The sequence below is a fragment of the Narcine bancroftii genome, chromosome 9 (assembly GCF_036971445.1).
Source record: "Narcine bancroftii isolate sNarBan1 chromosome 9, sNarBan1.hap1, whole genome shotgun sequence".
Lineage (NCBI taxonomy): Eukaryota > Metazoa > Chordata > Chondrichthyes > Torpediniformes > Narcinidae > Narcine > Narcine bancroftii.
The window spans coordinates 29,847,500-29,954,656 of record NC_091477.1 but is presented as its reverse complement, the minus strand read 5'-3'; the positions used below and the strand labels follow the sequence as shown (position 1 = coordinate 29,954,656).

At 38.5% G+C, this 107,157-nt stretch overlaps 1 protein-coding gene across 1 annotated transcript; it reads right to left on the bottom strand.

Annotated features, from left to right (window-relative positions):
- Window positions 1–28,577: 28,577 nt before the first annotated feature.
- slc23a1 (solute carrier family 23 member 1) lies at window positions 28,578–92,007 on the bottom strand. The gene is made up of 16 exons (XM_069899023.1): window positions 91,924–92,007; window positions 75,115–75,213; window positions 73,592–73,675; window positions 67,130–67,249; window positions 65,507–65,664; window positions 64,151–64,239; window positions 61,976–62,043; window positions 55,041–55,222; window positions 53,634–53,754; window positions 47,737–47,893; window positions 45,967–46,114; window positions 45,495–45,600; window positions 40,380–40,509; window positions 39,742–39,885; window positions 30,459–30,554; window positions 28,578–28,825 (listed from the first exon to the last, which is right to left on the bottom strand). The coding sequence occupies exons 1-16, from the start codon at window positions 92,005–92,007 to the stop codon at window positions 28,578–28,580; spliced, it is 2,034 nt and encodes a 677-aa protein (XP_069755124.1).
- Window positions 92,008–107,157: the final 15,150 nt, after the last annotated feature.

Sequence of the window (107,157 nt, the reverse complement as noted above, 5' to 3'; positions counted from 1 at the left end):
CGGAATCTCATATAGACCAGATTTGGCAAAGATGGCAGACCGATTTCCCTGGTGTAAATTTTCAACAATCTTTATTGGAAAATTGATTTTTGAGGTGACATCTTAATATATTTATAATTTGATGCAGACTCAGTGGTCAGTTCCCTTAACCTCAGGTGGGGAATCCAAGGAACTGTTCAATGCCCCAATTGGCTTCATGATTGGGTGGGGTGATGAATAATAACTGGGGTTGTGGACCAGGATGTGTGGGAAATCACTGGACTACAGATCCAGGTCATTCATTGAATTTTGGAAGTGTAAATCAGGGCCATAGATCTTTGCCTTGAAAAATGAATCAAGACCATGGAATTGTGTCAGGGAAGTGAATCCATGCTGAATTGGATCTCCTTTCAAGCAAAGTGTTTCAGAGATAAAACTAGTAGAATTAGGCATTCTGAGAGTTTTCTCTAATACAGGCACAGGACAATGAGGAATGATTTCCCTACCAATACTCTAAAATTAGTGCAGCAAGAGGAATTATATTACAGGGTAGGTGCATTTTTAAAATGAAAAAATGTATCAACAGAATGACCATAGTGTTAATTTGAGTTCTGAACAGTGAGAAATAACATGTAAAAAAAATCAGTTGCATTTCCCACCAGAGAATAGTTCTATGTAACATACATTTAAAATAAACAAAGTATCTTGTAGTAATGAAGTGTATTATTATTGCCATGAATATATGGGAGATGAATCCAGAAGCCAGGAAGTGAGAGAACAATTTAGAAGAGTGCTAATCCATCAACTCCATGTCACACACCATCTTGAATTGGAAATACACAGTTGTTCCTTCATTGCTGCAGGATCAAAGTTTAGTGGTCCTCACACATTCACTTTAACATTTTCAGCAATTTAGGAAGGCAGTACACCACAACCGTCTCAAGGATAATAGGGATAGCTGATAAATGCTGGCCTTGTCATTAATGATCTATCTTGGAAATGCACTTTTAAGTCATCAGTTTATATTATCCTGAACATTCTCTAAAAGCCTTCATAGCAAAAGAGATGTGGCTTTGCTTTATATCAAACCAATGCAGAGACACCAATAGAATTTTGCGAACACAAGGAAGGATTCAGCAAGCAATAAGTCAAAGAAAAATAACTTAGTACCTATATATCTTTTATGGTATCAGAAACCATTTTATAGTCAATGAAGTACTATATGAAGAGTAACAGCTGTTGCAATGCAAAATATCTGGCAGTTAATTTACGGACAACTTTTTCCCTAAAATGGCAATGCGATATTTATTACACCAGGGAGGTCATTCAGTCCATCAGCTCTATACCATCTCCCAGCAGAGCAACGCCAATGAGACCCACTTCACCTTTTATAACCTTGTAATCCTGATGTTCTCACATATAACCATCTTCCACTGACTGCTCCGGGTGCTTTACAGTGGCCAATATATCTCCCTCCCAACATTTCTTTGGAGCATCTGAAGGAAACGAAGGAAATAAGGTGCAAATTCCAGACAGACCACATCCATGTGGGGTCACTGGAATTGTGAGTCAGCCAATGCCCTGCTACCTTATCAAATATATTCTGTCTCTTAATAATATTCATTTAACCTTCTCTTGTTAGGTATCAGAAGGATCGATATTAGCCATGTCACAGTGAATAGCTCCCCACACTTGCATTGAATTCGAACTTTATATTTTTCATGAGAGGTAAACGGGCCCTCAAATATATGGAATGTAGGCATTAATGATAAGGCTAGCACTTTTGCACCTCTTTAATTTTCTATCATCAGATTCCTATACAACAAATTCAATAAGATACTTATTTAAAGGCTCTTAGTTTGCACATTATTTATAATTGAATATTTATTTTCCATATTGTTTTCCATTTGTTTCCATTTCCTTCTCGGTTTACATTTCTCTATTTTGCATATGCATCTTTTCTTGAGTACATTATTGCACTACTGACGGTAGAAATTCTGCCTGGCCCACTGGATACTTAATTTCAAGGTTGTATGTAATGTCGTGCATGTACTCTGACAATAAATCTGAACTTTGACTTTGAACCAAGATACAGTGGAAATCTTTGTTTTATGAGTTATCCAGCTGCCAGCTTACATTATTTAAAAAAAAGTTATGAGATCGGAAATAAAAGAAAAACAATTTTGAAACTACACTGCTGAGTAATTAGCATATACACACAACATATCACTATGTTATACTTCCCCTTGTGCTCAGTCATTTGCCAGTTACTTTCTCCCTTTTAGCAATGAACAACACTTGGTCTTCCATTGGTCCTTTACATCTTCACTTCTCTCATTGTTTCCTTAGTAACTTTCTAATCAAATGGTGCTTTGCAAGATCTCAGGACAACAAGCTGCAAGTTTAATGAATATTTTTTAATAACTTAACCTTTTCTAAATTTTGAGCTTTTATCTTTTTTTTAAGTGTGTTTGTGTTTTTAATCCCCTTCCTCTTTCTGAACTCATTAAATAGTGTTAATTAATAATCTTTCCATTTTAAAGATGTTTTTTAAAAAAAAATAATGCTTTCTAACTTGAACATAGATGCTGCCAGAATAGATCTACTTCCAACAAAGTTTTTGTCTTTGGTAAAGGTTCCAGCAAATACTCTTCTTTCCTTTCTTGCCCCAATTGATCAACTATGTTCTGTTGAACATTTATACTAGAAATGATAATTGCTACTTCATTATTAAGCAGTGATATTATGTTGGGAATATCCAACTTTCACAATACAAAATTTAGAAAGGCTGTGTTCTAATAAAAGTACATAGCCACAGATTCCAGAACAAGTTAGTACTACCATGGCTATATTTTCAAGATAATCACATGATCCAGATTGGCATTCTGTGTAGAACTGAGAGAGTGCTTCTCTCATGTGGAATGTGGATGGACATGTGACCTTTCTGTCTGGAACCTAGATGGAACTCATATCATCTGCCAATCAAGGTTACACTCTGCCCACCCAATAGTTCACACCTGACCACTGGCCTCTTTAATCATCTAGTGATTATCTGGGCTCGACTCTCCAGCTTACTGTACTATAAAGTCTACCACGTGCACTAGCCCTTTCTTCTTTGCTCTTCGGTCCTGAGACGAACCCTGCTATGGACAACTCTTGAGGAGTCACTGGTAAGGTGTGCACTACAAGGGGATCAGGACTGTTGTATACTGCTATAGTTGTAAATAGCATCTGAGCCATGCCCACGTTAGACAAGAAATGGCAGGTAACGTATTGTAGTCCTTGATTGAGAGAAGTCTGTATAAAGAGTTGCTAGTATTGGTAGTACTAAGTCTGATGTGACTGGGTTATTGTGTGAGAGTTTAAGCGTTTATTGGTATCATTAGTGTTAAGTCCAATGTGATTGGTTGCACTGTGTTGTATGATTGAGAATATTTGCGTGTGTTATCATTGTATTTCAATAAAGATTATTTCTGCATTCTGCCTGTGTTCTTGGAACGCACCAAACGTTTCCCTTCCCACACAGCAGCTTCCTTGCCAGACAGAACACTAAACAACAGTGGTTGTAATAAGACAATGGCAAAAATAAAAATGCAGAGTTCTCCCCGGTCAATTTTTTTTTTTTAATTACAGAAATATTATATGCCATTATCCTTGCAAGATCATTATGTGTGAAAATTGACTATTTTCTTGCATTATAACAGTGAATGCACATGTCTTTAATGTGCTTTTCAATGTTTGAAATTCTTGAATAACATGCAGGAAAAGGGACAAATGCCCTTCCATAGATTTGTATGCATCTTTATCTCATCAACCTATCTGTACTATGGTTAAATTCACTGCAGTAGTCTAGGTTAAGGATTGGAAAGGTGATAGATGACCAGAGAGTATATTTTCAACTGAACATCGGCTGTGCAGTTCTTCATGAAGCTCCCTGATAAAGCAAGTCTTGCCTGTGGGTGTTGGATTACAACAGATTCAACTATGTGCTGGTGTAATTTAAACTCTTGTTCACTGCAGCAATCTAGATAGCATGTTTAAAAAGCTGCACACATCATCAATATATCCTAAAAGATCTGTCACCATGACAATGCTGACTTCAATAAACTGATTTCTTTGTACTTTTACTTAAATCTCTGACAGGCTTCATGTGCGGCGGGATTTTCAACAGACACACAAGAGAACAACATTAATGTAAGCTGCAAGTGTTGAGAACGAGTCAGTCAAGATTAGACTCCAGTCCTAGGTTCGCTCTTCACTTTCAGTCATTATCCCAATTGTGAGACTTTAGCTTAATTTCCGAATTTTATTACTAATTTATTATCGAAACAGCCACAGCATTAATCAGGGGATGTGTAAAAAGGGATGTTATAGCACTCAATTTCTGAAACAAACAGAAAATACAGGAAGTACCCAATGCATTAAGTGGTGTATGGGGATAAAGAAATAAAGCCCACATTGCAAGTTATTGACTTATCTTCAGAAAATCCAAAAGATCATAATTTAAGATTTGCAACTAATTCCAGAACTTCCTGAGGCAAGATCTCACCCAATTATCTTGCATTTGCATTTGTTCTGGAATAAATTAGCCAGATTATTTAAATGTAATTCATATTTTAATGGGTCTAAAGTTGTGTATTGTTAAGTCCCCTTTTTTCTGGAGGGGAATGGCAAGGTATAATTAAATTGGGAGACCTTTATATTGGTGACAGTTTAAAATCTTTTAATCTATTAATCCAGCAGTATTATCTCTCAGTCACAATTTTGATGATATATGCTGTCATATGCTACAAACAACTTTTGGTTCTACACAGCAACCCCCACAATATACTTTACTGCTACGTATGGTAAAGGTCACAGAGCCTCATTTTATTATTCAGCCTTAACACAAATCTCAGGGGATTAACTACTGCTGGGTCTTAAAAGAGCACGGGAAATAGACTGGAGTGTTTTTTTTTGAGATGGAAGAATGGGACAAAATTTGTAAAAATGCCAAAATATTTTTTTTTATGCCAAGGGACTTGAAAGTGTCCCTAATTCAGTTTAAGATTCTGCACTGTTTTTATTGAACTCCAGCAAGGTTATATAGATTAGGGTGTAAAAATACACCTAAATACTGGCACTGAGAGATAGATAAAGGGGACCTGATACATGCACTTTGGTCTTATCCCAAAATTCAAGAATTTTGGATGATGATATTGATGGAGTTTCAGGTATTCAATTTTGTTTTTTCCCCAGACTCTTTGTCTTAGGAGATAGACTTGGGTTATTTGGGAATAAATACTCTCAAAAGTATAATGAGATTGGAAAAATTTGGGGATCATCATTTCAGGAGTGGGCCTCAGAAATCGCCAAAGTGACAGCATTTGAACGCATGTCTTACAATTTGATAAATTGGATGTCTATACACAAAAATGGAGTAAATATCTAGGTTTCCATGGGAAGGGGGGTGGTGGAATGGTGGTGGATGTTGTGGTGAAGCATATTAATGAACTGCAGTTTTTTTCCCTGTTATTAGAGGTTATTATATTTGATATTTTTGCTGCCTGCTTGATTCTATTTTATGGATATGTTTATGTTTTGTAACTTATGGTTTACATAACTTTAACACTGGCTCAAGGGTTTGGAGAAAACTTTTTTTTAAATTTAAATCATTAAAAAAATTTGCAACATTTCCAGTTTTCTGTTTTATGCAGTTATTGAAATTGCTCATCATGTACCTAAAATTATGAGCAGATTGTTGAGTTTCTCAGGCCTGATCAACAGTCAGGATCATCATTTACCTCAACGCCAGTTTCCTCCCCTTTCCCCATACTCTTCATTCCTCTGGTATCCTGAAATGTAGGCAATTGTTAGAAAAGAGATGACAGCAAACAGGACATATTTAAACTCTAATCCACTGAACTCGAAGATATTTAACTGATATGACTTATAAAGTCCAGTTTTGGATTAAAGATATTAAACTTACATTCATTTACTTGGGAACTTTGAAACTTCCCATGGCACAAAGTCAATAATTAAAATGTAATAATAAATTAAATAATTAAACATACAAAATGATTATCTTTGCTTTTCCTCCTAGTTCTTTGCCTTATAATCTCTAATTATATCATTGGAGTTTAAGCTATTATGCCTGAGGCAATTCTATTATTGTAATACTGGACATCCCAGCCAAAATGAAGTGTGAATAAACTCAACTTTTCAAATTTGTCTGGGTGGCTGAATTATATGGAGGATATAAACAAGATAGAGAGTGCAGAGGAGGTTTACGAGAATGTTTCAGGGTTTGAGAGAATGTTTCAGAGTTTGAGTTACAAGAAAAGGTTGAGCAAGCTGGGACTTTCGTCCTTGGAGTGTAGATGATTGAGGGGTGATTTGATAGAGGTATAAGGGGGATGGATAGAATCAATGTGGATAGGCTTTTTCCATTGAGAGTGGGGGAGATTCAAACAAAAGGGCATGGATTGAGAGTAAAAGGGGAAACATGAGGGGAAATTTCTTCACGCAGAGGGTAGTGGGGGTGTGGAATGAACTTCCGGCAGAGGTGGTAGAAGCGAGATCGATGTTAATATTTAAGGAAAAGTTGGATAGGTATATGGACGTGAGAGGTGTGTAGGGTTATGGGCTGAATGCAGGTCAGTGGGACTAGGTGGGAAAAATTGTTCGGCATGGACTAGAAGGGCCTAACTGGGCTGTTTTTGTGCTGTAAATGGTTATATGGATCCTGGGCAGCTTTGCCAAAGACATTGCAGACCAGGACTTGCTGCAGTTTAAATGGTTGAACCTCAGCAGTTTTAGTCTGAACTATCGGCAACAACTAGCAAGATCCAACTGGTTATAAAGCACAAAGCTGCCTCAGAAAATACATTCTGGATTATAACAACAAAAAAATTGAATTATTTTTGACAGAATTTTCTTCAGTAGGTGTGGGTAGGGGGTGTTTGACTGTAATAATTTTGATGGAACCTAATGCCCTGAATTAGTGTCAGATATATGCAAATCAAATTAACCAGTAGACCTGTAGTTGGTCAGATTACCAATCTGGATATGTGGTTTTCATTTCATGACATTGAAGTGAGCTGCCTTCCCAGGGTTAGACAGTCTTTTCAGTTTTGCAACTTCAATAAAAAGTGATCATCTCTTGAAAGGCTTAATGTGGAGTAACAAAGCTAAAAACCCATTGGTTGATAATTGTGCTAGACCTGAATAGTTTGCCTGGATTTTACTGGTTCAGGTCTACTGCCTGCAATCATTCTTTGTCTGGATGAGAATATCCAATTATGCTGGTCCCAAGTCCAGCAAGGAGACCCTAAGTATAAGGCCACAAATAATGTGATGGAGAAGCCAGCTTCCAAAACTCCCCTGATTGCTATAACAGCTGGCCAACACCTAAAATTGAAAATTTTACAGCTGACAAGTTTCCAGCCGAGGCATTTTCATCACCCTGCAGCCATTTCAACAAGTTACCAGTTCTAATCACAAATGTTAACTAGGAAGACATTAATCTTAATTTACAATCACATGCTTCCACTAACAAAATAATTGATTACCATTCTCTTTGCTTTTATAAATCCCACACATTGTTAAAAATGTTGATCATCTTGTCAGTGTGAAAAAGTATTAACTTCTTTCTATGCACAAGTGAATGGTGTTAAATCGCAGAGCCATGAACACCAGCAGCAGGATTCATGCTGTGTGCATGGTATTTCCCTACTACATCCAAGTGCAAGTTAAACAAATGAACTAATTCTTCCATCCTCTGACTCTTTTGGGATCTTCGGTTCACTATTACAGAGTGAATGAACATTGTCTTTTTTTTTCAAATTTTATTAGCACTTTAGCACATGTAACAAAATTGCATACGGAACTAGAAAATTCTATATAACAAAATAAATACTTGCTTTTTTTTTTAAGAATTTCTCCCCTTCACACACACACACTCACACACTCACACACTCACACACTCACACACTCACACACTCACACACTCACACACTCACACACTCAAAAACCCCAAAGAGAGCAAAGAAAAAGGAAATAAAAGAAAGTAAATGAAATAGGCTGATTTTAAACAATACTAGATATTACCTTATGAATAAATTGTGACCTAATTATTCTTACACTTACAACTAGCATTGTATTATTTAAATATGAAGTATAGAGTAAAATAAATCACTATGTGCAATACATAACACTTAATCAAAATCTAAGTATATATATATATATATATATATATATATAAGGAAAAAAATACATACAACATTAAGGTAAGGCCGGGGAGTGACTAAGTTCATACCAAATTCTATCAATTGACATAATGTAATTACTTATAAAGTTATAACACCAATCTTTTGCATATATGGAAACCAAATTTTCAAAAAATTATATTTTTTCATTAAATTATCGAATTTCCATGAAACAGCTATACATTTCCTGGCAAATGCCAGCACGACCTTTAAAAATTCTTTTTGAAACCAATTTAATTTTAAATATAGACTTATCCTTGATATATCCCCCCCCCCCAAAAGAAACAGCATGGAGTCTCTCAGGAGTTTAACACTTATTACCTGTTGAATAAAATCTACTAAATTAGACAAAAAAAATTAATTTGGGGCATGTCCATGTAGAGTGTAAAAAGTTGCCTAGGTCCTGTTTACATCGTAAACACTCATCCAAAATATATAACTTCAATCTATTAAGCTTTTGTGGTGTAATATATAGCAGAAAATATTAGAAACCTCTTTTACATTTGAAGACATTGGAAGAGTTTTAGCTTCTTTACAAAAGAATAAATCCCCTGGTGAAGATGGATTTACATCAGAATTTTATAAAGAATTTAAAGATGTGCTGATTCCTGTATTTTGTTTTACTACAATTGGAAAAAAATGGGAAATTTACCCGATACTTTTAAGACAGCAACTATAATAGTAATTAAAGAAAAGGTAAAATCTTATAGACTGAAATCTTTATTGATTGTAGATAACAAGGTAGTGAGTAAATTATTGACAAATAGGCTGGAGTTTATTTTTACCAAAATTAATAAACAAGGACCAAACATGATTTATTAAAAAAAGAAAATCAGCAGAAAATGTAACTAGGTTGATTAATTTAATTCATCTAGCTCAAAAGAAAGAAAATGTAAGTGTAGCAATGCCTTTAGATGCAGAAAAAGCATTTGATAGAGTAGAATGGGACTTCATTTATAATTTGGCTTAGGACAAACATTTATAAATTGGATAAATGCATTATATATTGAACTAAGAGCAAGAGTAGTAACAAATGGTCTCATGTCTGATTTTATTAACAAGATTAACAAGACAAGGTTTTCCATTATCACCTGCTCTTTTTATTTTAGTAATTGAACCATTAGCTGAATTAATTGGAACAGACTTAGATATTAAGAGTATTAAAATAGGGGCTAACAAACATAAAATTAGTTTACTTGCAGACTATGTAATTATTTATTTGACCCAAATCTGGAAAATTTGTTAGATGAATTACATTTGCAAATAGAGTAATATGAAGCAGTTAATTGAGATAAAAGTGAAATTGTGCCATTGACTTTTGGTGACTACCCCCAATGTAGGCAAAATACAAAATTTAAATGGCCTGAATGTGGGATAAAATATTTGGGAAATAGAATTGATAACCAGTTAGAAAATATTTTTTAAATTAAATATAGACCATTGTTTAAGAAAATTGAAGAGGATTTTCAAAAATGGGTTGATTTATCAATTACATTAATTGGCCAAGTAAATTGTATTAAAATAAATATTTTCCACAGGTGCAATAGCTATTTCAATCTTTGCCCATTGATATTCCTAAAAAAGTTTTTTTCAGGATCTAAATAAAATTATAAGGAAATTCCAGTGAAAAGGCAAGAAGTCAAGGATTCCTATGGAAAAATAAACTTGGGGATTTAAATCAGGAGGTCTACAACTTCCAACTACAATTTCTTTCTTTTTTTGAGGAAGGAGAAAAAGTGGCTTGGGTTAATATAGAAATTAATAAAATTGATGAAAAAGAATATGAAGAATTTCTATATAAATGGAATGAGGTATTAGTGACTGGAGAAAAAGGCACACCAATATTAAAACATTTGCTCAGAATGTGGCATAAAATACACATGTTGGTTGGAATTAAGGGAGATGGATTAGTGAGAATTCCACTGGTGCAAAATAAATTGATCCCATTTACATTGAAGAATATAAATTTTATGAACTGGTCAAAAAAAATGAATAAAATTTATTAAAGACTGTCATCAAGGCAGATATTTAATGGCATTTGACCATTATGGAATACAAAATAATATAATATTTGGATATTTTCAATTAGAGGCTTATCTACAAGAAAGATTAACTACATCTTATTTACTATTAGAAGATGATGAAATAGAAGCAATAATATCAAATCCAAATATAAAAACATTTATATAAGTTATGTATATTACTTTTGAGGGGAGTAAAGGAGAAATTTTTTTATAAATCTAAATAAAGGTGAGAAATGGACTTGGGTATAGATATAAATGATAGAAATTGGACACAAATATGTTACAATAGTATGAAAAATACAAAAAATGTTAGATATAGAATGGTACAATACAATGAAGGTTGTCTTAAACACATCATTTGATGTATTTCATGTCTTTCTGCACAAAAAGTTTTAATATACAGCTATCAGGATTCTTTTTTAGAAAGCACATTAACAGGGCTGTATATATTCTTCCCCCCGCCCCCACCCATTGTTCTTCAAGCTCCACAATGTTCTTCTGCCTACCACGGTGCCATTTCTCAGTAGTCATTTATTTTTTACTCAATCTTGTGTTCTAAAATTGACCTCCTTCCTTTACAATGGCCTTCACATTCAATTGATCATTCCCATTATTTCTACCACACTTACAATGCTATCACAACTAAATGATCTTCACCTTCCTCACCTTTGACCTCATTTAATCATCACAGTCCAGGACCAAACATTCTTTTCAGGTGAAACAGAGACTTACATCTGTTAATTATGTTACTCAGTGTCACTCTCTAATCCAGAGATGATCCACAGAATGCATAAATTATTTATGAAAGACTTCCATTTAGCTCATGTTCTCACTCTAGCCTAATCTTATCTCTCAATTCTTGGCTTCAAAAACTGTTTGACTGAAACTCAACACCAGCTTGGCGAATATTTTTCCACTGCTTGATTATATACATATGGACTGAAAGCAAGTTTCAACTGGTGTGGCCAATGTTTCAGCTTCTCCCAGTCACACAGCAGAAATACCATCAGTATTATTGCCACAAAGTCTTCCAAATTCATTGGAAACATAAGCAGATCAACAACTGTTTCCAATCTCAATCCAAGATTCCCATTATTGAGTCCTTAGTTATTATTAAGTGGCTAGATTAGCTTGACTAATTCTTTCCAATTCAGACTATTCCAAGCATACATCATAGAATGGGAACAAGCTTTGGTCCATGATGTCTTTGCCAACTAAACATGATGCCAAATAAAACTGCACATGGACTATATTCCTAGTGTCTGTCTAAATGCCCCTTGATCATTGCTTTCAATCTGTGGGAGGAGGTGACAAGACAGACAGATAGAAAGATTGTGCTCAAAGCTCAATTGAACAATATTCTGCCAACTTACCCTTAGCAAGGAAACAGCTGTGTGTGAGAGAGGAGGGGAGGAGCTTAGGAGTTGCACAAGAGGTGTGCACCACCAAACACATTCCCACCAGAACAAATTGAACAGGAGTACTGCTACTCCTGGAAAACCCAGCACATGGGCATTCAGAGAGCAGCATTCAGAATGGTGTCAGGGACCTGAAGCCTTGGCATTGGGGCCATTTAGCCTGAAAACCTATTGAAATCGTGGAGTGAGTTGACTACCTTAAACTACCTACCCACACACCCTAAAAGCTATCTTCTTCTACATTTGTGGCAGAGTATACAGTTCCCACACTAGCCACTTCAGAATCCACAAAATGAGAGTAGATTGCTCAAGATATTAATATGTAATTAATTTCATATATATTTTGTTCCCTCATATTAATACAATTATTTTGTATATGAAGGAGTACCACAACACAATTTCAACTGTAAGGTGTAGCTTGAGCCCATGCTCTTAATAATTAAAGTTATGGGTGCATGATCTCTTTGAGTGTTTCCTTTTTACATGTATAGCTGAACACAGCCAAGTTACATCTGCAGCTAGATTTGTTCTCATCTCCAATCTCATTGCAAATTGCATTGATTCTGCCAGGTTTGTATTCTAGGACAGTAAACGGGGCCGATTTGTCTTGTCAACTCATGACATAATAACTCTGCCCATTCACTAGCCATCTGACAAGGATGCTGGACTTTTCCATTTGTCCAGTAGCTCTTTCTGGTTCTTATAAATTCAATACAAACATCAACATTAACCAAGAAAAATCTGCAGATGTTGCAACTTTAGTTTGCACAAAAATGCTGGAGAAAATCAGCAAGTCACACACCATCCTTTAAGTAACAGCAATGAAAATACATAACCAAAGTTTCAGGCCTGAGTACTTCAAAATATGAGCAAAGAGCAGACAGGTGCTTGATTTAAATGGTGGGGAAAGGTATTCTGAGTTGTATTTTTTTCTGCCCCTTTTTCTCCCTTAGAAAGATAACAGCAGTGTTACTATTCCATTTCCTCAACAAACTCATTATACCTTATTTTAACATTTCAATATATACTTAATCCAATGTACGTGGTGTAGAGCTGATTCTTTCGACGAGCTCTACAATTTTATTAGCAAAAGACAGGAGCTCTTCACAGGTGGCCAACCAGTCCGGAATGATCCGACCTGGCTAGGGACACAACCCTTTAAGGCCCAGACAATAGGCGTGGCTTAGCTCTCAGCCAATCGCTGTAAGCACAGTCTAGATACAGTAACTACATACACTATGTACATTGGTGATAGATCTGTACTATCACACACGGCATTAGCCAAGAGCTTTAAAGATTTGCCTAGGAAAACATTTTTCATTTTAAAATCTTTTCAAACTACATTAAAAATAACTATATATACAAAGCAAAAACAATGGCACCCAGTGGTCAAATTAAACTTGCATAGAGAAACTAACTAGCCATAATCATACATTTAACAAGAAAAGCCAATACCTTTTTTCTCCTAAACATGCAAAATTACAGAATTTACTATGCTGATCACCTGACCAGCACAAAGTAATAGTCAAAACACAAATCAGATACAAAAATCCATAAAACTTACATTCATGGTTAAAGCAATATAAAACCAACTATGGAGCATAATAATGAACAATATAAATTAAGATTGATGACATAACCAATTCATTTTCTAAAGGAAACATTTAACATAATCCAGTAGCAATATTCTGCCAACTTACCCTTAGCAAGGAAACAGCTGTGTGTGAGAGAGGAGGGGAGGAGCTTAGGAGTTGCACAAGAGGTGTGCACCACCAAACACATTCCCACCAGAAACATTATTAAAATAACAGTAAATACATGTGATTCATTGAGATAAAATTCGCAAATACAGAATTGAGAATAAAAATCATTAAAACACATTTTATCTCTGTTACACCTAATTCAGAATCAGAATTTATTGTCATGAACAAGTTATGAAATTTGATGCTTTGTGGAAGCATCATATAGTGCAAACATTCATATGATAATCATCTTATAACATTACTATTAAAAAAAGTGCATGAAAAGTAAGGCAGTGTTTTGGATCATTGGTTATTCAGCTTTTCCTTTTTTATTTCAGTGCAAGTGAAACCACTTGTTGTCGTTCATTGTGACTTCAGAAACACTACATCTACAAACTGCAGGAATTGCTAAGCTCCTGAATTTGGGAGTCTATAAACATCATTCTCTCCTTGAAATACCCACTAGAAGTTTTAATTTTTGGTTGTTCACGATGAGCGAGAAGAAACTTTTTTGTGGTTTCCAGTGACAAAAGTAAATCCACCATTTTATTTATGCTACTGGCCTTTTTCAGATCAAATTCATTTCCACCCTTCTTCCTGAGACTTTGCGGTGCTGCAAATAAAGTAAACCCACTGGTAATACCCATTCAAAAAGGAAAATTAAAAACTCACAAAGTGAAAGAATAGTTCTTGTTTCTGCCATTATTACTTGGTAGCCTGAAATGAAGCTGATTGGGCACTGAATACCCTAATATCATTCTAATTTAATACTTTTGCTGATTAGTTGTTTCAATAGAGGGTTATTCAGTAAAGCCACAAAAAAAAGTTAGGTGCAATTAGTGCAGACCTTTCTTCTTTGTGAACCTATCCCATCATTCTACTGATTAAGCAGTGTCCATTTCACATTGGTGGCCTACACAGAAAGACTGGAAACAAACTTCAATCACATCCTGCAGAAACACCTTTGCACTGGAATGTGTTACCGGAGCTGCGCCGAAGGTTTCATCCGCCCAATCCTAATGCCAATAATTCCATCTGGACATTAAGCAGCCTGTTAGAGGAGCCAATAGTGTTTTAAAACTAAAATCCTACAACAACAGGTCTGTACCCAAGATGACAGTGCTGTGCTCGGCAGGGGCCATGAGGAGTCGCAGGATCCAGAACACCAGACTGGCAAGGGCACCAGAAATGTGGAGAACCCCACTCATTGAGATAGAGAAGCAGAGGAGACATCCTTACAGGATGTGTCCACAGCAGCAGACTAGCAAGGGGCTCAGCCGCTGAGTGACCCTCACAGGCAGGGGGAAACTAGCAGTTGGGGGACCCGCATGGGCTGTGGGCTGCAGGAGAATGGCTCACTTGAACCAGGATTCGAGAGTGTGCTGAATGCAAGAAGGGGTCCCAAGTGGCCTCGAGCATTGAAGGCTTGCTGATCATGTCGGAGATTTGGATCTAGAGATAGGTTGCTAATAGATCAAACAGAAAACTGTGCTGCTGTAGAGAATGCGGGAGCATTGGAGGCGAATCCACAGGCATTCAGTGACTCTGAAGGGACTCTCATTTCCTTCTCTTTCTCTCATACTGTAAGGGGTACTGAGTTACACGAATGCTGACTTATGGCAGGTATAAAACAATTTCATATTCTGTGACAATAAAGGAATCTTGAATCTTTATTCCATTAATTGGAGACCTGCACTCCAATTCATTTCTTAAAAAAATGAAATTAATCGTGTAAATACAAAAACACAGCACACTCGACACGTTGACTTGAAAATTTAGGATTTGACTGGAAGTGCCTGCCTAGTTAAAAGTGAACTTCAAATCAAAAGCAATTCTTCATTATTACTGCAAAATTGCATTGGGCAAGCAATTCCAACACAGTGCATAACAGGTAATGTATTTATTACCATTTCAGCTCAAGGCTCAGCATTCACTAAGGAAGCATGAACCCCTTCAGTGGTTATGTCAAGAATAATTCAGTCTGCAGTCATCTCATTTCTTCCTCTTTCAGCATCTGTTTAACTGTGCTTTATCCGAGAGACTGATTAACCCCAATACCAATTATTTTGTCAATTACCACCAACCTCTCAATGAAACAGAAACAAGGCAGTGTTCTTCCAGCTGAGGGTCTGGCCATGGGAACTCATCCCATCCTTCCATCTCCTGCACGCACATGATGTTTGATTCTGAGACAAAATTAATGACTGTTTCATTCCCCAAACTCTTCTATGCAGTTATACCCTCTGCTATTGGAACAAGTAGATATTGTATATTCACTCACATAATTAAGACTCAGAGACGTGATGTTTTCTCATCCTTTACTTCTATTAGACTAACATGGCTACTGACAGGGTTATATATATATGGAAGGATGACATCATGACATGGGCATCATGATGACCAGCAGAGGCCGGGCTTATACCCAACACTCTTAATTCCCCCCCTTCCCCCATGCAGTAAATGCTGACTGTGCCCCTTTGAACTAATAAGATTACATCAGCCCCAGAACTACAAGTGAGAATTAGAATACATCTCATGAGTAATTATAATTATAAAAGGGAAAGTATTTAATAATATTCAGGCCACATGGTCATTAAAGCATTCAGGTTGTCTTCTTTCTCTTTCGGACCGCCTCGGCGTGGCTTGCTGTGCCGGTCTTTGCTCGGAACTCATAGATAATTGGGTCGGCAGTCGAGTTAACGGCTACTGCCTGCCTTCTCTGACCTTTAGCGGCAACCACCCGTCTTCGCTGCCCTCCTGGCTGTGTGTCTCAGTTACTGGACTCCTCACTGGACTGCTCGGCTCCGTGACTGTCTCTGCCCCCCTCCCACTCGGTCTGAGGGGTGGGATGGTCAGGACAGGCCACGGAAGGTCTGGTTCCACCTCTTCCAGTTCATGGACCTTTGTGTCAGTCAATGCTCGTAACTGATCAATGTGTCGCTTTCACACTCTGTCCACCACTAGAACAGAGTATGAGCAGGGGCTCAATTTTTGTAAGATTACTCCTACCACCCACAGGTTATGTTGTCTATAATCTTGTACCAGAACTCTCTCACCCTCTTTCAATGTACTAGGTGAGGTCTGTGGCGATGCTGATTTTTGCAATCGGAGACCCATATCTGGATGAATTGTGGACAGTCTGATCTGTAGGTTGCCACCAAACATTAGTTCTGCTGGGGTGTGTTTTGTGGTATAATGTGGCATGTTTCTGTATCCCAGTAGGAAATCTGCAATTTTGTGTGTCCAGGAGACATTTAGAAGTTTCATGGTTTTCATTGCTTTATGGAATGTTTGTACAAAATGTTCTGTCTCCCCATTACTATTTGGGTGATAGGGTGCGGACAAAATATGTCTGATATTGTTGTCACGCATAAATTTTTTTAAAAGTTCTGATGTGAATTGAGGCCCATTGTCCGTTACTAATTCATGAGGCAAATCCATAAGTGGCAAAGATAGACAGTCAATCGTGGGATCTGCTTTGGTGTTTCTCAACTGTGAAACTACTGGCCATTTGGAGTGTGCGTCCACAGCTATTCGGAAAGTCTCACCCATGAATGGTCCAGCGAAGTCTATGTGAATCTGATGCCAGGGTTTGGATGACCATTTCCATGGGTTAGCTTCGGCTTGCGGCATTTTTGGCTGCATTGAGTAACATACTGTGTATACTCTTACGCTTGTTCCAATGTCTCAGTCTATGGAGGGCCACCAGACTTGCATCCGGCCCAGAGACTTCATTTGCACCATTCTCAGATGCTTGTGGTGCAGTTCTGATTACATGGTAGTTTCCCATTTGGGTGGAATAATTGTGCAGGTACTCCATAGTAAACATCCTTCTTCAACTAATAGCTCATGGCAGCGTGTGTGTTAAGGTTTTAGATCTTCTGGAATGACTTCAGATTCGGGCCACCATTAAGGATCATCTGGGCCGTAATGGGCAGTTGTTGAAGTTGTTCTTGGTTGATGGCAGCTGCCTCTGCCGTCCATTTAATAATTTCTTCTCGTTCTGTCTCGGGTAGCTGCATGTGTGATAAGGCATCTGCATGGCTGTTGAGTGTTCCTGGTTTATGTTTTACGCCGCTAGTAGCATGGCCCATCTTTGAATTCTGGCCCCACCTAATACTGATACCTTTGTGTGGCCCCAGGATTAAACTTAAAGGCTTGTTGTCTGTGATCAGAGTGAACTATTTTTCTGTAAAGATATTGGTGGAATTTTTTTACACCAAAAATTATTGCCAATCCTTTTTCTAGTTGGGCATAATTGCGTTCGCTTGTGGTTAATGTTGCTCACCTTTTTCTGTGATTTGGCCGTCATGATGTCCAGCAGAGGGCGGGCTTATACCCAACAGATATGGTTATCTGAAAATATCTGGAAAGCTTAACATTACTTGCCAATCGTCATTTAGAGCTAATACAGCTTACTTTAATGGGGTTTGAATTTTTTTTTAATCTAATGCTCTAGATTTAAACTTGCATTCTTTTTATACATACATGTAAATATGGGCATCATATCAGGTTGACCTGATTTTTCCCCTAATGCTAATGACCCCCAAAACAGTTCATAAAATGTAAAGTGTACACTTCAATTGATTCCTACAAAATGGTCATCTGAGGTTTTTCATCTCCTTCATTTAGGCTGAAACGTTGAAGCTTAGAATGGGGAAGAGAAGCCGCCAGGAGCAGTGATTCACCAGGTTAGTGACCATCCTCCTGACTGGAGCAAGAGTCACCAAAGCCCAAACTATCCATGAGCAGAAGTTATAAAACAGACAGGCAACCTCACAGATTACCACAACCCCTTTATTTAATCTCTTCATCTGTGATATTGTGTAACCATAAAGGTACTCTTGCTGCAGTTTACAAATACGAATGCTTTCTGTTTACCTTTCTAACATAAAATGCCAGGTCCCCCATATTCTCATGTCTGGGACACCATCATTCAGAGGAGGTTAGAGGGAGAGGAGATGATAATGTTAACCACACATTCACCTCTTTCACTCATCAGAAACAACATTGTTTTCCATGTAATAGGATCATAGAATTACATGGACAGGTTATATTTAATATATGGAGATCTGCACAGATCTACAAGGGAAAAGCAAGGTAATGGTACACTGTATTAGTGTTAAAAATTATTGTGTATGGAGAGTCATTTGGTTTACATTAGGGATAATAATTCAGCACATTTCTCTTGGAAAAAATTTATTACCCATAAAACAAATGCCTCCCTAACATGACTGAAGGATAAGGCTGTTGATCTTCTGCTGTCATATTTCTCCAGTAAGCTTTGTCCTCCTCAATCATTGCTCTTTTGAACATTTCCCTCCAACCAATGTCATCCTGCTGCATCACCTCATAGTTGTTGTCTTTAGCCCCTTTCACACTTTCATCCCACTAAATTGGCTGTTCAGTTTCTTGGGATAGGAATGTGGGTTTGGCTTTGCACACCTGACCACTCCTAACTGGGACAGTGAATGCTCTCACACTTGCAAGGAGCCATCCCCAGGGTTAGGACTGTTCTACCTTCTGCTGGTGACCTCATGACTCATCGAGTGATGGTGAACCTGCCCTAAATCCTGATCAATGTATTTATTATCTTATATCTGAACAAAATGAATCATGCATAATTATAACATAATTAAGCTTTATGTACAGCACAGTCTGAGCCCTTCAGTTCTCGTTGTTGTTGTGCCGATCTATATAAACATTTATAAAGAACCTTGGGAAAGTGCAAGCAATAAATAGTAATAACGGACAATTTTTAAACAGGGTGGGAAAGTTTTTAGCACTATAGCGTTCAATTTATATAGTCTGGGAAAGTTGGTAGCACTATTGTGTACCATTTGTAAGAACTGTGGGAAAAAGCGATGGCAGACCTGTCCTCCCAGAATGCCATGCGACAGGGAAAGGGCTGTATGCCCGGCTGCATGCATAGAGCATTCATAGAGGGGGGTTCTCTGCTGCATGGCATTCTGGGAAGTCAGGTCCACCATTGTTTTTTCCCACGGTCTTCATAAATTGTGCATTATAGCGCAACCAACTTTCCCCACACTGTTTAAAAATTGTCCACTATTGCTAATTATTGCTATTTATTTCCCCTCTCTCTCCCACTGTGACCTTCGCATGGCAAAGTTTATACCTTCATTTTAATCTTTTCTTCCTGCACTCATGCAAAAACTTGGGACAATTCCACAATGTAATTACCCCTTTCACACTTGCATGATTGCAATGCTGGCGTCTGCAGGCACCGGGGATTGTATAGTGCTGAGGCCGTCAATCCCCAGCGTGAGGTGATGTCATTTGATGCTGGCGTTGGGCTGATTTTGCTTTCACACTTGCCATTTTAAAGCCTGATTGGCTTTTGATTCCTGGGATCACTTGCAAGTGTGAAAGGGGCTTTTGGTTAGTCAAGTTGTGTAGCTTAAAGGACACAATAATGAAGCGTGTATCTCACTGTAATTCAGAGCAGGGCAACATTAGATCCATGCAAATAAAGATCACCCATTTTTTGTTCTCTATAATGATCCTAGTACTTTTCCAGCTCACTCCATATCTGCATTCTGCTTTTGTATTGGTTCATAGTGGAATCATGGACTACAAGCTTCACTTGGGACGGTAGGAGTATTGGAGCACTCCTGACATCAGAAATGTTCAGGGCCCTACTGCATGTAACCCACAAGAGTGCTCAGTCTAATTTCACTCTGAAGTGATGAGTGCAATTTATTCCATAAAATCAAATTTTATTTGATTAGTTTCAATAACAAAATCTCCTTTAATTCCTTTCTCTAGACTAGTGCAGTGGTTCTCCATTCACATACCACTTTAAGTAATCCCTATGCCATTGGTGCTCTGTGATTAGTAAGGGATTACTTAGAGTGTGATGTGAGTTTGGAAGGGAAGGTTGAGAATCACTGCTGTATACCCAATTGTTACTGAAAAATTTTACTTGAGAAAAATTGCCATTGGCCCATTTCCTTTGGAGTTATGAATCCGTGCGCTTAACGAGTCAATTAGGCACGATTAAAACAGTGGTTTCAAGCTTTTTCTTTCGATCTACATGCCATCTTAATCAATTCCTTTCTAATCACAGAGCACCTATGGCATAGGGAATACTTAAAGAGGTATGTAAGTGGAAAGCAGAAGGTTGAAAACCACTGGTCTAGTGTCTTCACTCCAAAGGATGGAGAAATCTTCCTGGATGAATAAGATAGCAAGCAAAGGATGATTGCTGTAGTTTTCACTCTAAACTCTGTTGTAAATAATTCACTGAAATTTTACAATATAGTTTTACAATGATCTATGCAAGCACTCAAAATGAAATTACAGATACCATTAATTCATAAGGTTACAAATGCAATTATTTAAGATAATTGATAGATTCCCTCTTGTCATTAAAGTGACAATGAGATTTTAAATACATACTTAATTACAATTTCACATTCAAAATGTCACATTTTTAAAGATAAATGCAAACTCTTTGCTGATATCTATCAAATCCCAAAATCTAACACCATGAGTCAAATTGCCATATAGGCAAGCAATTTAATGGACTCTAACTCCAAATCCTGAATGGTACTGTATAAGGTTGTATAGCAAGATGATTACATCAATAGAACACCCTACCCCAAATGAAATGCAGTCATAAAAGAATGCAGGATAAATATGTGGAACCAGAGATTATAATCTTTATTGAAGGGGAAGTAACATCATTTGGTTCAAGCTTGGCCCCAAAATCCTAATGCATTTGAAGAGTTACGATGAAGACTGCAAATAAGGGGCTCTGCAAAGTTACAATATTACTTAGCTTGAAATTCTGACAGATTATCACTATGGGGCATTATGAACTTATCACAGGTCAGAATCAAAGCTCATCTGCAAAGGTCTGAAAGGAAAATGTCAACTCATGTGGTCACGACACAGAAATCTCATTGAAGTTGCAGAAGTGCCCAATGCCCCAAAGTGCTTGTGATGCGTAACAAACCCGGAATGGACATTCTCATGTTTACTCATGAAAATAATAATATTCTTATTATTACCTGAACAAAAGTCATGCAATTATGGGGTGGCACGGTTAGCGAAGCAGCTAGCACAATGCTGCTACAGTGCCAGAAACCAGCACTTGTCTGTGAGGAGTTTGTATATCTCTGTGTCTGCATGGGTTTCTTGTGGGTGCTCTGGTTTCCTCCCACTGTCGAAAATGTACCAGGGTTGTAAGTTATTTGGGTGCAATTGGCCAGCATAAGCTCATGGGCCGAAAGGACCTGTTATGCTACTGTATCACTAGTTTTTTTTTTAATTTAAAATTAAATATTCAGGCATTTTATGTCTAAACAAGTTGGTTTGGGGGTAATGCTTAAGATGATACATCACAATTGTGAAAAGGACTGGGTTGCAGACAAATACAAGCCACTTTAATAAAGTAAAGATGTAATATCACATCAGAAAACCTACATCGGAGCATTCATTTATCTGGCAATACACAATCTGCAGACTTTCTCATGATATCTATATGATTCCAGCTTTTTGTATATAATTCCTCTGATTTTCATAGATCTGCAATCTCTCAAGGTTTAGACTTTATTAAAAATGTCATAACAAATGTACAATTACATATTCCTCCCTCTCTATACTTCATTTTACCAGATCTTTCAGCACTTACTTATGCAAGTCTTCTTGCACCTCCTCAAAACTTGCTTTCCTACTGGTCTTTATATTGTTACGTCACAGACCAGCACCAAAAGAAATTCAGCAAGATAATGTTATTTTAAAAACCCATATTTTTTATTAATAATTACTAATAACATTTTGAACTTAAACCCCAACTATACACAAATATACGTGTGTGTGTGCGTGTCTGTGTTTATGTCTATACTACCCAAACTATTACAGCTTAGGCACAATTCTGGAAAGCCATTTTCCAAAGTTCAGTCTTAGAAATCCCATTTTGAAACTCGACACCTTTAAACTGATGTTCAGAAGTAATTATGAAGTAGGCGAGACACTAAAACTGCCTTTAACACTCACAAATTCTTATCAAGTTGCTTGCAGAGAAATTTTCTTTTATATGAATGATTGTCACAATTCCCCTCTTCTTTGTGTAGGGGGAAAAAAAAACTTGTGACTTCCACAACGCTTCCAAGAACCCAGACAACGATCTGACAAAATGACCATCAGAACGGTCATGATCCAATGAAGCAATTCTCATGCTTCTTTTACCCAGATATGGGTAAATCAAAATGACCATTACAATGGTCACAGCAGATCACTGTTTTCCCCTGACAAGGAGAAAATAGTAAAAGTGTCCATTTCACATAATGTGCTTCAGTTCTCTGTCTCTTGCATATCTCTGGTTATTTATTAATGAATCTTTCTTCTTCAAGTGTCTCAATCACATAACTTATCAAACAAGTTATGTGATTGAGACACTTGAAGAAGAAAGATTCATTAATAAATAACCAGAGATATGCAAGAGACAGAGAACCGAAGCACATTATGTGAAATGGACACTTTCAATTTCCCAAAAACTTGACTCATATTCATATGACTTGTAAATGTTCTATCTGGTCTTTCTTCTTGAAAGAACAATAATTGTTATTTTGTTCTTCCAAACCATTAACTTTGTTTATGGTTCCTACTTGATGGTGCCTTCTGTCTGACCACAAGCTGTGGATGGTTTTATTATGAAACATTTTCAGCCTGGGTAAACCCTTAAAGTATGGTTCATCAATAAAATGTGAGCTTATAACAGTGTCATGAGCAACTTCAGCAATTACAACATCAGTGTTTTAATCCACTTCATTTACACAAATTGCAAGAAGCAAAGGTTCCAGCTCTAAAGGCCATAGTGTACCACTTGTTGCATCCCAATGGTGAGAAGTGACCAAATTAAGCCATCTGTTTCTGTTTAGCCGGGCAATCTTCTATGCGTTTTTGCACAATATCTTCTCCAATCATCTTCGAGATAGCACCTTAAGCCTGCCGTCACGATCTTCATCTCAATCAGAGTTTTTACCCACAATATATTCAGCAAAACACTGCAGAAAATTCTTCAAAAAGTGGGTTTCCTTCAACAAACTGCATGAACTCGTGCAGATTACTTTGATTTTATTTTGCTGTCCCCTCCATAACATTTTAGTAGGAATTTGCAACATTTTCTTTGCATCGATAGATTCTGATGTGACAAACTCATTCACATTTTGTGTGACATCAAAAACAATGAAGCAGATGATATGGCTAATTCCCTCCATCATGATTTGCCACTCTTAAGTCAGTTATTTCACTGGTGGTGTAACAAGTCCTGACCAAAACTTTCATCAAAGAAACCCCTTTTTTAATGAGAAGCATCAAAATATTCACCCAAAAAAGACAGCCAGAACATTAATTCAAACTGATAGCACATCATTTGAAAAATCTGATGGCCATATATCAAAGATACACATGTTGGGCTAAAGGCTCTGTTCAGTGCTAGCTGACTAGGGGGATTTCTCAGTAAAAAGATCCCTAGTGCTTATAGAATCCTTAAAACATGGTTCAGCAAATCTGGTCCAATTCACAAATATGGCACCTAGGTAAAGAAGAACTGAACTCTTATTCAGGAGGACTTTTCAATTCTTGTACCTGATATTCTATATCAATTTATAAAATTCATACCTGTACTCCAAAGACAAGTTGAATGTATTCTCTTTTGTAGCAATCAAATGAATTGCAACTCTTATCACACTCAAATCCAGATTTTTGGAAGAATGCAATAATAAACAGAGTTTCACACCCAGATGAGCTCAATGCCCTTTATTCCTGATTTGACCACCAGAACAAAGAAGAGCCACTGCACACTCCCACATCCTCTGATGAACATCTACTGTCAGTATCCAAAGATGACATGTAGGCTATCTTCAAGGAGAGTCAATCCAAGGAAAGCATCCATCCCACACTGAGTATCTGGCTGAGTACTCAGGATCTATGATAATGTATTCACATTTATCTTCAACATCTCACTCCAACAAGGCATGGTACCAACCTGTTTCAAACAGGCCTCAATTGTACCAGTGCCCGGGAAGAGTATATTAACTTGCCTAAATGACTACCAACCAGTGCCACTCACATCCACAGAGATGAAGTATTTGAGAAGCTTGTGTTGAAGCATACAAGCTCCTGTCTAAGTGGCCACATGGATCCATTCCAAATGGCCTACCACAGCAAAAGGTCTAAGGCAGATACTGACTCATTGGCTCGACAGCAAAACCCTGGAACACATGAACAACAGACACATACATCAGGATGCTCTTTATTGACTACTGTTTAGCATTCATACCCTCAAAACTGATCAGCAAATTCCAAGACCTGGACCCAATTACCCAATTTATAATTGGATCCTGGATTTCATCACCCCCAGTGTAGATTGGCAAGAACATTTTCTCCACAATCTCCATCAGATCTGAAGAACCACTTAGCCCCTGCTCTACTCAGTTTGCACCTAAGACTGAATGGCTCAGTATGACAAAAACACCATTTAGTGTTCAGAGAACCAGATCAATACAGTAGGACTTGTGAAAAGTGCTACAAACCAAAGCTTCACTCCTAGAGGAGTGCCCAGTTTGATGACAGCAATAACGAAAAACTATCCCTCCACACCTCCATGTCCCTTGATGATCCCATCATGTCCGTATCTGAGGATGACATGCATGCTGTGTCTATGAGAATGAATCTGAGGAAAGCATCTAGACCGGATGGAGTACCTGGCCGAGTATTAAAAAGCTGTGCTGACCAACTTACCAATGTATTCATCAATATCTTCAATATCTTACTCCAGAAGGGTGTGGTATCCACCTGTTTCAAACAGGCATCAATCAGACTGGTGCCCAAGAAGAATGTAGCACCCTACCTTAATATCTATCAGCCAACAATGAAGTGTTTTGAAAGTCTGATGTTGAAGTATATCAGCTCCTGTCCGAGCAGTGACATGGATACATTCCAGTTTGCCTATCGTAGCAACAGAGTCTATGGCTAATGCCATCTTACCGGCTCTATATAAACCCCTGAACACCTGAAGAGTGAAGATGCATTCATCAGGATGCTCTTTATCAACTACAGTTCAGCATTTAACACCATCATCCCCTTAAAGTTGATCACCAAACTCCAAGACCTGGGTATCAACACCCTACTGTGCAATTGGATCATGGATTTCCTCACCTCCAGAAAACAATCAGTGAGGATTTAAAAGAACATCTCCAGAAGCTATATTAGTACCAGAGCACCAAAGGGCTGTGTTCTTAGCCCCCCCCCCCCCCACATATTCACTTTACACCTACGTCTGTGTGGCTCAATATGACAAAAGCACTGTACTGGGTTCTATAAAGAAAGGTGATGAGTCAGTATACAGGAAAGAGATTGAAACATTGGCTGAATGGTGCACCAACAAAAACTTTGCAAAGACACTAAGTCCAAGGAGCCAACTTTTGTCTTCAGGAAGGGAAAGCCAGAGGTGTACAATCTAGTGATCAATGGGGGAATCATAGGAGGAGAGGATGAGTAGAGTTAATTTCTTGGGAGTCACTATCTCAGAGGATCTTTCCTGGTCTGAACACATTAAAAGACATTGTGAAGAAAGCATATCAGAGCCTCTACTTCCTCAGGAGTTTGTGGAAGTGTGGTCTGACATCAGAAACCCTGGAAAATTTCTATATGTGGTGGAAAGTATGCTGACTGGTTTCAACATGATCTGGTGTGGGGGACACAAATACTCCTGAGCATAAACCCCTGCAAAAGATAGTGGGTGCAGCCCAGGACATCACAGGCAAAACCCTCCCCACTATCAAGAACATCTACAAGGAACGCTGCTGAAGAGGTGTAGCTGCCGCAAGACTCACCACCAAGTTCAGGAACAGCTGCTACCCCTCCACCATCAGACTTCTCAGCAACAAACTCAATCAGGGACTTAAAAGGACTCTAACTTGTGCACTTTATTGATTTATTTTAAATTCTGTGTTGCAGTTTGTTTACATTTATTACCTATTTACAGTTCTTTCTTTACATGTATATCCTGTGTAGTTTTTTGCACTACAAGTAGTAATTCTACCTCACCTGAAAACACCACAGTAGTGGTCTGTATAAAGAAAAGCAGGGGGGCACCAAGAGACTAGTCAGCACACTGGAAGATGATTGAAAACTTGGTTGTATGGTGTACTGACAACAATCTCATTCAATTTCATCAAAACTAAGGAACTGAATGAAGATTTTAGGAAGGGAAAGCCAAAAGTGTATGATTAAGTCAATGTTGGGAGGTCAGAGGTGGAGAGGGTGACCAAATTTAAATTCCTGGAAGCCATGATCTCATAGGAATTTTCCTGCACCAACATACCAATGTCATCGTGAAGAAAGCACATCATCGTTCGCTTCTACTTCCTCAGGAGTTTGCAGAGATTTGGTATGGTATCAGAAACCTTGGCAAACTTCTACAGATGTATAGTGGAAGATATGCTGAATTATTGCATTGGAACTTGGTTTTGGAGCACCTACAGCTCTGAGTGGAGAGCCCTAAAAAAAAAATTGTAGTGGACTTAGCCCTGTTCATCACAGACCAAACTCTCATCACCATTAAGAAAATCTACATGGAACATTGCCATTGAAGAGCAGCAGCAATCATTAAGGATCCACACCATCCAGAACATGCTGTGTTTTCACTTCTGCCTTGGGGAGAGGTATGGGTGTAATAGAACTTGCACCACCAGGTTCAGGAACAGTTGCTACCCCTCTATCATCAGACTCCTAAACAACGGAGGCTCATTTAGGACTCCTGCTTTGCACATTATTTATGGAGAACATTTTTTTTCTGAATTTGCACAGTTTATTTATATTCTCTTTGTTTACATTTCTCTCTTTTGTAAACATTTTTTTCATGGGTACAGTTTACACATTGATAAGTAGAAATTCTGCCTGGCCTGCAGGAAAAAAATCTTTGATTTATAGATGATTTCATGTATGTATTCTGACAATACATTTGAACATTGAAGATGGAAGATAAAATAGGGAATCTTTCAAAACTCTGCATTTGACTTGGTGCTAAAAGTTCAAAATGTGTTGAGGTTTCCCCATTGAAGCATCACAAAATTAAAAGAGAATACGAAATGAGTATTGGTGCCACACTTAAAGCAGATAACCATCACCAAACAAAAATAAAGTCCAACATTTTCCAGGACTATTAAATTTCATATGCCATTGTACTGGTGATTAAGTTGTGTTTATACCAAGGGGTGTAATGATGCAAATGGAGTTTCTACACTGTACTGGGGTCAACCAATTTCAAACCAATACTAATAAAGTGTGAGTGGAACAAAATATTTTGGTGGAAACATTATAAACCCAATTAAAATCTGAATAATTCTGAGAAAAGCAATTTAACATGGCTAAATATCATTTGATACGGGTATTTAAAATGTGTTTAATGAACAACTTGCATATAAAGATATTAGACCAACTGACTTTGACAATATTATTCAAAAGTGAGAAAAATATTATTTCAAATTACAGAATGTACAAGTATATGCAGCATTTTTCAAGGAAAAAAATTCACTGAAATAGATGAAGAGTGTCGTCAATCTGATAGTTAAATTCACCAAATTAGCGGTCATAATTAAGACATTGTTGGATTATGCCATGGCATAAAATTACATTTGCAACATTCAAATATTTATTTGGGATTAGCATTTCTAATCATGGTGAATGTTTTAATGTTCATGTGTGCTTGCCAATTCTTTAAAACCACAATTATTTGAAACTTGACAAATAAATTTAATAAAAACAATTCCAAAATCTGGCACAAAAAAATTTACCTTTCTAGCTCTAGTGACTTAATGAGAAAATTGACTTTCTGTTTGAAAAATTTAATCCAGACTACAAGTTTTGTAAATTTTACTTTAAATAGCCACTGTCCTCATGTTCATAGCATCCTCATGCACTAACCTCTGCTCTTAATTTGGACTTCTTTTAAAAGTCAAATTAATTAAATTGGATGCAATTGTAGAACTTATGTGATTAACTATAATTCTTTTCAACAGAGCAATTTGAAAATTTACTATGTTAGTGATGCAAAATCTTTTTTGTTGGAGGTCCGCAGCAATAAGACAACTCTAGCAGCATATCAAAATGTAACATATTTCACACCGGCAAGTCTTATTATACTCTGGTGCATGCAACAAAATGATCATCATTTCCCTTTGTATTTTCACTCAAGTCATCACCATGCTTCTTCTTTGAATAAAACCCTTTAAAAACTGGACAAATAGGGATGTATTGCAAACATTGAACTTGCTGCAATAGATTCATGCCAAATGGAAAGTCATAGGTCTTTAAATCTACACATGTGTTACTGTTTGCAAGTGCTCCTTCTTTCCACTTTTCAAGTCCACGCTCCCATTCTGTGCCTGTTTTAAAACATTTTACAAAATATTAGAAATGCATTCTACTGTATTTCACAAATACACATCTGGCTGGTTTTCAAATTAAATATTCCAGATATTTCACAAGCAGAAAAAGTGTGGAAAATGTCAACATTTACAAAACAAAAGTTTCAAAAAGCAGCATTTCCCCTTTTTTCAAAGAACAATCAGAAAACTGATGAAGAATGGAAGTTACTGAAAATGAACAGAAAATTAGAAATAATGCTTTGCTCAGAAATTTAGCTCACCAAACACTGCAGCTGGATCCTTGACTTTCTGTCAGACTGCAATCAGTGAAGGTGGACAACATCATCTTATCTACCAGTCACACTCAACACCGATACCCCTCAAGGATATGTACTTAGTCCCCTACTATACTCCCTGTACACCCTTGTCTGTGCAGCTAAACATCATCCCGACATCTTCAAATTTGCTGATGACACCAATGTAGTAGGCAAGTATCAAATAATGGCGAGTCAGAATCAGGAAAATTAGAAGTCTAGTGGCATGGTGCCAGTATAACATCTCTCTCTCACCATTAATTAGACAAAGTAGATGATCACTGATTACACAAGAGGGGGTAGAACCCATATACCTGTCCACATTAGGGGTGTTGAAGTTGAAAAAGTAGATACTTTCATTCTTAGGAATAAATATCTGCAATGACCTGGCCTGCAGCAAGCACTTTGATGTGACAGTCAAGAAAGTGAACCAATGCCCTTACTTTTTTCAGAAGACTAAGGAAGTTTGGTATGTCCACCTTGTCCCTCAATAACCTCCACAGGAACACCCTCCAAAGCTGAGTGCCTCACAGTGTGGCATGAAAGCCACTCTACTCATGATCAGAAGAATTTGCAGAAAGTAGCAAATGCAAACTTCTCTCCTCTCTATGGACTCGACCTACATCTCCCGTTGCCGGAGAAAGACAGTCAACATACTGAAAGACCCATCACACCCCAGACACACTCACTTCACTCTCTCTTCCCATTGGGAGGAAGGTGTAAGAGTGTGATGGCATATACCAAGCTGAAAGACAGTTTTTTCCTCACAGGCATCAGCCCTCTGAATGATGATGTATGGATAGGATATCTAAACAAGTGAAAGTAGAGGGACAGGCAAGGCAGAACAGGTTGAAGTGAGTTGCTTTGGTTTTGGCAATAGATGAGGCAAAATGAATTGAAAATATGGGAAAGGGTGAACAATACAGTTAAAGTCAATGGATAAATCAAACACTGTTTCAAATGCGTTTTTTTCCCCGCAATGTAAATTTAAGAATGTAAATTTAGAATGACCATTACAATTTTCGTATGCCTTCATGGATTTTATAGTGGCTCGATCATCTTCCATCTCTTTCTCTTTGCAAGAGAACCCAAGCAAACAAGTTACAACTTATCCTTTATTAATGGCAGCTCCTTCAGGAAAGTAAGACCCAGTTTCCTCAACAGATGGGTGATAAGTTCCTCCATTCTTAGTCCCACCCATACCCAGCAACACATTATCGTTGCTCTGGACTAAATGCATATATTATTGGCACATTAAAGCAGCAAGAGATTTCACAGTGTAAAAGCAAGTGTTTTGATTAATACACTGATTTAAATATTTTTCCAAATCCACCTACCTGGAATTGTATTATCCAACAAAAAAGCGAGGCAACCTCCAACAAACATTTCTGTAGTCAACAACACAGTCAAAATCTGATCAACCTCTGGACTGCCTGTAAAAAGTGAGGGGAAGGAGAAAGTTATCTAAGGTTTTACAAGTCAATTAAGAGATGATTCACTAAACTACAGCAATGAGAAGATATTGTGCCAGCATGTTGAGGAAGTGATTTATTGATGGGCAAGCTCTTCGAGACCAACTGTGTGATCCACTAGAGGCTCAGAATTAATCTGAACATAGGCAAAAAAGGCTTTTGCCAAATTAGGTTGATAGCCACAGCCAAATCACATCACTTTAAATTGTACAGCAGTTACACAGTCCTAGGGAAAAATAATTAACAGTTAGGCATTTTCATCTTCATGCGTTATTACAGTTTGGAACTGAAATTGTTGAATTAAAACAAATCTCAAAAAACATAGCATATAATACTGTTCTAATGGCACATTTCATGTGCCAAAAGATGCTCAAAAGAGAACAATTAGTTGATGCAAATATTCTAAAAGTTTAAAATGAGAAGGTTGGGGAAAATGTAAGTGGTAATAAGCATTTTGGGGGGGGGGGGGAATCAGAATGAGTTGTCAGGATATTTGTAATAATTATGAATTTTTTATTTTCCTTCTTTCATTTCACACTTCTTCTCATTTTCCTTGTGTCCTTATGCTGGTGAACTTCTTCCAAGTGCTGGGTTGCAAATTTCCTCCCATCTAACCCTCCACCTGTTCTTTTTTAATTAATACTTGGAGAAGAATTATTCCAGTTGACGCCAGCTGACCGAGTCTGTTAACCAGGTTCCTGCAATTCAATTTTAATTCAGATGTAGTGTAAATCTGCTGAAGTCTAGAGTTGTTATTTGCTCTCAAACATTTGATTGTCCATTTTCTCATTTAGCAACAAAAGTTTTACAATTATTTCCAAAAGCACAAGCAGGCTTGTTGGCTACAACAATGAAAACTTGTACAAGTGGTGAGGAGGAGGGTATGAGTAAGCTTCTTATGTTTGGTTGCCTTCAAATATGACATGATCTCAACATTTAAATAGATATATCAACAGGAAGGGTATGGAGGGATATAGACCTTGTGTGGGCAGATGGGATTAGTTCAAATTGGCATCATGGCAAGCAGAAATGTCATGTCTGAAGAGCCTTTTCTTGTGTCATTCAGTGATCTACTGATTTTATTGTTATAGGGGCATTGTCATGGGTCAAGCAGATTTCCAAAATTCCACCAGTGCTTAAAAACGAAAGATAAACTAGTTATAATCCAAATCCAATTGGTTCATCTTGTACATGGCAGAAAATGATGAATACGTAAGATCAAGGAAGAGTTTTGGAGAGAAAACACTTTCAAAAATTTACCTGCGTGAATCCGCTCAGAAATGGATGGAGTGAGGTGAGGTGGGGGGGGGGGGGGGGAAGTAAAACACATTAGTTTCAGTAGTAGGGAATGAGGCAGAAGGATGGGCAGAACAAAAGAATCCTTGGATAAAGTGAAACCAAATACCTAAATATGGCAGTTAAAAGCATTGTGCTGCCAATAACAAGGCAGTTGGGACAGGTTTAGCATGCCAGATAATATTTGTGGTGATCGACAGATTGTTGGAGTAACATCCGAGAGACAGTGAAAACCTTCATGCACAGATTAATCAAAAGCTGTCAGCATGTATATAAAAGAAATTGGGTTTGACTAATGAATGAATATTTTGAGGTAACGAGATTTGACAAGGACAGTGCTTTATAGTCTACACTTACATATTTAGTAGGCTTTAGAAAACATCTCAAATGACAGACAAATCAAAAAAGCAAAAGATAACAGAAGTCGGACAGTTTGCAGATGACCCACAACTCTCAAGTACCCTGCATTTTCCCAAGATATAACGTCGTTTAAATGTAGGATGCTCAATAAAGAAAAATATAAAACCTGGGTCTGTAACTAACAGAGGCAAGCTTTAGACTGCCAAGAGATATTGATGGTGCAGTCAGTTGCACATGCAGTATAAAACCACAACTGAGTTCAAACTAGGGAAATGAGAGATATTGCACTTAGAGCGAACACAGCATAGGAATATACAATAAATATCATCGTGAAGAAAGCATGTCAGGGTCTCTTCTTACTCAGGAGTTTGCGGAGGTTTGTTATGACAGATGTGTAATGGAAAGTATGCTGACTGGCTACATCACAGCATGACATGGGATCGCAAATAGCTCTAGCGAAAAACCTTGAAAATGGCAGTGAATACAAGAGCTGTAAATCACAGGCAAAACTCTCCCCGCCATAAAACTTTACAGCACAGAAACAGGCCTCTTCGGCCCTTCTATTCTGTGCTGAATCATTATTTTTACCTAGCCCCACTGGCCTGCATACCACTCACATGCATGTACCTATCCAAATTCTTCTTAAATGTTAAAATTGAGCCCATATTCACCACTTCACCTGGCAACTTGTTCCATACTCCCCCATCATGTTCCCCCTAAACCTTTCTCCATTCACTCTTAACCCACATCCCCTTATTTGTATCTCACCTACCCTCAGTGGAAAAAGCCTATTTACATTTAATCTGTTTATCCTCCTTATAATTTTAAATACCTTTATCAAATCTCCCCTCATTCTCTTATGCCCCAGGGAATAAAGTGCTAACCTGTTTAACCTTTCCCTGTAATTTAGTTCCTGAAGTCCAGGTAACATTCCAGTAAATCATCTTTACAATCTATCTTATTGTTATCTTTCCTGTAGTTATGGGACCAAAACTACACACCATACTCCAAATTTGGCCTCACCAATGTCTTATACATCTTTACCATAATATCCCAACTCCGAGACTCAACACTTTGATTTATGAAGACCAATATGTCAAAAGCTCTTTTTATCCACCTGTGACACCACTTTCAGGGAATTATAGATCTGTATTCCCAGATTCCTCGGTTCTACTGCATTCCTCAGTGCCCTATCATTCACTATGTATGTTCTTTCTTGGTTTGTCTTTTCAAAATGCAACACCTAATACTTGTCTGCATTAAATTCCATCTGCCATTTTTCAGACATTTTTCCAGCTGGTCCAGATCCCTCTGCAGGCTTTGAAAACCTTCTTCACTGTCCACAACACCTCCAATCTTCATGTCATCTGCAAATTTGCTGATCCAATTTACCACACTATTATCCAGATCATTGATATAGATGACAAACAACAATGCTTCCAACACCAATCCCTGAGGCACACAACCTGTCATAGGCTTCCAGTCTGAGAAGCAATTATCCATCACTACTCTCTGGCTTCCCAATCCACCTATTGTTGAAGCCAGTTCAGTACTTCACAATGAATATCTAGCATCTGAACTTTCCTGACTAACCTCCCATATGGGACCTTTTCAAAGGCCATACTAAAGTCCATGTAGACTACATCCACAGCCTTTCCTTTGTCAACTTTCCTGGTAACCTCCTTGAGAATATCTACATGGAATACTGCTATTAGAGAGCAGCAGCAATTATCAAGGATTCACACCACCCAGGACATACCCTGTTCCCGCTGTTGCCATCAGGAAAGAGGTATAGGTGCCTCAAGGCTAGTACCACCAGGTTCAGGAACAGTTGCTACCCCTCCACCATCAGAGTCCTCAACCACAAACTCAGAATTTCATTTAAGGACTCTTCTTTTGCACATTACTTATTACTGAATATTTAGTTTCTGTTCTGCACAGTTTGGTTTGCATTTCCTTCTGCCTGTCCCGCATCGGACTTGTCAGCCATAAACGAGCCTGCAGCTGACGTGGACATTTACCCCCTCCATAAATCTTCGCCCGTGAAGCCAAGCCAAAGAAAGTATTTCTCTCTTTTGTATATGCATCTTTTCTGGAGTACATTTTTTTTACACTACCGAGAAATAAAAATTCTGCCATGCCCACAGGAAAAAGAATCTCAGGGTCATATCTGATGTCATGCATGTAGTCTTTCAATAAATCTGAACCTTGAACTTCTTGAGAAATTTTGACATGTACAAGATTCACATTCACAGATGATAAGACAGCTGGGCAGTGGACATGGTCACCAAACAAATCAGAAAGATATGACAACATTAGAAGGTGCAGAAGGGATTGGGGATGACATTTCTGGGTCCAAAAAACTAAAAACAATAAAAGTTTGCATACACTGTGATTTATGTCGTAAGCGGAAGATGAGGGGAAATTTAATTGGTGTACAAGATTATCAAGTGTTAGAGTCAATAGGAAGGATTCCTTTCCAAAACCAATGGGTGTAGATTTTAAATAATTGGCAGAAGCTCAAGGGAGATGATTTTGTTCCCTCATTCAGAGAGTTTAATGGGCTCTGAAATTCATTACCTGAAAAGGGTGAGAGAGATAAAAAAAATCCTCAGCACCATTTGAAAAATACGTAGCTGTCATGCACAATTATGACTTTACCAGGATTATTGCTTAAATAGGGCTCAAAGAATTATAGAGGACCCTATCAATTTTCTATTGCTTTATTCTAAATAAAGACAATTTCTCACTGGCACGTATTCCAAGAGCTGGGAACACAAACGTACCCTGACTCATTGGGCAGAAAATAACAAAGCTCAACAGTGCCTATTTTAGGTTTCACAGGGCCACTCAGCTCCTGACCACAAAATAACCTGGGGCCCAAAGGCTGAACTTCAGAGGAGAGGTGAAAGTGACCACTTTTGGGCAAGTGTGGCATCGAAGAGCCTGGTAAACCTGTCAATGTGCATCATGGGGGAAGCGCCAATTGCTGGATTAGTATCCTACACAAAATCTGACTGTATGGAGTTTGTTCGTTCACCCCGTGCCAACCTAGGTTTCCTCCAGGTGCTCAGATTTCTTCCCACCCTCAAAAAGAAACACACCGGGGTTGCAGGTCAAATGGGTTTAATTGGCTGGCATGGGCTCGTGGCCAAAAGGGCCTGTTATTGTGCTGTATGTCTAAATTAAATACATTTTAAAAGATAACATTTGAGGTTGTAAAAGCTAGTCATCCCAGTCTCTGGCTTTCCCTGAAGATGTTCCTCAACACAGCAACCTATTCACTTGTTATTTTTTGCAATCATTGTTGAAAATATCCACTTCTGATGGAAGCCCATGTTCAGTTAAAATCCCAACTCCTCAGTGAATGAAGCAGGACATTCCTGCATGCAGTAACTCAACAACATTCAAGCACAAATTAAAAGTGGTATATAACATTCAGGCCACAAAAGCACTAGGCTTTGATCAGTTCCAAAAAGAGAATCTGGCATATTCAACAACACAACCATCTCTGTATCCACCACTACCAGCATCTGGGAATGAAACAAGACCAGGAACGCAAATGGACCAGTAATTTAAACACAAGGCTGCAGGAACAGGATAGAGGCTGAGTATCCAGTAGCAAATGGCGTGAAACATTAAAGCCTGCAGATCCTGTGATTGTACAGGTACACAATCCTTTATCCGGAACCCTTGGGGGACAGTGTGTTCCGAATTTCGGATTTTGGAAAGCCCACCCAAATTTGTGCTGCACTTTCTGGCCCCCACCCCAGCTGCCTCCCCCTTCCCCCAACCGCTGATCCCCATTTGTCAGATTTTGGAGCTTTCTGGATTTTAGATGTCCATATAAAGGATTGTGTACCTGTAGTGAAAACACAGATGCTGGAGGAGCTCAGCAGGTTTCACAGCATCCATAGGCGGTAAAGTTATATAACCAATGTTTCAGATGCCCAAAATGTCAGTTATGCATCTTTACCTCTGATGGATGCTGCAAGACTTGCTGAGCTCCTCCAGCATTTCTGTTCTTACATCCTCAGCAAGTGATTCACCTCCTGACATCTAACACTCATCTCTCTCCTACCTGCAAAATGCACAGGTCAGGAACAAGATAAAATACTCTCTACTTGCCCAAATGAAGGCAGCTCTAACAGAAGTCAAGATGGACAACATACAGGATAAACTAGTCCACTTGACTGGTACCCCAATAAGCAAGCTAATCACTCATTTGCTCTACCTTTGGTACAGTGTTGCACAGGGGGTCATCAGAAAGCACATTGCAGTTACTTGCTTCAGCTCCAATATCACCAGCAAGGTGAAGGGCTGTTAGAGGATGGACATCCATCTGACTTAGAAATATATTCATTGGTGGATTAAAATTCCTGAACTCCCAAGCATAAAATATAGAAGGACAGGAATTGTTTAAAGTTGGTAATTCACCATCACATTCTCCAAGGTCTTGCCAGTGCCCTTGAATGTGAAACCCAAATCTCCCAAAAAAAAACTTTTAATTTTAGTCCAATATTTTAAGTAGATTACAGTGCCCTGCAAATCAAATCTTTGCAATTTTATTCCTGTAAAGGTAAATTTTATTAAAGGTAAATTGGAGGAATACTACCATTTTCATCATGTTGGTTCTACCACAAGTGAACTAATATTTTTCTATTGTGTGAGAACTAACCAGGGAATAAGCTTCTTTAGATTTTATATCAACATTATTTTGATGCACTTCAATGCTAAAATAGGGTTTTCAATCCAAGCATAAAAGGACCCATGAAGGACAATTGGTTCTGGTAGAAAGCACAACTATGTTAAGGCAAAAGCAATTAATGACACAGGATACAAATTCACAGCAAGCAACTATTGATCTTGCTCTATATTTTTAGGAGAAATTAATGCCAGAAGTTGAACTCTTATGTCAGTCTTCATGGATGCTAGCAAAGTCCTACAGATTGACAGGAAACCAAGGGTTCAGTGTAAATAAGATAGCCAAGAATAATTACGTTGATACAGAAATTAATACAGGAAGTTAATGTGCTAAAAACTACAAAAAGTCTGCTGCTCTTAAAGTTTTGAAGAGGTTGCAATGAATGTAGTAGATACTCTAATCATCAGCCTTCAAAAAAAAATCAAAAAACATTCTAGAATATTCTCTGGAAATTGGAGGTAGAAAATATAAAGGAAAGATGGAGAGAAGAAAATGGAACAAGGCACATTTTCTCATGTCAACATTCCAGCAGAAAAGTTCTCGAGTATAAAGGATGCATCAAGACTCTTGGAAAAGAAAAGCACATTTGTGCAGTCAATGTAAATTTATAAAAGGAAAGAAATAATACAATAAACACCTAGCATCCAGCACCTATGATGTATGAAGATAATCTACTGAATAGTGAAGTTCAAGGCTGCAAACGGCCTAATGCTGGCTCCCATTTCTTATGGTATGGAGATAATCTACTGAATAAATAGGAAGGGATTCAACTTTTCTCACGTCTATGATAGAAGATTACAATTTCAGCCACAGTCAGAGTATATACAGTATTCCAAATCCAAGCACAAATCAAATGACAAATGCCTTCACTGCCACACAATATCACACTCACTTCCAATCGTCTATCCTCTGATGCATTGTAGACATAATCAATATGATAATTTCTCACATCTTGGTAGTCATTATTCAGTAGAAGCAGATATTATTTATTTTTCTCTCGAGATAGTGGTCAATCTCATGAGAGCCAAACACAATATGCAGGACAATCGGTTTGAAAATGTCCCATGACACTTCTCAACTGCTCTTTATACTTTTAAAACAGAAAATACCTTTCTCAAAAACTGCTGGACACCAAAGTGTCAATATCACAAGGCATCATTTATTATCTATAGAAAATCAGAATTGTTCAACTCAGGGGAAACTGCTTTAGTAGAGATAATTATTTTTCCAGATCAAACGTCAAGTTCAAATCCCATCTGTGATGTCGGCTGGAAGTAAAAAAAAATGTAGCTGCAACTTGAGATGTGCTCCAAGTGATTGGCCATTAAAAAAAAAACTGATCCTTTATTTGAATAATTGTAATTTTATAGAATCCTGCATTTGTTTCTATTAATTGGTCTTATTACGAGGCCCAGAAGACTCCAAACACCACCAGCAACAGAAATCCACCAAGATGATGATTTACTGAAACAAAAATGTCTAATTTTCTTTAAACAGAATAAAAAGATCAATATTTAATGTATTATTGTTAACTCAACCTAACTTAACCCCCTTCTAATTCTAAGCGCATGTGCATGTGTTCAGGAAAGTTCTTTCCCCTCTCTCTCCCCCCCCACCCCCCCCTTCCCCCCCCATCCCCCCTACCCCCCATCCCCCCTACCCCCCATCCCCCCTACCCCCCATCCCCCCTACCCCCCATCCCCCCTACCCCCCATCCCCCCTACCCCCCATCCCCCCTACCCCCCATCCCCCCTACCCCCATCCCCCCTACCCCCCATCCCCCCTACCCCCCATCCCCCCTACCCCCCCATTCCCCCATCCCCCCTACCACCCCCCCATCCCCCCTAACCCCCTCATCCCCCCCTAACCCCCCCATCCCCCCTACCCCCCCCCCACCCCACCGCTCATTGTCCAATCATTCACTTTTCATTTCTCCAAGTTCACTGGTATCAGGCAATTTTTATACTGTGGCCAGAATTTAACATTTATGAATTTATGATCTCCAGAACCACCAGGTTCTGGAGCTTTAACTTAAATTGTTACAGCAATGGTAGGTTCTTGTTGGTTTCAGAGAGAGATATTCATTGGACACATGCTCAAACTGATCTCCTTCAATCAGCCATGTCAGTGTCTTGCCAAAGGAACTCCTCTTCTCCCCCCCCCCATGAGGTTTCCAAAATATAACCTCTTCTTCCAGGTTACCACAGAGAATTGCTCTTTTTCCCCCATTTCAGGAAAAGCACATTAGCCAGCCACATCCTCTTGTAATTGACTACAAGAGTTTAGAATAGGCTGAACTGAAAACCCAACTTCAAATGGGGTCTTATAGCAAGTCTGCAAAACTTGCAGTTTCCAATACCTCTTCCTGCTGTAACTGAAATTCTCTCCCTCTCTCTCCAAAGGGAATAGCACATTTTTTTTCCCCACTGTTCGCAAAACCACATGATACCCTCTTAGAACAGAAAACTTCAACCAGACTTGGATCATTGGGCACCAGCAAAAGATTAATCAGTTTCTGAGCCTGGATGTCGGATTCTTTAAAGACATTTCACAACATCAGTCCAATTAACACCTACTTTTGAAGTCTTCATAAGCACTCTTCAAAGTCGCTGTAGACATGAAGGCTCCACCTTAGGCCTAGCTCTTGTATCTCAAATGAGATGTCTTGTTAAATATTACTGACATGCCTGTTTGTGAAGTGTACCTAAACTAATCCACCACAAGCTATACCTTTTAAGATATGTTTTATCATAATTTTATTAACCCATTCTGTAACAGTCAGCTTACCTGTATTAATAACATTTGGGTTTTCATCTAAGTAACTTGGTAATGTTATACCAAAAAACATGGAGAATCCCAAAATAAATAGATTGCGAGCAGAATTCATATCTACAAACTGGAGATTGGAAAGTCCAACAGCTGTAATCATTCCTGAAAATGAAACAGTAACAATTACACATAATAATTCTAAATATTAGAAGGTTATCATGTGGGATTCTTCTGTAATCAGTGACTGAATCGGAGAAATCCCAATTTTAAATAATGAAATGCATCTTCAAGGTTTATTCAGTGAGTATCACTTGACAGTCAGTATCATTTTACTGTGTAAAATTATCGAAAAGTACAAAATACCAAATGTTTTTGTCTATATGTTGAATACCCGGACATCATTGAAACACGAACAAATAAACTCTTGTCATCAGTGCAACTATGCATTTTTTAAAGTTCGTGTAAATTTTTTTACAGCTCTGTGTGAAGCAAATTATGTAACCACAGCCACATTTGCAAACAATGCATTGTTTGATACATAGATAGAACCTAGGAAACATCTCTAAAGCTGCAGAGTAATGCAGCTTTGGAAAACTGAAATAACCTTTCTTAAAATAACACAAATGAATAATTACATAGTGGATAATGCAGCTTACCAAATAACGTGCAAAACATGCCTCCAAGAATTGGATCTGGGAGCGAGGCAAACAGGGCAGTGAACTTTCCTACAGTCCCCAGGATCAACATAATTACTGCACCATACTGTACTACTCGTCTGCTACCAACCTTTTAAGGAACAAAACATCAAGCTTTAGAAGAGTTGAGCAACAATTTTTATACTTTTTTTTTCCAATGATTATCGGAAAAATAAAGCGCCAATTTTTCCCTAAAGTAAATACCCATGCCTCAGTTTGATGAGAACATTGAAGGTTTCTATGGAACTTATTCAGATCTTTGGCTTAAATTATTTGCATGTTACATTAGCTTATTAGAATGAAAATGATTGGCTGGAAAAATGCTGGCACAGTTAAAAGGCAAAATGTCATGCTATTCTCTCTGTTCCCCCTCTCCACCACTGCACATATATAGCACAGTCCAAGAACAGAGCTGAAACGCACGGAGCCATACTACATAACCAGCTCCTCAGTCTTGCACAAGCCATGAATGGGGTCACCAAACTCCATTATAAATTAACATGTTTATTTTCTTCTTTTGTTTTACTTTCCTTTCATAATTAACTTCAAGTAGTTTAAGCTTTTTGACAGTGATATATGGTCAGGATGTTCGAGAGATGGGGCTTCAGGATCTCATGCCAGGGACCTCGTCACTACTCTTATTCTACCTTGGATGGGTACTGTAATCTAGGACTTCAGCTCAATGGGAAATTTAAAGCCATGAATGCTCTGTGGAGCCACAAGGTTTTGGAGAGCTGGAACAGGGTTGAGGTGCGGGGATGCCGAGTGCAGGCAGTAGATACACATTGAAGCAACAGCATTGCGAACAGATGCAGAGTTCAAAAACCTCATATGACCAGAATACTATTACAGAAGTTTCCACACAATAAATGGACAGCACTAAAAGGATTATAAACTGGACATGAATGATGTATGTGGTCAGAATTTAAACCAATTGCATTGGGGGAGGCAGGGGAAGAAAAATTCTCACTGCAATTGCAACAAAGAATGGAATGAATCTTCCAGACTACATGACTAAAAATCATGCAGTCATACAAGATCCCAGAACCTGGATTACAATTTCTACCAGTCATTCCATTAAAAAAATAATGCATTTGATTGATGAACACATCAATCACAAATGTTAATTTGGAACAACTTGGAATTAAACTCAATGATTACAATAAATTTCTTAATTATGCAATTAAACAGAACTGGGAATTTAGAAGAATTGGATAGCAAACCCTTTAAAATAGACTTGAAAGATTTTTCTAGATCTACATACGCAATTAGCTCAAATGTGGAACATGTTTTCTGGTTATTCAGAAATGAGACGACGAATTAAACTATCATTTTGGGGCAGATACTATATTTGGCGATTATTTCCAGCACTGATAAAATACATTTTTATTGGAGATGCTACAAAATGCAAATCTCTCACTGCAGAAAAACAATTATTAATCCAGTATTTCCTTTATAACTAACAGATGGGATAATATATATTAAATAATGAACCTAGCTATCAAGACGTCTTCACAAATGATAATTTCACAGTGTTGAGAAGCCTCAAGTTGCAGGAGATTCATGTTATATATTAAAGTAACTAAAAAAAATTAGCTTTGCAAAAATCTCCTGGTCAATTTCACTAGTTGCCAAGGTAACTTAACACAAGCAGAATGTTGTTGCTGCACTGTGATCTTCGCACACTGTAGGGACATATAACGCCACTTAATAAACCCAAACCAGATTCTGAATAAAAAAAAATATTCTGAGGAAAAACTAATCACAGTGAAATGAAAATGTTTACTTCACAATATTCTTGTCTGTCACATCTGCCTCTAGCTTATTTCCTGCATTGGAAATAATGACAAATGATTGTCTCAATGTTGTAAAGCTGTAATTAACATACAGAATTATGGAGAATTAATCCAAATTTAATGGCTAAGTTTTGATATTTCTTTCAAATTCCTTTTGAAATCATTCCTTTTTTAAAGTAATTTCATTATCTCATTTTTTTCCGATTCAAAACCTACGGTCACACAGGAAATTTGACCTTTTAACCTTTTTAACATTGGAGATAAAATATAATGCACTTCAGGGTCAGAATCGATTGAATCTGTTCAGCCCACACTATTTCCAAATCTTCCCAGGTATAATACACAAGTAATAGATTTATTTTAAGCAAACCAGTTAGACTTCTAATTCAACATAGGTACTCAATAAGAAAGTATATTTTTATTAAATGGAAGCAAGTTGCATGTTGGATGACTACTTTGATGGGGAAAATATTGAGAGGAATTCACTTAGCACAAAAACAAATCCCTTCAAATCATGTGGACGCTTTTGCCCAGGAGTTTCCCATTAAAATGGGGGAAGAACACTGGTTCCAATAGGTGTTCTTGACTACTTTTTAAGTTACCAAAGGAAGAATATCTAGCTTTGCTTCTGGTCACAAGTTGCCCAACTTCTATTTTATGCCCAAATAAGCTGAAACAAACCATCAAAAATTTCAGAGAAGGCGATGAGCCCCTCCATACAGCCAGAGAATGCTGAAACAAGGAAATGTAAGAATGGCTGGCAACAGGTAGATTTTCCCCGACGTTCGTCGAGTTAAAATGTCATTATCTAATTTGATGATCTAATAATCTAATGTGTGGTACCCAAGTGCTAAATGAACAGAGCAATATGCATAAAGTTTAGATATTAGAAATTAAATGCAAATGACAGAAAAAATGAAATAAATAAGTCAAATTTTATGTTCATTCAGGACAGAAAGAAAGACAAAGGGGGAAAAAAATGTTGCTTCATTCAACTCTTTGCAAAGTCCACAGATACTTTGAAAAATGACACAAGAGCATACAAAACACTAGGAGTAGGTCATTTGGCCTGTGGCATCTTCACCACCATTTAATAACATCATGATTGATCTGACCATGGATACTGATCCGCTTTTTCACCTATACTCCATAACCCTCAATTTCCCCATTCTGCTACACATCTGTCTTAAATACATTCAATGAGGCAGCATTATTGCCCCCTTGAGTAGATTTCCACAGATTCAATATTCTCTGCGAGAAATAGTTCATCCTCATCTAAATCTTGAAGCCAGTGGAAATAACATCCCTGCCTTTCTTGTCTTATTAGTTCCATGATTTTATGTCACTACATGATCCTCTGTCATCCTTTCTAACTCCAATGAGTACAGTCCCAGCCTATTCTCTCACACACTCTCTCTCTCTCTCTCTACCTATAGGCTAACTCCTTCATTTCTAGAATAAACCAGGATAAGCTCCTTCCACTGCCTCCAAAGCCAGTACTGTATATCCTTTCTCAATAGAGACTGGAACAGCACACAGTACTCCAGATGCAGTCACACTAGTCCCTTGTACAGTTGTAACATAACCTCCTTGCTCCTAAATTCAATCCCTCCACAATAAAGGCCCACATTCCATTTGCATTCTAGATTACCCATTGCAGCTGCGAACTAACTTTTTGCAATTTGTGTATTTTTGCAATTAAATTACCCCCCCCCCCAAAAAATCAAAATTATAAGACCTTACACTAGCAAAAGTGAATATCTACAACAGGGTTAACAACTAAAACAATCAATAGGACAGTATGCTTTCAACAATAAGAGCTAATTTTTGAATGGAATATTTCATACCCAAATTCTATAAATTCAGCAACAAAGAGAAGCCATTTTTACAATGCTCATTTTCAACCACACAACGCAAGCACCAGGTTTCAGAATGTGACAGAACTATGAATTTGTGCTGTCATTTGGCTCATTTGCATTTGTAAAATAGGCAATTTTTTGTTTGATACAAAACTATAAGAGGAAAGATAGGGTGAATAGCCAGAATTTTTTTCCATTACAAGGATTGTTTAAAAACAGAAGGGTAGAAGCTCAAAGTGAACGGAAACGTTTTTTTTTTAAAAAACATACACAGAGAGTGGGTGATATCTGGTACTTGTTGCCAGAGTAAGTGGTGGGGGTCACATAAAATCACTATGTTGAAGAGCTAATTTGACGGACACTTGAATTGACAACACATGGAAGGATGTGGTCCTAATTTACAAGTAAATTAGATTAGTGTAGAAAGTTAGCAGAGATGTGGTGGGCCATATATGCTGTATATTTGAACCATCCAGTTTAGAAGACAAAAGATACCATCCTGGCCACTATGTCCTAGCCAGCTACAAAACAAGAATTTCCCTTTAAACTAATTCCCTTTTTTAAAACTCCTGCTCAAATACCATAATCTACAAGGTTTGTACAAGATGTTTTAAATAAAGATCTTCATCTCCTTCACTCCCTCAAGCAAAGTATCCCAAACTCCTTTAATTCTTCAAAGTGATTAGGTTTCAACTCCCCTACACTTCTACCCATTTCACATGGCAGAAAATCCAGCAAGGGAAGTGAGCTAGGCCCACTCATGAGTACGCAATACAATAATGAATGTTCATATACAGGCCCACTGCCAAAATTGGCAGTGATGTCACATGATGCCTGTTTTCCATGCCACCGCAAAGAATGAATTTCTCAGCCATATTATCATCATGTGGTCAAATGCAACAAAGAGTTAAAAGGGTTTTAGTATCGATTTCATCATTCCTGCACCAATCTTCCATAAATATAAGATGAATTTCTGAGAAAGCAAATTCAGTCCAATCTACAAATTGAAGTAATGGGGACCAACATGCTCAGTAACAATGCCACTGTGCACAATAATCAAATCCAATATTCATATCAATTTATCATTTTAACATTCATTTTGAAAAGCAATAAAAATGTAAATTATGAAAAGCAATGTTGCACTTTTTTTTCATTCAAGAGAAAATGTAATCTTGGTGAACCATATATAGAACTTTCTTTGGCTTGGCTTCGTGGACGAAGATTTATGGAGGGGTAAATGTCCACGTCAGCTGCAGGCTCGTTTGTGGCTGACAAGTCCGATGCGGGACAGGCAGACACGGTTGCAGCGGAAAATTGGTTGGTTGGGGTTGGGTTTTTCCTCCTTTGCCTTTTGTCAGTGACAAAACTATCAAAAATGTTTTTAATTTTTAAAAATTAAAATAAAACCAAGATAAAGGTACTTTTGTTATTCCAAGGACACCAATATTTGGGCTGGATGATGTTGAACCATTTCCTGTACCAAATAATCCTGCAATAATACAAGATATTCCTTCAGTGAAGATCCCTCTGGAAGACAAACAGAATATAATAGATTACGGTCAGTCCCACTCATAGACTGTTGAGATTTTGAAAAAGGTTAAATGATGAACAGAATTGAAAGCATTGCTGACATTTTGTCTTAAAGTACAGATTCTATAAACTAATTTTACATGATAATTTATGCATCGATCTACAGTGTTCAGAATCTTTAATTTCCTTACTAAGACTAAACATGTATACTAGCAGTACATTAACTTATTAATCTTGGAGAAAGCAGCTTAATACTTGACTGGAACAATTTTGCAAACTATCTTAAAAATTCTGTGTAATTTTACTCAAAATTTTGAAAATCAAATGCACTCATTGAATTTACTGAATAAAAGTATGGTTTACCTGTTTAACACGTGGATAGGTGGAGGTGGAGCTCCAGCCAATCTAGCACAGGCATAATAATCACCGATAGATTCAATAATACCCGCTAATGTTGCACTGAACATTCCCAGGACTCCAGCTGCTGTGATTGTTGGTAAACCCCACTGACCTATATAGAGGAAAATAAATTATTTGTAAGTATTCCTTTCTTCAGCCACCCTAAGGCTCAGGCAAGGAGAACCCTATCCAAGATGAACTCTCACAAGGCAGCAGGACCAGACCACATAACTGGTTGGGTTCTGAAAGACTACACAGGCATCATCAGCACCTCACTGCAGCAGTCCATCGTTTCCCCAGGGTTCAAGACAGCCACCATCATCCCGATAGGGTGCAAGAGTAACAACCAAAGTCTCAACGTAGACAAGAAGAAGGAGATGATTGTGGACTTCAGGAGGACCAGAAACACCCAGCCTCTACTACATATCAATAACTCTTTAGTGGAGAGAGTGAAGAGCACCAAGTTCCTTGGAGTTCACTTAACTAGTGACCTATCATAGATGCAGAACATTTCTTCACTTGTCAAGAAGGCGCAACAGATCCTGGACTTCCTGAGAAGACTGAAGTGGGCAAGGCTACTAGCCACCATTATGTTAACTTTCTATAGGAGCCCTATCGAAAGCATCCTAGGTGGCTGCATCTCAGTGTGGTACGGTGCCTGCATCTCAGTGTGGTACAATGCCTGCAGAGAAATGGATTGGAGATCAAGAGTGGCAGAGAGGATCACTAGAATCTCCCTCCCCCTCATCGATATGATCTACCTGGATCGTTGTCAGAAGAGGGTGTACAAAATCATTGAGGACCCCTTCCATCCTGCACACAGAATTGTTCAGCTGCTCCCATCAGGAAAGAGATACAGGAGTGTCAGACCAACCCAAACAGGGTGAGGAAGAGCTTCTTCCCACAGGCAGTGAGAATGCTGAACGACCAAAGGAACTGCTCACACTAACCATTCCAGACTCTCGTATTCATGAAACAATATTCACTTATTTGTTTTGTATACGAACACTAGTCCTGCATATATATTATTTGTCTGTATGTGGGTTAGATCTGGTTGTGCGTGCATTTTGCATCGAGGATCAGAGAATGCTGTTTCGATAGGTTGTACTTGTGCAATCAGATAACAATGAATTTGGCTTGACTTGAAGATGTATTCATCTTGCAAAAATTCAAATTAAAGTAAAAGTTCACAACTGAATTACAGGAATATGTTCTGCCAGAATCCATCCAACCAGCCCCACTCCTTCATCGTCTTATGGCTCCACAATCTATCTTCACTGATCCCATTTGCCATGCAAACGTTTTCTGTAAGTTTCTCTGTTCCTTTGCTAATAACTTGCATCCCATGCCCCTTGTTTTTGAACACTATGCCAACAGGAACAATTCCTTTCCATCTCCTGTTTGAACTTGAATGTTATAAAGACTTCTGCATTTTGTCTCTACACTAGCTGAAAGCTTCCTACCCTGGAATAATTCTTGGAAATGTTTGATCTCTTCATTTACCTTTTCCTGTTGTTGTTCAGAATTAGCTTATCGTACAATGGCTTCTATCACTTTTGTACAGTAGATTACAAATTTTATAATGAATTAGCTTTTAATTCCTTGCGCAGACAAATTGGACCTCAAGTGTTGAGATTTGATATTTTCTTTTGAGCAGTGACTGTGCATGCATCTTTCCCAGTCCATCAGATATCCCATTTTATACAAATCCTTCTTTCACTTCTTAATACTTACAAGGATATGGCATTCGGAACCAGGGGGCCGTTGACATTATTTCACCTCTAGCATCTGTTCGAGCTTTGAATCCATACTGTTCAGGATTTTTTGGAAATACACCAGAGATAGTCAAAATATAACAAATTAGCCATACAACCATGATGGCCATTATTATCTAGAAAAAAAGAAATTAATTATTGGAAGTCTAGAAAAAAAAATTAACAATTATTGGAAGTCTATTTGAAGCATTTGAAAAGCTGAAATAATTTTGAATGGCGAAGCAGGGAAAATATTGTCAGAGTGTGAGAGCATATGTATACCCAAACACTTAAAAATAGAAATGCACTCATGTTGCTCAAATTCAGTTTTATTAAAATTCTCACCATTTTGAAAAGTGGAAATAAACTTTGGAACAAGGTGTTGTTGAATAAATGCTGGATTTGGATAGGCTTTGCCCATTTAATTTTCATGAGACTATATTGCAACTTTATTATGGGCCATGGACTGACCTTTTGGACTGTGAACGGTCACTTTTAAGGCTGGATTTCGACTGAGAATTGTGCAACAAAGGGCTGGTTTGCCAAGGTCAAGCTTTGCAGATAATAGAGAGCAGAATGCATTAATTGCTAGAACTTTCAGGGAGGAAGAGAGAATCCCTCTGCTGAAGCAGAGAGAGGGTTCAATGGAGCAGCCAGAAGGATACACAGAGACACCACATGCTCAGTGTTGAGAACGGTTCCTGGCTGAATGAATTCAAGTGTGAATTCTTCTTGTGAAGAAAATTATGGAGAGCTGTTTGAACATGTCTTTTAAGTGAGCTGGTTTAAAAAAATCCTTCAGGAACCAAGGGAAGTCCATCTGAAGAAGTTTCCAAAAGGATTTGTAAGTTTCCTGCAACACAACATCAATCATTTCTCTCTCCAACATTCGACATCCTTTTGTTATCAGTTAAAGATCTGAACTTGGACATTGGATTTTGAGATTGAATTCTGTAGCCTGTACTTTTGGACTGATCTACTTGACGGGACTGACCTGGGGTTTTGGAGACTTTTCCTTTTTTGGGCACAGTCTGCAATGGTCTTTTTTTCCTCCCACGTACACAATGTTTATAAATATCTGTATATTTGCTATAGAGGATTATAGTGGGGTTAATTTGGGCAAGACATCATATTGTTAATAGCTATTAAGAAATAGAGTTACAATTCAACCCTTTTGTATTGAGTGTTGCTGCTGGTTTGAGACGTAACAACATAAAAATCTGATATTCGTTTGAATAGAAAGCTCAAAAAGTGAACTGAAGTTTTGCTGAATTAACAGGTACTTAAAGTTCAAGCCAGGATGCAGAAATTTAATCAACTTTTCTAACTCTAAATGAGGTATGCAAGGGGGGGAGAAAAAAACTGCATTGAAAAGTATGAAACTAAAAGACACCCAAAAATTGGTAGGGGCCCCCTCTTCTGAAATAATTTGTTCACAGGACATTAAAAGGTAAAATTAGGGCCATGATTGCTTGTTGGAGTTAGGTGAAGCAGGAAGGGTCCAAACTGTCCTCAGGCTCCAGTCATTGATAGCAATTGCTCGTTATCATTTCACCATGGCCCTATCCCAAGACCAATTCATTGGAGCAGGAGCAAAAAGAAAATACTGGAAATGTACAGCAAGTCAGGTAGCATCTGTAGAAGAAGGAAACCCATAACCTTATCAGAAATAGAAGTAAAGAACCAAGTTTGCTTTAAGTTATGGAGAAGAGGAGGAAAAAAACAAATGTCAGTGGAGAGACCAAATAAGGCGCCAGCAAAGGCTTGGCTGTGACCTATTTCTTACATTGCATGTTATCAATTGTGCAAGAGTGACATTGTTTCAATCATTTCTGGGGGGGGGGGGGGTCCTGAAATTTGTGGCAGAGAACATTAGCATCCCAATGCAAACCCCTTCCACAGCTCCTTGTTAGGTGCACAACAATTTCCCAGATTCTTTGTAGATAGTCTGAAAATAAATGTTACTTCCAATAACCAAATGGTCATATGTATCAATCAATATTTAAGAAATGTTTAATTCAAATATTGTAGCAGACTTTCAATAGAAAGCAAAGACATGGCATTTCAGAGATTTGGAGCAAAGCATTGATTCAGTCTTCCTCAGTGAACGAGCGAGATATTTTGTTTTTGAACTGGGAAACAGAGGCATTCAGTGTAGGACTACAGATGCACATGAACTTTGGAGCAATAAAGGATTAAAGAGAGATGGAAAACTGGTATTTGCTAAGAGACCCAGCAAGAACAATGATTTTTTTTTAAAAATACCACCTGGGCATGTGACAATCACTAGGGGGAATGTATTCAGATTGCATTGTTAGAATGTGGATACATTGTTCCTCCATCCCAATGAAATGTGGCTTCTTAAGTAAGTGCAGCACACTGTGGATAAACATCAAATGCAAGAGAAAAAAATAACAGAAAGAGCCAATAGAAGCAGGGACAATTGTAATGATTTTTTTTTGATTCATTGAAGGTGTAATGCACATATTATCTTGAATAAGTCAGATCAGGCAAGTATAGCCAACAATAAAAACGAAAACCGTACAGCAAACTGACACTATAGTCAATTAAGACATTACATGCCCAGGGTTAAATTAGTTTTGGAGATTTATTACTTTATCAGATGTGCTTTGATAACAAGTTGAACATTAAGTCACTAAGTAGGTGCTGAGTACCATCCTAACTTGTGCTGGATGGAGTGCCTGCTCCACCTACCAGGAGAACCAGCCTCATACCGTGTAAGAGTAGTTAAAGTGTAACCAGCAGGTTTCTATTTCAGTGATTTTGTCATGTCAGGTCGCTGACTGACTGGGATTTGCGTTACACAGTATCAAGCATCATGCAACATTTTGCTGACTGGGATGGTCCCTTTCCACCTTTCAAAACTGTTCCAAAGTCTCTGGTAATTTTCACGAGTTTCTGGGGACAACAGTCGAAACCAATTAGTAAGGGATTGTCCTGACAAGGGGTGCACATTTATTCTACTGATAGTAAGCAAGAATCTATCTGCAAAGAGTATTTTGCACATTGTCCTCACTTTAAACTTTACTCCATTCAAAGCTGAGTTTTCAAAACCTGACTACTAACAGTCTGAATGTATGCACACAGAAATAAATTTAAAAAAAAGCTTTGGGCCAAATGCTGCCTGCCCGGATACTTAAATATGAAAGATGGGAAATTACCAGTGGTTCAGTATAAAAGAGGCTTGAGGCACAGCCACAACCTGCTGTTCTACAGAGAAGGATGCTCTTCTAAGCTGTGGGGTTGCTATGCAGTTACAGTATTTTAAAAAGGTACAAAACATCAACATTAGGTGGAACTTCATATTTTGTCAACTTGTTAAATAGGCATTTGTGAATCAGATAACTTACTTTTCACCTTTATGGTCAATGAAATAAGTTGATTTAAAAACAAATCTTAATATATTTTATTGAGTTTAGCATAATAAGCATACATTAAAAATATATTAAAAAGAAAAAAACAATTATCTATTATATTGTCAAAGTTTAGATATCATCTTATTAGTTCAATCCAATGTAACTCACTTACAAATGTTATGGAAGTCATCAAGTCAGAAATCCTCAACCCATGCATTATGAACAGCTCAAGCCAATTATATTTACTATATAAAAGTACATTGCTGGAGAAACTCAGCAGCTCAAACATTGTGTTTTTACTTCAACCCTGTTGTCTGAAGACTTTTGTGCTTTACTATGCATTATGTTATGCAACCATGGGAATGAGATCCACAGAAGAAATTTAATTTTACAAATGGCAGGAAGAATAAATTAAACATATGCAATTCTTCAAATGTTGTTAAGTTTGAAAAACAAGCTGCTTTGTGTGAGGCCTCATCGCCAATATCCAGGAGCACTTTGATCCAATTAAACAGATTTTGCTGTTCAAGAGCCAATTCTCACCCAGATGAACTCAATCCCTTCTACACCCGATTTGACTGAAGGAAGAACCACCACCACCACCGCACACTCCAATGTCCCCTGATGATCCTCTCCTGTGTCCTGTGCCGACTTGCAGGCTCCATTCAGAAGAGGAAATCATCCACTCCAGAGGAAGTACCCGGCCAAGATTTACAACTGTGCTGACCAACTTGCCAATGCATTCACAGATATCTTCAACATCTCACTCCGTGGTATCCACCTATTTCAAACAGGCATCAATTATACCAGTGCCCAAGAAGAGTGTTGTAAGCTGCCTAAATGACTATCAACCAGTGACACTCATATCAACAGTGATGAATTGTTTTGAAAGGCTGGTGTTGAAGCATATCAATTCCTGTCTGTGTAGCAACATTGATCCCTTCCAATTCACCTATCGTAGCAAAAATTCTACAGCGAATGCCATCTCACTAGCTCTACACAAATACCTGGAACACCTGAACAGCAAAGATGCAAACATCAAGAGTCTCTTTATCAACTATAGTTCAGCATTTAACATCAACATCTCGTCAAAATTCATCAGCAAAATCCAAGATCTGAAACTCCACCCAGCAATTGGATCCTGGATTTCCTCACCTCCAGACTGAAATCAGTGAGGATTGAGAAGAACATTTACACCATAACCTCCATCAGTAGCGGAGCACCACAGGGCTGCATTCTTAGCCCCCTGCTCTACGTGGTATACAACACCTATGACTATGTAGCTTGGAATGACAGCAACACCTGTAAATTCACTGACATTACCATGGTAGTGGGTTGTATAAAAAGGGGTGGTGATGAGTCAGCATACAAATGGGAGATTAAAAATTTGGCTGTCTGGTGCACCAACAACAATCTTGCACTCAATGTCACCAAAACCAAGGAGTTGATGATTGACTTCAGGAAGGGAAAACCAGAGGAGTATGATCCAGTGATCACTGGGGGATAAAAGGTGGAGAGAGTGAGTAAATACAAGTTCTTGGGAGTTGCTAATCTTGGAGGATCTTTCCTGGACCCAACATATAATTGGTATCATGAAGAAAGCACGTCAACGCCTCTACTTTCTCAGGAGTTTCCAGAGGTTTAGTATGATATCAGAAACTTTGGCAAATTTCTACAGATGTGTGGTGGAAAGTGTGCTGACTGGCTGCATCTCAGTCTGGCATGGGGACACCATTGCCTCTGAATGTAAAGCCCTGTAAAAGGTAGTGGACACAGCCCACGACATCATAGGTAAAACCCTCCCTATCATCAAGAACATCTAAAGGTTACACTGCCAACGGAGAGCAGCAGCAATCATCAAGGATCCACACCACCCAGCACACTTTCCTGATGGTAGAAGCAAGAACAGAGTAAGTAGTATAGGTGCCACAAGACTCACGCCACCAGGTTCTGGAACAGCTGCTACCCTACCACCATCAGACTCAATCAGGGATTCATTTAAGGATTTGCTTCTGCATTTTAATGAATTTTTTTTCCTTCTCTATTATACAGCCAATTGTTTACATTTCTTTATTTGTTTATGTGTACATTGAGTCAATATTTTTTTCAGTACCAATAAGTGGTAATACTGCCTCACCCTCAGGAAAAAGAACCTCAGGGTTGCATGTGATGTCATGTATGTGCTTTGACAATAAATCTGAAATCTAAATCTGAATTTGTGATATCTTTAATCAAAGCAAATTACTGTCAATGTAAAAAGCTTCAGATTTGATTCTGGGTACAATCATAGAAAAAAAATTAAAATTTAATGAGTGGAACATCTATCTAATTATCTCAAAGTCTTTGATAGATTTTGGAGAACTAACATAAATGTTCAAACAATGAATAATTCAAAATTTTAACAGAAACCTTCATAGCTTTCAGTGTATGTAACAAAAACTGATTAAATTCAACTAAACATTAAGATTAGTAACTTATGAATTAATTAGTTTTGTTTTACCGGAAACATTTTGAAAATTTGTATTTTCGCTGTTGTGCATCCATTTCCACGCCTGTACACAGGCATTAAGAAATTCACATCACGTAGATACTGGGCAAATAGTACAATCAAAAGAATAGTTCTGAGAAAAGGAGAAGAAATAACATTGTAAATTTAGTGAACATATTGATGCTAATTTGTAAAATTGACTATTCATTGTCTGCCACACTTGCAAGTTAAGCAGCACAGTTGATATAGTGGTTAGTGCAATGCATTTACAACACAGCAATTGGGACTGGCATTCAAATCCCACGCTGTCTTCAAGAAGTTTTTTTATTCTCCCCGTGCCTGCATGGGTTTTCCCTGGGGGCTCCGGTTTCCTCCCACCATTCGAAACACACCGGAGATGTAAGTTAATTGCATGCAAATTGTGCAGCACAGATTCGTGGGTTGAAATGGCCTGTTTACCATGCTGTATGTCTAAATTAAATTTTAAAAAGTCTTTGCCACTGCTTATAGTAATAGATTAAGACCAATGCTCAAACTTGTATTTAGTTAAAAACATTTAAATGCAACGTGTACATCAAGGTGGTGATTCACACAATACAATCTGTGCAATAATGTGAAAGAGAACAGTATCACAATATTTAGCCCCATGCACACCAATTACAAAGTGCAAGATTAACTAGGTATTTTGGAACATTAAGATCGATGATACCCTTCACTACTATAAACCCAGACTTTGAGAACATCTTGGTCCCTTGAACCTTGATGCACTGTAGCAATGGATTAGAACGCCCTTTCCTTCTGGATAACCACTGGTGATATACTCAATGGGGGCTGGCTCAGCTTCAACTCTTGCTCATTGCAAGAGGGAAATCAGGAATTAGGTGACTGCCTGCTCCACTCGTGGACTCACCATCAAGTTTGACAAAAAGTCAGATGTAATTTCAGAGCCATTTGGTATTTTAAACAAGAATATAGTATTTTGTGGGATGGCACAGTTAGTGTCACGGTTCGCATAGTGCTATTGCAGTGGTAGCAACCGGGATTAGAATCTGGCACTGTCTGTAAGGAGTTTGTATGTTCTTCCTGTGTATGGGTGGGTTTCCTCTGGGCAATCCAGTTTCCTCCCACTGTTCAAAACGTACCATGGGTTGTAGGATGGCACAGGCTCGTAGCTGAAAGGGCTGTAGGTCCAAATTTAAACATTTTCACCTTATTTTGTGTATTACTGATCTAGAAATTACAGGATTAATCAAACCTATTCAACAGAGATAAAACTTTCAGTTTTAGATCTGAGGTTATTTTCAAGGTATGAGGGGGAAAAATTGGCAGAGGAAAAATTTCAGGGGGATTAATGTTTTGATCATTATAATCTTTCTTTAGGATAATTATTTAAAAATGTGAATCAGATCTTGTACTTACAACATAGAAATGCCCCAGTGCGACCCTGCTCTCTCTCCAGCTGCATGAAATACGGATAATCCAATCAGAGATACTGTCGGGGTAACAGTGAGTGGTCCAATGTAACTTAATAGAGCTCCAGGAAGACCCACAAAGCCAATCAACACTTCAACTATGCTGGATATTATAATTGCCCCTTGTATCTGTATCATGGAGGGAAAAGTAGAAATATGTTTCAGAATCATGTGTGTATATGATACAGTGTGTACTTTTTGGAGAGTAATACATGGCAAGAAAATACATGCATGAACATTAAAATTATGAAAGGAATAGATAGTCTTGACATAAACAGACTCCCCTGAGGGCAGGGATGGTTGGAACAAGAGGGCATGAGTTAAAGGTAAGAGGGCAAAACTTTAGGAGAAATATTAGAGGATGCTTCTTCACTCAGAGAGTGGTGGCAGAATGGAATATTCTTCTGAATGAGATAATTGCCAAGCTCTTTGAAGACCACATGATTTGTTATTAATATATTCCTGATATTTAGTAGTACAAATAACATGAGCAATTTTAAGAGGAGTTACATAGTGTTAAGGGAATAAATAATGATAAAAGAATGGGTCAGGTGGCAATTGCTGCATGCATAAACAGTAGTACATGCTTTTGTTTTTAGTTAACAAAGTTGAGCCTCTGGCCTTTGTTAACCATAACCCTCAATTCCTTTATTTGAAAATCTGTCTAAAATGCTGTTAATGGAGCAACATTTTGCTTCATTCGACATAGAATTCCACAGATTGACTAATCCAAGGGAGTTGCAATGACCCCTCATTTATCTCAGATCAACTGCCCTGAATTTTGAGTCTTTGTCCCTTCAATCACCTGCCAGTGGAAACATCCTTACTGCTTCATAATCTGATGAAGGCACATTCCTGCGAGAAATTGAAAACTCCACGATTAAGTGTTTGTATGGTTTCTCCATAATGGTTAGATATTGAATTCACCTTTCATTGAAGCAAACAGACAAATTCATATCAGGCATGTTGGAAAATAATTGGGTTCAAAAGATTCATCGTGGAATGGTAGAACATACTTGTGTGAGAACTTACCATGTCTAGATAAAATTCTGAAGTAATATACATGGTATAAACAAAGATTTCTTCAGCTTAACAGCAGTGCTGCTAATGTTCCGGACCTGTGGAGAGCAGCGAGCAGAGACATCGCGCTCCCCCGCGGGGACCAACTCACATTGGCTCTGTACAGGCTTTAAACAGCCTGCAAAAGGAACAGACAGTGGTTTTATTTAAAATGCTCCAACCGTGGGGTCTGGACCCAAGAGAGCAAAGCCTATGATCGGCAGCAGCCACGAGAGGTTGCAGACTTCGGCGAAGCAGAAGACGGGTCAAGGCATCAGAAAACAGGAGACCAACCCCACCCCCTTCCCATTTTGAGAGGGAGAAGCAGAGGAGATGACCAACAGGACAGTGACTACGGCAGCAGACCAGACCAGTGAGGGGCTCTGCAGCTGAGGAGCCTTAATCACCCTTGACTTGTTCACCATGCAATAAGAATTTGAATCCCTCCTCACCATTCAAGAACATTGTGGGAAAGTACTAAGCACTGCTGTGGGTCTAAATCAGGAGCCAACTCAAATGCTTTTGCTGCCATAGGGAATGATTGCATTAAGAATCAGGTGTCAGGCATGCAATCAATGTAGATCAATTGGGTGGCACAGGTTTGTCTGCCAAAGAGCCTGTTACATTTGTTTAGTAGCTGGCAAGATAGCCAAATCTCCTCAACATTTGAGGCCACAGGCACAGTCAGTCTAGAAGTGAACCCAAGGACATGCCATGTGTCCACATTGATAAGAGGTGTGGATAACTTCACAGGATGGTGGATAGTTATGCAAAAGGACAGCTGAAAATTTTGCACAGTCAGATATCAATATGGTTGGAACATATCAGCAAGTGATAGAAAACTCCAATTGTTTTTTTTAAACAATAAACCATCTTGCTGAGATGGTTTTATAAATCAGATAATGGTTTACAATTTCAGTCATGTCAATTTAAAGTTTCTGAGAAGAAAGGAGATCAAACATTTCATGTTTTCGTATCACATAATTTCAAATGGAACATAAGATGAGAATGTAGTGAAAGACACGACAGCAGCAAATCGTGAAAGGTAGATGAGGTTTGCCCATGAAGTAAAGATTTGCTGATTTTGGGCTATAACCCGACCCCACAATCCTCTTTGGATTAGTCTGCTTGCTGCAGGAAAACTGATGCACAAAAGACAAGATGCAGAATCTGGCTCAGCTGAATCTGAAAGAGGGTAGACAAAAAAAAAAGAGATGAAGCAAAGCAATTATAAGCAGGTTCTGTTGAAGGGAAGAGGTTTACATTGCAACATTAATGTGCCAAGACTGCTGGGGAACTTGGGAGATCAGAAAGAAGAATATAAAGATTGGAGATATGTATGCAAGGTTCTAAGAATTGTCTCAAATACAAGAGATTCAGAAAGGTTAATGCAACTCACAAGGACAGCAGTTTGAACATACTTCTAATCTATGGTAGTTGAAGATGTAACGTCTTAGGATAGAATAAAGTCACAAAATGATACAAATGCAGAGTAAATAGAACAACAAATGAGTCTTCAGGATCAGCTGAATTAAAGCACTGATACAGTTAAGATCAAAGGATATTTGAAACCTTATTAAACATTATTTTCATTGCTTTTCCATTTATTGGTATAATATTTGATCGAGTGCATAACTGGGTGTTGTACAAGATCCCAAAATTACATTGAGTTGTACTTAACCATATTTACAGAGCGGAAACAGGCCATTTCGGCCTTTCAAGTCCGCACCGGTTCACTTGAACAACTCCACTAGCTCAATCCTCTCGCTCTCCGCCAATATCCCTCCAACCCCCTCACCTCCATGTACACATCCAACCTTCTCTTAAATGACAGAAGGAACCCTGCCGCAATTATCTCATTCGGAAGAACATTCCATTCTGCCGCCACTCTCTGAGTGAAGAAGCATCCTCTAATATTTCTCCTAAAGTTTTGCCCTCTTACCTTTAACTCATGCCCTCTTGTTCCAACCGTCCCTGCCCTCAGGAGAGTCTGTTTATGTCAAGACTATCTATTCCTTTCATAATTTTAATGTTCATGCATGTATTTTCTTGCCATATATATTACTCTGCATGTTTTTTCCCCCCAAAAAAGTACACACTGTATTATATACGCACATGGCAAATTTGCATTTGTTCCTAAATTGAAATTTCTATTTGATTAACGGTTGTAGTCTCTCAATGATTAAAAAAAAACTTACAGAAACTGTCTAGTCTACAAAATTGGTAATGTTTGTGAAAAAATGCAAATAAAGTACTTGCTCCATGTTCTGAAAAAGTAGTAAAATTGTATACAAGGATTATTAATTTCACAAAGCATTTTGTATGATCGTGGAAAAAAATCCAGTTTAAAAATTTTAGGTCAGGATTTGTTTTTTGACATACAGACTCTCCATCCCCAAACCTCGTGCATCCAAGTAGCTCAATTTAACCTACAACCCTCATTCATTTTGAGGGGTCAGAGGTAATGAGAGAAACCAGAGGAAACTATCATTTCTATTGAGAATATTGTGTTTACATAATGATGGCACATGATGGGAACTTCGCAGGACTCAAAAGATTGACATTTTCAAACTATTTTTCAAAAATTGAGACATAAACCTGCTTACAGTGATGTATAAGCATTGACATTTAATGTTACCACCAAAGCACACTTCAAAAAAGCTTTTTTCTGCTGTTGACAGTTCAGCATGCAAAATACCCATAAATCCAACTAAGCTAAGATTGGGAAAAACCATCAAAAGCACTCAAAATAATGTATTATTCCAAAAGCATTTTGTTGGATTAAAATGAACAAATGTTTTAGATGGAAGGTACTGTGGTTTTTTTTCTCTCCCACTCTAAAGAAGTGCAGGTTGGTAGGTTAATTTGCCACTGTAAATATAGGCAATTGGTAGAATCTGAGGGGAACACGAGATTAGTACAAGGTTAGCATAAGTGGGTGCTTGATGGGGAGCCCAGCCTGTTTCTATGCTGCATGACTTCACTAAAACAGTTCAACTCTAGTATCAAATTAAACAAGGATAGAAAGTGTTTTGTGAATAATTAAGCTTAGTTTTTGATGCACATTGTGACAATGGTTCTTTTCTCAAATGTATGCTTGTATTCAATAAAAAAATAAATCAAGGAAATGTTCACTATCTTGCTTTATTTTGAATTAGCATTGTTGAGTGAAAAGTGCAAGACAAATTTCAATGCCTGACCTATTCAACGTGATGGTGTTTATGACTCTGACTCTACTACGGCCATTGTCGAAGTACTCGAGATGGCAGAGGTCGACAGCATCGAGTCCACGCTGCTGAAGATCCAGCTGCGCTGGGTGGGTCACGTCTCCGGAATGGAGGACCATCGCCTTCCCAAGATCGTGTTATATGGCGAGCTCTCCACTGGCCACCGTGACAGAGGTGCACCAAAGAAGAGGTACAAGGACTGCCTAAAGAAATCTCTTGGTGCCTGCCACATTGACCACCGCCAGTGGGCTGATATCGCCTCAAACCGTGCATCTTGGCGCCTCACAGTTTGGCGGGCAGCAACCTCCTTTGAAGAAGAGCGCAGAGCCCACCTCACTGACAAAAGGCAAAGGAGGAAAAACCCAACACCCAACCCCAACCAACCAATTTTCCCCTGCAGCCGCTGCAACCGTGTCTGCCTGTCCCGCATCGGACTTGTCAGCCACAAACGAGCCTGCAGCTGACGTGGACTTTTACCCCCTCCATAAATCTTCGTCCGCGAAGCCAAGCCAAAGAATGGCCATTGTGCTCCCTAGTCATTCATTGATACCGCCAATAGGAATTATCGCAATATTAACAGTGTATCCCAATTTGTGGCAAGGGTTTAAGATAGAGTGAGAGATGAGTAAAACTAATATGAAAATATGAAAGATGAAGAAAACTAGTATGAATATATGTGTAATGAATAAAGCCAGTATGAATAGGATAAGGATAGATAATAGAATGTAGGAAGTAAAGTTAGTCTGAATAAGATAAGGGTCTTCTAGCCTTAGACAGAATTAGCAAGTTCCCTATATGTAATTAGTAAGCTGAAATAAACTGTATAAAAGTTGGGTGAGCCCCAGCATGTGTGTGTATTCCCAGGGTAAGGGGAACGCACCCAACTTTGCATTGTTGTATAATAAATGTTCTTTGTTCTCAATTTTTGTCTCGAGCAATTTCTGTGAAGGTACTTCTATTTCTCACAATAGGAAAGTTAGTTATTTACGAGATTAGTTCAGTCATGTCAATTTTTAAAGGATAAGCAAATCATGTATACATTATTGATTTTGAAATATCAGCTCAAACAGGATACAGTTCAATGACTTGGGGATATTCTGCAGTATATCCAGAAGTACAGGCTTTAAATATAAAGTTTCCTCATGACTACCAGAAAATATTTAATGGGTTCTGTTACGAGCCCAAAAGTCCCCAAAACCCAGCCGCAATAGACATTCACCAAGACAAATGGCTTTCAAAACAAAAGTTATTTCAAACATGAAAATAGAATCAAACTTTAACTTAACTCTATTCTTATACTATACTCTACACTAACCCAAATTAACCCCCTTCTAATTCTAAGCACACGTGTCTGTAATGTGTGTGTAAATTCAAGAAAAGTTCTTTGGTTCACAGTTCAATCTCATTTCTCCTTCCAAGTTCTCTGGTTGCAGGCAATCACCATACTGTGCACAGAATTTAACATGTATAAAGTTCACCAGGCTTGGTGCTTGAAAGGTAAATAAATGTTTACTGCTCAGGAAGGTTCTTGTAGGGTTTGCAGAGAGATATTTGTTGCTCCAGGATTTCCACAACTGAGGTACCACCACTAGTCACCTCAGGGTCTCATTGATGAAACTTTCCCCATCAGGGTCTTCTAGATGGTAACCTCTTTCTTCAAGCTACCACAGAGTTCCATTCCTTCCTCTATTTCAAGAGAAACATCAGACAGATAGCACTTCCAGCCATCTACTGCTCTGGAACTTGCTTTCATCAGTTTCAGTTTTCCTTGGATTACACTTTTTAGTTACTTGTCACTGTCCCACACAGACTGACTGAGCTGTTAATTCAACTCTCTCTTTCTTTTCCAACTGCCACTTCAAAGAGAGCATGTGACTTGTGTCTTGCAAAACCCCCACCTTCCTGAGGAAAACAACAGAAGTTCTTTCTTCTGCTCCTATCTGTTGTTAGATAAACAAAATCCAGGATTGACCTTTCTGTGAGGACTTTGCAAAAAGGGTACTGTTCGACAGCATGACTCCGGCAAGACAATGTTCAAGCATTTTATGATGTCAGTTCAATTAACACCTACTTGTGAAAGGGTGCTTACATTCTCCAGAGATCCTGCAATGTGAATTCTTCAGTCTTTCAAATAAGATCTGTTTTAAAATGTGTGTATGTATGTGACCTACTCTAAATCTTATAAATTTTCCCCAAGTATTAATATTGTTACACCTCCCTTTCTTTAAAGGTATTTTAACTCTGAGTTAAAATTCAGTAATAACTAAACTGCCTTTAAAACTTTAAAAATTAATGTTTTTTTAAAGATGAAAATACTGCAAACATGGCAATTTAAATGTTCAGATTACTTAAACAAATTGATTTCTATTTTAACATTATGCCCCTACCCACCCCACCCCATCATCCTAGATCCAGGCACATGATCAGTGGCTTGGGTACTGAAGCGTTCAACCTGAGAATTTCCAAAGCCCTGGGCAACTTGGCATTCAACAATTAAACACTGGGCAATAAAGAAAGTATTGGAAGTTAACTCCTTTTGAAGTCACCAGTCAATTTTCTTGCAGATATAAGCAAAGCTTCAAATTTGATACTTTACTTCTCGTATCCTTGGATACCATACGTGGGTTGTGTTGAATGGCAAGGTCCAATTTCCATAGATCTCCTCTGTAAATCAATGATGAAAATTATTAGTCCAAAGCACTTTTTGAAAATACATCTGCATTCCTCTCCAAGCTTTCAATTTGTAGATAAATTACCCATTTTAATGCCAGAACTCAGGAACCATATTTAAATTGGTGCAATTTAGCGCATCACATTATGGGTTGTTTAAAAAAAAATCAAATTAATGACCAAAATAATGAAACCAGTTCTCATCAAGAATATGCACCATTGACCCAGGTTCCAATCCAGCACCATTGACCCAGGTTCCAATCCAGCACCATTGACCCAGGTTCCAATCCAGCACCATTGACCCAGGTTCCAATCCAGCACCATTGACCCAGGTTCCAATCCAGCACCATTGACCCAGGTTCCAATCCAGCACCATTGACCCAGGTTCCAATCCAGCACCATTGACCCAGGTTCCAATCCAGCACCATTGACCCAGGTTCCAATCCAGCACCATTGACCCAGGTTCCAATCCAGCACCATTGACCCAGGTTCCAATCCAGCACCATTGACCCAGGTTCCAATCCAGCACCATTGACCCAGGTTCCAATCCAGCACCATTGACCCAGGTTCCAATCCAGCACCATTGACCCAGGTTCCAATCCAGCACCATTGACCCAGGTTCCAATCCAGCACCATTGACCCAGGTTCCAATCCAGCACCATTGACCCAGGTTCCAATCCAGCACCATTGACCCAGGTTCCAATCCAGCACCATTGACCCAGGTTCCAATCCAGCACCATTGACCCAGGTTCCAATCCAGCACCATTGACCCAGGTTCCAATCCAGCACCATTGACCCAGGTTCCAATCCAGCACCATTGACCCAGGTTCCAATCCAGCACCATTGACCCAGGTTCCAATCCAGCACCATTGACCCAGGTTCCAATCCAGCACCATTGACCCAGGTTCCAATCCAGCACCATTGACCCAGGTTCCAATCCAGCACCATTGACCCAGGTTCCAATCCAGCACCATTGACCCAGGTTCCAATCCAGCACCATTGACCCAGGTTCCAATCCAGCACCATTGACCCAGGTTCCAATCCAGCACCATTGACCCAGGTTCCAATCCAGCACCATTGACCCAGGTTCCAATCCAGCACCATTGACCCAGGTTCCAATCCAGCACCATTGACCCAGGTTCCAATCCAGCACCATTGACCCAGGTTCCAATCCAGCACCATTGACCCAGGTTCCAATCCAGCACCATTGACCCAGGTTCCAATCCAGCACCATTGACCCAGGTTCCAATCCAGCACCATTGACCCAGGTTCCAATCCAGCACCATTGACCCAGGTTCCAATCCAGCACCATTGACCCAGGTTCCAATCCAGCACCATTGACCCAGGTTCCAATCCAGCACCATTGACCCAGGTTCCAATCCAGCACCATTGACCCAGGTTCCAATCCAGCACCATTGACCCAGGTTCCAATCCAGCACCATTGACCCAGGTTCCAATCCAGCACCATTGACCCAGGTTCCAATCCAGCACCATTGACCCAGGTTCCAATCCAGCACCATTGACCCAGGTTCCAATCCAGCACCATTGACCCAGGTTCCAATCCAGCACCATTGACCCAGGTTCCAATCCAGCACCATTGACCCAGGTTCCAATCCAGCACCATTGACCCAGGTTCCAATCCAGCACCATTGACCCAGGTTCCAATCCAGCACCATTGACCCAGGTTCCAATCCAGCACCATTGACCCAGGTTCCAATCCAGCACCATTGACCCAGGTTCCAATCCAGCACCGTGTCAGGAATTTGTACATTCTCCTCACATCTGCAAGGGGATTCCTCTAGGTGCTCCAGTTTCTTCCCACCCTCCAAAACATACATGATTTAAACTAATTTGAGTGAAATTGAGCCGCACAGGCTTTAATGGCTGGGATCAGCTTTACTGTGTGGTAGATTAAGTTTACAAAAAAAATAGCAATGAGAATTTGATTGGCTTTCCATGATGTCCCACTATTCATGCCGGTGAGATAAAACAAGATCACAAAATTAACACTGATCCAATCATTGGGAGATAAGCTGAAGCCTAACAGAGTTCACCAGCAGATTTGTCCTAGATAATTCTAATCAAAAGCAGGTTTAAATACCTTCACTTGGACACTTCCACTTCTCTAGAGCAAGAATAGCTCTAGCAGGAACAAGAAATGCAAGGGCGCTTGCTTGAAATAAGGGAAGCCTAAGTAAATAAAAAATTTAGAAAGATCAGCATAAAGCAGACAAGAATTTAAAGCAGCTGTTATTTAGGTGATCATGATCTGCAAATTACTTGTGCTTTGTGCAGACAATAATTAATTATATTTCATTCCAGGTTTAATTAATTGCTTTTTGTTAAATTGGCAAAGTAATTAATAATTAAGGATCGAATGCATTTTTAGACAGTGGGTCCACTTTATTTCTTCAGGAACAATTTTGCTCACAATTATCCTGTTATTTTATTTTAAAAATCATTAAGAAGGGATACTTTTATTCACAGATGGGGAATGCATTAATGTGTATAATTTTGAGCGGTAGAAAATTAAGGAATGAGAAAGAATTGGAAGAGGGGGAGGGAGATGAAGAAAGAACAAGTTTTTCCTTTAGGTTATTCCTCAGCATCAGAATCAGAATTTATTGTCATAAACAAGTAATGAAATTCTTTTATTTTTGTGGCAGCATCACAGTTCAAACATTCATATAAACCACCCTACAACAATAAATAAAAATAGAGCACGAAAAGTCGAAGTAAGGCAGCGCCTTTGGTTAATTGATCATTCAGAAATGTGATGAATCTCCTCAAGCATCTCAGAAAGTATAGCCACTGATGAACCATCTTTGTGATTGCATTGACATGGAGGCTCCAGGACAGATCTTCAGCGATGTTGACGCCCAGGAATTTTAAGTTCTTGACCCTCTCCATTAATGAGCCTTAGATAAAGACTAGAATGTATTCTCCTGAAGACCACAATCATCTCCTTGTTACGTTGAGTGCAATGTTGTTGGTGTGACACCACTCAATGAGCACTGAGGGAAGTACCATTGACAAAAACATTTGCTGTTGGACAGAAATGGTTATCCCCAGAATTTAGTTTTGTTTCTTTGGAGCATTTGAAAGATGTAATCGATTTCTAAAAGCTTACAAATTATTTTTATTTTTTTAAAAATGACAACAAAAACAAAATTTTACAACAGTTGATCATTCTGCCGGGAGATCACAAAAATTTTTTTTAAATGATTTAAAAACTCTCAGATCAATGAAATGATGCAATAGTGACCATGGCCAAAAGGTTAGGACCAGGTCGCAGACTCTGTCAGGAAAATGAAATGATTGCTAGTGAAAACAACTTTTTCCAAATCAAAGAAGAATTTCCTTCTGCAGCAATTGAAGTTCATTACTTATAAACTAATTTTTTATAAAAATTGAAGCATACCATAGAAAATGGCTTTAGAAGGAAGAGATAACATACCTGCATCCAAATGTTGTCTGAATAAGTGTAGTAATTCCAACACAGGTGAAAATAGTACCAATCAGCTGACTGACAGTATTCTGATCTTTTCCAACACAGAGTGATTCTGCCAGCATGAAGGGTACAGCTATAGTTCCACTAAAGCAGGTCAAGTAGTGCTGGAAGGCCAAGATTGCAATGCTTCACAGAAAGTTCATTCAAGTGCCAGCATACAAATAATTAACTTCAAAAATAAAATAAAAATAACGCTGGAGATTTGAAAAAAATGACTCGGGGTGATCAGGGATAACACTGGACAACTTATTTTATCGAAAGGATTGCTGCCTGGAAAAAAATTGGGGATTATGATAGATAACTTCAAGCTGAACCCAAAGGCAAATTTTGCAAATAGGCAGAAAACGTTAAAAATGAAGATAAAAATGGGTGAAATAAACTCAAAGAAACTTGAAATTCATCCAAAGTTGCTGCTGCAGGCAGAATACACACCCACCAAAAGACAACTTATGTATGCAAATTAAATCCACATGACTCAAGTCAAGCCAATAAAAAAGTTGTCGATTATTTGTAAATTAAAATTGAAACCTAACCCTTCAATAACCATTTTTGGAATACTTTCTGACAATAATGCTATACTAACTTCAATTCAATGTCTCATTTTATCCTTTTCTTTGTTAATTTCCAGACATACAATTTTGATTAAATAGAATGACAAAGTTTCACCTACACATGCACAATGGCTAAGGGAATATTATGACTTGCTTAAATATGGAAAAAAATAATTTTTTCTGTCATTGATTCAAATACCAAATTTCAAATGAGATGGGGCTTGTTTATCTTAACTTTAAGAGTTAGTGTTGAGTTTGAAATTTGGCATGGTACTCTCTCTCTCTGTTTCCAAGATTATGCCACTTGAATTTTTTTTTAAATGTCAACCTTCAACCTTGCTTAGGGAAGGGGTTTAGAATTTATCCTTTTTTTGCTGCTTTTTGTTCTTTGTTAGATTCTATTGTAACATTAGGTTTGTGCCGTTGTACTTCAGAATTTTTACATATGATCACTATTGTAAATTTTTTTACTAGTTCTATAGCACATATCATAATTGTATTGTTTTTTTCTATTGTAAAAATGTCAAGAATGTTTTAAAAAGAAAAAAAATTGAGAAAATATTTTACTTTCTTCCCAAAAGTCTAATAGAGTTGAAGAGGCTATGAGGAGCCACGAGGAGCCCTCTTCCTCCTTCACTACAAGGCAATGTAATGATACCATTGCATGCAGCACCACAACACTGAAGCTTTAAATAGAATATCAGTGCACGCTCCAACCCAGTGGAATTATTCACCTCCTGTCCTGGCAGACAGATGCTAGTGATACTTTGCTTGGAGTTGTTATAAATAGTTTCATTCCTTTAATCCTCTCGAGAACTCTTCAGCAACAGGCCTACAGCTAGGGCAGCTCAGAATAAAATGTCACAGGATTTTGTGGAAAAATTGTATCAAAAATTACCTCACTGATAAAGATCCAGAGATAGCAACATTAAAAAGTCATTGCTAGCACATCAATGACAGCAATTGTTTTTTAAACTATGCAGATTTTATATTAATAACAAACATGCGAGGATAATACCTGAAATCCAAGCAAAATGCACAGATACCAAGGAGGAACATCTTCGATTTTGTAGATCATATCAAAACTGCTATGAGGAAGTGTGGATTGTGCTGGACCATTTGTATTGGTTTCATCAGTCTGGGAAACATAACCACCGTGGAAAAAGTGATTACCACATCTTTTAGCACTTTGATTTGTTAAAGTGCCACTCTTATCCCATTATTTTTCCCAACCAGGATAAATGGCAAACCACAAAATGGTATTTTCTAACATGAAATTTGTGTGCAATGAATAATGTCTGATTATTTAAAATCTAACACATTTCAAAGGTTGAATGAGCATCACAATTCTTTGGCACTGCTACCCAACTATTTGTTGCCTCTCCACAAGTAGCAATCCATTTGCCTGGCTGGTGAATATAATCAAACTACTTTTGTTCTCCGAGAACCTCAATTTCAAAGCATTTGAACAGCGATTTATTTTCCCAGACATTCACCGTTCAACCAAAGAACCTTAAGGACTCATTTGTCAATCCAGTTATCAACTCTTTGCAAATCAAATGTTTCCTTATTTGCAAGAGCCAATACAAAATTGTTTTGTTCATTTACCAGCAAGTTGGCAAGGAGGGGATATGTAGTGCCGAGGACATTTCAAATGTTCAATTTTAAATTAATGGAAACATGCACATTTAAAAAAAAACTTTTAATGCCCTTGCTCAAATAGGGTTGTAAAGATTTCTTACCTTAATACAAAACAATTACATCTTGCATTAGCTCCATATTAAAAGAGAAACAGCAAAACTAATTTAGATTGTTGGAAACAGCCAAAGAGCCTGAGTTTTGTAAGTGCAACTGCCAGGAACATAATGATGAAATCTGCTTCATGAAACAAGTAAAGCCAGTCAAAAAATGGTGATGTAGTGGCACAGCTCAGAGCTGCTGTTTCACACAGCAGAACTTGCTTCATTCCTAATGACAATTAGCATGAAGGGTACCAGGATATCATTTCCACACAAGCTCAATCTGTGATAAGGAATGGCTCAAACTGCCAAGGAAAATGACTTGGAAAATAAGGTGTAATCAATAGTACGCAGCAAGAGGAAAAGAAAGAGACAAGCACCAAAACTTTGAGGAAAAGATCAACTTTTGTTTTCATACTTACTGAACAAATCTGCTATACTTATCTGCACCTAGAATAAACAAGTCTTTTGAGTAAGGTCATTCTAACTACAAATTGGAAAATTATCTAGATATTTAGGTATTGTTAGCGAAGATTCACAACCAAAGTCATAACCATTGCACAATTAGAATCTTTTAGATCAGAACTCAAATTCTCAAAACTCATGTTCAAAAGTAATCACCAAGGTATATTAAATGTCTAAATTTCATATAGCATTTTAAAGATAGACCAAAACAGCAACTATCTTGGCATGAATCCCTGTTACATAATCCTAAGATTTTCCTGCTCTTATAATTTAGAGAAACATTATACTTCAAGAAAAGTGTAGAGAACAAAACAAAGGACTCTACATCACCTTTGTTGACCTCACCAAAGCCTTCGACACCGTGAGCAGGAAAGGGCTTTGGCAAATACTAGAGCGCATCGGATGTCCCCCAAAGTTCCTCAACATGATTATCCAACTGCACGAAAACCAACAAGGTCGGGTCAGATACAGCAATGAGCTCTCTGAACCCTTCTCCATTAACAATGGCGTGAAGCAAGGCTGTGTTCTCGCACCAACCCTCTTTTCAATCTTCTTCAGCATGATGCTGAACCAAGCCATGAAAGACCCCAACAATGAAGACGCTGTTTACATCCGGTACCGCACGGATGGCAGTCTCTTCAATCTGAGGCGCCTGCAAGCTCACACCAAGACACAAGAGAAACTTGTCCGTGAACTACTCTTTGCAGATGATGCCGCTTTAGTTGCCCATTCAGAGCCAGCTCTTCAGCGCTTGACGTCCTGCTTTGTGGAAACTGCCAAAATGTTTGGCCTGGAAGTCAGCTGAAGAAAACTGAGGTCCTCCATCAGCCAGCTCCCCACCATGACTACCAGCCCCCCCACATCTCCATTGGGCACACAAAACTCAAAACGGTCAACCAGTTTACCTATCTCGGCTGCACCATTTCATCAGATGCAAGGATCGACGATGAGATAGACAACAGACTCGCCAAGGCAAATAGCGCCTTTGGAAGACTACACAAAAGAGTCTGGAAAAACAACCAACTGAAAAACCTCACAAAGATAAGCGTATACGGAGCCGTTGTCATACCCACACTCCTGTTCGGCTCCGAATCATGGGTCCTCTACCGGCACCACCTACGGCTCCTAGAACGCTTCCACCAGCGTTGTCTCCGCTCCATCCTCAACATCCATTGGAGCGCTCACACCCCTAACGTCGAAGTACTCGAGATGGCAGAGGTCGACAGCATCGAGTCCACGCTGCTGAAGATCCAGCTGCGCTGGATGGGTCACGTCTCCAGAATGGAGGACCATCGCCTTCCCAAGATCGTATTATATGGCGAGCTCTCCACTGGCCACCGTGACAGAGGTGCACCAAAGAAAAGGTACAAGGACTGCCTAAAGAAATCTCTTGGTGCCTGCCACATTGACCACCGCCAGTGGGCTGATAACGCCTCAAACCGTGCATCTTGGCGCCTCACAGTTTGGCGGGCAGCAGCCTCCTTTGAAGAAGACCGCAGAGCCCACCTCACTGACAAAAGGCAAAGGAGGAAAAACCCAACACCCAACCCCAACCAACCAATTTTCCCTTGCAACCGCTGCAATCGTGTCTGCCTGTCCCGCATCGGACTGGTCAGCCACAAACGAGCCTGCAGCTGACGTGGACTTTTTACCCCCTCCATAAATCTTCGTCCGCGAAGCCAAGCCAAAGATATAAAGAAAGAAGATACTTCATGGACAAAAAGATTTAAAGTTTACTTGCTTCTGTTTCCCTTGCACATCCATTTTGTTAAAACCAATAGAGACACATTGCACAAAAAGGTATGTGAAACACTAGAATTCTAAGTATTCAACCATTCCGTTTTCACCCTTTAATGCTTGAATATTAAGACAAAAACAAGGTGGAGGCATTCTGAAGTGATCATACAAAAACTGATTTGCGAGTTGCTCAGGGACAAAACTGACTGTGGGATGCAACGTGAAGAGTAGGAGCAAATGGCTGAAATTTTAATTTGTGAAGTATCCATCATACCTTTTCAGACCAGATATATTTGTTTCTTATCATAGAGGTTGCAGGAATGAGTTGTGAGTATTTCCAGCATGGTTTTACACAATCATCTACAAAAGCTTGTGGGTTTTTTTTCTAAAACAAAAGTTGTTAATTCCAACTACTCTGCATGTAAAGCAGCATTTCCAAATTCCATTCTTAAAAGGCTTGGCATTAATTTTCCTTGTCCTTCACAGAAAATACGTTGCTCTATCAATAACTTTCAAATTGTTAGATATCTCAAATCAAAAACATTTTATATTTGAAAAATATCTGGGGCAAAATGTAATTTCTCCTTTAGTTAACTCATGGAGGTTTGATATTCTAATTAATTCTGCATTTCTTTAAAGATTTATACATTTAACAAAAATTGAAATTGCAAATGAAAACTTTTAGAAGTTGTAGACCAGAAATAAAATCAGAAAAATGTTGAAAACAGTCAATTTGTCAGGTAGCAGGTGTGGAGAGAGAGAAACAATCATTCATTTCTGGTTGATGATCTTTCATCAGACTCCATGAATGATCAATTTAAACATCCAACCCAGAACTGGTGCCTGACCAAACAAGTTTACATGTAAAGATAGTACTCAGGACTAAGGTTTTGTAGAGCTTACCTGTCTATTCCAGATCCATGTGTCAAAATTCCACTATCCTTTTAAATTATTGTTCAAATAACGGCAAAGTGTAAGAACAATTTGGGTATTTGGCCCCAGCGAGTCTGCTCCACCATTTAAATCATGGCTGTTTTATCTTTCCTCTCAACCCCATTTTTCTGCTTTATTCCCATAACCTTTGACACCCTAACTTAATCAATCTCCACTTTAAATTTACCCCATGACTTGGCCTCCACAGCCATCTCTGGCAACAAATTCTATAGATTCGCCAGGCCTATGGCTGAAAAATTTCTCCTCATCATTCGTCAACGAGGATGTCCTGTTATTGAGGATGTGCCCTCTACTCCTGGATTTTTCCACAACCGGAATTATCTTCTTTATGTCCACTCTATCCAGTCCTTTCAATATTTGGTCGGTTTCAATGAGGCCACCTTTCAAATACCCACGAATAGAGGCCCAAACCCATAAAATGCTCCTCATACATTAACCCTCTCATCTCTGGGAACATTTTCGTAAATCGTCAAATGCCAGCACATCCTTCCATAGATATGGGGCCCAAAACTGCTCACAATACTTCAAATGTGGAGTCATCAATATCTTATTCTCATTAAAAATAAGGGCAGTAAGAGAGGGAAGAGTCAGCCTTGGTTAATTAAGGAAATAAAGGAAAGTGTAAAATTAAAAGCTTAAGTGTACAAAGTGGCCAAGAGTAGTGGGAAACTGAAGGATTGGGAAATCTTTAAAAGTCAACTAAACAAGAAATAAGGAAAGGGAAGAGGATTATGAAGGTAAATTAATACAAAATATAAAAACATAGCAAAAAAAATTATAAATACATAAAATGGAAGAGGGTGGCTAGAGTCAACATAGGTCTCTTGGATGATGAGAAATGGAAATTGATATTGAATGATGAGAAACTGACTGAGACATTGAACAAATATTTAGTGTCACAGTGGAAGACATGCCCAGCTGCCAAAGTGTGGTGTTAGGGATTGAAGGGAAGTGAGGGCCTCGATAAAATAATTGTTACAAAAGAGATAGTGATGAGCAAACTAATGGGGTTGAAGGCAGACAAATCCCCTGGTCCTGATGGGATGCATCCCAAGGTACTGAAGGAAATGTCAGCAGTTATAGTCGATCCGTTGGTAGTCATTTACCAAAATTCCCTGGATTCTGGACAGATTGGAAGACAGCAAGTGTCACGCCACTTTTTAAAAAAGGATATAGGCAGAAGATAGGTAACTATCAGCCAGTTAGCTTAACATCTGTTGTCGAGAAAATACTTGAAGTTGTCATTAAGGATGAAATAGTAAGACATTTAGAACAGTGCTTGTGCATGAATCGCAAAAACTTGGGTTGCAGGTGCAACAGGTTATTAAGAAGGCAAATGGAATGTTTGCCTTCATGCAAGAGGAATTTAATTCATGCTGCAACTGTACAAGGTATTAGTGAGGTCGCACCTGGAGTACTGTATGCAATTCTGGTCTCCATAATTGAGGAAAGTTATTCTGGCCTTGGAGGCAGTCCAGAGAAGGTTCACCTGGTTGACCTATGAGGACAGACTAACTCCCCTTGAATTATACTCATTCGAATTCAGAAGTATGAGAGGAGATCTTATAAAAACATATAAAATTATGAAAGGGATTGATAGAGCCAAAAAAATTGTTTTCATTCGTAGGTGTGACCAGAACTAGGGGACACAGCCACAAGATTCAGGGGGAGTAGATTTAAGACGGAGATAAGGAAAAACTGTTTTTCCCCAGAGAGTAGTGAATCTGCATAATTCTCTGCCAAGGAAAGCAGTTGAGGCTACTTCATTAAACATATTAAAGGTTCAGTTAGATAGATTTTTACATTTAAAAAAAAGGAATTAAGGGATATAGGGTAAAGGTAGGTAGGTGGAGTTGAGTCAATGATCTTATTGAATGGTGGAGCAGGCTCAATGGGCCAGATGGCTGACTCCTGCTCCTATTTCTTATGTTCTTATAAAGCCTCAAAGTTACACCTTTGCTTTTATATTCCAGTCCTTTCAAAATGAATGTTACCATTGCATTTACCTTCCAAACAAAATAGAAACCAGCTGATAGAACAAGTTATACGAGTACTGTTCAGAGGGAAATCTTCGCTTTGAAAAATCCAAGTGTCCAACGATATTAACTGTTTCCTTCTCATTACATATGCTGCCAGACCAAAATAATGATCAACAATTTTAATTTTTACTTTTAAAAAATTCTTAAGTTGTTCCATGTTCTTAAATTTAAATTGCAAAAAGAGGAAATGGGAGACAAGAGATTGCAAATATTGTTATTTAAGAGAAAAATAAACTGCTGGAGGAACTTGATGGGTTGGAGGGAAAAGGATAGTCAATGCATCTGGTAGAAATGAGAATCACATCACCAGAATTATTTAAATCCATTAAGTTGCTTCAGAGCTTTCATTAAAAAGGCAAATTGGAATTGTTCTTAGAATAAGTTATATTTTCAGGTACATTGGAAAAGTGGCTGGACTATGGGCTTTAATCAACACTGGCAAAGAGCAGTAAAAATAACCCACAGTGGTACAGAAGGCCAAGAAGCTCTCTCTGAAAACTGTTAGAAATCATGGGCATCAGAAAATCAATAAAGTCCAGAATTTACCTTCTCATTTCCAGCTTGAAACCTTCCATCCACATGGATGTTGTTCTCAGACAATTCTTCATAGCCAAGTCCTGGAATGCTGTTCTAGTTCCAAGAATTTGAACATTACTCAGACATGAAATCAAAAGGTAGAATACCAACAGCAGACACACGTGGAATCAAGACTACTTCTTCTGATGCATGGATTTTTAAAAAAATATTATGCATCAGCAGTGCGATAAAACATAGAACCATTCTAACTTTATAAGCAAACTTCTTGTCCCTTAAAACAAAATCTATTTTCCCATAAAAATTCATTTCAATTATGTAATTAGTAAACGTCCCAGAAGGACCACCCATTATTCCATGTTTTGGAACCTATCTTTTAGATGCACCAAGTTGCATACAGTTAGTAATGAAATAAACGATCTGCACTTCCAATTTTAAATCACTAACAAAAGGGACCAAATTTTTATATAATGAAAATTAATGAAAAAATTATTCAACTTTTCTTACATAACTCTCTATGCAAGGAAGAGCAGATTAGTGTAGGTATCATTTGCAAAATTCAGTGGGACATACAGCTTTCTTTTGAAATCCTAGTTCCATTCCAGGTTACACAATCTCATGAAATTTTAAAGCTTTTCTGCAGGTGCCATTAGTGGCCTTAGTAACCAGTTGAATGTCTTGCATCATTAAGTTAAATATTCTCAAGAGAGATACACAACCATGCATGCATCCCAGAATTTAATACTGGGATAATTCAGCACGTCCCGATATTGAAAAAATAATTTGCAGGTTCAATAAGATTTCACATATAGATAGTTACTTTGTGCAGTTGTATTAAACACAGCTCCCAAAATTTGATAGTGTCTAACCACATATTTAACTTCTTGGGAAGCTTGAAATGCCAATTAACATTACAATCCAATGCTCACCCAAACACTTCTCAGACCATTTTTTTTTCAAATAAAATTTGACAGATGGCTTTAAAATAAACACATCACAAATATTTTCTCAACACATGATAGAATCTTGTTACATCACAGATCAGCAGGAATAGAAATTCACCAAGACAATGTTATTTTAAAACAATATTTTTTATTAAAATGAATGATATAGCATCTTACTTAAATCTAAACTTAACCCCATCTATGTGTATATGTATCAGCAAAATCATTACAACTTCGGCACAATTCTTGAAAGTCAATTCCTAAACTTCAGTCTTAAAAATACTGTGTTGAAACTCAGAACTTTTAAACTGATGTTCAGAAGTAATTATGAAGTAGGTGAAACATTGAGTCATCATACTGCCTTTAACTTGTGAATCCTTATCAAGTTGCTTCCACAGAAATGTCTTTTCCTACAAATGGTTCTCACAACTCCCCTTTTCCCTGCGTAGGAGAAGTGAAATGCATGACTTCCACAAAGCTTCCAAGACCCAAGCAAGAGTCAGACAAAATGACCAGCAGAATGGTCATGGAAGGTTAATGTTACCCCTAACCAGGAGAAACAGCAAAATTGTCCATTTCATACAAAGTCACTTCATTTCTGTCTAGTTGCTCATTAATCAATCTTGCTTCTTCAAATGTCTCAGTCACATGACTTGCTTTATCAATACCGAAATCCTCTCTTTCAATTTCCTAAAAAAACACAACTCATAATCATATGACCTATAAATGTCCCATCTGGACTTTTGTTGTTCCAAACCATTAACTTTGTTTATGGTTCCTACTTGATGGTGCCTTCTGTTTTGTTGTGAAAGGTTTTCAGTCTGTGTTGACCCTTAAAGCGTGGTTACTAAATGTGAGCTTATAACAACCAACAACAAATTCAAATCACATTTGAAAATGTTATGGAAACAAATGATTCAAATGTGCATTAAAGGAAACCAAATTTTAAGGCATGGTCACCTTTACCAAGGCTAAAAAAAATTTTTAAACCATCTCCAATTTCCCTTTTAAGTTTGTGATGTAGTGGGGCGAGTGGTCGCACAGCGCAGTATCACAAACTGTCACCAGCACGGTTCTGCTGGCGTGCGAATAATATGGACAGCTGAATACTCACCTAATTGACTGCACACGAGAGATCCTGAGTGCCGAGGAATGACACGTTGATATGTTGAGTCTCCTGCCGGAAGGCACGGGACACTCGTGAGGCTTAATTTAAACCTGCCGGTCCCATGGATCAGCAGCAAACTTGTAGTGGTGTCCCACCTTGTCCCGTGAGGCCCGGGACATGCAGTATATAAAAGGAGCTCGTAAAAGTCTGAATAAATCAATCTTGAGGTGTGTGTGTGTTTGTATTACTTTAGTAGCTCTACCGTAGTAGCCGCTACAACAGAGTATTTTTCATGAACTACTGAAATGATCATGAACTATTATGGTTGGGGATGGAGTTCCAGGATTTTGATGGCAGCAAAAATTTGTCTAGTGTAGTTCCAAATAAGAATGGTGCATAGGTTCATTAGATTGTATGTGGCCCTGATCTCATGTGCATTGGTCCAGCTGAGCAGCACAGTGAGATGCTGCAATGCATGCATTGTGTGTAGGCAGGCAAGATAGTGAATGTTATTTCAGATACAGGACATGTACCTAGAAGTTCAACTTGGGTTGATACTGCCAATCAGTAGCAGAAAGGTTCTGATTTCAATGGAAGAGAAACAGAAAAGAACGCACTTCCAATTGAGAACTAATTTCACAACTTTGACATTCAACAGGATTATTTCATCCAAGATATAGTCTTCAGGCAAGTGAACAATATTCATCATATCCCAATTCACATCTGATAGATGGTGAAAAAGGATAGATTTTTTTTTAAAAACAGTTCACTTGTGGCTGGGTATCCAGCTTCTGACTTGCTCTCTGATCACAACGTATGTCTGTATACAGTCAACATTAAACCCCAGGAGTGCAGGATGTTCATAGAAGTTAAGAATGTCATGCAATTCAAAGGTCACGAGGTGGCTGGGATTAGATCTTGGAAATGGTCATCATCTGCTACATGCATTTTGTGCATGAATATAGTCCTTGGTAGAAGTCTTGATAACAATGTAGTTTCTTATGTAGAAAGTTATGAAACAATGTTAAACAAAAAACAATTAAATGCACAAGTTTTGTTTAACGAACTAATGGTCACCTTAAGAAGCCAGAGCTAAAGATTTAGAAGAAAAAAAAGGTTTCAAAATATATGAAACAAATTCCATCCTCAGAAGTCACAGGAGAAATCCATGGTTTGGAACCTACTGAAAATTAATCAAGGATTCCAACTTATGCAGTGATGGACAATAAAAGCAAACAAGAACAAAATGTTTCCTTCAAATTCTACTTTACAATCATTTCACAGTTTCAAATTAAAATTTCCTGCAAATGCCTGGTTTTGACAAGAATTTAAGAAATGCAAATCCAGTTTAAAACTAGCTCTTTATAACAGAGCAGTTAAACCAGAAAGTCTGCAGATGTTATGATTGTAGATTTTTAGATTGGACGTGGACAGGGAGATTTTCTCGTTGAGCACCTCTGCTCTGTCTCCTTCCAGTGGCCAATCATTTCAATTCTATGCCCCACTCCCGCGGTGACATGCCCGTCCATGGCCTCGGACACGACCAAACTGAGGCCATCTGCACTCTCTAAGCAGATTGCAGTAACATCAACCTCCTGATTCCATTAGAGGCCTCTGTCCTGTCTCTCTCGTTCCTGATCCCTCTGTCTCCTTTTCTCCCACTCCCATTCAGAGAGCTATCCCTTCCTCGGCTTTTTTCTCTGCCTCCCTCCCACTCATAATCATCTAGGACTTCATGCCTGTGCTTCTCCCCTTGCCCCTCCCCTCCCCTCACTGATTCATTCAGCAGTCTGCCAGCTTTTTGCTCATAGCTTGACAAAGAGCTCAGATGAGAAATATTGGTCTTGTATCTTTGCCATAAAAAAAAAGCTGTGTGACTGGTTGAGTTTCTCCAGCAATTCGATGCATTAAACTACAACAATGCAGCAAGATTAAGAGTACATTACCTTTAAAATGTCCCTCATTCTGGTTTCAGAGAACTGGGTACGGTTGTCAAGCTGCATGCAAGAATGCTGCTGCATTTCATTCCATTTGGGGAAAAAAAGCATTCTTCCTCTGCTAATTAAAAATTTACTTTTGGTTAAACTGCCGAACTTTAACGGAGAGTTCATACATTCAGACCATATGAAAGGTCATAAGTATTTGTTTATAACCTCTATCAAAATAAACTGATATCTCAAAATTATCTTGCATCCATATCCAAAGTGCATATGGATACACATTATATTAAATTATGCCACTTCTACTGGTTGAGGTGATATTTTTTTCATTATACACTCCTGCAAAATAAAAATCACTTAAAACATCTCCAGCTAATGCAAAACATGCAGTTATCAGGGTATGGTTAATAGTCATAGATTGGATATTATCATTAAAACACAATATATTAGAAATGAAAAGATGACATCTAGAAAATAAAGGTGCTCATAACTTATTAATGCATTGCTGTAGCATTAAAACAGTATACAAAGAGAAAAGATTTGTGAAAATAGGAAGAACAAAAATAAACCTGGAGCAATGTGTGCATTTTTAGTCGTTTAAAGGATACCCTTAGAGGGAGAGGTTAGGATTCACTTCACAGGTTTAAGAAATGGTGTGTTTGCTATGAAGAGTAAGACTAGATTGGCCCAGGTTTATCAGAGTTTGAGGCGTAAGGGTTGATCTCGCTGAAACTGTAAACTCTTACGAAGCTCACCAGGCTGGTTGCAGGGAACAGGTTTCACTGACTGAGGAATTTATAGCCAGGGGTTAGACTCAGGATAAGTGGATGGCCATTTAGAATAGAGACAAGATGACAAAATTCATGCAAATAGTGGTAAATCTTAAAATACCCATCCTGAAAGGTAGTGGAGGCTTATTTCATTCAAAACCAATTAATAGATGTCCTAACATTAAGAAAATCAAGGGGATTGGGAATAATGTAGGAAAAAGCGTATTGAGGTAAATCAGCCATGATATTGATGAGCAAGTGGACAAGCACAAGGGGCCAAATACTCTTATTTACGTCACATTAAAGCAATTCCAAAGCACAGCAGAAGACTACTTCAAAATGACCTGCAGTTAGATGATTTAAGAATACATGGCCAAAAAGCAAGAGCTCAATAACCACCTTTATAGGAAGGGACACTGGAGTGTCATCCAGATCACACTTGAACCTTGTCAGGAACCCATATAAAAAAAACTCTGAAAAAGTTTGTATCTACTCTTGAAATCCACCTCCAATTATCCAAAAGGCAAGACAATTTCCAAAAGTTTGATACATCTGACACCATCTTGATTGCCCCATATCTCGAAAATGTTCATTTCGTAAAAAAAAAACACCTCACTCAAGAAATCATGTTTACGACATCCATTCTATTAGGACTTAGCTGGATAAAGGATGATCTATTATTTTTAAGTCTTTATGAAATACAACTGGCATGATGTTCTTTCTCCTTTCCACCTCCACCCCATCCCCAAGACAGATTTGCTCTTGAAACCCTGGAATAAATCATAATCTCCTGTGACATTGCACACTGCTGTATCAGGCTTATATTAAACTATATTTGAACATTCAAACCAACAGATACCTGGTGCTTGTCAGATCATCTTCAAAGTTGCCGAACTTCTGTAATTAAACAAGTTTAAAAAAGCAAGAAATTTGAGTTGTATATTGGTTCCTCATTGCTTCTGGTGCTTTTTAAAACTGAAAGCAGAATAGTTTAGCATAATTTCCCGTGATCCAGTTTAACTTTAATATTTTTTGCATACTTAGAAAATGTGCAGGGTGCTTGCTTCTGAATTTCCATGTTAAAAAATGGAATAGAATAAGTTTATACAACTATGTCAAGGCCTTCTATGAGCCAACCTTCAAGACAACAAAAGGAAACCTTTGCAAACATGTGATGCATGGCTGCAGCAGTAAGCATTCAAAACCCGAGGAAGACTGTACAACAGGCTTTATTCAGTTAAAAGTCTCTGCTACAGTGGTAGCTGTACTGGTGACTCCTGAGTGACTGGCTCGAGAGGGACCGGCTCAGGATTATATCCTGGGCAGTTGACTGACAGCCGGGAAGGTGGAGTTAGGTCTATTCAGGTCGGCTGATTGACAGCTGGTCAGGTGTGGTCTGTCCTCTGCTGATCTCCTGCAGGTACACTGGCAGTAAGCTAGTGGTGTATCACCACAAAACACAACCTAGATCCAATTATTGAAATCGAAGGAACTTGAAGTAAGTTATCCATATAGTGAAACACGAAAGTCTGCAGATGTTGTGATTGTAGTAAAAATACACCAAAATGCTAGAACTCATCCAGTCTTTTCAGCATTTATTGCCAACATTTCGGGTCTGAGCCTTTCTTCAAGGAATAAGTTAGAAGCAAGAAATCTCAGAATTCAGACTAACAAAAGGTGTCAATTGAATATGATAAGGGAAGAGGTAAGAATTTATCATGTTTGTGTGAAAGTAATTGGATATGATAATATCAGATTCCATTCCATTCCCTTGCTGAATCTCCCAGTGGCCACCTATTTCAATTCTCAACCTATTCCCTCACTGACATGTCTGTCCACAGTCTCACGCATTGCCAGACAGAGACCACCTGCAAATTGGAGGAACAACACCTCATCGTCTCTGACTGGGCACCCTCCATTTGAATGGCATTAATATAATCTTCCCTGGCTTTCATTAAACCACCCTTCCCCTTCACTATTTCTTCCCACGTCACCTCCCCCCCCCAGCTCTGCCTCTCCCTTCCCGGTTTCCTTTCGCACAAATATGATATATTTTTAATCTCATCCCTTTTCATATCTGATTAATTCCCTTTTTGGTCTGGGTTCCTCCCCCAGCCAGCATTGTCTGAATTCTGAGACATTCTGCTTCTGGCTTATACCTTGAAGGCGGCCTCAGGCCTGAAACATCAGCGATATATTTTTGTCTCCTATCGATGCTGAAAATACCAGATGAGTTCCTCCAGCATTTTGGTGTGTTTTTACAGATATAAATGTCGACAAGTTTCAACTCAAGTCAAGGTCATTCAAGCTTATTCTAAGTCATGTTTGAATGATTATCCAACCAACTGTGATATTTCATAAAAGTAATTGTTGAGCTAAATGACAGGCAAATTTATCTGTAAATATTGTTTGTTGGAATGATAGGATTGAGATTTAAGTGAAACCAAACTTTCCCCAAGTACCTGTACAAGGATTCATTACATGCATTTACATTGCCATAATGTGTGCTATCCAAAAAATATGCTGGTGAACTGGAATTTTTGAAAAAAAGTTTGCAAGCCAATGTTTGTTACCCCAAATTAAAATATTTCAGAATTTATGGTTATGAACAAGTCATGAAATTTGGTGTTTTGCAGCAGTAATCATAGAGCAAACATTCATATTACCATCATCTTATGACATTACTATATCAAAAAAATTAAAATAGGCACAAAAAGTAAGGCAGTGTTTTTGGTTCATTGATTATTCAGGAATCTGATGGCAACAGGGAAGAAGCTGAACTTGGGCCTTTGAGTGCTCGACTTTAGGCTCCTGTACCTTTTTCCTGTTAGTAGCAGAGTGAAGAGGGCATTGCCTGGCTGGTGGGGATCTTTGAGGAGAGAGGCTGCTTTTTTAAGGCACCGCCTGATGTAGATGTCCTCGATGGAGTGAAGTCGCAGGCTGAGTTAACAACCCTCTGGAGTTTATTCTTGTCCTGAGAGTTAGCACCTCCACACCAGGCAGTGATGCAGCTCTCCACGGTAGCTCTGTAGAAGTTTATGAGGGTCTTTCGGACATAGCAAATCTCCACAGACACCTCACAAAGTATAGCTATTGACAAGACTTCCTTGTGATTGCATCAACGTGGAGGCTGCGGAACAGATCCTCTGAGATGTTGACGTGCAGGAATTTGAAATTCTTGATTGCCTCCACTACTAAGCCCTCAATGAGGACTTTATATCCTGATAAGTTTCCTTGATTCTTTTGTACTGATGGCACCATACAGAACATGTTCTACAACAATACATGCCCAACAATATCTTGAAGAAGAACTGCAAAACACAGCACGCCTAATTCTACCAGTACCCTTAAAAAGTCACCACCTTCATCCCCATTGAAATTATTTGTACCCAAACAATTGCCTTTCAAACAGAATTTGTGACAATTCTTTGAAAAATAATCCTTCAAAAGCCATAAATGTTGCTTTGCATTTGATGCCATTATTGCAATGGAGTTAAGCCATGAAGAGTCAGCATTATGCACAGTGAACTTTATCTTACACTGGTATTTATTTCTGCTTTGAAACTTCAGTCTGTCCCCTCTCACTCTCACACTGCTGAATGCCACATCTAGCTATGAATCCCTGAACCACACCACATTCCAGCTCTGCTTCAGGGGCAATCCCCTAACTAATGCAGTGCAGGGTGGTAGACTGATCACCTGCTGCTAGGACAGCTAGCAAGATCCCATCAGCATCCTCCCTATCAATCATCTCTCACCAGGGCCACTGAATGTTTTCGACACAAATCGTCCAGTTTAAACAAAAATTTTGAAACATTTATTTATTTCAAACTATTTTATTTTTCTCCCCCACTGAGGAAATCCCCTTCAAAACCACTTAGATCGAGAAAATCTTCCTATCCCATGGCAGCTAATCCCTTCCTTTCATATTATGGGGACTGCTTTGCTTGCAGTGAAACACAAAAGTTTGCAGATGCTGTGCTTGTAGGAAAAAAAATAAACAGAAATACTGGAGGAATTCAGCTAATCTCAGCTGATCTCATAGAAGCTAATGATATAGAATCGAAGTTTCGAGAGTATCGGGCCCAAAATGCCAGCATCTATGGATGCTGCAAAACCTGCAGAGTTCCTCCAGCATTTCTGTGCTTCTACTCCTTTGCTTGCATCAAATTATAATCCCACTATGTGTAATTGGCAATTTTCCCAGGCTGGGAGCAGGGAAAACAAAGATGGACAAGAAAGACTTGTACTTGCCAGCAGGAGAACAAAAGATATTATCAGAAAGAGGCAGCAGAAGATGTTTGAAGAAGAATACAAGCATCATTGTGGGGTAATAACCAGGGCCTCTGGGTTTCAAATTTGCCATCTGCAGCAGTCAGAACTCCAAGCTCAGTTTGCCATGGATCCCATTGCCTGTGGCTGGACTTCATCCAAACTGGTGAGGACAGAGGAAACATTTTTCACCTTGCAGTATAATACTCACAAAGAGCTATTACAGAAGCACTCCATGCAAAGAATCAACCGATCTCTTTATCTTTGACAAACACCAGCTCGAGAGGTGACCAAGAAGATGATAGGTTGCCACACAAATCAAGTGTGTTTTGTACCTCAGTTGTTTGGTGGCAGTAACAATGCTTGGCAAATCTTATGGGAACATGACATCCATTGATTGTATGCACATCTTGTGAGCAGAGGAAACTCTGACAAGATTATGGATTCTGCCCCATTGTTAAGAAGCCAATGTGTGACTGAAGACAACACATCAGGCAGTCCACATCTTGACAGAATTCAAAATGCGTACATTCTCTAGCATTCCTCGGCATAGCTGCATTTCAACCAAGAATAAAATTAAAAAAATAACTCTTGACCTGTTGTGTTTAGCAAAAGAGTTAACTGAGTCAACTGAGCTTTCATAAGAACCAGAAAATAGTGATGGTTCAAAGTTTTGAAATAGAGGGAGAACAAAGATAACATGCTGTGCCAGTTGCATTTTAACCATCGTTGTGGACAACTCTATCTACAACCAATGCCAATGTGCAGAGAAACAATGATAATCATGTGGCCTCAAGAAACCATAGAAAGCATAATATTTGCATCCTGAATTCTCAAGGAGCTCTCCAGAATGCATCAAGATCCGTTGAAGCATCTGCCACGGTGATGAAACACTCATCCCACCAGTTACCAGGCAGGAGTTGTTACACAGAGTGGCAATAAGACAGCAACAGCACAGGTGGAAGGTTGTCCAGCCCAGGCAGGGCCTTTCTGACCAGGGTCATCTTGGAAAAAAAAAGGAGTGATACAGGAACCTCGACTCCATGTGCCTTGTTCAAAGTTCAACAATTGATCTTTCCTCTTTTACTGACAATGTTATCTTTTCCCAAAAGTAAAAATCTCGAAACAAAAATTATGCCAAAGAGCAATCAAAAACATTACTCACACCTTCACCATCAGACTCCTCAACGACACTCAATCAGAGACTCATTTAAGGACTCTTACTTGTGCAATTTATTGACTTTCTTTTTGTTCTCTCTGCATTGTTGTCAGTTTGTTTACATTTATTGTCTGTTCACAGTTCTTTGTTTCCATATTTTACGCTGTGTGTAGTTTATTTTTTGAAATACCAATTAGTGGTAATTCTGCCATGCCAACAGGAAAAAGGAATCTCAGGGTTGTATGTGATGTCATGTATGTATTCTGACAATAAATCTGAAATCTGAGATTCACTCAGCTGCCTTGCCAGTAAACGTTCAAGTCACTGCCTACAAGTGACTTGACTTATTCATTATAGGCTCCTGACTTTGTGAGAGAACTATGGATAAGTTGGACTAACAACCTCAAGCCACTCTGTGGCCAACTTACACCACCCTCAACAACAAGGTCCAGGGTTTAGATATTGGGGAAAAGGACAAGTGCAAAATGTCTCCTGTTATTTGTTCACCCGCAGTACTGCATGTAATTCAGGCCATGCTATTTTACAAAATAAAAGTGGGACCTAGGAGAAAATTGAGATTTTAGTCTTAAAAAGTGGTAAGGACAACTACAATTTTTTTGGAAAAAATAATGATTAAAAATGTATAATCAAAACTTTTTTTAAAAATTGAAGAACATTTCCCGCTGAGTGAACCAGAAACAATTGAATGCAGACTGGAAGATAATTGGTAAAGGAACCGGGATGGAGAAATGAAGGAGCCTTTTTTTTTAAATTAAACATGATATGGTTTTCATGCTAAAAAGCAAAATTGAATTTTCAAAGGAGAAGTGAATATACTCTTGAAGAGAAAAAAAAATTGCAGGACTGAAAATGTAACGGATTTGAATTGTGCAAGAGATGTAAACAGCCAGCAGTCATTGATGTTTTATAATAGAATCATTGTTAATCAGCATAGAAAAGGTCTCCTCCACTCATCTTGCCCCTGCTGACCAATGACCTCCCATCCACACACAGTCTATTTTCCCTCTCTATGCCCATCATCTCCCCCCACCATGGATCATTTTTAAGAACCAATTAATCTACCAACAGAACATTGGGGATGCAGAGGAACATTCAGGAAAAAGTGACCTGCTCAAAGAGTTTACAAACCTCCACACAGACAGCAGCCAATCGGATTGAACGTGGGACTTAAGATTTGCAAGGTATCAGGTTAACTGAATGCAAATGTTCAATCATTTAAAGATTGGTTGAGTAAGAAAAAACACCAAGACTAATTAGAAAACAAAACAGAAAACAGTTAATGTGTGCACATCCTGGTTCAAAACATAATTATTAAAATATGTCTGTGTATTATTGCCCATGAGTAAAACACGACTTGGAATAAAACTATATAATTGAGCTAAAAAAAAACCATCAGGCTGCTCAGAGCCCTTCCACATAATTATTTGCCATTTAATAATCTATTAAAAAGGAATGTTTAACCAAGTTTCTGGTTTATAACACACTTTGAAAGGAGTCCCTTGTTCACCTTTGAACGTTGTTATCCTCACCTAACTCGCACCATTGAGCGTGCAAATGCTCCACTTCATTGCTTTCACATGACAGGACATTTACCTTTGTATCCATCCTATGCCTCAAGACAACAACACTCCAAGACACACATGTCAAACTCTGGCCCGCGGGCCAAATTTGCCCGCAAGATCATTTCAAAAATGTATTAGAGGTGGCCCGCTGACCGCCGCGCCAGTATAGCGCATGCACAGTAATACAACAAATCCCAGAATGCATTGGCGGCAGCCTGCTAATCGCCCCCACCTCCTCTGTTTACGTTGCAGGGTCTCACTGTGGACTCTGGTTTTGGGGCCTGGCCGGTGTCAGGGGAAGCCAAGGCCACTTCCCAGCACCCAGAACCGGAGGCCTCGGGCCTGACCTCGCCAGGACCGTTGCCCACTGCCCCTCCCTGCCGCAGTCCGATCCGCGACTCACGGTGACGGGGCCGCTGATCTGCCGAGATGCCGCCCTGCAGCGAGAGCCGATGTCCCCGCACTGTCGTTGTCCAACCCAATCGCCCGCAAACCCCGCCCTCCCGCACACAGGCCTGAGTAAGTATTATGAGCTTTAATCTCAGGATAAAACGATCTTCCAATAGTTTCATGTCACAGTGATAAATATATTCCTGGTTAAAAATGGTCCTGCACCTGGATACAAGCTCATTAGGCATAAAACTTGAAAAGTGTGTCAATCAAAGGATATCTGTATCAATGGAAAAAGGGCATGGCAAATAACCCTGCCCACAATCAGTCACCCATTTGATTGTTTCAGGAATCTTGTTATTCTCCCACATTCTCAATAGCCCTCAGATTTTACTATTCGACAGCACACTAGCAACATTTGACAAATCCTCTATAGAGAAATATTATTTATTTAATATTTTATTTCTCATTTGTTAATGCTTCTGGAAAGAGTTTATCCCAAACTATTATTAAACATTTATTTTAATAAGAAAAAGTTTAACATTACATATGTTGAAAGAAGAGAAAACATGCAGATGTTGTTGAAAATTTTCAATCGATATTTAGTTCGGCCCTCGACTTAGTCCAAGTTTTTAATTTTGGCCCTCCGTGAATTTGAGTTTGACACCCCTGCTCCAGGATATTCCACCCTAAATATTAAAACCATAGATAAAGAAAGCATTGGGTCACATTATGTGTACCACTTTAATGATCACACTATATTACACAGGATACACTTCTATCTTGTATTTCATTAGCAGAAGGATAATTATCTCAAATAACTGTCCACTCTGTCCAAACCATGTTGTTAAGGAATGGTACTCACACTCAGGGGTCCATGGAACATCCTTGGTGCAGGAGAAACTTTGTGGTAGGCAAAATGATTGGAGAAGATTCTTAAGGATAGGAATCATTCATGTTTGGAAAAGCATGGACTTGTTTGGAATAGTCCATTTAGCTTTGAGTGGGGCAAGTAGTGTCTTATAAACTAAATAGAGTTTTTCTTTGAGGAGATGAAGATTATTGTGATGGTAGAGCAGTGGACATTACCAGCATAGACCTGAGCAATGCATTGAACAAGGTCTCCATGGCAGGCTGGTTCAGAAGATTTAGGCATATGCAATTCAGTAACTTTGCAGATTGGGAAGTCAAATGCATGTAAAATTTGCATTGTTTTTCCATTCAAAGGCTTTTCCTACCTTCCAGAGTGTCCATTCACACACGAATGACCAGGACTCGAAATCTCTGTTCCCTTACGCGATTTTACACTGAATATCAGAAGTGCTCTAAGTAAAGAGGTGGGACTTGCAAATACGTACTATTCATTAACCCATTGTTGTGGACTGCCTGCAGTTCAGTTTAGACTGCAGGCAGTCCACAAAAATGTGTATGGGTGCTGCAGGAGAAATTTTAGAAATGGAATGAGTCACTTTCTTCCATTCTGAACCTTCTACAAAGACTGCGCAGCAGGAATTTTCCAAAAAATTCCAGTAACACAGTGGCTCTGTAAAATCCATAAATGTCAGGTGTCCAAGGAGCATTTATAGACAAGGGGTTCTTGGCGTGCAAGTTCATAGCTCTCTGAAAGTGGCTACACAAGTGGACACCATGGCAATGGTAGTTTATGGAATCCTACACAGTGTGTGGTTAATGAGTAACTTTTAAATTTCTTACTCAGGCAGAACTCCAGAGCTGTACACAGTACTTCAACCACAAAATCCAGCTCCTTGAATCTCATTCTCTGTTAAAAACACTACCTCCCCCATATTTTCTCACTTGATGTTCTTAGCTGCCTTGTTTTTGTTGTTATTGCTTCTCTCAAATTGGAAGTCATGTAGCCAAGAATAAACAGAAAGCTTCAGATTTCCAAGTTTTAGAGAGCTTCTTTCAAAAGTCAGATTCTCTTTTTATTAAACATGGTACTTTAAGTGACAGTCAAATCCTCATCCACTGCTTCATGTTTACGAGTTTATTGTCATATACATTGTGTATGTGCACCAAATGTCTTCCTTGCTGCAGCTGATGAGATCATTCACTTTAAAAAAATACACACAATTGAATTAAAAGCTATACATAAAAAAAAGATATTCTGTTTTCCTTGTGCAAAAGTAACTTGAAATAATTCAGACAATCTTTGTGGTGTTGGAGCAGTCCATGATGAGTGGAACAAGGGATGTTCAAGAGTCTGATAACTGTTGCTTTCCAATGGTTATTAAACCTAGTGGTACTGGTCTTCAGGCTTCTGTACCGAACAATGAGAAGAGATAGAACATTTAATGACATGACAAATCTCCTCAAACACCTAAGAAAGTAGAGACATTGATCTTCACAATTGCTTCAAGATTCTTTTTTTTTGTCACATAATAAAACAGGTGTAACATTACACAAGATTGGTTTTCATCTGTCTTAAGACAGACAAATTTGTCATCAGCAGAAATTGTCAGGTGCCTCTTACAGTCAGAGAAAGAGAAGCTAAAGAGTCCTTAGAGTCATCAAATGTCTATGGATTTGCCTCCAGTGCTTCTGCAGCCTCCGCAGCCACACAGACACCAATTCAATCCATGGGTGACGCGAGCTCCAGATCTGAACCTCCGACATGATCAACAAGCCTTCACTGCCTTCTCGCATGTGCTAACTCCTAGAGAGGATCTGAAATATGGACTCCCATGAATTCACAGTGTCTAACCCTCTCTGCCTCCATACCATCAATACAGACAGTTGCATGGTAGCTTGGCCTCCTCTTCTAAAATCAACAATAAGTTCCTTGGTCTTGGTGACATTGAGAGCAAGATTGGAGAATGTGGTTGGGTGGTGCCAGAAGACCAATTTCCATCCAATATTCTGAATAATTATTTCCAGTTGTTCAGCCAGCAGTGCTGGTAATGCAATTGAAAAATGCAATTGTTTAAATTTTATCAGAGCAAAATATTTTCACTTTTATCTTTTCATTGGGGTCATCTTGTCACTTTTGTAGCTCTGGGCTTGCTCTGCTTGCAGGGAACATAACTCAGAAAATGTTGATTTAACTAGAGCAAAATATTTCATTTATCATCCAAATTTTCTCTCCCCAGTTCCTGCCTAATCCTATCATAATTATCCCTTCCCCAATTTTACATTTTACCATTTTGTCTTCTCTTGTCCTTGACTACAGCTATACTGAAGGTCAGAGAATTATGGTAACTATCACTGAAATGCTCTCCCACTGAGACATCTGTCTGACCAGGTTAATTATCCAAAACTAAATCTAGTATGGCCTCTCCTTTAGTCAGCTTGTCCACATACTCTGTCAAGAATCTTTCTTGGACATGCAGTAAGGAGGTACCAATCAATATTTGGGAAGTTGAAGTTTCCCATAACAATAACATTGTTATTTCTGCATCTTTCCAAAAACTGCCTACTTAGAGGCCATCATTGTGCCAGGGTGTATTTGAGGTCCTATAGACTACTCACAATACAATGGTTGCTCCCTTCCTGTTTCTGACTTTCGCCCACTTTTACTCAGTAGACAATCCCTCCACAACATCTTCCCTATCTGTACCTCTAATATTATCCCTGAGTAGTAATGTTACTCCCCCTCCCACCCCCCCCCCCTCACCACTTTCATTTCCCATCTTATCTCTTTTAAAACATTGAAACCCCGGTACCATCATCAACCAATTCTGTCCTTTGGCAGCCAGGTCTCTGTAATGGTATAACATCATAATTCTGCAAACTCATCCATGATCTAAGATTATTTCCCTTATCCCAATACCTCTTGTACATTTAAACATGTTTAAACACATTTGAAACATTCCAAATGACTACATTTATAAACATTCAACTGCCTGTTGTAAGGTAAAAACATCATGAGATGGGACCGGAGAAGGAGTCACCCAGTACTAAGGAGTAACAGAATGCAGATGTGACCTTGTACACTCAAGATAAGCTTTGCACTAACAAGAATGATGTGCAGCAAGCTAGCAGAGAAGGATAGCAACAGTTTATTCATTGGACAATGTCATGGTATGATAATTTACTAAGTACGTATCCTGAGGTATAAAAAAAAACACCACTTGCTGATAACGGCAGAATGCGCCTTCTCCAACTAACACTGTTAGTTGCAAGTGTTACAATCCGGTAATAAAGAACAAAGAACCTTGATTTCGACTCAGTCTGGTGTCTGACTCACTCATTCATGAACAAAGCAGACCTAACACTGTCCAACCTCATAAACTCACTACATATTACATTAACCTTTCTACCATCTGCTCTATTTTTCCCTCTAATTCGGGTTCCCATCCCCTATGAGACTAGTTTCAACTCTCCACAATAGCTCTAGCAATCCTGCCCATAAGGATATTGTTTCCCTCCGGTTCAGATGCAGCCTGTCTTTTGTACAGGTCATACCTTCTCCAGAAGAGATCCCAATGATGTACAAATCTGAAACCTTGCCCCTGTACCAACTCTTCAGCTATGCGTTCATCTGCCATAACATTCTATTCCTGCCCTCACTGGCATGTGACACAGTCAGGAATCTAAAAATTACCAGTCTGGAGGTCCTGCTTTTTAATCTTCTTCCTAACTCCCTAGGTTCCCTCTTCAAGACCTCATACAATTTCCTATCCATGACATTGATACCAACATGGACCATGACATATGACTTCTTGCCTTCCTGCTTGAAAATTATGTGGACTCAATCTGAGATGTTTCTGACCCTGGCATTTGGGAGGCCACATACCATCCAGAGTCTTGATCTTGTGCGCAGAACCTCCTATCTTTTCCCCATAACTATCAAATCCCCAATCATGAGAGCTTGTCTCTTCTCTCCCTTTCCATAAGACTATAAGACCTGAAATAGGCTATTTGGCCCATCGAGTCAACTCCATCATTCTATCATGAGCTAATCCATTCTCCCACTTAGCCTGACTCTCTACCTTCTCCCCATAATCTTTGATACCCTGACTATTCAGATACACCCAACAACTTGGCCTAGTCAGCCATCTGTGGTAGCAAATACCAGAATTTCACAACTCTCTTGCTAAAAACATTCCTCTGCTTCTCTATTCAAAATGGGTACCCTGCAACCCTGAAGTTGTGCCCTCTTGTCCTTGACTCCTCTACAATGGGAGACAACTTTATCACATCTATTCTGTCCAAGCCTTTCAACATCAAAATGCTTCTTTGAGGTCCCTCCCATTCTTCTGAACTCTAAGGAGTACAGTCCAAGCGCATTAATATTTCTCATTAGCTAATCCCTTCATTCCAGGAATCATTCTTGTGAATCTTCTCTGAACCCTCTCCAATGCCAATGAATCCATTCTTAAATAAGGAACACTAAACTGTACCCCATACTCCAAGTGTCATTTAAAGCCAATGACCAGTGTCATTTAAAGCCTCATCATCACCTCAGCTCTTGTATCTTATTCCTCTCAATATTAATGCTAAAATTGTTTCAGAATCAGAATTTATTGTTATAAACATGAGTCACAAAATTAATTGTTTTGTAGTAGTTTTACAGGTGCAATTAAGTTTTCTTTAAAAAATAAACACAAAAGAAGAGAAAGTGAGGTGATGCCAACCGTTCATTGTCCATTCAGAAATCTGATGTCAGAGGGAAAGAAGCTGTTTTTCAAACCATTGGGTGTTAGTCTTCAGGCTCCTCTACCTCTTCCCTGATGGTTGCAGTGAGAAAAGGGCATGGGCTGGGTGGTGAGGATCCTTGACAACAGAGGCTGCTTTATTGAAACACCACCTCTTGCAGATGTTCTCAATGGAGTGAAGTCTAATACCCATGACACTGGCCAAGTCCACAAATCTCTGTCCTATGCATTGGCGCCTCCATACCAGTCAGAATGCTTTCCACATTATACCTGTAGCAATTTGTAAGTCTTTTGATGACATATCCAATCTCCTCATATTCCTCATGAAGTATGTCATTTGCAAGCCTTCTTTGAGATTGCATCGACATGGAGGCACCAGGATATATTTTCAGAGATAATGACATCCAAAAATTTGAAGTTCTTAACCCTTTCCACTGCTGACTCCTCAATGAGGACTGGTTTGAGTTCTCCTGATTTTCCCCCTCCTGAAATCCACTATCAATTCCTTAGTTTTACAAGGTTGTGGTTGTGACACCAGTCAACCAGCTGATCTATCTCACTTCTGTATGCTTCCTCATTGCCATCTGCTGTGATTTTGCCGATGACTGTGGAGTCATTGGCATATTTGTAGATGGCATATTCATTGTGCCTAGCCACACATTAATGTGTGTAGAGAGAGTAGGGCAGTAATCTAAGAATGAAGCATTGCCTTTGCCTTCTTCACCACCAACTCAAGCAAGAGGCTAACCTTAAGGATAACCTGAATGAGGACTCCAGTATCCCTTTGCACCTCTGAATTTTGTCACCATTAAAGTAATAGTCTGCCCATTTCCCCATCTGACTACTGAATGATCTGGAGTTCATCAAGCTCTAGTTCTCTAATATGGATTGTAAGGAGCTGCCGCTGGATGCACGTTTTGCAAGTGTAGACATCAGGGACACTTGTGCTGTCTCAAATTTCCCACATCCTGTAAATGGAGCATACCACTGCCATAGTTATCATTATAAAAGGTCTTATCTAACCTTACCTGCTGCACGTCCTGAGCTTGGCGAAGCATTGGAGCTAAATCCTTTAACTCTCTACTCAGGATCAGAATCAGTCATGAACAAGTCATGAAATCTATTGTTCTGCAGCAGCATCCCAGTGCAAACATTCATATAAACCACCTTACAAAAATAAATCAAAACAGTGCACAAAAAGTCAAAGTGAGGCAGCGTCTGTGGTTCATTGATCATTCAGGAATCTGATGACAGTGGTAAAGAAGCTGTTCGCGTGCTGCTGAGTGCTCATCTTTAAGCTCCTGCACCTTTTTTCCTGATCACCTCTTGTAGATGTCCTGAATGGAATAGTCTGGTGCCCATGATGTCAAGATAACAACTCTCTGGAGTTTTTTCTTGTCCTAATTGTGGGCATCTCTGCACCAGACAGTAACTCAACCAGCCAGAATGCTCTCCACGGTACACCTGTAGAAGTTTATGAGGGACTTCAGTGACATACCGAATCTCCTCAATCACCTCACAAAGTATAGTCGCTGGCGACCCTTCTTCATGATTGCATCAACATGGAGGCTCTAGGACAGATCCTCAGAGATGTTGATATCCATGAATTTGAAGTTCTTGCTGCTCTCTCCACTATTGATCCTTCAATGAGCACTGAATTGTGTTCCCCTGCCTTCCTCCTGAAGTCCACAATCATCTCTTTGATTTTGTTATTGTAGAGTACAAGATTGACACCATTCAATGAACTGATCGATCTCCCTCCTGCATGCTTCCTCTTTGCCCTTTGTGATTCTGCTGACAACTGTGGTATTATCAGCAGATTTGTAGATAGCATTGGAATTGTGCCTGGCCACATAGACAGGTGTGCATAGTGAGTAGGGCATACCTCCTTGAAGTGCGCCTGTGTTGCTAGTCAGTGAGGTCGAGATGTTGTTTCCAATTCATACTGACTGTGATCTTCTGATGAGGAAGTCAAGCATCTCACACAATGGTCACTCCACTAAAGCTCTTCTTCCCTTTATTGGCTACAGCTAATTAGCCAATGTAGAAGTTTAAACAAGCACCTTCCTTTCCCAGTGATTTTTTTTCCTTCCAAGTCCTGCGCTTGCAGCTCCCGATGAGATACTAAATGAAATAAGGCCTGATGCCTCATCAATTTCCTCTGAGCTATTCTATTCAAAAGAGGGATTAATGGCTTCAATCCAGAAGCCAGGCAAGACCAACCACCCTACCACTAGTCAAGTAAAATGGAAGATCTAGGAAGAAATCTATTGTACTGCAAATTAAAGGTTTTAACTTTAATAAAGGTTATTACATTTAATTGTAAAAAACCAGAGCTGCCATCCAACATTACAAATTGCAGAGACAAATGTGCACAAGACTCAGGCTAATCAATTTTTTCCAGGTTGCAATGTAAATAGGTCAGATATTTTAAAATTCATATTCATAGACAAGGCCATTAGAATATTCAATGCACAGACCAAAGTAATTAAACAAAATGTGGCACTTCAAATTGAATTAGATATATCCAAGCTAGACAAAACATTTGGTACTCGTGGATTTGAATATAATTATGGAATTCATTAATCTGAGTTCAAAGAAGTATAGCTCTTTTAACCCCAATGTAGAATAGTTTTTTTGGAGATAAGTCAGGCAACAAATTGTCTTCTATACAATAACAAGCAATTAATGAAACCAACTGAAGCAGTAAAAACGTGCTCACTGAAACATTGACAACAGTAGCTCCATAAAACAGTTTGAATCATGGAAAGTGCTAATAAGATGAAATTTGTGGCTTGTTTCAATATATTTCCACAAACATATTTACTATTATCCAACAAGTTTTAGTTTGACTAACTACGATTGAATATATTTGAACCCAATAGAAGATTCCTTTTAAACCTCATTAAATAACTCTTAACACAGGGACAATTAACAGCTACCAAATATACAATGTTTCAGTCCAATTACTCGAATTACCTGCCTTTTCTAAATTAAATAATAATGACCAATTTACTTCAATGGAAAGCCTTAATTTTACAACACACTGAATGCAGCTGTGCTCAACAAAGCTATCCATCAATTATGTTAATTTCTCTTTGGAACATAACAAAAAGTTATAATTTCCCTAACATTAATTAATCATGTGGGAAAAATGCCCTTTAATAAAAATCTCCAAATGTGATCATTTTTAATATTAATTTTACTGAAATTTAACCAAGTGAATTTCTAAAGATCTGTATAAATGCATATTTTCATATTTTCAAAAGAAGTATATTTATGTTCTCAATAATTGGTGACAAAACCAATTTTTAGAAGTCCAGTGCTTATCACCAGGGACAGGTATAGGAACTGTATTTATTCCTGAAAACATATTATTGAAACACGTCTTTATTGACCTGATATATATCTACAGTGTCTCAAGAACCTCTATAAATCTGTGCACTTCACTCCAATGATATTATTCCATTTGGAAAAAAACTGACATAGCCTCAAGATTCAGGGAAGGAGATTTAAGGCAGAGATGAGGAGGATGTGTTTCTCCCAGAGAACAGTGAATCTGTAGAAATCTCTGACCAAAGAAGCAGTAAAGACTGCCTCATTAAGTAAATTTAAGATAGGTAGATTTTTTTGCATAGTCAAGAAATTAGGAATTATGGTGGAAAGGCATGTAGGTGAGTCCATGACCAGATCAGCCCTGTTTTTATTCAATGGTTGAGCAGGCTCAATGAGATCGATGGCCATTTCTTATATTTTTGTGTTCTCATGGAGGCAATAATTAATCATTGTTGCCCTGTAGCAGCCCGCCACCCAGAAGACAGCCCAACACAGAAGATGGCGACTGAATGTGGTGATCAGACAAGGCCTGCGCAGGCTAATGGCCTTAATGCTGCTGGCGTCATTTCCGCCGACAACAGTGGGAAAACCGGACCCAGCAGCGGGAAACTAGTCCTATATAAGCAGGGACAGAAAGTGCAATAAACCAGTCTTGACTATAACCGCAACAAGTGTTGGGTTGTTCTTCGACTCTCTGCTGTAGCAACTCATTACAGTCCCAAACAAAACTGGGGACAGGGATAATTTATTGAATTGAAATGAATTGTTTATTTGTCTCTTGTGTCAAAATACATTAAGAAGCTTTGTTTTTCATTCTGTCTGAGCAATCCAACTCATACAGCAGTGACAGAGTGAGAAATTTACGAGAAGATGAATCAAGTGCCTTGGAGGCCCCAGGAGGAACAAGAGGCAGGCTTGTTGAGATGGCACAGCAGTAATCTAGGTCTTATCTGAATAGAGGAATACCCTAGGCATGAGACCATCTGACCCTGCCCAAAGATATCACTAAGTTACAAGATCATGCAGGAAGTTAATGCCTTTTTATCCTGGTTTGGTCAAGAAGTGAATGCATCTTGTCTGCTCATTGCTGCGCATACCAAAGCGTTAGTTGGCTCTTTCTTTGATATCTATAAAAATACTCCTTTGTTTGGTTCTGGCATTTTTGCTTAGCTTTATTTGATACTCTAATTTTTTCCTTCTTATTGTTTTGATCTCCCTTTGCTACTAATATGTCATCTCATTCAAAGAGGGAAAAAAATTGGTCATGTTATCATAAAGTGAACTGTTTTTTTAAATGCCAAAAAATGACCACAGCTGTCAGTAAGAGCAATTATATCTTACTTTTTGCTTTTTTCTTGTTGAAAGTGCATGATGTAAGTCATTATACAATAGTGGAAAACATACATTGATTCATTTATCATTTCTGTCAGGTGTACTTTGTCACTCTTGGTTAATCGTAATTACTCCAGAACATAATTAAAAAAAAGCAGGGTCAAGATTGACATTGTCCTTGATGTGTTTTTACCTGTCAGTAAAGAATTTTTATTTGTCTCATTGAAACTGGCATTGAATATAATTTTTCAGCATAATGGAAGCAAAATTGAATGGGAAAAAAAGTGATGGTACCTTGTCAATAAACAAAATAAAAAGATATATTCCTCAAGATCTTACACCTCTGAATAGAATAGTTATGGAGCAAGAGGATCATCTACACAATGTACATCAAGCAGATCATCTGATCTTCCACCTTGAAAGATGCCTATTCATCTGACTGGCTCAGTCCACAGTTTCCATCTTTCTACTGTCACCTTTTTGCATTTCCTGTTACCTGTACCTACAACTCAATTAGACTGACTGATAGTCCTAAAAGTAGTGATTCTGTGGAATGTAAAAGAAAAAGACGACATGACTTTAATAGGTCTTCTGTATCTCAGAAATAGCCTTAAATTAAGAACTGGAAGGGAAGGAGAAACTAAAAAAAAAGTGGGCTGTCAGGACCCCACGTCCTCACATGCTTTATCACATAGAAATTAACTGGTAGGCAGTTGGTATGCTGGCTTTAATTTTCCAAAGTTTCATGAGAATGGAAGATAGCAAGCAAAACTCCCTTTATTCAAGAAGTGGATACTATAGGCTGTTGCAGAGAAATTGTTGAAAGCTATTATTAGAAATATTGTAAAAAATAAACCATTGTAATCAGGCAAAATGAATATGGTTTGGTGAAAGGGAAGTTATGTTTTACCAGTGTTCTATAAGGAGATTACAAGTGCCAATAGATCTACTAGACATAGGCTTGTTCAAGGCATGTGATAAGGTCCTGCATGAAGCATTGTAGAGAAAATAAAATCAGTGTAAGGTGTAACATTTTAGTTTGGATACAAGAGTGACTGGCTAATGGGAAACAAGGAGTAAGCATCGTTTGGTATTTTTCTGGTAGGGAACATGTAATGAACGAGGTTCCTCTGATATTAACATGAGGCTCAGTTTTTTACGACCTTCTGTAAGTGACTCAGATGAAAACATTGAAGAAGTGGTTGCTGATCTAGATGGTGGAGCTATGAAGAGGACACGAGTAGAAGAACAAGTGGTGGAATGAGTAGTAAAAGATCCTGCAAATGAACTGAATTTGTCTGTTTTTGACAGGAAATATTATAAAAGAAACATGATAGAGAAATTGTGTAAAAATTGGTGAACTCTCAGATGGTCTGGGTTTCCACAGCATAATTTGCAAAACAGTAGAATGCCGATTCAGTAAGTAATTAGAAGAGTTAATGGAATATGATTTATTTCCATAGAAAATAAATACTAAAGGTTACGATTTAATTATAGGAAAATGGAAAGGCCACCAAGAAATAGATCGGAGAGCAATCCACAGGACTATAAGAGTGGCAGGGAGTATCAGAGACAGTACCACCTGAAGAACAGCTTCTTCCCACGGGCAATGAGAATGGTGAATGACCAAAGGACGTGCTCACACTAACTATCAAGACTCTCATTTGTACAAAACCACATTTATTTCTTTACTTTTATAGATATAATATTTGTCTGTATGTGTGCTATGTCTGGTTGTGTGTCTGCACTTTTTTCACTGAAGACCGGAGAATGCTGTTTTGTGAGTTGTACTTGTACAATCAGATGACAACAAACTTGACATGTAGACTACTGTGCAGTATGGTCTCCTATTTCAAAAAGGGTGTTAATACACTGAATACAGTTCAGAGAAGATTTTCTAGTACATAGAATAGGCAGGTTATCTTATGAGGAAAGTTTGAACAGTCAAGGCTTATATCTACTGATATCAATGAAAGGTGATTTCACAGAGAAATAAAAATTGATGAGTCATCAATTGTTGGAGGGGATATTTCCTTTAGTTAGAAAATCTAGAAATGGAGGCCATGATTTAAATGTAAGGTTTATTTATTTTAAGACAGAGATGAGGTGAATTCACTTCACTCACACATTCATAAATTGCTGATATCTTTCTTCAAGTGCCAGTGGAAGTAGAGTCTTTCTATTTTGGTAATTTGGGTTTATGTAGTTAAAATTATGAGGAAGAAAGGTTCATCAAATGAAACACTGGATGGTTTCAAGGTTTAGAAGAAAGGGGTGAGTGTGTGTGCGTGCACGCATTATACTCCATGAATCACTCAGGCGATCTTGTTTTCACTAAGAAATTGCATTTTATATCCCCATAGATGAGAAAAGCAATACTACATTCATACATCCTGATTGAATATTCACTTCAGTCACTGTCTAAACACAAGGATAGTAAAGACAAGCAATATGTCCCAATAAAAAAATTAATTAAAAATAGAAAAGAGAGAAATGCAACATCTGCCTGCTATTATTTATTGTAAAAAAAGAGGAAACTTCTTAATAGCAAAAGCCATCTTCATTTTGTCTCCAGCTTCTTGATATCCAAAATGAAGCCACGGGGGAGAAAAAAACAAGTAAATTGGATTTCAGTGCAATATTCCTGACATTGAGCTACCAGAGGCACAGATACAATGAGCTAAACTGATGCTTTCTGTTCTGAAGTGTTGTCGTTTTGATGGCTGCTCCTATTTGCCAGAGCCTGAACCTAATCTCTGCAGAGCTCTATTTGTACTATTTATGCAGAATGAAATAGAATATAGCAGCACAGAAATAGACCATTAATCCCAACATGTCCTTGCTGGAATTTATACATCACTGGAGCTTCCTCCTGTCCTTAAACACTACATGCAAACTATATTAGTATTTCCTTCTCCATGTTATATTTATCTAGCTTCCCCTTAAAATGCTTCAGTGCAATTTACTTGAACGGCTCCTTCAGACATACTTATTCTTCTCCTAATAGAGAATTTTTTTTGGTGAAATATTTTCTTGATTTCTTGTTGACTTTCCTAACTTAGTTGTCATTGGTTTATCACTTGCTCTATCCAATTCATCAGAATCTTTAGTAACTTTAAACATGCTTACAAGGCCCCTGCCAGATGTCCTCTTCATTTCTCCTCTCTTTAAGAGAAAAGGAACCCACATGATTTATCAATCCCCGATTTTAAATCTGACAGTTTTGCTCTCAACCGACTCAATCTTCTTTACATCCTCTCTTATATCCTTATCAGGATAAACTATGTCTGGAGCTGCTACCCAATATCTCTCCATAGATCAAATGACTTGGTCCAGATTGGAGAATTGCTTCAGACGAATGTTCTGAAAAAGCATCCATTAAAGTTTTGTCAGATAACAAATCTCTATTTCCTAGGTTGGCTGCTGTCAATATTATGATGAATTTGGAATAGCATACTGACATTTAAAACCAGAGGTTTCATTTTTCCAATTGAAATTAATTGGATCTGGGATCCTGGGCTAAGTGTAAATGGATGCAGAGTGCAAGAAGCAATTTCCCCAGCAGAGGGGACTCTCGGCAAAACTAGATTTTGCTGGACTCATCGAGAGATGAAGGAATATACTTATCAAGATGATTTAGATCTTTATGGCAACTAATAGAGTACCATTTGCTCCAATCAATGTTAACTCACATTTCTACTTTTTAATGTATTCTCTCCAGAAATAATTCCCAATATTTAGTTTTGGTTTTGAAATTGATCTGTTTAGCAAGATTTAAGTGATTTATGTTCTTTTACTCCTGTGTTATTTGCTCCTTTGCACCATTTAGTTTTTCTCCCAAGGTAGTGTATTTTCCTCACAAATTTGCAATACTTCCAAGTGATCTTCATTGAAAATCATTTCTCTGTAGCTTGCCTGTTCTTAAAGACTAGTGATTCCATGCTGTCATTTGTTATTCACAGTGATGACTCTCAGCCACCCAATAATTCAATATCATCCATAAATTTTGAAATGTTTAAAAAAAAATTTCAGGTATCAATTGTGATCAACAGTGTTCAAGTCAGTGAAATGAGTCAGTTAAAAGTCGAATCTGGACTATTTCAGAACTGTGCAGGCATATACTCAACCTTGAGAACACATTAATGTTCTTGTTAATTAGTTGTATCAGATCCAGGCAATACACCTCTGCTAGCTCAGACTTTGTAATCAATCTCCAGTTCTGCAATCAATCTAGTTTGTCATCAAAAACAATCAGTTACTATAAATCAACAACACTGTGAGTTCATTCCATGGGAGTTTGCCATATGAAAGTGTCCAATTTTAAAATAGGTCCACAGCTTCAAAATTCAAAACCATAATGCTGTTTTAAACTGACTCATAAGTAAACACGCAGTTTTTGAAGCAAACATAATCAAAGAAAAATTCAATTGCAACCTAACAAAATACCGTTCTCTGATCCACAATACAAACCAGGCAAGCACACAGCCAGACATAGCACACCTACACAATAACGCACATAAGCTATAGATATATATATATATGTATGTGTGCAGGACATAGATATTCATACATACATATAAATAACTCAATAGATTATGCTTTGCAAATATTAGAGACGCAGATGGTTAGTGTGAGCATTCTCGCTGCCCATGGCAAGGCTGTGCAGGGTCTCTGGGATTTAGGTGAACAGGACACACTGCATGCCTTAACTAGTCAGGTTTTAGAAAATGTACGGATCTGTGCAGATCCTGTATCAGGATTGGTAAATTAAAATGATCTACAATTCAATCCTAACTCATGCAAAAGATGAAATAAAAGAGGGAAGGTTTAGATAGAATTAAATATGTCAAAGAAAATCATTGCATGGACGGCACGGTTTGCGTAGCAGTTAGCGCCACGCTGTTACAACGCTAACGATTGGAACCTGTCTATAAGGAGGTTGTACTTTCTTTCTGTGTCTGCATGGGTTTATCCCCCACCATTCGATGCATTTGGTGTGGCCTCATTAACAGAAGTGCTGGAAGTAGAGATAAAATCCAATATAGTGATAATGACCTATTTAACTAGAATGTGTTGACTGCTCTCACTCCTGACTCACATACTATGAATGTATTAACATGATTTGCACTCAGCTGATAACATTTCTTGGTTGAAAGTATGTGGGTATCCAATGGTCAGATCCCACACAATGGCATAACTGAAGCATCCCATGGAGCTTCACTCACAAATATGACAAAAAAACCAAGATACAGTACTCCAAAGCTAGCCTTGCCCCTGGCAAAGAGTTTAATGAAGCTCTGCCTTTTTTGCTATACTAAATACTTCTTAAGAATTCAAAACTGTTTTAATAGCCTTGGAAGTTCCCTAAAAATGGTGTAAAATATAAATAATATTACTTGAAACTTTAAAAAAAATTGAACTATCATAAGTAGGAAGATTGTAAAAACAAAAAAAAATTGAATGAACAGGTTGCAAAAGTCAGAACAGTGTCTCCTAATTCTTTCTTTGGCTTGGCTTCGCGGACGAAGATTTATGGAGGGGGTAAATGTCCACGTCAGCTGCAGGCTCGTTTGTGGCTGACAAGTCCGATGCGGGACAGGCAGACACGGTTGCAGCGGTTGCAGGGGAAAATTGGTTGGTTGGGGTTGGGTGTTGGGTTTTTCCTCCTTTGCCTTTTGTCAGTGAGGTGGGCTCTGCGGTCTTCTTCAAAGGAGGTTGCTGCCCGCCGAACTCCTAATTAATTGTATTTAATTAGCAGATCTTTGGAACAGCCAGAAGCATATTCCTTAAATCAGTGGAGAACTCAGTCGAGAAATCTGAAGATATTCAAAGCTGTAAAAGGTGGAAATTACAAAAAGCCTGGATCTATGGAACTAAAAGACTTAATGTTTTGTGCTGGTTTGACATTTTAATGCTAACATTTCTTCAAATATTTCAATGAATATATATATCAAAAAAGGAATTTGTTTATGTAGCAAGGGGCTGGTCACGATTCAGAGTAAAGGGAAGTTGCTTTTTTGGAGTCAAGCCATGCAATAGTTGCAAAGATTTTCATTTTCCCGGCATTGATCTGCATGTGAAATTTCAACCAGTTATTCATGCCTGTGTCAAAACCAACATGTAATGCGTTTTTTTCTCTAGCACTCAGGTAGAAGTTTCAAAAGAAAGTCTATTTACAGAAAGATGCTCCACAATGCACTGATAACTGGAGGTGGTTTGTAAGAACATAAGAACGAGAAATATGAGCAGGAGTCGGCCATCTGTCCTATCAAGACAACTCCGCCATTCAATGAGATCATGGCTGATCTGGTGATAAGCTAATCTCTATCTACCTGCCTTTTCCCCATATCCCTTAATTCCCCTACTATGCAAAAATATATCCATCCATGTCTTAAATATATTTACTGAGATAGCCCCCACTGCCTCAATGGGCAGAAAATTCCATAGATTCACCACCTCTGAGGAAAAGCAGTTCCTACTCAGCTCTGTCCTAAATCTACTACCCTGAATCTTGAGGCTAGTTCTAGTCTCCCCCACCAATGGAAGCAACTTATCTACCTTTATCTTACCTCTCCCTTTCATAAACTAACATTTTGGCTCTTCTGATGGAAATCCTTGAGCAGCAAAAAGGAATGACAGTGTCTAGTGAACATTCAGACACTGAAATCATGAGAAGTAAATACCCCATTCAGCAGTTTGGATAAAGGTTCTTTGGTTGTATGAAGAGAAAAATTGAATCACTGCCTTCTGATTTCCCTGTATTTTTAATATTCGTGCTTGCATTCACAAGCTCCACATCTGCTATGGGTAATGAACAGCTTTTGATTTCACTTGCATTATTTTTTTGCTTTGTTTTTATCTCCAACTGAAGAGTAATTACGCTTGTGCCACAGGCTCTGGCTGCAGAGAACCTCAGCATGATCGCTGGAGAAAACGTGGGCGAGAGGGAAACTCTCCACGAGGCAGAGGGAGAAAACAACATTAAAAAATTGAAGCAGGGTGAGGCCACACAACCCCTCTTGTCTGTTCTATCATTCAATTAAGTCATGGGTGCTTTTTATCTCAGCTCTACCTTCCTGTATGAACACCTGAATCCTTTAATATCAAAACACCTTATCAATTTTGTGGCGAATAAACTCAACAACTGTGCTTCTGCCGCCCGCTTTGGTTGAAAATTCAAAGGTTTGCTAAACTTGGGCACAATTGAATACATCATGCAGTGCCCTAAGAGAGTTGTGAAAATATTTAAAATATTTTTCATCTGTCAAGTAGTTCTTGCAGTAAGTTCATGGTTAAACTTCAAGGTGAAGTGGTGATGCCACACTTACCCTCTTGCTGTATTTTGAGAGCACTGATCTTCCAGGGACGGTTGTTGCTTGACCTTGACATGTCCCACCTCAACTCTTATCAGCTACAAAATTGATACCATGGGTCTGTGACCATGAAAAGTGAGGCTAAACAAGTTGTGTTGGTATATTTGGAGAATGATGGGTGTTCATTGCTGAGACATATATGATTCTAAGGGAGTATGGCAAGGTATGTGTTGAAATTTTTTCACTGGGAGAGTCTTGAAAGAGATAAAGACTGGTTATTTAAAAGTGAGGTACATAGAAATTTCAGAGTTTGTGAGTCTCTGGAATTCTCTAGTTCAGAGAGTTGTGAAGGCCAGATTTAAGTGGAAGTAGATCATTTTAAAGTTAGTTTAATTTCAAGGAAAAAAACTTGCAAAATTAATTTTAAGTTATTGATAGTGATTTTTGTAAGGTAAATTCTAGCATTAAAAATAGAATAGACAAATTTTCTAGCATTCAGTATTTAAAAAGTTAAATTTAGACATACAGAACAGTAATTGACCTACAACCCCCGGTACGTTTTGAAGGATGGAAGAAACTGGAGCACCTGGAGTAAACCCACACAGACACAGGGAGAACAAATAAACTCCTTCCAGACAGCGCCGTATTCGAACCCAAGTCCCGATCACTGGCCCTGTAACAACATTGCGCTATCTGCTGCTTTAACCATGCCGCCCTTTGTCATCTAGGTATAAGGTTTTTGTATTATTGTAAAGATTTCTGGATTAAATTTCTTAATAAGGTCATTGGTTTGGTGCAACATCTGGAGGAGCAAGGCAATCTTTTACTGCAGCTTCTTAATTGCTGCATGGTCATGAGAGTTGTTCCTCACTAAGAGTTGAGTACTGCTGGTATCACTGTTTACTTCAGTGTAATATTGGAGCTGCAATTTGTTTAATATCTGCTAATGAGGACAACATCAATAAAACATCAGTAGTCCTTAAAATGAGGAAAATGTCATATAACCTCTGTCATTTTGATTGCTATTTGAAGTATATTAAGTTAAACCATGTACCTTGTTTTGTATATTTGATTTTTTTTTCTTCTCAAAGCCGGAAAATTTTAAAATTACTGATGTGGGAAAAAGGTGTTCGAAAATCATGAAATGTAAAGTTAGGTTGAATTATGGCAACCAAATTATTTCAGCAAGTTGGAATCCATACATCACTTTGAATGAGAATAGCAAAGATTTGAATTTTTTTTGGTGAGTCCAAACGATGAGGATAAAATATATACTCTGACAAACTAAATCGTTTCCATCAGAAACAAGAATTGAATTTCAAGTTGAAATTTCATACTCAAAGTAGCAAATTACTGTTTTATAACTTTTTTAAAAAATTCATTTAAATTCTACATCAAAGAGAAGATAAATATTTATAATAATAAAGACACCACACCTGAAGTTTATACATTTACACACAGCACATCAATTTCAATTGCATGGTCGAAGTAAGTTTCAAAACTTATGATAACAATTTCAAAATGGTTTACCTTGTGTTGATTTGTTTCTGGAATGCTTTTCATTTTATAGTTTAATCTCTATCCTGTAAATGTAACACAATAAATCCCAAAGAACCATTGGGTTTCACTTGAAAGCCAGAAACATTTAACATTCAAAGCAGATGCCAGCGCATTAAATGACAAGAAGACATGAGTATGTTAATGATTTTTGAAATAGTGTGAAGGACTTTAACCAATGGACTGGCAGATCTAGTTTAACAAAGTGAATCTTTAACCACAATTATCTTTGGATAAACCTTCTATATCATAAAGATATGCATCAACTGCTCTGATTCTCAACAACACAACAATTTCTGCTGGGTTCCAACATACAATTTCTCATCTCTATCATTCATTAAGTAACATAAGAAAATCTCTTGTAAAAATAAGAATTAGGTGGATAGAATTTAACTTTGGTAAATGAAAGGTGATGCAGTCTCAGCAGAATAATAAAGACAAGACTTACACAGTGAGTGGTCAAGTCCAAGAATCAGAAGGGCCTTGTTGTACAAGTGCAAGGATCTCAGAAAATGCCAGCATGCTGATAAGGCAGTAAAGAATGTATACAGGATATATCTTGCGCCCACACCTCCTCCCTCACCTTGGTCCAGGGCCCCAAGCAAATGAAGCAACACTTCACTTGTGTATCCTCAAGACTAATTTACTTCATCCGGTGCTCTCTTTGAGGCCTTCTCTACACCGGAGAGACTAGGCACAAATTGGGAGATCGCTTGGCTAAGCACCTTCACTCCATCTGGAACAGTAACAGAGACCTCCCAGCAGCCAACTATTTCAATTCTGTGTCGCACTCCCACACTCGCATGTCTGTCATGGCACTTTGCACTGTCCCATCAAGACCGCCTGCAAATTCGAGGAACAACGCTCTTATTTTCCGTCTGTCCACTCTCCAGCCAGATGGCATTAACATTGACTTTTCCATTTTCTGCTAACCTGCTCTCCTCTTCCCCCTTCCCCCTTCCATTCCACTTTCCAGTTCTCCTCCCACCCTTCCCTCTATATTCAATTAGCCATCTCTCCTCTCCTTGATCTCTGCTGTCCCTTCCCTCCCTTCCCTCCCTTCTCCACCTATCACCTCCTGCCTTGTGACTACCCCTTCACCCCCACCACTCCCCCCCCCCCACCCACCTCCCCTACCACTCTTTTGTTCAGAGTTCGGACACCTACTGACATTTTCCCATACCTTGATGAGGGCTCAAGCCCGAAATGTCAGTTATGTATTTTTACCTTTGCTATCTAAAGGACACTGTTTGACCTGCTGAGTTTCTCCAGCATTGTGTTTTTATTTTATACAGGATATGTGCCTTTTTTAGTGGGGCAAAAAATTTAAGAATCAGAAAGTTTAGATACAACTTTATAAAACAATAGTTCGGCCACTCCAGGTGCAGCGTATATATTTCTGATCACCAAACTGTAGAAAGGCTGAGATTGTACTGGAGAGGGAGCACATAAAATAAAATACAAGTTTTGAACACTTTTTCTCACTGGCAGTAGATCTGTGACAAGACTTAACTGAGAGCCATTAACTCTGAAAGCCATTTTCAGTTCTTCATAATTTTGAGATAATATTTCTTAACTGGCATTCAAATTGTACTTTGAGTTTTCACCCAGTGAATAGATCAGCCTGCTTGTCTGTGATATAATTAATTTAGAATGATTTGAATTTAGGTGGTGGCCTCAAGTAATTGTCATCCATTTATCTTCCTGTTTTTCAAATTGTGTAACAACTGCACATACCAGCCTACCCAAGAATATTACCCAGATTGCTTTTTTATGACACTATGTAGGTGTTCAGCCTGAAAGCTCAGTGACAATCTTGGACTTTTACCCTTGAGAAACTTTACTTCCTGTGACCCTTACTCCCTTTCTGAAAATGCCAAGACATTTACACTTGGCATTTAAGCCACTACTGAAGCTTAAAATACAGGAATTCCTGTAAGAATCGAAATCATGTTCCACATCTTTACACAGAAGCCAACAAAATGAAATACATCACTCTTGTCAAGTCCCAAGCAGATTGAGGAGAAATAAAGTCTGCTTCATCTAGATGGCAAAAGGTAACGGGATTAATTTTCACATTTCTGAGAGATCAACTTCTTAGAGAAGTAATCACCAATCAAAACTGAAATAATGTTTTGCCAGTCAAGGCATCTCTGAGGTAGTGACCACAGATAATGACATTGTAAGTTTCATTCAAGGCTGGCATATTATTCTCCATATAGCATCGCCTCACTTCTCTCAAAGTAATGAATAGGC

Bases quoted from the DNA above. Each gene is read 5' to 3' on its own strand.
- slc23a1 (XM_069899023.1), bottom strand. From the start codon at position 92,007: ATGAATATGCCATCTACAAATATGCCAATGACTCCACAGTCATCGGCA. The intron at 75,214-91,923 runs GTGAGATAGATC...GTGTTTTTTTAG, and splicing joins CAATGAGGAAGCATACAGAA to GAAATTGAAAGAGAGGATTT. The intron at 65,665-67,129 runs GTATTATCCTCG...TTGGCCTTCCAG, and splicing joins GCATTTTGCTTGGATTTCAG to CACTACTTGACCTGCTTTAG.